Here is a 144,179-nt window from a genome sequence, read left to right on the forward strand (position 1 = left end):
TTTTTACACCTGCTAAAAGCAGGTGTAAAAACCGCCATGGCGGAAAGGGAACTCGTAATTGGCGGAAAGGGGTTGGCGCAGCTAACGCTGCCGCAAACCCCTTTCCGCCAGGGTCGTAATGAGGCCCTTTCAGTCTGTTGCTTTCCTGCACGCGCTGCCTGGGTAGATAAACTACATATCCCAGCAGTCTTGTAGTTTGCTGCTGCCTCATTTGTTTAAACCCTGCGCGAACGCGCCGGCGCGAAGGGGGCAAGTCGGTCTGTGCCGGTCCGTGGCCGGACGTGTCGGCGTTTCGGGTAAGTCCTACTTCCCAACCATGGAAACACCTTCCATACCCCCCAACACTACTGCCCTTTACCCATTATGTATGCGCAACTCTTCTCAGCCCAACATTGCCCCTTGCACAACCCCATCTAACTCACTAGGCACACCTTCAGAATACCAACAGTCAGATCCTGCCATTCTTAAGTTTCTGCCAGATACATCGTCTGACTGCAACAAAGGAGGGGTTCACACCATTTCCCATCCTATTGGCTCCCTGAATTGTATGCTGCTTAATACCAAATCCTTGATCAAGCATGCCCATGAAGTCTCCACTTGCATAGATGGCTACAATCTCAATATTTGTGCCATCATGGAAACTTGGGGCACTGCGGCATCAGGACCGTCATTTCAACTTGCCATCCCAGAAGGGTATTGTATGATTAGGCAGGATAGAGAATCGGGAAGGGGAGGTGGGGTGGCCTATATTTTAAGGGAATCATTATCTGCTTGGAAAATTAATGGTCACTTAATGGAAGGAATAGATTTTCTCCATATAAAAATTGGGATGAACGCAAAAACCACAGTGAATATGGTCCTTATTTATCGGCCTCCCTCATGTCAAGGCAACTTCTGTACAGAACTTGCTAGCTACCTCCTCCCATTATTAAAACCTAACTCACGCTTCATTGTGCTAGGAGATTTCAACCACTGGCTGGGTCACCCTGATGACCAGATGGCATCTGAACTCGCGCAATCCTTCTCTGATTTGGGTTTCTCCCAAATAGTGCAGGTCCCTACCCACAACCTAGGACATACCCTTGATTGGGTATCAGTTATTAATAGCCCTTACCATGATGTCTTTGTATCACCCTGCCCATGGTCGGACCATGATGTGCTTCACTTTTCTATTACCATACCATTCGTCACCAAAGTTCAAACAGCTTGCTCTGTGACTGCTACATATCGTAACACTAAGCCCTTAACCTTGGATAAAATTGAAGCACTCTCCTCTCATACCCTACATATCCAGGAGACAGACAATCTTGACATTCTTACTAAGAAAAAGTGCTCTAATCTTAAACTAGTGGCGGACTCTCTCGCTCCTATAAAAGACAAAAAGAAACCTTCAGAAAGGAAACTCACCAATCCTTGGTTCTCGCTCGAACTTCAATCTCTTAAAGCCCTTTCTCTCAAACTATTCTATATAAGGAAAGCCAATCAATCACCTACAGCACTTTCCAACTACAAGGAAGCTGCTAATAACTACAAAAGAGCTATCACGGATGCCAAGAAATCCTATCTGGACTCTAGAATTCCTCAGGCTATATCGAACTCTAAGGAATTATTCAAAATATTGAAAGAACAAGAGGCTGTCCCAGAACCGGCACTATCCGCTATCATCAAAAATGATGAGTGGTGTCTGGATATCCACAATGCTATGGCAAATAAACTGGATGGTATCCGGGAATCTATAGCAACCAAAAAAGTTGCTTCTGACATACTGGGTATCCATCCAGTTAGTAACACATTCATTAGGGATCCCAATATCCCGATCTTTGATTTTACACCTATATCAGAGGAGGAGTTGGCATCCATCATTAATAAACTTAAGGCAACTAATTGTACAGGTGATCCTTGTGCCTCGACAATTATCAAAACTTGTCCCCTTCTCTTGTTCAAGCCATATGTAAATTTTTTAAATGCCTCGTTGCAGAATTGTACGGTCCCAGACGATTTGAAACAAGTGTGGGTTACCCCTTTATTGAAAAAACCCAACTTGGATCAAAACGTCCCCACCAATTACAGGCCCATAACTAACACTCCTTTCTTACTTAAGATACTGGACCGAGTAGACTATATTCAAATAGTGCAACATCTCAACGCCCACCCTATTCTCAATCCTTTCCAGTCAGGGTTCAGACAAGGGTTTGGTACGGAGTCCTCGCTTCTTGATCTTAAGTCACAACTACACCAAAGAATGGATTCCCAAAAGATCTCCCTTCTGATCTCTCTAGATCAATCGGCAGCGTTCAACCTCGTCGATCATGCCATATTAGCAGATAAGCTCATGTCCGTAGCCAACTGCTCGCAGGCCGCTACCAACTGGCTACTTTCATTCTTATCCAACAGATCTAGCAGGGTATGTGCCAACAATGCCAAAGCATCAGCAATCCAGACACTGTTTGGAGTGCCACAAGGCGCCAGTCTGTCGCCGTGCATTTATAACATCTTCATGTCTCCATTTTTTGCCCATCTTGCCCATGAGGGCATCCTCTTTTCCAACTATGCTGATGACACTCATTGTGTCATCCCTCTTACAGGTCAGCATGTTGAGGACGAAAAAGAACTCAATCGCATCTTTGCCATGATAGAACAATGGACGATGTTGAATAATCTTGCACTTAATCGCAGCAAGACGGAACTCATGGTCATGGGATCTGACAGCATTGTAGCCAAACTAGACCCAGCTTACAAACAATTCCAGCTGGGAGACGCTCTAATCCCCACTCTTCCTAAGGTTAAAATCCTGGGTGTGGTTTTGGATCAATCACTCAATATGAAATCCTATGTAGCCAGTACTCTATCATCCGCCACCTCTTATATTAAACTGCTGCCCCATCTGTGACCTTTCATCTCCCAATCCAACGCAGAGTCCATCGCCCGAGCCATTATTGGCTCCAAACTGGATTATTGTTGTAGCTTATTAGCAGGCACCATTAAAAAAAAAACATTAACCGCCTTCAGGTGGTCAAAAATGGAGCAGTTAGAGTGGTATCCGGTCTTGCATACAGGGCACATGTCTCTGAGGCACGGCAAGCGCTACACTGGCTGCCTGTGGACTCAAGAATCTCCTTTAAACTTATGGTCATCACATTCTAATGCCTTAAGGGCAAGATGCCCTCCTACCTTTAAAGGTATATTGGACTAAAATCTTCGGCTAGAAATCTTCGGTCCAACAACCAGAACCTGCTCCACCAGCCCAAGGTTAAAAGCAAAAAAGCACAGTGCAGTGCCTTTGCTGCTGTGGCACCGGCGCTTTGGAACAATCTGCCAGATCAACTGAGAATCTCAGCAGCCCTGAGTACCTTTAAGAAGGGCCTTAAAACCTTCTTCTTCAAATAGTCGTCCTTAGTCAGCAGTTCCATTTCCTATAGATCTATCGGCCTTTCTCTCTTTTATGTGTTTTGTCTGCGCCCTCACACCTATGGGTTTATGGTTGCGCGATACAAATGTAATAAAGTAAAGTAAAGTAAAAGGGAAACAGAAGCATGGACAGTGACGCCCAGTGTTGGAAATGGAAGTGATAACTTTGGGATCCCACCATTGACAGGAATGGAGGGTGGGGGGATGCAGGAGATTGTTGTCAACCCTCCCATGAATAAATATTTCCATTTCATGATATTAATTATTAACACCTGGAAAATAACCCAAGCGAGGAGGGGCATTACTTATAATGTTGCAGGCAATGTATGTCAGGGGAGTGCATTTTAAGGCTGCAAGCCTGTAGCTATGTTCTGCACAGCGCAATCCTAGCAAGCACATTCATAAGGAGTCTGACCAGATGCTCAAGCGGTAGAGTGGGAAACCCTCTCCTCGTCCCTGATGGAGTTCGAATTCTGGCTTCTGCAAAAGAGTCAGATCAAAAACACTTGAAGGGTGTTGTGACTAACGCCCCTCCTGGGCTCGTGCAGAAGTCACGTGTTATGTGACGCGTGGGAGCGGTGTCCTCCTATCAATAAAGAGCCGAGCGGTTTCCCTCTCGGGGGTCTTATTCCACCATGACTCCTACCTCCAGCAACTATTTAGCGCGGCACCAGCGCTGCACGCCTGCCCAGCTAGGCCCCCGACCACTAGTGCGCAGCACCACAAAGCCCCTTAACAACTGGCAACGAGGATGGGATGTGGTGCCCCGCCGATCCCGAAGAAGAAGGGACACAGCCAGTGCCTGCCACCCGAGCAGCATTGGCAATGAGCACTCCCGGACTTGGTGTCACACCTGTAGTCTTCTGGTTTTCCCTCTGCCTTCTTAATGCTCCAGAATCCGGAAGCAAATGGAGATCTACTTTTGCTCTGTACACTATATGGTCTTCCCTATTTGGAACTTTGTGAGTTGTATTGGGCAATAGAATTTTAGTGTACAATGGTATTGCCGTTTCCGGCACTCTGTCCGGCTGCATTGCCACCGCATCACGAGTGCCGGAGTGATGGTGTAAATCCCCATTCATGGAGCCCCACAGGACTCCATATGGGGATTAGCCATCATTACCGGCACCGGCAATACCAGTGCCCGTATTGTTGGCTTTTTTTGCTGGAAGGGCACCTGCCTTACCTCCAGCTTTTAGCTATGGGTAACTCAGGTGCCCCACCAGCCAACCCGTAGTTGGCTGGTCCGGTAAAGTGCCGGTATCCATGAATACCAGCACTTTTTTACTGCACCGAATAAATTAGAATGAGTCCCCATATTCCTCCTTGCATTGCACCATTACTCTAAAGTGTCCTTGGTCTTTGAAATGCAGTTATGGGAAGTAATAAGAGTCTTACTTCCATTCTGACTCTCTTAATGTCCCTTGGGTGTATATCCCTGGCAACGCCCCAGGTAAGGGATCTCGCCCAATCATGCGCAGCGATTCCCTGCATGTCCCTAATTTAGAGGTCGTAGGAATGAGATGAAAGCCATTTCATCCTATGGATATTGATGAAGAAGAAATGCATTAAAATCTGCAGTACTTCCTTCACGATGCATTCTTAAATGCATTGCATCCTCCTGTAATTGAAGCGCTTTGTACTGTTGCCTTCATTGAATTACACCTCACTAGCTAAACGCATCCTTCATTGCCTGTTGTCTGGCCCACCTAAAGTTCTGCATGTCTCCGGCTTCATGACTTGCTGGATGGATTAGTTGGAGATTCCTCGAAGATTCTTAGGATCCTTGGAGATCCTTAGGAAGCCCGACACAGTCCATGAAGGTAGTATAGATTTCTTGGACATCCTGGGGGTTCCGCTACAGCCCATGCAGGCGGGTGGCATTAAGGGAACTGCTCACTGGTTGAATGTCTTTTAGGCTTGATATGGAATCCAGAAGTGGAAGAAGCAGATGTCACCCTCATCGAAGACATTAGGAACCTCTACCAGACCATGTATAGTCACCATTCCAGTGCAAGTTTGAAGCCAGTGGCAGGAGTTGACTTGATTCTGTGATTGAATGGATGCCAACGATTACCCTGGAGGGCAATTTTCTGGCTGGTCTTGATGTGGAAAGGTCAGCTGGGGATCGATGAGAACTTTGAGTGCTGGAGAAACAGAATGGAACAATTCCTTGCTCAAGCGATGATTTGTGGTGCCTTGGGTTTGTGATGTGCTTAAGGCGTGTGCTCCTTGAAGGGTTTTGAAGGAACATCATCAGTTGTGAATATCAACGGTTTCTGATTGTCGGACAGTTCTGACAAGCTTATGGATGAGAAGGTGGCCCATGTGGCTATCACTTGGGTTGCAAATACTAGGGCATGAGGACAATTACTGGAAGTCATAATATGAACAGACCAAGAGTTTAAGGCAGCCGAAGAATATTCTAGAATAGTATGGACATGTCGTTTGCATCGAGAGGTGGGAACAGGCCTCCTTCACCGCGACTGTTGGCCCTATCACCGGCTTCTAAAGGTGGAATGATGCCATTTTGACCATCTAAGTTTGCACCCATGCGGTCAGTGATTTTAACCCTACTGCCGATCATAAAGTGGCCTTCTACCTTGGAGTCAGAAGATAGTCTGAGTTGATCTGATGCTCCCTTGTATTTGGTTCAGTGTTTTCTATTGGTATCTTTTGTAGCAACACCCTTGCTTCTTCCATCGACAGGAGCAAATAGTTTCTCTTCAGAAGGCCTCATCACAAGTTTGGCTGTGCAGTAAAAGAGTGTCAAAGATGCTATTACCACCACTTTTTTTGGCCATAACAGAATGAATGTTACTTTTGCCGCACCACTGAATTTAAGCTTGTCCTTGTGTACCGCTAGCTGGTCCTGCAGGTAACTCATCTTCAAGGCCAGAATTCAGCAGATTCATCTTCAAGACCACTCGTGGTAAATCTTCCGCCACTCTCCCAATGTAGTCCTCTGAATGCTGAAAATGGCGGCTAGCACCAGGTGACCACCGCTGGTAATCCTGTAGCAAATCCACATGAATGAGTAGCAGCAGAGCTGGACTAGTTTGTGGTGATTCTGCTCGTAATGAGGCCCTCTGTTATTTGGTGGATTGTTAATGAGGCCCTCTATGATTTGGTGGATTGTTAATTAGGCCCTCTGTGATTTGGTGGATTGTTAATGAGGCCCTCTGTGATTTAGTGGATTGTTAATGAGGCCCTCTGTGATTTGGTGGATTGTTAATGAGGCCCTCTGTGATTTGGTGGATTGTTAATGAGGCCCTCTGTTATGTGGTGGATTGTTAATGAGGCCCTCTGTGATTTGGTGGATTGTTAATTAGGCCCTCTGTGATTTGGTGGATTGTTAATGAAGCCCTCTGTTATTTGGTGGATTGTTAATTAGGCCCTCTGTGATTTGGTGGATTGTTATTTTAACTCTTTGCGCCTCTGAATGCAGTATCCTCGATCTGGTGTAATTGTCTCGGGTTACGATTTGGGAGAACCTCATTTTTCAGCAGCCATTTTGCTGTAATTGAGGAGATTCTGGTTGCCGTCGTTCTTTGATTGGATAGTGTCAATTGTTGCTCCACCCCACCTACGCCTCCCATTATTGTTCTCTACACTCTTGCCTACAGCCCTGAAAGAACTGACTCAGTTCTGTGGGCGTTCTTACAAATGAGGTGCCCTATAAGAGGTGCCTTCACCTACAAATGTCACCCTTCCTTTGCTGTGTCTGTTTCTTTACTAATCATCTCCAGAGAACAGCTTAATCAACACATTTCCAGAATAATTCCTATCCATAAAGAGTGTGAACTGTTTCTAAAATGGCGATTTGAAACCAGGTGCATTTAACCAGACACATCTTCCTACACATAAACCTCTTGTACACAGCCTCCTAGGTATGTCTCTTATCTCCAAGGAGGCTTTGATAGAGGTGCTAGGCACAATGTCTTCTACTTGTAGCCTTCATTGTCCCCTGTATCCAAGGATGCTTTGATTTTGATGTTAGACACAGGGCCTCATTACAACTCAGGCGTTAAGGGTTAACGCCACCGTTAACCCTTAACGCCTGAATCTGATTTTAACGCCTGCTTTTAGCGGGCGTTAAAATCCATGGCGCTAACCTGCCATGGTGCTAATTACGCCGCCGTAATTTACGGCGCCGTAATTAGCGCCTTCCCCACTCCCATTATGCCCTACGGGGCAAAAATGGGAATGGGGAAGGGAAAATGGGAAATGGGGATTTACCGCCCCACTCACCTTGGAATGGGGCGGTAAATCCGCCATCCACCATGGTGTAAACGGAGTTTACACCATGGTGGTAAAGTTGGTGCACTTAGCACCAAGGTTGTAATGAGGCCCACAATGTCTTCGATTTGTAGACTTCATTGTCCCCTGTATCCAAGGAGGCTTTGATGGAGGTGTTAGACACTATTTCTTCTACTTGTAGGCTTCATTGTCCCCTGTATCCAAGGAGGCTCTAATAGAGGTGTTAGGCGCTATTTCTTCTACTTGTAGGCTTCATTGTCCCCTGTATCCAAGGAGGCTTTGATAGAGGTGTTAGGCGCTATTTCATCTACTTGTAAGCTTCATTGTCCCCTGTATCCAAGGAGGCTTTGATGGAGGTGTTAGGCACTATTTCTTCTACTTTTAGGCTTCATTGTTCCGTGTATCCAAGGAGGCTTTGATGGAGGTGTTAGGCGCTATTTCTTCTACTTGTAGGCTTCATTGTCCCCTGTATCCAAGGAGGCTTTGATAGAGGTGTTAGGCACTATTTCTTCTACTTGTAGGCTTCATTGTCCCCTGTATCCAAGGAGGATTTGATAGAGGTGTTAGGCACTATTTCTCTACTTATAGGCTTCATTGTCCTGGCAAGAATATTGGTGCATTGTATATTGCCTCTCACTGTTCATTGCAATAGTGTTAAGCCATCAACTGGTTGAACAGCCAGAGTAGTGCATGTCGCATGACTAATAGCTTCGAACCACTTGCCTCACTTGATCACCTTACCAGGAGGCGGGCCCTTGCTGCCCTAAGATTGAAGATCTCTTCAGTCCACCAAAACACAGCTGCACCTGACAGCAGTAACATTATGACGTGCCAGCGAGGGGTCCTTTGCTGTTTTGTGAGCCACTGCTAGAGTAGAAGCATTGGTTTGAAGGTTTGGCTGCAGCCAAGACTCAATAAAAGCCATTTCAGAGAAATCCATCTCACAGAAATCTTAACTCACTACAAGACCAACTCAAATTATCTGAAATTTGGAAAGAAGCCAGAAAAGATGCATCACAGAGGTGTTGAAAAACATTTTCAAAAGTAAATAATAAGTAGTAAGAGGAGCATAAAATGAGGGAAAGATGTAATAAAAAATGACCAAAATAGCAACAAGAGTTGAAGAACAAGATGAGGCCAGCAGTGGTTAAAGGGCACATAATTGTGGGGTCACACCCATTTTGCAATGTAGAAGGGTGGAAAATAACGTATAAAACAGAAACATTTAATAGAAAGCAATGAGATGAAAAGTAAAAAAAAAAAGCCATATCGATGTGTTGGCATGCAATGAGTTGTCATGCAATGAGTTGGCTTGCAATGAGTTGGTTTGCAATGAGTTGGCTTGCAATGACTTGGCTTGCAATGAGTTGTCATGCAATGAGTTGGCTTGCAATGAGTTGGCTTGCAATGACTTGGCTTGCAATGAGTTGGCTTGCAATGAGTTGGCTTGCAATGAGTTGGCCTGCAATGAGTTGGCTTGCAATGAGTTGGCTTGCAATGAGTTGGCCTGCAATGAGTTGGCTTGCAATGAGTTGGCCTGCAATGAGTTGGCCTGCAATGAGTTGGCCTGCAATGTGTTGGCATGCAATGAGTTGGCTTGCAATGAGTTGGCTTGCAATGTGTTGGCTTGCAATGGGTTGGCATGCAATGAGTTGGCTTGCAATGTGTTGGTTTGCAATGGCTTGGCAAGCAATGAGTTGGCTTGCAATGGGTTGGCTTGCAATGAGTTGGCTTGCAATGTGTTGGCTTGCAATATGTTGGCTTGCAATGAGTTGGCATGCAATGAGTTGGCCTGCAATGAGTTGGCTTACAATGGGTTGGCATGCAATGAGTTGGCTTGCAATGAGTTGGCTTGCAATGAGTTGGCATGCAATGAGTTGGCTTGCAATGAGTTGGCTTGCAATGAGTTGGCTTGCAATGAGTTGGCCTGCAATGAGTTGGCTTGCAATGTGTTGGCTTGCAATGAGTTGGCTTGCAATGGGTTGGCTTGCAATGAGTTGGCCTGCAATGAGTTGGCTTGCAATGTGTTGGCTTGCAATATGTTGGCTTGCAATGAGTTGGCATGCAATGAGTTGGCTTGCAATGGGTTGGCTTGCAATGAGTTGGCCTGCAATGTGTTGGCTTGCAATGTGTTGGCTTGCAATGAGTTGGCATGCAATGAGTTGGCTTGCAATGGGTTGGCATGCAATGGGTTGGCATGCAATGAGTTGGCTTACAATGGGTTGGCATGCAATGAGTTGGCTTGCAATGAGTTGGCTTGCAATGAGTTGGCTTGCAATGTGTTGGCTTACAATATGTTGGCTTGCAATGGGTTGGCTTGCAATGAGTTGGCATGCAATGTGTTGGCTTGCAATGTGTTGGCTTGCAATGAGTTGGCCTGCAATGGGTTGGCTTGCAATGAGTTGGCCTGCAATATGTTGGCTTGCAATGAGTTGGCATGCAATGAGTTGGCTTGCAATGAGTTGGCATGCAATGAGTTGGCATGCAATGAGTTGGGAGTTAGATGGGATGTCTTTCACAAAGATGGGAGTATGTTCGTAGCTTCATATTTCATTTGTATTTGTAAAGCGTTGTACGTCAAAGTGCTGTACAAACATGGCATCACAGGACAATAAAGCAGATATACTTCCTGAAGTCAAATTAAAGAAGATGCTCCGTGAGAGCGGATTAAAAAATGAATAAGAGGTCATAAAGCATAAAGAAAGAGGAAGAGCGTTCCAATGCAACGGACCCAATAGAGAGAAAGAACGGAATCGATGCTGAGCACAAGGGGGGCATGGAACGGTTAAGAATAAATAGACTGAAAACAAAGTGATTGTGAAGGAAATAAAAAGAGACCAGCGATGAGAGATAAGGAGGAGCCAGATGACAAGGAGATTTAAAAACCATACAGAGAAAATGAAATTTCAGAAGAGAATGGAAAGACAACCATCCAAGAGACAATGGTGATGAAGAAATAGAGTCAGGAGATGAAAGGGACCATACAAGACGAATAGCGGAATTAAAAATCGACTCAAGAGGAGCCAGGCAAAAAGTTGGAAGAGCACAAACAATAGCGGAGCAGTAAAATAAGCGAGAAAAGACTAGAGGTGAAGAGGTTTAGCAGCATAAAAGGTAGAAACGGCCGGCCTAGCCGTACGAATATTGAAAAGACGAAACTGACCTGTGCCTAAAAGTAGAGAAATATGGTAAGTAAATGGAAACTCTGAATCAAGATAAGGTCCCGGATTATGGGCAGAAAAGGAAATAGGAAGCAAAGAAGAGGGTTAAGGAAATAAAATCAAGAGGAGGAGGAGGAGGAGGAGGAATAGTGCTGCAGGAAAGAAGATTATGTTGGTTTGAGCAGAATTTAAAACAAGATAGTGATCAGCTGTCCAGGATTTAATGGTCAAAAGGTAGAATGACAAAGTGTGATGGATTGCAGGAGTAAAAGAAGACAAAGAACACAAAAGCTGAGTGTCATCAGCATAACAATGGTGAGACCTCCCAAATGAAGAAATAATAGTGGCCAGAGGAAGTATAAAGAGTAAAAAGAAAGGGCACTAGGACCGAGCCATAGGAAACCACATGAAGAAGAGAAATAGAAACTGAAGACTTATCAGCCCAAGACACGGAGTAAGTGCGATTAGATGAGTAGGAACGGTACCAAAAAAGGACAGAGCCAGAGAACCAGAAAGATAGGAGAGACGCAAGAAGCAATGTGTGGCTAACGGTATCGAAGGCAGAAGATGTATCAGGTCACATTGAAAGAGATGAATGCTTTGAATACTGCTCTGAAAAAAAAGAGTCACAGACAGAAAGGAGAGCCATCTCAGCAAAATGTAATGAGCGGAAGCCAGAATGAAAACGAGGAAGAATGGAGATTCAGAGACAAAAGAAGAAACCAGAGAATAGATCAGTCAGTCAAGAAGCTTAGACAGATACAGAAGAAGAAGGGATATAGGTACACAATTAGAAGGAAGAGAAGGTTCGAGAGAAGGCTTTTAGGAAGAACAGTTGCTTGCTTAAAGGAGGAAGGAAAGGTGAACGTAAGAAGAGAAATACGGAAATGTTAAATAAGAAACCAGAGAAGGGTAGACCTTAGGAATAAGGGAAGAGAGAATCAGATCAGGAGGAGCAGCTGTGGGGTGAGCTCGAGCTGTCAATCACATAACATCAGAGGTAGTAGTTTGGTTGAAGGTAGACAGAGTAGGAGAGTTATCAAGAACAGGAAGGACAAAGGCAGAAGAAGAATTAATAACGGCAGCACGGAGGGCATTAACCTTCATAGAAAAGTAAGAGCCCAGATGAGATGCTGAGTGAGAAGAATTATGGAGAAATCATTAGAAGGAGGTGATAGTAAGCGAGATAAAGTCTGAAACAAACGTCGGGATGAGAGGACTGAGAGTGAAGAAGATCAGAATAGAAAGATGGCTTAGCAGCAAGAAGAGCTTCATCATAGAGAGAATGAAAAGAAAACAATGAAAATGAATCAGTATCAGGACGGGGTTTACTCCATCGATGATCCAGACAGCAGAGAATTTGTTGCATAGATGTCGCTGTGGGGTAATTCAAGGTTGCGATGATTTCCATGTAGGTACAAAAGGGGCAACAGGTCCCAAAGAATCAAGCGAAGACATAAGAAAAGAGGAAAGTAAGGAGGCTGCATCGTCAGCAGAAAGAGCTGCAAATGAAGGAGGTGAAGGAAGACCAGAAATACAAGAGGAATCAAACAAAGGAGTGTTAAAGTCACAAAGATCCCAATGAAAATAAGTAGGATAGAAGGAAGATGCTGCACGAACAGAAAAGATAGGAAAAGTAGGAAGAATAGAAACATGTAAAAGAAAATGGTCAGAAGAATAGATCGGAACAGCAGGCGCAGAAGAAGTAGTCCATGAGGAAGAAGGCATAAGATCAAGGAAGTGAGGAGAAATGGTTGCAATGAGATAGGAGGGACGTGACTTTGCAATGAGATGGGAGTGAGGAGAGTTGGCTACAATGAGATGGGAGTGAGGTGAGTTTGCTGCTGCAGTGAGATGGGAGTGAGGTGACTTTGCAATGAGATGGGAGTGAGGAGAGTTGGCTACAATGAGATGGGAGTGAGGTGAGTTTGCTGCAGTGAGATGGGAGTGAGGTGACTTTGCAATGAGATGGGAGTGAGGAGAGTTGGCTACAATGAGATGGGAGTGAGGTGAGTTTGCTGCAGTGAGATGGGAGTGAGGTGACTTTGCAATGAGATGGGAGTAAGGAGAGTTGGCTACAATGAGATGGGAGTGAGGTGAGTCTGCTGCAGTGAGATGGGAGTGAGGTGACTTTGCAATGAGATGGGAGTGAGGAGAGTTGGCTACAATGAGATGGGAGTGAGGTGAGTTTGCTGCAGTGAGATGGGAGTGAGGTGACTTTGCAATGAGATGGGAGTGAGGAGAGTTGGCTACAATGAGATGGGAGTGAGGTGAGTTTGCTGCAGTGAGATGGGAGTGAGGTGACTTTGCAATGAGATGGGAGTGAGGAGAGTTGGCTACAATGAGATGGGAGTGAAGTGAGTTTGCTGCAGTGAGATGGGAGTGAGGTGACTTTGCAATGAGATGGGAGTAAGGAGAGTTGGCTACAATGAGATGGGAGTGAGGTGAGTCTGCTGCAGTGAGATGGGAGTGAGGTGACTTTGCAATGAGATGGGAGTGAGGAGAGTTGGCTACAATGAGATGGGAGTGAGGTGAGTTGGCTACAATGAGATGGGAGTAAGGTGAGTTTGCTGAAAGAGATGGGAGTGAGGACAGTTGGCAGCAATGAGATAGGAGAGAGGTAAATCGGCTTGCAATGAGATGGGAGTGAGGTGAGATGGCTGCAGTGAGATGGGAGTGAGGTGTGTTGGCTTGCAATGAGATGGGAGTGAGGTGAGATGGCTGCAGTGAGATGGGAGTGAGGTGAATTGGCTTGCAATGCGATGGGAGTGATGTGGGATGGTTGCAATGTGATGGGGTGAGGTGGGTTGGTTTGGATAGAAATGGGAGTAAAATGAGCTTGCTGCAGTCAGATGGGAGTGAACTGAATTGGATTGCAATGTGTTGGGAGTGAGGTGAGTTTTTTGAAATGAGATGAGAGTGGGGTGAGTTGGCTGCAGTGAGATGGGAGTGAGGTGCGTTGGTTTACAATGAGATGGGAGTGATGTGGAATGGCTCCAATGTGATGAGGTGAGGGGAGTTGGCTTGCAAGGAGATGGGAGTGGGGTGAGTTGACTGCAGTGAGATGGGAGCGAGGTGAGGTGGTTTGCAATGAGATGGGAGTCAGGTGAGTTGGCTTGTAATGAGATGGGAGTGAGGTGAGTTGGCTGCAGTGAGATGGTAGTGAGGCGAGTCGACTTTCAATGAGATGGGAGTGAGCTGAGTTGGGTGCATTTATTTGGGAGTAAGGCGTGTTGGCTTGCAATGAGATGGGAGTTAGGTGAGTTGGCTGCAGTGAGATGGGAGTCAGGTGAGTTGGCTGCAATTAGATGGGTGTGAGGTGAGGTGGCTTACAGTGAGATGGGAGTCAGGTGAGTTGGCTGCAGTGAGGTGGGAGTGAGGTGAGTTGCATTGCAATGAGATGGGAGTGATGTGGGATGGCTGCAAAGTGATGGGATGAGGTGAATTGGCTTGCAATGAGATGGGAGTGAGGTGAGATGGCTTCAGTGAGATAGGAGTGAGGTGAGTTGGCTTGCAATGAGATGGGAGTGAGGTGAGATGGCTGCAGTGAGATGGGAGTGAGGTGAAATGGCTGCAATGAGATAGGAGGGAGGTAAATCGGCTTGCAATGAGATGGGAGTGATGTGGGATGGCTGCAAAGTGATGGGATGAGGTGAATTGGCTTGCAATGAGATGGGAGTGAGGTGAGATGGCTGCAGTGAGATAGGAGTGAGGTGAGTTGGCTTGCAATGAGATGGGAGTGAGGTGAGATGGCTGCAGTGAGATGGGAGTGAGGTGAAATGGCTGCAATGAGATAGGAGGGAGGTAAATCGGCTTGCAATGAGATGGGAGTGAGGTGACTTTGCAATGAGATGGGAGTGAGGAGAGTTGGCTACAATGAGATGGGAGTGAGGTGAGTTGGCTACAATGAGATGGGAGTAAGGTGAGTTGGCTGAAAGAGATGGGAGTGAGGAGAGTTGGCAGCAATGAGATAGGAGAGAGGTAAATCGGCTTGCAATGAGATGGGAGTGAGGTAAGATGGCTGCAGTGAGATGGGAGTGAGGTGTGTTGGCTTGCAATGAGATGGGAGTGAGGTGAGATGGCTGCAGTGAGATGGGAGTGAGGTGAATTGGCTTGCAATGAGATGGGAGTGATGTGGGATGGTTGCAATGTGATGGGGTGAGGTGGGTTGGTTTGGATAGAAATGGGAGTAAAATGAGCTTGCTGCAGTCAGATGGGAGTGAACTGAATTGGATTGCAATGTGCTGGGAGTGAGGTGAGTTGTTTTGAAATGAGATGAGAGTGGGGTGAGTTGGCTGCAGTGGGATGGGAGTGAGGTGCATTGGATTACAATGAGATGGGAGTGATGTGGAATGGCTCCAATGTGATGAGGTGAGGGGAGTTGGCTTGCAAGGAGATGGGAGTGGGGTGAGTTGACTGCAGTGTGATGGGAGCGAGGTGAGGTGGTTTGCAATGAGATGGGAGTCAGGTGAGTTGGCTTGTAATGAGATGGGAGTGAGGTGAGTTGGCTGCAGTGAGATGGTAGTGAGGCGAGTCGACTTTCAATGAGATGGGAGTGAGCTGAGTTGGGTGCATTTATTTGGGAGTAAGGCGTGTTGGCTTGCAATGAGATGGGAGTTAGGTGAGTTGGCTGCAGTGAGATGGGAGTCAGGTGAGTTGGCTGCAATTAGATGGGTGTGAGGTGAGGTGGCTTACAGTGAGATGGGAGTGAGGTGAGTTGGCTGCAGTGAGGTGGGAGTGAGGTGAGTTGGATTGCAATGAGATGGGAGTGATGTGGGATGGCTGCAAAGTGATGGGATGAGGTGAATTGGCTTGCAATGAGATGGGAGTGAGGTGAGATGGCTGCAGTGAGATAGGAGTGAAGTGAGTTGGCTTGCAATGAGATGGGAGTGAGGTGAGATGGCTGCAGTGAGATGGGAGTGAGGTGAAATGGCTGCAATGAGATAGGAGGGAGGTAAATCGGCTTGCAATGAGATGGGAGTGAGGTGAGATGGCTGCAGTGAGATGGGAGTGAGGTGAATTGTCTTGCAATGAGATGGGAGTAATGTGGGATGGTTGCAATGAGATGGGGTGAGGTGGGTTGGTTTGGATTGAAATGGAAGTAAGGTGAGCTTGCTGCAGTCAGATGGGAGTGAATTGAATTGGATTGCAATGTGATGGAAGTGAGGTGAGTTGTTTTGAAATGAGATGAGAGTGGGGTGAGTTTCTTGCAGTGAGATGGGAGTGAGGTAAGTTGGTTTACAATGAGATGGGAGTGATGTGGAATGGCTCCAATGTGATAGGGTGAGGGGAGTTGGCTTGCAATTAGATGGGAGTGGGGTGAGTTGACTGCAGTGAGATGGGAGCGAGGTGAGGTGGGTTCCAATGAGATGGGAGTGAGTTGAGTTGGCTGCTGTGAGATGGGAGTGAAGTGAGTTGGCTGCAATGAGTTGGGAGTGAGATAGGTTGGCTTTCAATGAGATGGGAATGAGGTGAGTTGGGTGCATTTATTTGGGAGTAGGGTGCGTTGGCCTGCAATGGGATGGGAGTGAGGTGGCTTGCAATGAGATGGGAGTGAGATGAGTTTATGCAGTTTGATGGGAGTCAGGTGAGTTGGCTGCAATGAGATGGGTGTGAGGTGAGGTGGATTACAGTGAGATGGGAGTGAGGTGAGCTGGCTGCAGTGAGGTGGGAGTGATGTGAGTTGGATTGCAATGAGATGTGAGAGATGTGGGACGGCTGCAAAGTGATGGGATGAGGTGAATTGGCTTGCAATGAGATGGGAGTGAGGTGAGATGGGAGTGGCGTGGGTTGGCTGCAGTGAGGTGTGTCGGATTGCAATGAGATGGGAGTGAGGTGAGCTGGCTGCAGTGAGATGGGAGTGAGCTGAGTTGGACTGCAATGAGATGGGGTGAGCTGAGTTGGCTTGAAATGAGATGGGAGTGAGGTGAGTTGCATTACAATGAGATGGGAGTCATATGGGATGGATGTAATGTGATTGGGTGAGGAGAGTTGTCCTGCAACGAGATGGGAGTGAGGTAAGTTGGCTTGCAATGAGATGGAAGTGAGTTGAGCAGGCTACAATGTGATGGGAGTGAGGTGAGTTGGCTCGAAGGGAGATGGGAGTGAGGTGAGTTGGCTTGCAAAGAGATGGGAGCAAAGTTAGTTGGCTTGCAATGAGATGGGAGCGAGGTGAGTTGGCTTGCAAAGAGATGGGAGCGAAGTGAGTTGGCTTGCAACGAGATGGAAGTGAGGTAAGTTCGTTTACAATGAGATGGGGGTGAGGTGAGCTGACCTGCAATGAGATGGGAGTGAGGTGAGTTGGCTGCAATGAGATGGGAGTGAGGTGAGTTGGCTGCAATGAGATGGGAGTGAGGTGAGTTAGCTGCAATGAGATGGGAATGAGGTGAGCTGGCTTGCAATGAGATGGGAGTGAGGTGAGTCTGCTGCAGTGAGATGGGAGTGAGGTGACTTTGCAATGAGATGGGAGTGAGGAGAGTTGGCTACAATGAGATGGGAGTGAGGTGAGTTGGCTACAATGAGATGGGAGTAAGGTGAGTTGGCTGAAAGAGATGGGAGTGAGGTGAGTTGGCTCGAAGGGAGATGGGAGTGAGGTGAGTTGGCTTGCAAAGAGATGGGAGCAAAGTTAGTTGGCTTGCAATGAGATGGGAGCGAGGTGAGTTGGCTTGCAAAGAGATGGGAGCGAAGTGAGTTGGCTTGCAACGAGATGGAAGTGAGGTAAGTTGGTTTACAATGAGATGGGGGTGAGGTGAGCTGACTTGCAATGAGATGGGAGTGAGGAGAGTTGGCTACAATGAGATGGGAGTGAGGTGAGTTTGCTGCAGTGAGATGGGAGTGAGGTGACTTTGCAATGAGATGGGAGTAAGGAGAGTTGGCTACAATGAGATGGGAGTGAGGTGAGTCTGCTGCAGTGAGATGGGAGTGAGGTGACTTTGCAATGAGATGGGAGTGAGGAGAGTTGGCTACAATGAGATGGGAGTGAGGTGAGTTGGCTACAATGAGATGGGAGTAAGGTGAGTCGGCTGAAATAGATGCGAGTGAGGAGAGTTGGCAGCAATGAGATAGGAGAGAGGTAAATCGGCTTGCAATGAGATGGGAGTGAGGTGAGATGGCTGCAGTGAGATGGGAGTGAGGTGTGTTGGCTTGCAATGAGATGGGAGTGAGGTGAGATGGCTGCAGTGAGATGGGAGTGAGGTGAATTGGCTTGCAATGAGATGGGAGTGATGTGGGATGGTTGCAATGTGATGGGGTGAGGTGGGTTGGTTTGGATAGAAATGGGAGTAAAATGAGCTTGCTGCAGTCAGATGGGAGTGAACTGAATTGGATTGCAATGTGCTGGGAGTGAGGTGAGTTGTTTTGAAATGAGATGAGAGTGGTGTGAGTTGGCTGCAGTGAGATGGGAGTGAGGTGCATTGGATTACAATGAGATGGGAGTGATGTGGAATGGCTCCAATGTGATGAGGTGAGGGGAGTTGGCTTGCAAGGAGATGGGAGTGGGGTGAGTTGACTGCAGTGAGATGGGAGCGAGGTGAGGTGGTTTGCAATGAGATGGGAGTCAGGTGAGTTGGCTTGTAATGAGATGGGAGTGAGGTGAGTTGGCTGCAGTGAGATGGTAGTGAGGCGAGTCGACTTTCAATGAGATGGGAGTGAGCTGAGTTGGGTGCATTTATTTGGGAGTAAGGCGTGTTGGCTTGCAATGAGATGGGAGTTAGGTGAGTTGGCTGCAGTGAGATGGGAGTCAGGTGAGTTGGCTGCAATTAGATGGGTGTGAGGTGAGGTGGCTTACAGTGAGATGGGAGTGAGGTGAGTTGGCTGCAGTGAGGTGGGAGTGAGGTGAGTTGGATTGCAATGAGATGGGAGTGATGTGGGATGGCTGCAAAGTGATGGGATGAGGTGAATTGGCTTGCAATGAGATGGGAGTGAGGTGAGATGGCTGCAGTGAGATAGGAGTGAGGTGAGTTGGCTTGCAATGAGATGGGAGTGAGGTGAGATGGCTGCAGTGAGATGGGAGTGAGGTGAAATGGCTGCAATGAGATAGGAGGGAGGTAAATCGGCTTGCAATGAGATGGGAGTGAGGTGAGATGGCTGCAGTGAGATGGGAGTGAGGTGAATTGTCTTGCAATGAGATGGGAGTAATGTGGGATGGTTGCAATGTGATGGGGTGAGGTGGGTTGGTTTGGATTGAAATGGAAGTAAGGTGAGCTTGCTGCAGTCAGATGGGAGTGAATTGAATTGGATTGCAATGTGATGGAAGTGAGGTGAGTTGTTTTGAAATGAGATGAGAGTGGGGTGAGTTGCTTGCAGTGAGATGGGAGTGAGGTAAGTTGGTTTACAATGAGATGGGAGTGATGTGGAATGGCTCCAATGTGATAGGGTGAGGGGAGTTGGCTTGCAATTAGATGGGAGTGGGGTGAGTTGACTGCAGTGAGATGGGAGCGAGGTGAGGTGGGTTCCAATGAGATGGGAGTGAGTTGAGTTGGCTGCTGTGAGATGGGAGTGAAGTGAGTTGGCTGCAATGAGTTGGGAGTGAGATAGGTTGGCTTTCAATGAGATGGGAATGAGGTGAGTTGGGTGCATTTATTTGGGAGTAGGGTGCGTTGGCCTGCAATGGGATGGGAGTGAGGTGGCTTGCAATGAGATGGGAGTGAGATGAGTTTATGCAGTTTGATGGGAGTCAGGTGAGTTGGCTGCAATGAGATGGGTGTGAGGTGAGGTGGATTACAGTGAGATGGGAGTGAGGTGAGCTGGCTGCAGTGAGGTGGGAGTGATGTGAGTTGGATTGCAATGAGATGTGAGAGATGTGGGACGGCTGCAAAGTGATGGGATGAGGTGAATTGGCTTGCAATGAAATGGGAGTGAGGTGAGATGGAAGTGGCGTGGGTTGGCTGCAGTGAGGTGTGTCGGATTGCAATGAGATGGGAGTGAGGTGAGCTGGCTGCAGTGAGATGGGAGTGAGCTGAGTTGGACTGCAATGAGATGGGGTGAGCTGAGTTGGCTTGAAATGAGATGGGAGTGAGGTGAGTTGCATTACAATGAAATGGGAGTCATATGGGATGGATGTAATGTGATTGGGTGAGGAGAGTTGTCCTGCAACTAGATGGGAGTGAGGTAAGTTGGCTTGCAATGAGATGGAAGTGAGTTGAGCAGGCTACAATGTGATGGGAGTGAGGTGAGCTGACTTGCAATGAGATGGGAGTGAGGCGAGTTGGCTGCAATGAGATGGGAGTGAGGTGAGTTGGCTGCAATGAGATGGGAGTGAGGTGAGTTAGCTGCAATGAGATAGGAATGAGGTGAGCTGGCTTGCAATGAGATGGGAGTGAGTTGAGTTGGCTGCAGTGAGATGGGAGTGAGCTGAGTTGGACTGCAATGAGATGGGGTGAGCTGAGTTGGCTTGAAATGAGATGGGAGTGAGGTGAGTTGCATTACAATGAGATGGGAGTCATATGGGATGGATGTAATGTGATTGGGTGAGGAGAGTTGTCCTGCAACTAGATGGGAGCAAAGTGAGTTGGCTTGCAACGAGATGGAAGTGAGGTAAGTTGGTTTACAATGAGATGGGGGTGAGGTGAGCTGACTTGCAATGAGATGGGAGTGAGGTGAGTTGGCTGCAATGAGATGGGAGTGAGGTGAGTTGGCTGCAATGAGATGGGAATGAGGTGAGCTGGCTTGCAATGAGATGGGAGTGAGTTGAGTTGGCTGCAATGTGATGGGAGTGAGGTGAGTTGGCTTGCATGGAGATGGGCGTGAGGTGAGTTGGCTTGCAATGAGATGGGAGTGAGGTGGGTTGGCTTGCAATGAGATCGGAGTGAGGTGGGTTGGCTTGCAATGAGATGGGAGTGAGGTGAGGTGGCTGCAATGAGATGGGAGTGAGGTGAGCTGGCTTGCAATGAGATGGGAGTGAGTTGAGTTGGCTGCAATGTGATGGAGTGAGGTGAGTTGGCTTGCAATGAGATGGGACTGAGGTGAGTTGGCTGCAATGAGATGGGAGTGAGGTGAGCTGGCTTGCAATTAGATGGGAGTGAGGTGAGTTAGCTGCAATGTGATGGGTGAGGTGAGTTGGCTTGCAATGAGATGGGAGTGAGGTGAGTTGGCTGCAATGAGATTGGAGTGAGGTGAGTTGGCTGCAATGAGATGGGAGAGAGGTGCGCTGGCTTGCAATGATATGGGAGTGAGTTGAGTTGGCTGCAATGTGATTGAGTGAGGTGAGTTGGCTTGCAATGGGATGGGAGTGAGGTGAGTTGGCTGCAATGAGATGGGAGTGAGGTGAGCTGGCTTGCAATGAGATGGGAGTGAGGTGAGTTAGCTGCAATGTGATGGAGTGAGGTGAGTTGGCTTGCAATGAGTTGGGAGTGAGGTGAGTTGGCTGCAATGAGAGTGGAGTGAGGTGAGTTGGCTGCAATGAGATGGGAGTGAGTTGAATTGGCTTGCAATGAGATGGGAGTGATATGGGATGGTTGCAATGAGATGGGAGGGAGGTGAGTTGGCTGTAATGAGATGGGAGTGAGGTGAGATGGCTGCAATGAGATGGTAGTGATGTGAGTTGGCTTGCAATGAGATGGGAGTGATTTGGGACGGTTGCAATGTGATGGGGCGAGGTGGGTTGGTTTGGATTGAAATGGAAGTAAGGTGAGCTTGCTGCAATCAGATGGGAGTGAACTGAATTGGATTGCAACGAGATGGAAGTGAGGTAAGCTGGCTTGCAATGAGATGGGGGTGAGGTGAGCTGACTTGCAATGAGATGGGAGTGAGGTGAGTTGGCTGCAATGAGATGGGAGTGAGGCGAGTTGGCTGCAATGAGATGGGAGTGAGGTGAGTTAGCTGCAATGAGATGGGAGTGAGGTGAGCTGGCTTGCAATGAGATGGAAGTGAGTTGAGCAGGCTACAATGTGATGGGAGTGAGGTGAGTTGGCTCGAAGGAAGATGGGAGTGAGGTGAGTTGGCTTGCAAAGAGATGGGAGCAAAGTGAGTTGGCTTGCAACGAGATGGGAGTGAGGTAAGTTGGCTTGCAATGAGATGGAAGTGAGTTGAGCAGGCTACAATGTGATGGGAGTGAGGTGAGTTGGCTCTAAGGAAGATGGGCGTGAGGTGAGTTGGCTTGCAAAGAGATGGGAGCGAGGTGAGTTGGCTTGCAAAGAGATGGGAGCGAAGTGAGTTGGCTTGCAACGAGATGGAAGTGAGGTAAGTAGGCTTGCAATGAGATGGGGGTGAGGTGAGCTGACTTGCAATGAGATGGGAGTGAGGTGAGTTGGCTGCAATGAGATGGGAGTGAGGTGAGTTGGCTGCAATGCGATGGAAGTGAGGTGAGTTGGCTGCAATGAGATGGGAGTGAGGTGAGTTAGCTGCAATGAGATGGGAGTGAGGTGAGCTGGCTTGCAATGAGATGGGAGTGATTTGAGTTGGCTGCAATGCGATGGGAGTGAGGTGAGTTGGCTTGCATGGAGATGGGCGTGAGGTGAGTTGGCTTGCAATGAGATGGGAGTGAGGTGGGTTGGCTTGCAATGAGATCGGAGTGAGGTGGGTTGGCTTGCAATGAGATGGGAGTGAGGTGAGTTGGCTTGCAATGAGATGGGAGCGAAGTGAGTTGGCTTGCAATGAGATGGGACTGAGGTAAGTTGGCTTGCAATGAGATGGGAGTGTGGTGATTTGGCTTGCAATGAGATGGGAGTGAGGTGAGTTGGCTGCAATGAGATGGGAGTGAGGTGAGTTGGTTTGCAATGAGATGGGAGTGAGGTGAGTTAGCTGCAATGTGATGGAGTGAGGTGAGTTGGTTGCAATGAGATGGGAGTGAGGTGAGCTTGCTTGCAATGAGATGGGAGTGAGTTGAGTTGGCTGCAATGTGATGGAGTGAGGTGAGTTGGCTTGCATGGAGATGGGCGTGAGGTGAGTTGGCTTGCAATGAGATGGGAGTGAGGTGGGTTGGCTTGCAATGAGATCGGAGTGAGGTGGGTTGGCTTGCAATGAGATGGGAGTGAGGTGAGGTGGCTGCAATGAGATGGGAGTGAGGTGAGCTGGCTTGCAATGAGATGGGAGTGAGTTGAGTTGGCTGCAATGTGATGGAGTGAGGTGAGTTGGCTTGCAATGAGATGGGACTGAGGTGAGTTGGCTGCAATGAGATGGGAGTGAGGTGAGCTGGCTTGCAATTAGATGGGAGTGAGGTGAGTTAGCTGCAATGTGATGGGTGAGGTGAGTTGGCTTGCAATGAGATGGGAGTGAGGTGAGTTGGCTGCAATGAGATTGGAGTGAGGTGAGTTGGCTGCAATGAGATGGGAGAGAGGTGCGCTGGCTTGCAATGATATGGGAGTGAGTTGAGTTGGCTGCAATGTGATTGAGTGAGGTGAGTTGGCTTGCAATGGGATGGGAGTGAGGTGAGTTGGCTGCAATGAGATGGGAGTGAGGTGATCTGGCTTGCAATGAGATGGGAGTGAGGTGAGTTAGCTGCAATGTGATGGAGTGAGGTGAGTTGGCTTGCAATGAGTTGGGAGTGAGGTGAGTTGGCTGCAATGAGAGTGGAGTGAGGTGAGTTGGCTGCAATGAGATGGGAGTGAGTTGAATTGGCTTGCAATGAGATGGGAGTGATATGGGATGGTTGCAATGAGATGGGAGGGAGGTGAGTTGGCTGTAATGAGATGGGAGTGAGGTGAGATGGCTGCAATGAGATGGTAGTGATGTGAGTTGGCTTGCAATGAGATGGGAGTGATTTGGGACGGTTGCAATGTGATGGGGCGAGGTGGGTTGGTTTGGATTGAAATGGAAGTAAGGTGAGCTTGCTGCAATCAGATGGGAGTGAACTGAATTGGATTGCAACGAGATGGAAGTGAGGTAAGCTGGCTTGCAATGAGATGGGGGTGAGGTGAGCTGACTTGCAATGAGATGGGAGTGAGGTGAGGTGGCTGCAATGAGATGGGAGTGAGGCGAGTTGGCTGCAATGAGATGGGAGTGAGGTGAGTTAGCTGCAATGAGATGGGAGTGAGGTGAGCTGGCTTGCAATGAGATGGAAGTGAGTTGAGCAGGCTACAATGTGATGGGAGTGAGGTGAGTTGGCTCGAAGGAAGATGGGAGTGAGGTGAGTTGGCTTGCAAAGAGATGGGAGCAAAGTGAGTTGGCTTGCAACGAGATGGGAGTGAGGTAAGTTGGCTTGCAATGAGATGGAAGTGAGTTGAGCAGGCTACAATGTGATGGGAGTGAGGTGAGTTGGCTCTAAGGAAGATGGGCGTGAGGTGAGTTGGCTTGCAAAGAGATGGGAGCGAGGTGAGTTGGCTTGCAAAGAGATGGGAGCGAAGTGAGTTGGCTTGCAACGAGATGGAAGTGAGGTAAGTAGGCTTGCAATGAGATGGGGGTGAGGTGAGCTGACTTGCAATGAGATGGGGGTGAGGTGAGTTGGCTGCAATGAGATGGGAGTGAGGTGAGTTGGCTGCAATGCGATGGAAGTGAGGTGAGTTGGCTGCAATGAGATGGGAGTGAGGTGAGTTAGCTGCAATGAGATGGGAGTGAGGTGAGCTGGCTTGCAATGAGATGGGAGTGATTTGAGTTGGCTGCAATGCGATGGGAGTGAGGTGAGTTGGCTTGCATGGAGATGGGTGTGAGGTGAGTTGGCTTGCAATGAGATGGGAGTGAGGTGGGTTGGCTTGCAATGAGATCGGAGTGAGGTGGGTTGGCTTGCAATGAGATGGGAGTGAGGTGAGTTGGCTTGCAATGAGATGGGAGCGAAGTGAGTTGGCTTGCAATGAGATGGGACTGAGGTAAGTTGGCTTGCAATGAGATGGGAGTGTGGTGATTTGGCTTGCAATGAGATGGGAGTGAGGTGAGTTGGCTGCAATGAGATGGGAGTGAGGTGAGTTGGTTTGCAATGAGATGGGAGTGAGGTGAGTTAGCTGCAATGTGATGGAGTGAGGTGAGTTGGTTGCAATGAGATGGGAGTGAGGTGAGCTTGCTTGCAATGAGATGGGAGTGAGTTGAGTTGGCTGCAATGTGATGGAGTGAGGTGAGTTGGCTTGCATGGAGATGGGCGTGAGGTGAGTTGGCTTGCAATGAGATGGGAGTGAGGTGGGTTGGCTTGCAATGAGATCGGAGTGAGGTGGGTTGGCTTGCAATGAGATGGGAGTGAGGTGAGGTGGCTGCAATGAGATGGGAGTGAGGTGAGCTGGCTTGCAATGAGATGGGAGTGAGTTGAGTTGGCTGCAATGTGATGGAGTGAGGTGAGTTGGCTTGCAATGAGATGGGACTGAGGTGAGTTGGCTGCAATGAGATGGGAGTGAGGTGAGCTGGCTTGCAATTAGATGGGAGTGAGGTGAGTTAGCTGCAATGTGATGGGTGAGGTGAGTTGGCTTGCAATGAGATGGGAGTGAGGTGAGTTGGCTGCAATGAGATTGGAGTGAGGTGAGTTGGCTGCAATGAGATGGGAGAGAGGTGCGCTGGCTTGCAATGATATGGGAGTGAGTTGAGTTGGCTGCAATGTGATTGAGTGAGGTGAGTTGGCTTGCAATGGGATGGGAGTGAGGTGAGTTGGCTGCAATGAGATGGGAGTGAGGTGAGCTGGCTTGCAATGAGATGGGAGTGAGGTGAGTTAGCTGCAATGTGATGGAGTGAGGTGAGTTGGCTTGCAATGAGTTGGGAGTGAGGTGAGTTGGCTGCAATGAGAGTGGAGTGAGGTGAGTTGGCTGCAATGAGATGGGAGTGAGTTGAATTGGCTTGCAATGAGATGGGAGTGATATGGGATGGTTGCAATGAGATGGGAGGGAGGTGAGTTGGCTGTAATGAGATGGGAGTGAGGTGAGATGGCTGCAATGAGATGGTAGTGATGTGAGTTGGCTTGCAATGAGATGGGAGTGATTTGGGACGGTTGCAATGTGATGGGGCGAGGTGGGTTGGTTTGGATTGAAATGGAAGTAAGGTGAGCTTGCTGCAATCAGATGGGAGTGAACTGAATTGGATTGCAACGAGATGGAAGTGAGGTAAGCTGGCTTGCAATGAGATGGGGGTGAGGTGAGCTGACTTGCAATGAGATGGGAGTGAGGTGAGTTGGCTGCAATGAGATGGGAGTGAGGCGAGTTGGCTGCAATGAGATGGGAGTGAGGTGAGTTAGCTGCAATGAGATGGGAGTGAGGTGAGCTGGCTTGCAATGAGATGGAAGTGAGTTGAGCAGGCTACAATGTGATGGGAGTGAGGTGAGTTGGCTCGAAGGAAGATGGGAGTGAGGTGAGTTGGCTTGCAAAGAGATGGGAGCAAAGTGAGTTGGCTTGCAACGAGATGGGAGTGAGGTAAGTTGGCTTGCAATGAGATGGAAGTGAGTTGAGCAGGCTACAATGTGATGGGAGTGAGGTGAGTTGGCTCTAAGGAAGATGGGCGTGAGGTGAGTTGGCTTGCAAAGAGATGGGAGCGAGGTGAGTTGGCTTGCAAAGAGATGGGAGCAAAGTGAGTTGGCTTGCAACGAGATGGAAGTGAGGTAAGTAGGCTTGCAATGAGATGGGGGTGAGTTGAGCTGACTTGCAATGAGATGGGAGTGAGGTGAGTTGGCTGCAATGAGATGGGAGTGAGGTGAGTTGGCTGCAATGCGATGGAAGTGAGGTGAGTTGGCTGCAATGAGATGGGAGTGAGGTGAGTTAGCTGCAATGAGATGGGAGTGAGGTGAGCTGGCTTGCAATGAGATGGGAGTGATTTGAGTTGGCTGCAATGCGATGGGAGTGAGGTGAGTTGGCTTGCATGGAGATGGGCGTGAGGTGAGTTGGCTTGCAATGAGATGGGAGTGAGGTGGGTTGGCTTGCAATGAGATCGGAGTGAGGTGGGTTGGCTTGCAATGAGATGGGAGTGAGGTGAGTTGGCTTGCAATGAGATGGGAGCGAAGTGAGTTGGCTTGCAATGAGATGGGACTGAGGTAAGTTGGCTTGCAATGAGATGGGAGTGTGGTGATTTGGCTTGCAATGAGATGGGAGTGAGGTGAGTTGGCTGCAATGAGATGGGAGTGAGGTGAGTTGGTTTGCAATGAGATGGGAGTGAGGTGAGTTAGCTGCAATGTGATGGAGTGAGGTGAGTTGGTTGCAATGAGATGGGAGTGAGGTGAGCTTGCTTGCAATGAGATGGGAGTGAGTTGAGTTGGCTGCAATGTGATGGAGTGAGGTGAGTTGGCTTGCAATGAGATGGGACTGAGGTGAGTTGGCTGCAATGAGATGGGAGTGAGGTGAGTTGGCTGCAATAAGATGGGAGTGAGGTGAGCTGGCTTGCAATGAGATGGGAGTGAGGTGAGTTAGCTGCAATGTGATGGAGTGAGGTGAGTTGGCTTGCAATGAGATGGGAGTGAGGTGTGTTGGCTGCAATGAGAGTGGAGTGAGGTGAGTTGGCTGCAATGAGATGGGAGTGAGGTGAGCTGGCTTGCAATGAGATGGGAGTGAGGTGAGTTAGCTGCAATGTGATGGAGTGAGGTGAGTTGGCTTGCAATGAGATGGGAGTCAGGTGAGTTGGCTGCAATGAGATGGGAGTCAGGTGATTTGGCTGCAATGAGATGGGAGTGAGGTGAGCTGGCTTGCAATGAGATGGGACTGAGGTGGGTTAGCTGCAATGTGATGGAGTGAGGTGAGTTGGCTTGCAATGAGATGGGAGTGAGGTGAGTTGGCTGCAATGAGAGGGGAGTGAGGTGAGTTGGCTTGCATGAAATGGGCGTGAGGTGAGTTGGCTTGCAATGAGATTGGAGTAAGGTGGGTTGGCTTGCAATGAGATGGGAGCGAGGTGAGTTGGCTTGCAATGAGATGGGAGCAAAGTGAGTTGGCTGCAATGAGATGGGCGTTAGTTGAGTTGGCTGCAATGAGATGGGACTGAGGTAAGTTGGCTTGCAATGAGATGGGAGCGAGGTTAGTTGGCTTGCAATGAGATGGGAGTGAGGTGAGTTGGTTGCAATGAGATGGGCGTGAGGTGAGTTGGCTGCAATGAGATGGGACTGAGGTAAATTGGCTTGCAATGAGATGGGAGCGAGGTGAGTTGGCTACAATGAGATGGGAGTGAGGCGAGTTAGCTGCAGTGAGATGACATAGGTAAGTTTGCTTAGACCTTGTGCTCATTTTAGCATGTATCCCTGCCTCGCTAGGACATGACTTGTTGATTGTGCGGATGTCAGGCTTTCTACCGTGAAACAGGCACCAAAGAATACCACCCACATTCGAATATTTTATTGATATTATATTATATTGTATTGAGCTTCTTTAAATATGAATTCTTCATCTGTTTCATGATCCGAATCATTGACTGGAATGACCTCTACATCCATAAGTGAATCTTGCACCTTGTCTTTTATTAAATTGAACAATATTCTGTCCCTGTGTCCTGTACTCCTACATCCAGTAACAAAGTCGACTTTGAAGCACTTTACATCTCTTAAATTATACGACCCAGGCGGTAAGTTACCGCCTGGGTCGTACCCTTACCACCATGGTGTAAACTATGTTTACACCATGGTGGATGGCGTATTTACCGCCCCATTCCAAGGTGAGTGGGGCGGTAAATCCCCATTTCCCATTTTACGCTTCCCCATTCCCATTTTTGCCCCATAGGGCATAATGGGAGTGGGGAAGGCGCTAATTACGCCACCGTAAATTACGGTGGCGTAATTAGCACCATGGTCCCTTAGCGCCATGTATTTTAACGCCTGCAAAAAGCAGGCGTTAAACTCACCATGGCGCAAAGGGACCTCGGAATCAGGCGTTAAGGGCCGGCGCCGTTTACGGCGCCGTTAACCCCTTAATGCCTGATTCGTAATGAAGCCCATAGTGTCAATATTGGACAAAGTCAAGGTAATTGCATCTGTGAAAGGCAATTTCAGATTATTCCTGTATTTTATTTAATTTTCTAAAGCGTGGACTAGCTCGAGAGCAGAGGAGTGCTGTATGGGGTATTGGTAGCCCACTTTTGGGATAACGTAGTACTGTGAGTTGTGGTCTGTGTGACCATTCGGATTAGTCCATGGTCAAGGGGTTTGGAAAAGACATGTTTTGAGAGATTTGTGAAATTGGAGAATTGTGGAGGAATTCCGAGCCAACATTGGGATCAAGTTCCAGAGGGTTGGTGCCTGACAAGAGAAGAATTGTTTGCAGGACCTCTCTTTGTGGACCTGTTGTGAATCAAGGCAGTTGATTAATTTGCTCTGTGAGGAGCGTTTGCCACCGGATATGTGGAGATTAGCCGCTAGGTACGTTGGTGTGCTACTGGAGACTGCTTTGTAGATGATATAAGCTGTCTCGAACAGTATCCTGGCCTGGAGAGGGAGCCAATTTAGTTTGCAAAGGACAGGGGTGATTTGGTCATATTTCTGTGCACCCATATTAATACCTGCTGCAGCGTGAGGACTGATTTTAGGGGAATCAAGTGAGTGGCTTGGTGCCCTATCAGGAAAGCCGTTCCCCCATCGGTGAGCCGGACCACAAGAGCCTGCACTACGGTTTGGAAGTCCTGCAGTAGGATGACAGGTTTGATTTTGCAAAGAGTGGTGGATATTTGGAGCCAGGGCAATTGGGTCTTCTTTGCTATGAGTTTCTGAAAGGGCAGGGTGCTGTCAATGGCGGAGCCTAAGGATTCTGTTGAATTTAAGAGTGGCAAATTAAATCCTTCAAGGTGCATATCATTGAACCATTGTTGGACAAGTTGTTGTAAAAGGACAAGCATACTCATCCTTGGCACTTAAGGAGTGAACGGGGTACAGATGAGGATTCATTTGGTCTTGGATGGGTTAAATAGAAATAGGCAGTCAACATCGATAACTGGATGATGGCTAGGTAATTGCAAAGATGACTGATGTCCTGTGGGATTTTACTCTCATTTACAACTGAGTATTGTCTGCGTATGTGTGGATGGCTATATTGTGGGATCTTTCAGGAGTGTGCCCAGAGGATGCATGTAAAGGTTAAGGTGAGATGACTGAGCCTTGGGGGACTCCACAGTGGACTGGGAGTCAGTTAGAACACTTCAAACTCCTTCTGAAGTCCAGTTAAGTCATTACATTTTCAGCCATTCTTGAGGTCAAAGGTGCTGAAGTGTCAAGATGCTTAAAGGCCAACAGCACTGAATGTGCCTCGTTCCCTCTTAACTCCAATGCCCCTGAGGGCTTTTCTTGTGTGTGCGAGTGTAGTACAACCAAACAATGTCAATCCTTTTAGGCACTCGGCTGTCTTCATAGTCTTAGCAATTGTAACCTTTACTTGCGTAGCCACCTTAATGGTCCTTCATCTCGTTCCTGCAAGGGTTTCAATGCGCTTTTATTGCAATTTGGATTTGTAACTGCAATTGTTTTCACCAATATTTGCCTCAAAATGCAGAAAATGGGAGGGAGAAGCCCCCTGCACGTCGACCCATGCCCTACCCACTCCGAAACCATGTTACCTCACTCAAACCAACCCCCTGCAAACATTTGACGAAGCCTTGAGGTAAAAAGAATCAACAGTGAGTTTTGTGTGGTAAGAAGACGAGATATCCTCAAAGCCTTCACTCCCTGCAAGGATTCTGTTTCTCTTACATCAAACTGCTGGTTGTGTTCATATACTGCCAATGTTGGAAAATTCTCCTTCCAGCTGCAATCCCCCCCTATTCCAATCCTAGACTCTCTTAAAACTCCTCTAACACTCATGCCCCCATCTATTCCAGAATCCGGATCATCAAAGGGGAAGAACGCTACCCCGTTCAGCGAGCCCGCTGCCTTGACTGTCCTCTGCTTGGTCTGCTGAGCTTCTGTGTCCGGCTCATTGGCAGCCCATTGGTTGTGCCTTTGTGATGCTAGAGTCTTGAGTGTAGCTTTTGCACATGCTCCAGAGGAGGTGATCCAGTAGGTTAAGCCGAAGCTGCAACATTTTGCTTGATAATCCGCCGGAGCGTGGGAAGGTGTGTTCCCTGATGAGATAAAATGGTCCAGTATAATATTATTTGAGAGGGAGGTAGCATGACCTGGCAGTTGGCATTGGTTTCCCCTACATAGCAGCCAAACTTTGGAATGACCTACCTAACTTACTCAGAGCAGAAACCTCCTTCTCAGCCGTCCGGAAAGTGTTAAAAACCACTCTATTCAAATAGCTCCCCTTACCCATTCCCTCCCACCATCCCTTCTCAGCCCGTCCTCCATATTGTTACTATCCTTGCTTCTTCCTCTCTCTATTCTAGCATGTTTTGTTTCTTCGTCTTCTGCATTGTTGTAACTTAGCACGTTTTCTCTTCTGTAACAAGCGACACGATGCCTGAGGGCTGATGCACCCTCTACAAATGCTAACAAATAAATGAATAAATAAATAAATAAGTAATCAAACCTAGATTTGAAAGCTCTTGTAATCTCTAACAGTGGCCGTCTCTTTGGCCAGTTATTTATTCTCGGGGCCTTTCACCGGAGCCCAATCTGAAGATGGTGCTGGTTTATTGTGCATTGTGGACATTGGGGTCGACACTGAAATACCTGCGGTCACTGCCCATTGTGAATCTATAGGAATGTCACACTCTGCATCAGGCAATCCATCCGTGGAGAGGAGTTCCTGTTCGTATTAAGAAGCACACTTTATAGGATCAATCCTTTTTTTAGTGGGAACTGAGATCTCCTACAGAAGAGGTCAGGAAGGTCAGTCAGAGTCCATCAGCATTAAGAGAACTGTTCTGAAAGGGCTCTGATGGTCGGATTTGGGGGACGTTGGTGGCCTTCGGTCAGGAACAGGTCATAGTTTGAAGATGATAGAGGGTGGTGTTCCAGGTCGCAAGTGATTGGTGAAGAAGACTTCAGGGAAACAAGTGAGGTGAAATGAACCTTTCTCTGCATGCACCCCTAAGGTCATTTGTGGTTTGCTGCATGTCAAGGTGAAGGAATGTGTGGGAGGCATGTAACAGCTAGTGTTGGCCAATGGGGACACTGTAGTGATAGGTTCTAACACGATTTGGGAAAGGAGGTCTTCTAAACAGATACCACATTGATCTAGAAGGATGCACTTTGAAAGTCTGTAGAAATAACAATATTTATATTTAATCAAATGTATGGGCATTATGGTGTACCAGTCCACAACAATGAGTGGATATGCCCTATACATTTGCACCAATCCTATTTCTAAACTAAGTCAGTCCCTCAGGAAGAACTCTACTGCGCCTGTGTCCAGCTGTCCCAAGGTCACACTGATGTTCCGCCTGTCTAACAGGGATAGATGGAGAGGAATGTCCCAATAACAAGCTGAACTAAAAAATCATGCAATGCAAAGGGCTTGTTGCCATCCGACAATAGCGTAATAGAACTGCAACTGTTAAAAAGATAGATTCAGGAAAAGGTACCTATTAAACATTTATTCTGCCTCTTTCTTGAGTGTGTGTCACAGAAAACCACTTGGATGTGCCACCTTAATCGTATACACCCTTATTTTTGGTCAGTTCTTAACAAAGTGTCCCAATTATTTCAAAAGGATATCTGTGGTGTGGTCAGCGGACTGGTTTCGGCGATCAAACTGGAGTTACTTTCTTCAGGACCTAAAACGGGATCGACTCCACGCCATCTCTACATTGTCTTGAGGTTCCGCAAGAATGTATAAGATGCCACCACTGCTGCCACTGGACCTGCTTTTAGGTCAGATGGGATGGCTTCTATTATTCAGAATGATTTGCAGGTCCTGGGGCAATTCACTGCCCTGTGTCTAATCAGCGGCGACGCCGGACAGAGCGAGGAGGACAGTGTTTTTGTCAATCCTTTTGAAAAAATTGGGATACTTTGTTAAGAACTAACAAACCATAAAGGCGCCTGCGATTGAGGTGGCACAGCCAACGTGATATTCTTTTAAATTATACCGCGGAGCGCACTCACGAAAGAGGGGACTAAAAGTTGAATAGGTACCTTTTCCTGACTCTATCCTTTAACAGTTGCAGTTCTATTACACTATTGTCGGAGGAGAACAAGCCCTTTGCATTACATGCTTTTTCTGTTCAGTTTATTAGTAGGGACATTGCTCTCAGTGTATCCCTGTTAGACAGGAGGAACATCAGGGTGACCTTGGGACAGCTGGACACAGGGGCAGTAGAGTTCTTCCTGAGGGTCTGGCTTAGTGTGGAAGTAGGATTGGTGCTAATTTATAGGGCATAGCCACCCATTGTTTTGATACTGTACTACCCCACGAGTGGAGTCGCGCCACGGTTTGAGGGGCCTTGCATTTTACTTAGTGACCTGTTGTGTGTTAGCGCACCAGTCCACACCTTTCTCAGACACAGTGCTTCCTCGTGAAGAAGTGCACCCCTAGATTACCAGCCCCGTACAGTGTTAAAGCATGTGTAAGGTCATGGGCATTTTGGCCATTTCTGCTCTAGAAATAGCATTCCTGTAGGGCACGTCATGATATCACTTATGCTAGACGTTGGGGGTTGTTGAGTGATAAACACTGTTCATGGGCCGGTTAGTAAAAAAAAGAAAAAAATTTGCATAACAAATAACGAAGACAATTCAGAACATGGCAGGCAACACTTAAAAGGGTACTGCAACAAATTAAATAGAGTGTATACGCCATAGTGCACCATAAGAATGCACAAACATTTGGCCAGATACAACAAGATTGGCTGAACCCCGTGTAAGGTACAGTGAGCCAAAGGAGACCTATGGAACCTTCGGACAGTAGATCATCATGAAAACCAGCAACCATTAGAGATTGGATGGATCTCTAGTTTAAAAATCAGCTGTCCAATCAACACCAATTGACAGAAAAGAAAGACTTTAAAATAGAAAACACTCTCCAAAGGAGATAAAAATGTGGGATAAAACCCACATGCCTGCTTGTTGTTGCAGATCTCTCAAAGATGTGTGTACTGGTAAACATTTAACTTGCATGGCCTTCTGGTGTAATAGTCAGCTGTCCATTCAACACCAAGTGAGAGAAAACATACTTTAAAAAGAGCAAAGATTCTCAGAAGCAGATGCTTGTGTGGGTGAAAACCAACACACTTTCTTGTTAATGCAGAGCCCTCAAACATATATATACCAGTAAATGTTAAGCTTGGATGGAACACTGGTCTAATAATCAGCTGCCTATTCAACACCTAGTGACAGAAAAAAAATACTTTAAAAAGAGGAAAGACCACCAAAGGAGATGATAGTGTGGGAGAAAACCTCCACACCTCTGTGCTATGGCAGAGCCATCAAAGATCTATACACCAGTAAACATTAAGCTTGAATGGACTTCTGATGTAATGTTCAGCTGTCTATTCAACTCGAAGTGACAGAAAAAAATACTTCAAAAAGAGGAAAGACTCGCCAAAGGAAATGAATGTATGGGCGAAACCCAGACACTTGCGCATTATGGCAGCCCTAAGAGACCGATGCAACATTAAGGGCCGTATGTGGTGGAGTGTTAGGTGATGTGATTGGAACCATCAATGCGTGAAACCTTTAAGTGTACAATTCTTTAAAACATTCAGAAAGGAGTGACAATGCAGGAGTTGTTTTCGCTTTCTTGACATCAAGTCTCCGGGCAGTAAACCCCTCACCTCTGACGATGCAGCACCAGACCCTCCCATGGATATATATTAGACACACTGATTGACGCATGGGTAGGGCCACCTTGATGCCCATAGGAACAATGGCATGCCAACGTTGGTGGGTCCGGTGGCATTGATCTTCTAGTTCCGCCTCTTTCATGCCAAAGCGTTGGCGGCCCTCAGAGCCCAGCGGTGAGTGCGGTCCTGCACGCTCACCTCCCAAAATGAAGGTTCCCTCAGCGAGCACAGGAACAACTAGCCCAACAAAGAGGCCAGGGGGTGGGGGCGAGGGTGGCCATTGTCCATGGGGGCCTGCAAAGCACTGTATAGGCAAAGGGGCGGTCATACAGACAGAGCTCGAGGTTTCCGGAAGTAGGGTGGAGGATTGGAGGCAGCCCCCTGGTGGACAACCCCCTGTCTGAGTGAAAAGCCTTGGGAGCACATGAGATGTACCTGGCTGGGAGGCCTGTGTGCCATGGTGAGCAGGTCCCTCTGGCCATGGGCATTCATTTAGGGCGGGGCAGGGTTGTTTGTCCCCCCCCCAACTTTCATGGCACACCATTTTGTCCCCCTTCATTTGGCTAGGACACCTTTTCTTCAGATGTCATGCCCCCTCTCCCACCAACATTTTTAGCAAAGTTACTCCACTGCCTCTGGCCCCTTCGTCATCTCGCTAGGCCTAAGGAGTTGAAGCGGAATTCCCCTTCCCAACCCCCTTCAGGCCCCTTTTCCCCTCACCCTCACCCAAATAACAACACGTTCAACATGAATATATCTCTGTTTATTGAGTAGCTGATCCCAGAGGCCTGTGCTGCCTCCTGCACAATCACTTCCGGTCACCTCCTCGGCGATTCTTCTCAGCTTTACAGGAGGAGGACGAGAAGGCAGGGCATGTCTTAAATAAATATTTTTTTTTCTTTAAAATAAACCTCTAAAATAAATACTTCTTTTCTTTTAAAGATACAGCATGTGTAATTGGCAAAGAACAGCGATGGATACTGACCACAGACTGTGTGATACATAAAAAAATAAAAGCCGATGTGTTTGTTACATATACAGCAGCGAGACGAGCAGGAGATGTGCCAAAGCAGCTGGGTACCAGCCTCCCCCTCTCTTAGAATCCAGGGACCTAAGCTGCCTTCTCTAGTGTCTTCAAGGACCCTCACCCCCACCGACACGAGCGCCCCCCAACGTGACAAGCTAGACTTCCCAGGTCAAAGAGGGCCATCGCATATGGGCGTGTAATGTGACTTCAGCCTTAGGTTCTGAGAGCAGAAGGACCTGGGGGCCTGCGCTTCCCTGGCAGGGCACAGAGGTGTGTGTTTAGTTAGTAGCTGGGTGCTGGCCTGTGTGCTTAATAGCTGGGCATAGGGTTCTCGGGTGAGTAGCTGGGCATACGGCTCTGTGTTTATTAGCTGGACACAAGACTTTCAGTTGGGCACTGAGCTCTGTGTTAGCTAGGCTAGGCACAGGGCTCTGTGTTCAGTATCTGGGCGCAGGAGGTTCTCTCTCTGAGCTGGGCACTCAGCTCTGTGTTAGCTAGGCACAAGGCTCTGTGTTTATTAGCTGGACCCCGGACTTTCTCTTAGCTGAGCACTGAGATCTGTATTAGCTAGGCACGAGGCTCTGTGTTCAGTATATGGGGCCAAGGCTCTGTGTTTATTAGCTGGAACCCGGCCTTTCTCTCAGCTGGGCGCTGAGCTATGTTTTAGCTAGGCACAGGGCTCTGTGTTTATTAGCTGGAACCCAGACTTTCTCTCAGCTGGTCACTGAGCTCTGTGTTAGCTAGGCACAGGGCTCTGTGTTCAGTATCTGGGTACAAGGATCTGCGTTTTTGTTAGTTGGACACTGGACTTTCTCTCTCCTAGCTGGTCACTGAGCTCTGTGTTAGCTAGGCACAAGACTCTGTGTTTATTAGCTGGGCACAGGACTTTCTCTCAGCTGGGCCCTGAGCTCTGTGTTAGCTAGGCACAGGGCTCCATGTTTAGTAGCTGGGCAAAGACCTCTGTGTTTCGCCGCTGGGCCCATGACCTTGGCTTAGTAGCTACACACAGGGCTATTTGCTCAGTAACTAGCCACGACGGTGGTCTCAGGGTTCCGTGTTTAGTAGGTGGGCACCCGGCATTTCGTGTAGTATCGAGATACTGTGTTTACAGACGGGCCTTCAGTAGTGTGACACAGGCCTCTGTGGTTACTAGTAGGAATGAAGACTGTGTTTACTAGCTCGGGGAAAGATCTGTACTGTAATATATAGTCTCAGGACTCTGCGTTTAGTAACTCGGCATATGGCTTTGAATTTAGTAGACAGCCTAACCCTGGGGTTCTTGGCGTGAAAGAAGACTCCCACCCCCTCCCATACCTGTCCATGTCCTGGGTGCAGGCTATGTGATCAGCCCTGGGAGTTAAGCTTCTATGTATGTTGTCTTAGTCAATCACCTGTGAAGTGCTTGCTGGGAGGTGCACCAAGACCGACGGCACTGATTTGAAGCCTCGATGGCATCTTCAAGAAATCCCATGGCCAGTGGCTCACTGGGCACTGATTGCATGAGCGTGTGGTTTTTGGAATCAGTTACCAACAGTGCTCCCAAAGTCCATTCTAATGGCGCTGATGTGCCCAATGGCCAGACAGGCTCCTGTGTAGCCAATAGAATAATGGACACCCTCAGTCACTCAGCAAGCAAAGGTGAACATTGGCTCTGAACTTGAGAGCTGTAACGACCATGGGCCTCATTCCGAGTTTGGAGGTAGCCATGGCGCTATTTGCACCATGGCTGCCTCCAAACCCGGGTCCGTGTCCGGTCTGGGTGAATGGGGACTTACCCGGATTCAACCAACCATTCCCCATTCCCATTTGAGCCCCTATAGTGCTCAACGGGAATGGGGAAGGTGCTAATTATGGGCCCGTAAATTACGGGCCTGTTATCAGCGCCCTGGTCCCTTAGCGGGACCCGCAAAGGACGTGTGGTCAGACCTCGGAATTGGGTGGTAAGGGTTTAACGGCACCGGTCTCCTTACCAGTGACCGTTAACCCTTACCACCCAACTTGGAATGAAGCCCCATGTGTCTTGAGCACCGTGACTGTGGGGTCGCCGGAAGGGCTAGCAGTGTTTTTGAAGTTTGCCTTGATGCCTCAGCTGCAGTGCCGGGTTCTGGACGGTACCACCTGAGGTTAACTGTGTTGATTGATCTAGGTCTGTCATCTCCCAGCGTTGGTGGGGGGGGAGTTCCAGGTAGATGTAGCTAGCGTTCTTAGCAGTAAAGCGACAGCTTAAGCCGGGGGGCTCCAGGTAGATGTAGCTAGCCTTCTTAGTGGTGAAGCAACAGCTAAAGCCAGGGGGCTCCAGGTAGATGTAGCTAGCGTTCTTAGTGGTGATGCAACAGCTTAAGTCGGGGGGCTTCATGTAGATGTAGGTAGCGTTGTTAGTGGTGAAGCAACAGCTTAAGCGTGGGGGCTTGGGTTGATGTAGCTAGCGTTCTTAGTGGTGAAGCGACAGCTTAAGACGAGGGGGCTCCAGGTAGATATAGCTAGCGTTCTTAGTGGTGAAGCGACAGCTTAAATTGGGGGCTTCAGGTAGATGTAGGTAGCGTTCTTAGTGGTGAAGCGACAGCTTAAGCCGGGGGGGCTCCAGGTAGATGTGGCTAGCGTTCTTAGTGGTGAAGCAACAGCTTAAGCCGGGGGGCTTGGGTAGATGTAGCTAGCATTCTTAGTGGTGAAGCAACAGTTTAAGCCGGGGGGAGGGGGCTTCAGGTAGATGTAGCTAGCATTCTTAATGGTGAAGCGATAGCTTAAGCCTCCGTCTATGTCTGATGGTCCAGACTGGAGGAAAGACTAATAAGCCCACGCTAGACTGGAAAACATTCTTACTGTGAGTGTGAAGGTCTGTCTTCTTCTCAGGTGCCACTTTCTGTTACGCGGAGGTGGTAAGGTACGCCCTAGAACCGCATTGGCTATCTCTCAGTAGACTTCCAATTACAGCACTGGTTAAGGATATATAGGGGCATAGCCTTCAAATGCCAACTTGGGTTAAGGCACAAGCCCCCGACAAGGTCACTGATCTACCTCTCTAATGCCAATACCGGTCACAACATGGGCCTTCTGAGTAGTTTTACAATCTACCCATTCAATGCCAAGGGGGTCCCAGTACTTATCTGCAAACTGCATCACACCATCCCAACCATAGAATGAAATAGTGAACTGGTCTAGGCCTCTAATGTCAAAGAGGGTCCCTGCACTTATCGCTGGGGGGCTTACCAGCCTGTCTCGCCAATGCTACTCTCGTCCATAACCCATATCCCAGTGTAATTTGCCAGCCCGTTTCTCTAATGTTACACCAGTCCACAACACAGATCTGAGTGTAGTATGCCCGTCTGTTCCGCACTGGTCCTGCAGGGGCATGCATGTGCATGAGGATACTGCAGACCTCTACCCTGGAGTACAGTGCATGGGGTACCATGAAGAGCTACACAGCAGACAGGGTACCGGGGGTGAGTCTGCAGTGCTCAGAGAACCTCATACATTGCATGTGGTTGTGGAGCAGGCTGCACAGCGCTTGGGGCATTAGAGGCCTTCCGTGGCATGGGAGGGGGTACATAGTAACTAGGCCGCCGCAAGGCGCGACACGGATACATGCCACGGGGCCTTGCTCTGGGGATCCACCCTAGCAGCGCCCTAGCACTGAAAGCATGGTGCTAGGGTGCTGCTCAGGGTACTGCAGGGAGGACACATTGCATAGGGTCCTGGAATGCACAGCACATAGGGTACTGGACCAGGAAACACAGTGCATACAGTGAGGTGTTAGTCTGGGCTTAGAGTGGTGTTGGGCTAAATCTATGTGATAGTGATACATGTCGCATAAGTAATCAGAGCCATGCATAGTGCATAGTGTTCTGGACATTGGGTCTCAGGGATACAAGCTTCACAGTGTCCTGGAGAGCAACATTGTTGCAGATGATAACAGTGGTGGATACATGGTGCATAGGGCACATAAAGCACGCCTTGGTGTTTCCCGGTGTATTCGCTGGCGGAGACGGACGCATAGTGCATAGTGTTCTGGACACCGGTCCCAGGGAGAGAAGCTTCACAGTGTCTCGGAGAGAAGCAATGCTGCAGATGATAACAGTGGTGGATACATGGTGCATAGGGCACATGAAGCAGCCTTGGTGTTTCCCGGTGTATTCACTGGTAGAGACGGATGCATAGTGCATAGTGTTCTGGACATCGGTCTCAGGGATACAAGCTTCCCAGTGTCCTGGAGAGAAGCAATGCTGCAGATGATAACAGTGGTGGATACATGGTGCATAGGGCACATGAAGCACGCCTTGGTGTTTCCCTGTGTATTCACTGGTAGAGACGGACGCATAGTGCATAGTGTTCTGGACATCGGTCTCAGGGATACAAGCTTCACAGTGTCCCGGAGAGAAGCAATGCTGCAGATGATAACAGTGGTGGATACATGGTGCATAGGGCAGATGAAGCACGCCTTGGTGTTTCCCTGTGTATTCACTGGTAGAGACGGATGCATAGTGCATAGTGTTCTGGACACCGGTCCCAGGGAGAGAAGCTTCACAGTGTCCTGGAGAGAAGCAATGCTGCAGATGATAACAGTGGTGGATACATGGTGCATAGGGCACATGAAGCACGCCTTGGTGTTTCCCGGTGTATTCGCTGGCGGAGACGGACGCATATTGCATAAAGTACTGAACGCGTGGAAGCATGTTTAGGGGACACACATTACATGGGATACCGGGGTCCTGGCCGGGGAATATGTAGGTATAGGGCAAGAGAGGACGGCCTTTGAGTTTTGGGGGCATGTCCTGGTGATAACTAGGCATAGAGCAATAGAGGAGAGAGGATGGTATAAAGAGTCCTAGTTGTTGTGTCCTAGTATAGACTCCATACGTACAGTGCTGAAGTCATGGGCCTTGGTATGTTCAGAGTATAGGACATTCTTGATCATAGTTAAGGTATAAGTGCACAGGCATATCCTGAGAGATGGAGATTGGGTATAGGGGTGGCACATCCAGAAGAAGGCATTTGCATAGGATTTTGGAGTCATGTTGTGATGGATGGGTAGTGTTTAGGGTACAGTGGTATTTCCCGATGGTGCTCATTTGAGGGTGTACTATCATGCCCTTGGGTACACACAATGCATAGTGTATTGTTAGATATGTGGTGGCATGTCCTGCGGGCATGAGGGCAGTATAGTCAGTGCATAGGGTGCCCAGTTGTGATTGGTTGGCAATGGGCTGAGGGGACGAACAAGAGAACTAACAGCAAGCCAGAATAGTCCCTCTGCTACCATAGACCCCCTAAGGGGGGTTGTCTGTGGAGATGGTCTGCCTGCGACCATAGACCCCCCAAGGGGGGGTGTCAGTGGAGACGGTCTGCCTGCTACCACAGACCCTTTAAGTGGGCGTCTGTGGAGACGGTCCGCCTGCTACCACTGACCCCATAAGGGGGAGGGATCTTTGGAGACGATCTGCCTGCTACCACAGACCTCCCAAGGGGTGTCTGTGGAGACGTTCCACCTGCTACCATAGACCCCATAAGGGGGTGGGGGGGTCTTTGGAGATGGTCTGCCTGCTACCACAGAACTCCTAAAGGGGGGCTGTGGAGATGGTCCGCCTGCTACCACAGACCCCCTAAAGGGAGGGTCTTTGGAGATGGTCTGCCTGCTACCACAGAGCTCCCAAGGGGGGGTCTGTGGAGACGGTGGTCTTTTAAGCATTCTTGCGATTTTACTCCTGAATATGACCGTAGAGAAAAAAAGAGCATTATTAATGCTGCATAGGCGTTTACTAATTATTATTAGTTATTATTTGTATTATTGGGGTATTTATTGATCGTGGACCTGGCTTCAGGAAGCAACGGAGCGCTTTACAATCATAGGGGGAAGAACACAGTGAGGAAAGCACGAAATAAGACCTGCCCCTTGCTGATGTGGTCACCTTTTGGGCTTCCACTGGAGTAGGGTGGCACCGCATCAATGGGGCCCCTGCTGCCAGTGGCACAGCATGCGCAGGTACGCTGCCGAGTGGGGGCACCACAAAAGCCAGAGTGTGGTGTGCAACGGTGCGCAGGGAGAGATGAGGCGCCCATCTGGGCGAGGACAGCATTAGATGGTGAGATGTTGATGGGACTGATGTAGGATGAATGCGGTGACTTGTTACTGCACTGCACTGCACCATAAGGTGGAGGTGGTTTCTTAAGGTAGAGGCAGAGCACGTGCACAGAGGTTGGGAGCATAGGCAAAGTGTTATGTGCATGCTTCCAGCACGAACACAGAATCAGGACATATACATGTGTTTAAATCCTGAGTTTATAGTCCATTTAACTTGTAATGTGGAAACAACACTGATGAGCTCTCCCTGCCAGAGTACCCTTCAACACAACTCACTTAGGAATTACGATGCTCATGTCCTGAACTCTCTCGGAGGCACCAGGGTGAACTCAGTGGTTCACTGCCCGCTGCCAGCCAACTGAACCTTGACTCATTGAGGCGTTATTAGGGTCAAGGCATCCTACTGTGGGAATGGAGGTACCGTTGTCTCCTCAATGACTTTGGCTTTTATATAATGAGTAGAATAGTATGATGAGAAATGTTTGCTGTAGGTTGTATTTGAAGAGGGTCCTTTTAATGCAGATCTGGGCAGATACTCCAGTAGCAGTGATCCCCAGCTGGACGGACTCCGCTTGGCTTGTAGAGTTGACCATCATCCCCCCTCTTTGTGTGTCTCAGAACAGCAGTAGGATTGTCTGGAGCGCGGTCTCGTGGCATAGGTAGTGTAGGGAATGGGTGGTGTGACCGTGCATAGATGGAGCCGTAGCGGGATCCATACTCATTGCGCGGGGTATCAGAGCGGCGCCTGGATTATGCCAGCAGAATCCTGTAGGGAATGGAGTGGCGTGATAATGCATAGAGTATCAAGCTTCCGTGTCCAGGGTATCAGAGCGGCGTCTGGAGTATCCCAGCAGAATCCTGCAGGGAATTGAGTGGCGTGATAATGCATAGAGTATCAAGCTTCCGTGTCCAGGGTATCAGAGCGGCGTCTGGAGTATCCCAGCAAAATCCTGCAGGGAATTGAGTGGCGTGATAACGCATAGAGTATCAAGCTTCTGTGTCCAGGGTATCAGAGCATGGCGATAGGATCATTAGTGCAGCGGGCATAAGGCATTGAGTGGTAGGGCGGTTAGTTCACAAGGTACCAGATAAGTGCTTGGTAGGATAGTAATTGATCCAAGTATTGAGCAGTGAGTGCTGATATAATGAGGGCATAGACTGCTGAGCAGAGAATGCCAGGAAAGCCGATGCGTAGGGCACTTATTGACGGATACACCGTGCACAGGACATTGATCAGAGTCCGTGCATCAGGTATCGGAGCAATGTCTTGGAGCGTAGTTAGTGCATAGGGCCATTAGCATTCAGTGGCCTGTAGTCAATTCTTAGGGAATGGATTGGCTTTGACTAGTGCATAGGTGATGTATCAATGCGTGATGGAATAGTCGGTGCATAGTATATCACACAGCGGGATAGTCGGTGCATCAGGTATCGGAGCAATGTCTTGGAGGGTAGTTAGTGCATAGGGCCATTAGCATTCAGTGGCCTGTAGTCAATTCTTAGGGAATCGATTGGCATTGACTAGTGCATAGGTGATGTATCAATACGTGATGGAATAGTCGGTGCATAGTATATCACATAGCGGGATAGTCGGTTCATTATGTACCGGAGCAGGGAGTGTAAAGACAGCATGTGGAACTCTGGGAAAATCAGTGCATAGTGTATTGGAGGACTCTCTGCATCGGGTACCGGTCATGGAGTGGCAGGATCTTGGGTGCATAAAGGAGAAGTGCACAGCAGGATGCGGGGAGGGGTGGGTCCAGCTGGGAGTAGTGAATTGTGATCACCCTGTTGCACTAGGTATGCACCCACAACACAGTAAGTACACTTTTGAGGTGGTGAAAGGCACTTGGTGTGCACTGTGGGCCATGCACAGATATGAGAGGTGTGGAATTAGTCTGTGGACTCCTGCACGTGTGCATGGGATGTTCCTGCCCCTTGCCCTGACTAGCAACAGCTCAGCCTCACCAATGAAATCACGTGACAAGGTGGTGAGATAAGTGTGAGCCTCGGGTGGCATTTTAGAGTTACCCCAAAAGCAATATAAGCACCAGGGGCCTGTTGCTGTGCCATGATTGCCAGAACTGGATCATAGGATCTGGGCTCACAGAGATCAAATCTATGCTGCCATGCGCCTGAGTGCCTCCTCGCCCTCATGCTGGGGAGCAATGAGGGACGCGTGTGCAATACGGTACTGTGTAAATAGCTTATACGACTTAAGTAAGGTAAGGCAAAGGTGGTGCATTCTAAAGTCACTGACTACAGGTACTGGTGTGTGTGTGTGTGCGTGTGCGTGTGTGTGTGTGCACTCACAATGGTAGAGTGATGACTGCGAGCGCGAGACCCATGATGAGTAACACAAGCATAGCCATTCTGTGACATCTCTGTTGCGTGTGATTCTCTTAGGTTACATCCTAGGCCTATACAGAAATAGCTAAACGCATGCATCCTTGGCGTGCTGCCTCTCGAAGGCACATCGTCCACCTGTGAGTACACATGGGAAGTCCTGCAGCCCTTGGATGTTTCTCTCTAGAGCCATGCCTCCCCTGTATGTGGAATCCCAGACTCCCTTGTATTTAGCTCAATGAAGCCTGCCTCTCCTGCACTAGCGCCTCGTGAAGCCCTGTTGCCCTTGCACATAGCGCCACGAAGCCCTTGCTCTCTGCATGCATCTCACGCCAGCACTATCTTTGCAGTGTGGGGGTCCATGAAGCCCCACCTGACGACTTTCTCACGGCGTTATCATTACATGGAACCCATCTCCTTTGCATTTAGCTCCATCAGCCGCATTCTACCCTGCACAGAAGCCCTGTCTCTGCTGCGTGTAGCTCCCCGAATCCCTGTCTTCCACTGGTTGGAGCAGAGAGGTGCAGAAAGGCTCGGTCTCTTTTTGCCTCCATTCTCTGCGCTGATAAGTGCATTGCACCTTGGATAGGATAGCCCAGCAGTGTGTGTGTCAGCTGGAGGTATAGGGGGCGCTGTTGAGTGAGTATATAGACACAGCTGAGGCCACCTAAGCGAGAGGTGCAGGGGATAGAGGTGCCCCTTCCTGGGGGAAGGTCTACGAACGCTGTGATTGCATTTTCCAGAGCACTCCTAAGTGTGGGGACAAGTTACTGTTACTGTGCCAACAGGTAGCCCTTTGCATGGAGCGATATGCCAAGGTGAGGATCGACATTCCATCTCTCAGCATGGCAACCAGTGGTGGACCCACTGGTAGGCAAGCTGGTCTCTGCCCCAAATGGACAAACAGGGCCAAACCCGATCTAGTTACGTGTCAGACCCATGCTTGGCATATGACTACCCGTGCCCTGGTCTTTCTGAAGCACCAGCCCATTCGGCAACATCTCGACTTCTTCCTAGGCCATATAATTTCTCAAAGATTCTCGATTTCTCCTGGTGGTGCGCATGCGGTGGGCCAAAAAGTGAAATCCCCCTCTAGGAGCCCGGAAGACCCCTTCTGACATCTCTGTGATGTTATAGCAGGTTGTGGTCCTCCTTCTTCACCAGGGTTCTCACTGAGTGCCCTGCTAAGCCCTTTGGAACTGGCCAGGGACCCATTGCACCCGCTCTGGCATGGGCGCTATTCAACCAGATCTGACGCCTTGCTTTGCTAGCCTGTGGATGGCCCATCAACCAGGGAGCACGCGTGTGTGAGTGAGTGTCGGTGTGTGCATGCGTGTGCTTGCTTTCTCATTCTGATTCCTGATACACTGGTGGCATCACATTGTGGGCCAAGAATGGGCTTGCGCACTCCGCTCAGCCTTTCGGTTGACCAGTAGCATAGTACCAAAGGCAATGGAGCCACTCCAAGACGCTCTCCAGTGCTGCCCTCATGGATGATGCACAAGAGATTGTAGGAAGTAGAGCGCGCCCGGTTCCTTGTAGATCACGGTGCCCGTGCACAGCAATAAAATCCAATCCTGCGGCATTGGGAGGACATTCAAGGCCGCAAGTTCTCCAGCCTTTTCCCAAGGACCCAGAGTGATCAAGTGCCAGTTAGTTCCTTATCCTTTGCCAACATGTGCAAATCCATCTCTCCTACATGAGCCAGGTGCGGTGTCTCGTTGGGTGTTTCGCCGTCCCCCGGAGGCGTGGCAACTCTATTTTTCTCATATGTTGCACTGTAGGAAGAGGTGAAGAAGAAGTAGAAGAAGCGTGGTCCTCCATGCTTGGAGGTCATACGGGTTTGTCCATGGGCCTGGGGAACGAGGTGCCGCTCGACGCCGAGATCTTCCTGCAGACCGTGTTGGTGTGGTTCGTACAGCGGCAGCCAGGTCTTTTCACGCGGTCGTAGCTCATCTGGCAGATCTTGAGGCAACCCACCATAGGTAGGTAGCAGCATAGGCAGGGCATCACCAGCGAAAGGAAGCTCATCGCCAGCCAACGGGCACAGCAGGAGCCCTGACTGCAGGAGCAAGGGTCATCGGCGCAGTTGTCCTCATCATCTGCAGAGCAATGGTAGAAGAGACCCTTGACGCAGCACAGGCAAGTCCCATAGTTGATGACGGTCTCCGCGGAACAGAGACAGCGCTGGTTACAGACCAGGCAGGAGGGCAGGCTACGTGGGTGGATGCACTCATCACACTTGCACCGCCCGCACACCTCACAGATGAAGAGGTGGTCCGCCTGTCGGTTGGGTTTTTCTAAGATCCCTGGAAGCCGCATGTCAGACTTGAGGTCGCCGGCCTTGGGCTGGGTCCTGATGAAAGAGTGACCAGAATGTGAAGGCGTGATCCCAGTGATGAGTCTCTGGTCCGATGCCGTGGTGCTGCGGGAAACAGAGCTGATTGTGCTGGAATGGCTCAGGTTGTGTTGCACGTGTTGCGGTTGGTGAGGGTGGCTTTGGCTTCGGTGAAGTTCGTGATGGGTGGAAGACACCAGAAAGTCTTGTGACCAGTCCGGCTTTGCTGCCAGTTCCGACAGCATGGGGTTAGAGCGGGCGGCTTTGAAGGACACAAAAGGTCTCTCCACATAGTCATTGTTGGCTCGGATGGAGCGGATTTGGTCAATGGTGAGAACATGTTGCAGGTCAGTGGTAGAAGAATCCATGCTGGCTCCGCTCCAAAGCTTGAGAAGAACCTTGGTGGAGGTTGCAGTGGAGCTCTGTGGAAGACTCGCATTCAGGGAACATCTGAAAATCCTACAAGAGAAAAGAAAGAGGAGATCCACATTAAAACCCTTTAACAAAATACCTCATCTGACGATAATCTAGGTACAGGCAAATGTGACAGAGTGCTAGCATTCAACCCAGCCCACCTGCTGAGGATTCTCAGGCAGTGTCTGGACGGCATCACCTACACATCCAGGTACAGGCAAAGGCGAGAAAGTTCTGGCATTCACCCCAGCCCACCTGCTGAGGATTCTCAGGCAAGGTCTGGACGGCATCACCTACACATCCAGGTACAGGCAAAGGCCAGAAAGTTCTGGCATTCACCCCAGCCCACCTGCTGCGGATTCTCAGGCAATGTCTGGACGGCAGCACCTACACAACCAGGTACAGGCAAAGGCCAGAAAGTTCTGGCATTCACCCCAGCCCACCTGCTGAGGATTCCCAGCCAATGTCTGGTCCGCATCAATGTACACATCCTGAAATATGGAAGATGTGTATACAATCGATCTTATGCAGCCTTCATTTACTGTTTCCATGCCACCAGGTGGCGTAATGTACAATTATTGAGCACCGGAGCAAGCACAGTGTTCCTTTCACAAGTGCAATTAGCACTAGTGCAACATTTACCTAAGTCTAAAAAAACATACTCTTTTAATGCATTTAGTGCAATGGATTAGAACTGGGCACACATTGCATTAACACCGAGCAATGCATTATGGGTATGCAAATTAGTTTGAATGCATGTTTTTGCTGCAGAAAATGATGTGTCTTTTAGATCAGCCCTATTGTATTCATAGCTTTATCAACTCAAGTCAGGCAGCCAGCCAGTATGCAGACACTGCGTGCATGGTTCAATTTAATGTGGCATCGTCAGTGCAGTATAGGCGCATTGGGGCATGCATTGTTCAGCAAACATCCGTGATGTCATGGTGAATTTAAAAAGCATGAACAACCCTTCTACCAAAAATATGAGACTAGCCAGAGGTTTCAGATATTTAAAACTAATTTGCATACCCACAATGCATTGCTAACGTGGCTCTCAACTTGAGGTGAACTTCCAGGGATGGCTACTGGGTGGAGCTGTGGCTTGTGTGCTTGTTAGCTGAAATGGCTCGGTCTACATTCACTTATCCGGTAGAAGAGTTTGTTTATTATTATTTTTTTTTAAAGCACTATAATATTGATGGTGTTTGCTTATGCTCGGGCATTACTCACTGACATAGCCGCGTTTTGAAAGGTGTGAGGGTGAAGAGCGTTGAGGAGGTTCGGTACTTGGGGGTGATTTTGGATAGGAAGTTGAACTGGAATTTGCAGGTGGATGGTGTGGTGGATAAGTGTAAACGTAGGTTGAATTTGCTGCGGGCGGTGACTGGGAAAGAGTGGGGTGCGCAGCAGAAGTGTTTACAAATGTTGTATAAGGGGTTGATTTTGAGTGTGATGGATTTTGGATGTCAGGTGGCAGTGGGTTTCACAGCGAGTCAGAAGCTGCGGTTGGATAGGGTACATGCGAGGGCATTGAGGGTGTGTTCAGGTGTGATGAGGTTCTCTCCAGTGAATGCGGTGCAGGTGCTTGTGGGGGAGATGCCGTTGGGGTTGAGGAGGGATGCGTTGAATATGAGGTGGTGGGTGAAGGGCAGTGCGAAGAGTGTGGCTCATCCGGTGCGTGAATGTTTGAAGTATAATTGGAGGTTTGACTACTATGGGGACCGGTGGAGGAGGAAGGGGGGCACTTTGGGGTTTCACATGTGGGAGAAGGGGGTGCAGTGGGGTGTGGGCGAGTTGTTGGCTGTGACGGGTACGGATTTGGTGAGATGGCCGATGTGGATGATGGGGTCTCCAAAGGTGTGTTTAGAGTTAGCAAGTGTGGTGTCGAAGAAGCGGGGTTTGCGGGGTGAGATCAAGACTTTGGGTCAGGCGTATGTGGCAGGGAAGGAAGGATGTAAGGTGTTCACGGATGGTTCCAAAGATCCTATGTCTGGGAGAGTGGGTATGGCGTATTATCTAGAAAGCACTGGGGAGTATAAAGTGGGGCGACTGACGAATGATGTTTCTATTTGTACGGCTGAGTTGGTGGCGATTGCAGTGGCGATTGATAGGGTGTGCGAGTTGGGGTATGAGAAGGTGGTGGTGTTCTCGGATTCATTGAGTGGGTTGCAGGCTATTGTAGCAGGGGATGCTGATAGGAAGGATGTGATTTTGGACATCAGGAGGAAGATTGATCGGTGTGTGCGGGGGGAATGGATCTGGAGTTGGCGTGGGTCCCCAGTCACAGTGGCATTTTGGGTAATGAGTTGGTGGATCTGGCGGCGGGTGAGGGTATGAGAAGGGGAGTGGTTGATGTGAGGTTGCCTTTGAGAGTGGATGAGGTGAAGGCTGTGGTGGTGAGACGGGTCATGGATGAGTGGCAGGAGAGGTGGGTGAGTGGGGTGAAGGGCAGGTGGATGTTTGGTGTTCGTGGGAAAGTGTCGGTGAAGGTGGATGCGGGGAGTCTGGAATGGAGGAGGGGGAGGAGGTGATGCTGAATCGGTTGAGGATAGGGCATGTGGGGCTGAATGACAGTCTGTTTCGAGTGGAGAAGCGTGAGTCGAGGGACTGTGCGGTGTGTGGGGTTCCTGAGACTGTGGGACATTTTCTGCTTAGGTGTGAGAGACATGTTGAGGAGAGAGAATTGATGAGGGTTCGGTTGTCTGCGCTGGGTGTGGCTGAGCTGAGTGGGAAGGCTTTGCTGGGAGGTGATGGGGTGAGAGGCAGGAGGAGGAATAGTGTGATGTTGGATTTTGTGAGGCAGACGGGGTGGTGGGAGGAGTTGTGAGTTTATGTGAGCTAAGTACTGATTGGTGGGTCTGGTGCACATCATCCTTTAGGATGGGGAAGCGCCTGCGTGGGTCCGCCCACGCCACCGGTAATTAAGAGGAAGAAGTAGCCGCGTTTTGTCAGAAACTGAACAACCTTTGTGCGTATTCTTTCGTCGAACACTTATGCTAAAATACACATTACCATGAATATATAATGGTACATTTAATGAATTGAATGAGTGTTTGATCTATTATGTATATTTACTGAATGTATTTATTTCAAACACTTTGTGTGAATGGAATCGTGGATATATGTAAAGAGCTGATAATATGTATTATTTTTATATTTAAAATGTTCATCACAGGTCTTAATTGTATGTTTCTATTTTGTCATGTGTCTTTCATATTGTAAAAAGGTTTAAATATGTCAAACCAATTCACTAATAAAAAAACAGTTATCCAATGTTGCACGTAGATGTCATATCGCTTGCTCCTCCCACCCCCATCCATCACCTTACATGGAACAAACTGATTATAAAACCGATTAGAGTAAAGGGCGCGACCTCTTTTCAAGATTACGGAGAGTCACAGATTTTGTTTACGTTTCATAAACTTACTGTTCCCCAAAAAGTATTGTTCTTAATGTTAAAACATATTTTGGCCAACACTAACATGTCTATTGCTATAATGCACCCCCATATTGGTGGTGGAAGGACAGGTCAGGGGCAACGCACTTCTCTTGGAAATAAAACAACACAGAGCAACACAGGTTTGATTGCTAGTTCCTGCCTTAGATGCCTGATCCGGAATGAAGCACTATATACATTTTTTTTTAGAAAAAAAACACACAATATACTTAAAAATGTGCAGCTATTGTCACGGTAGGCTTAGATACTTGCATTCTCTGTTAGCTATTGACATCATATACCAGGTATCGCCACCATATACACAGGCAGTGACATGATTGTCTGGCATTGCCATCAAGTTTCCCATCCGTACCAACACTAAAACGAGCTCTCGTCTCTAGTGCTCTACGGGAGGGCCTGGGCTTCACCCCACAGTGCAGGAACATTCAAAATCACAACAGGTGCGTTGCCCAACACTGCACCCCGCTTCCCTCTCATTCTCCAAAATCATCAGTGGTGGATCCTGCCAGGGGGCGGAGCCAAAACTAAAACTGACAGCCAAGATGATCCCAGGTCCTTTGGGTTCAAGTCTATACTTGATGCAGCAAGAAACACAATCTAGGATAGTCGTGGAGTATATCACGGAACGGGTGCAGCGCGACATAATAATGTGCACGTGCACCCAGAGGACTCGTGATGCTGAAAACCGGGTGTTTATTGTTACGAAACTCAATGGTACTCATTTTATCAACCTCAGAAAGATGAAAGGCTGAGTGGGCCTGCCAGGGTTCACACCTGTAACCATATCGTCAAACACAGATGCCCGCAGCTGGGGCATTAGTCCATTGGCTCAGAGATGCAACTAGCTTCTACATAGCAGGCTAGTTTAGCTGTGGCAGGTGCCCAGCAGACCGGGGCTTGGCATTAACCTATCTTGCACTGCTGTTCACCAGCTGGCACATACTGTGGCACTTCTATTGCGTGGATATCACTGCAGCCTTCACTTACTGTCCACCAGTGGTGTTAGGTACTCATGGGAGTCTCCAATTGGCAATGCATGGCCATCATTGATGGGCATTACAGAATGCGTGGTAGTAGCAGCATGTACCACCCCCAGGCGCCCATTTCATACCCATTTCTGTTAAAGGTGCCAAGAGTTATATTAAAAAAAAATATCCTATATAATAAAAGGCCAGATGTATGTTTGTCCAATGCAGTTATGTGCAGTAGCGGCTGCCCACCTCGCCTGTTGTGAACGCTACAGGGAGCAGTTGCCTTAGGGGTCCTAATATGTTAATGAAAACCTAAAAAAATCATGCAGTACACATGCACATGGACAGCACTCATGTTCATGCATGTATATGTTGCACTGCATTGCACACTACAAGGTACTGATCATTCCCATGCATTCTCTCCTCTTCAGGGGAACACAAGTGACACCGAACTATGAAGTATAAAGATAAAAAGGAATGGGTGGGAAGCTTCAAATGAATCCTAACCCCTGGGAATTCCTCTTGCCAGATTGTATGAGGCAGAGTAAACTCATGGAAATATCTCATGGTCCTGCCCCCAATGGGAGCAGTTCACCCTGCACTGCTGGGTCATGTCCTCTCTGCACAGGGTCACAAGCAACTCCCAGCATATTGGGGTCTTGCTGAGCCTAAACAGGGAAGCAGAGCCTGATTGCCTAGGCAGGGCAAGCTGGGCAAAGGACTGAGCACACAACACACATGCTGAAGAACTGAAATCATGTTACTTAACTCCCAGTGGAACACGCCTCCTTCCCCCAAATTCCCAGAAAGTGCATTGAAATCAGCTCTTTCTGGGTGCTGGGAGACCTCGCGAATCATAGAGCCTTTGAACATCCTTTCAAATCCATTCTTGCCAGGATATAAGTGTGATTCAGAACCTGCTAGGGTGGGATGTGAATGGCACCCACCCACACCCCCACACCAAAGCTGTCCTGTCTGATCAAAGCTTGCCCAAACATCCTTCAAAAGCAATGCCTGCTGGCACACCACTGGAATGTGTCCCTCGGAGAGGTTGCTCACAGGCGCACTCATGAAAACCAATGTCCACAAACGATCCGTCTTGCCCCACACCTGGCAGAACAACATCCCATCAGAATGCATGTGTGCGGCAGCATTCATTCACCTCACTGCCTCCTGGCACAGCCATGCACATCCAAGCTGGCTCGAGAACCTATCTGCCTCCAGGCACTAGCGAAAGTCCAGTTGGATCAATGTCCACCGGAGTCATCACTCTCCAGATCAGTCGCCTGGATCAATGTCTTCTTTGACTTTCATCACATTAAACATCCACCCAAACATTCCCCTTCATGAGCTCCTTCCAGAGATTCCATCTGAATCAATATCCACACAGTTACTCATCGGAAGGAGACCTGGCCGGAACAACCTTTGCCGCTAACCGAATCAGGACCACCCAGGACAGCGTGCAAACTGCCAGAGTGCACACCTCGATCGACAGATGCCAGGCCACTCAGCCATAATGGAAAATTCATTTCAAACATAGGTCATCAGAAGAGCTGCCCCAGTGAATGCTTTCTGGAACACCAATACCAGTGCATGCTTTTGAAAACCTCTATCTGATGACTGATAGAATGTCCATCAGGACCAATAGCGTGCGGGATACCTATCGAAATCCATGGCTTGAAAAATATCTATCCAATAGAATATTCATCCAAATAAATGCACCTTGTGGCAATCACATGAATGATTACATATCACAATATCCATCGGAATCCATGATTGTCTAAACAACTGCATGAACCAACACACAGCATAACATGTCTAGCCGCGAATGCCAGCTGAAAAGTCGACTTGAGTCAATGCCTCTGTGATCCTCCATCAACAGTAGCACATGCCCTATCCTCTTCCAAATGCACACAATCCGAAACATCCACCTAAATCCCCTGCCACAGCATTAATTCTAGTCAATGTCCCCCACCAGAACATCAGCACTCCTGAGAACTGGAAAGTCCATCCCTACTCGTCGCCACTAGGAAATCCAACACACCCAACGCCCACCAGCACATCAGTTCCATTGACCACTCCTGGGAACGGAAAAGTCCATCCCTACTAGTCGCCACAAGGAAATCTAACACACCCAACGCCCACCAGCACATCAGTTCCACTGACCACTCCTGGGAACTGAAAAGTCCATCCCTACTAGTCGCCACTAGGAAATCCAACAGGACCAACACCCATCAGAACGTAAGTTCCACTGAGGAACGGAAAAGTCCATCCCTACTAGTCGCCACGAGGAAATCCAACACACCCAACACCCACCAGCACATCAGTTCCATTGACCACTCCTGGGAATGGAAAAGTCCATCCCTACTAGTCGCCACTAGGAAATCCAACATGACCAGCACCCATCAGAACGTAAGTTCCACTGAGGAATGGAAAAGTCCATCCCTACTAGTCACCACTAGGAAATCCAACAGGAACAACAACCATCAGAACGTAAGTTCCACTGAGGAATGGAAAAGTCCACCCCTACTAGGTGCTACGAGAAATTCCAACACACCCAACGCCCACCAGCACATCAGTTCCACTGACCACTTCTGGGAATGGGAAGGTCCATCCTTACTAGTCGCCACTAGGAAATCCAACACACCCAACGCCCACCAGAACATCAGTTCCACTGAGCACTCCTGGGAACTAGAAGGTCCATCACTATTAGTCACCACGAGGAAATCCAACACACCCAACGCCCACCAGCACATCAGTTCCACTGACCACTGCTGGGAATGGGAAGGTCCATCACTACTAGTCACCACGAGGAAATCCAACACACCCAACGCCCACCAGCACATCAGTTCCATCAGCAGTTAGACTTATAGCCCACTTAAAGAAAAGAGACCATGTTTCAACATCCCGGAGAGCATTCCACTGGCTTATGGTGGAGGATCGAGTAAAATTTAAAGTGGCATGCCTCATGTATAAGTGCTACTATAAAACTGCACCAAGATACCTGATCACAAGATTCACCATCATCAACCAACAGACCAAATGAACCTCGAAAGGCGATAGGAGGTTTTCTGTATCTGGCCCAAAAGTATGGAACGAGCTACCCGTCGCCATACGATCATGCAAGTCTCTAGAGGGTTTCAGGAAAGAATTGAAAACCTACCTATTCAAGTGAACCTAACTATAGGGCAAGAACAGCCTCCCACAGCTAAATGTCAATTCTTAGTTCACAACTGCGTCCGAATGCAGTTTGTCTGCCGGGTGCGCAATTAGAAATAACCAAAATCAAAATCAAAATCAAACACCCAATGCCCACCAGCACATCAGTTCCACTGACCACTCCTGGGAACGGAAAAGTCCATCCCTACTAGTCACCACTAGGAAATCCAAGAGGAACAACACCCACCAGAATGTAAGTTCCACTGAGGAACGGAAAAGTCCACCCCTACTATTCGCCACGAGGAAATCCAACACGCCCAATGCCCACCAGCACATCAGTTCCACTGACCACTCCTGGGAACTGGAAGGTCCATCCCTACTACTCGCCACTAGGAAATCCAACACACCCAACACCCACCAGAACATCAGTTCCAATGAGCACTCCTGGGAACGGAAAAGTCCATCCCTACTAGTCACCACGAGGAAATCCAACAGGACCAACATCCACAAAAACATCTTTCAAAATCATTGCCCAAAGCAACTTAGAAGAGAAACAAAGCCAAAAGCCACATGCGTGCAGGTAAACAGCAGTCAGAAACTTCCTCTAGTTCACCACCGCCAGTGGGCCCTCCCTTTAAATCACTGCCCAATAACCTCCATCCATACGATTGAGTGAAAACCGCAGCCAATCATTTCTCTGGTGAATACTAATCTTAACTAATGCCTAGAGACACATCAATCCAATCAATAAACTACAGAGATTCAATTTCATGAACATCCCCTCACCCCTCAAATCTGATGCTAGTCAATGAACTCCAGAATATCATTGGGGCCAAGAGTAACCATCAGAATCTACATCAGCAGAGATATCCTACCAAAATAGCACAAACCAAAACTGCTATACAAATAAACTCCCAGCAAAATATCTATATGAAAACAAAATTAGGAAGTTATATTTCAATCAAATCTTGATGAATTGCTGGCGTGATGAGTATCGATGTAAAGCCCTGTCGGAGAATCTAGTAGAATAACTCTCCCCAAGAATGCCCCTGGGATTCAATGTCTGCTCATACATTCATTTCTCAACTATCTGGGTTAATCAATTTCCACGATAGCATGGACCTGAATACTTGGGAATCAACAACGATTGGGTTATCAATAGTAAGGAGCATAAGCTGGATCAATAATTGTGAATTAAAGCCTTCTAGAAGATTGTACTGCAGAAATGTCCTCCAGTAGGCCATCCACCTGCATCAACACCACCAACCAGACCATCTTTCTAATTAATGCCCTTCAGCTCATGACTAATGATCACCAGAGCATCCGAAAACATCCTGTGACGTGGGAGCATCTTCTAAGTCCTCACCCACACCTTTGAGTGTATATTTTCAGACCATACGCCTGAGTCGGATCCCATCCATTCATATCAATGGTTTCCTTAACATTCACCTAATCAATAATGCCAACACAGCCAATGTTATCAATACACCCTGGACCATCCATACAATACAACAGGATGGAAAGATTCCATCGCTGGATTGTCCATCGTGGGAGGATTCATCGAATTTCTTTGATAGCATTTTACAGCAAATGTAGGTAGGTGGGACTTGGGTGTGTGGGAGCGGGAGCTCTGGGGGTCTCTCCTGCAAACAATTGCAGTAAAATTATCTATAAAAAAAATCGATGAATTGTCCCACGATGACGAATTCTGGATGAAATAACATAGAAGCCAAAACAACGTCTGCTAGAAAACATCTCTGCCATTACATCATTGGCTATCAGAATTACCTCCTAAATGAGTGTGTGCCTGAACAAGTGCAAGTCACATTGCCCTACTACCCCCTTCTCACAACACTACAAGGACCAGCAATCCAGGTGTGCCTCCTGCGCCTAGCTATGTGTGGGAGGGGGAGAGGGGCACTATCGCATCCTGCCTGTCCCGCCTCCTTTGTGAATAACGGGGCCTGCATGTGGTTCCTGGTGCTCACTGCAACATGTTGCTCCTCGCATCCTGTGAATGCCAGTTCCTGCGGATTACCACCCACATTAATAAATAAATAAATAAATAAACCCTGTCACATCCATCAACATGATCGCCCTTCAAAACATGTATCCATATCACCACCTAGCAAAATGTCTGCTGACATTCCAGCCCACCATATATCCAAACTAATGGTCGCCAGAACATCGAATCTAGTCAGCACCCACCAGAAGGTCCATCTGAACCAAGCCAGCTAGGCCATTCAGCGGAATCTGTGCACGCGTGTATATGCCTACCCTATGATGCACATATCACACTCATCCTCCATAGGAACACCCGTCGCAGTAGACACCATCTCCAGAATCCATCTGAATTGATGACCACCTTTGCATCGAATGGGATGAGAACCCATCACACTCATCCTCCATTGGAACACGCATTTTTCGAGCAGTAACATCAAACTTTGTGTTGTGAGTAATTGACAATGGTTTTTTCAGTCTTCTGAGAGTTATTAAATTAATTGTAGATATAAATGTGATACTGGGTAATACACATTTTTCAACCAAGTGTGCCATCAGTCACTTGATTTCTATGCAGTATGTGGGTACTTGCACTGAATTTCTGTTTTAAAACCAGCAGTGGCAAAGCCAACAGTTTTGGTTGTTGTATAAGTATTAAATAGGCTATCATATGCCCAGTTACTCACACTATTTTGCAAAGATTCATATTTCTGGCCAGGTAGTACCTTTATGGGAGTGCCTGGTAAATGCATATTGCCAAGACCACATAAAAGCTCAAACTGTTGGCTTGGCATATGCTTGCTTAAATGTTATATTTCACTGGCCTTTCTCAGGGGAAGTCTCTGCTAGCCACCTGTGCAAGCAACGTGTGTGCTCCCTTGCGTCTACACCCTGCTACTCGGCTACATGTAATAACTAGCACCCTAGATGCCCACGTGCCTATGTGCACGGGGTCCCTGTAACATACCGTAAGTCATGCCCTGGTCAGTGTCGCACTAGAGGTCCCCCACCCCCAATGCCACAGCCCTGCGCCGCACACTGCCCCATTATTCGACCACTCGCGAACTCTCCCTGCTCACACGCCTCCAACTCTACTGATAAAAGTGCTATAACACCTTACTTCAAGGAGCAACCACAATCTGCAGAAAATCGAGGCCACGTAAAAACAGGTGATTAAAAATTACTTCTAGAGCAGTGGTATTCAAACGTTTTCATATGGAGCCCACCCTGCCCCTATCTTAAGTAGAAATATTGTTTTGGTGCCCCCCACATAGGGGTTAGCCCAACCAGGGGGCCAAAAGGAAGTCCAAGGGGGCCCGGGCTCTTTAGTAGAAAATCAGCTTATATTTAATCCCATTTAAAGAGTCTTCCCTTCCCACGCCCACCCCCTTCCTGCCCCTGCCCCCCACATCCTTTGGGCCCCAGTTTGAAGACCACTGTTCTATAGGGTGTGCATCTCAGCACAGGCAGCACAGGCTTCCAGCGCCCTGGAGCCGCTATCCAGAAGGCCCAGCCTCCCCAGCGTTAGGTAAAACACCCTGCAAGTGTGGAGCCTCCACCCCATGCCCCAGCTCCACCCTGCTCAGGCCATCCGAGAGATATGAGCGCTGGGAGCTAGAGTCATCCGGCCCAGGTGATCAAACATGTGCGCCAGTTTCCCCCGGAGGATAGCTCAGGGGCAACGCGTTCTGAGCAACACAGGTTCGATCCCCGGGTCTGCCCTTAGAAAACGCTGGGTATTAAGCGCGTTATCAATAACCAATTATAATTGCCTTATAATTATAATTGCTAAACGGTGAGCAAGTGATTTCATAATATGAAATGTAGCAGACCGTTTAGTCGCAGGCTGCATTATATAAAGAATACGCAGCAAACATAGTAAAACAAAACAGGCTGCTTTATGTTTGCCCATGAGAAATGTTTTCGTTAATAAGGCTTGGCCTAAAGCTGCTTGCACCATTCCGCATACCCAAGCAGCCAAACTGGTGCTGGGTTCACTTGCTTCATTTTCAGCACCAGGTCAAAGCTGTGACGCCCCAGGTGTGCTCAGTGTGCTCAGTGTGGAGTTGCTATGCAAGTAGCGGTGATAGGCCGCGGTGTTTAGGATCTATGCGGCCTACAGACCAGCAGTGCACAGTCCGCCCTCCCCCCCCCATCCCGCCACCGTGCAGTGCTGCTGGCAGGGAATAAGAAACAGCCCCCTTGCATTGTTGTGATGGCTGTAAGTGAGTGTTTTAGCAACCTGTGCTCTCCAGTAGTGAGGTTCAGCAGCGCCGTAGTCAGCACCCCTCTCAGTATTCGTGTTGTCTAGTAGCGTGCTCTTTCGCACCCTGTGCAGCATTGCTGCTGTCCATCTGTCTGTAGCTTGGCACCTTGTGCTGTACTGGTGCTGTCCAGCTGTGTGCTGCTTGGCACCTTGTGCTGTACTGGTGCTGGCCAGCTGTGTGCTACTTGGCACCTTGTGCTGTACTGGTGCTGTCCAGCTGTGGGCTGATTGGCACCTTGTGCTGTACTGGTGCTGTCCAGCTATGTGCTAAATGGCACCTTGTGCTGTGCTTTACTGGTGCTGTCCAGCTGTGTGCTACTTTACACCGTGTGCTGTACTGGTGCTGTCCAGCTGTATGCTACTGGGCGCCTTGTGCATTATTAGTGCAGTCCAGCTGTCTGCTACTTGGCACCTTGTGCATTTTGTGTGCAGTGCAGCTGTGTGCTACTTGGCACCTTGTGCTGTATTGGTGCTGTCCAGCTGTGTGCTACTTGGCACCTTGTACTGTATTGGTGCTGTCCAGCTGTGTGCAACTTGGCACCCTGTGCTATATTGCTGCTGTCCATCTGTCTGCTACTGGCACCTTGTGCTGTCTAAGTGCTGTCCGGCTGTGTGCTACTTGGCACCTTGTGCTATATTGCTGCAGTCCAACGGTGTAACACTTGGCACCTTGTGTATTATTGGTGCAGTCCAGCTGTAAGTTAGTTGGCATCCTGCGCACTGTTGTTGTTAGCCCCTGGCTGTGTAAGTGGTCACTGTTGTTGCTGTCCAGCAGTGAGCTATCTGACACCCCGTGACGTACTATTGATGTCCAGCAATGAGCTATTTGGTGCCTTGTCGAGTATTCTTGCTTTTCAGCACTGAACTGGGTGGCACACCTGTGAAGTATTGCTGCTATTCAACCACCAGCTATTTAGCAAACCTTCGAATATTGTTGTTGTGCAACAGTGGATTATTTGACATCCTGTGCAGTATTGTTGCTGTCCAGCAGTGAGGTGTGAGACACATTGTGAGATAACGTTTCTTTCCAGCACTGAGCTGTAGGACACAACAGTGCAGTAGTTCTGCTGTGCAGCAGTGTGCTGTTTGGCATCTTGTACAGTACTGCTCATGTCCTGCAGTGCGCTGTTCGACACCCCTGTGCAGTATTGTTGCTGTCCAGCAGTGAGCTATTTGGAACGGTGTGCAAAAAGCTTGTTGTCTAGCGGGCACTTTGCACTCGGTGCAGTAATGTTCCTATCCAGTAGTGAGCTGTTTGGCAATCCTGTGCAGTATTGATGCTTTGCAGCAGTGTGCTGTTTGGCACCTTGTGGAGTAATGTTCCTGTCCAGCAGTGTGCTTTTTGATACCCCTGTGCAGTATTGTTGCTGTCCAGCAGTGAGCTATTTGGAACAGTGTGCAAAAAGGTTGCTGTCGAATATCAGTGTACTTGCCACCCGCTGCAGTAATGTTCCTGGCCATGCTGTTAGACTCCACTGTGTAGTATTGTTGCTGTGCAGCAGTGTGCTGTTTGGCACCTTGTGCAGTAATGTTCCTGTGCAGAAGCTGTTTGGCACCCCTGCGCAGTATTATTGCTGAGTAGCAGTGAGTAGCAGTGAGCTGTATGCACCTTGTGCAGTACTTTTCCTGTCCAGTAGTGAACTATATGTCCAGCAAGAATCTACTGAGTGCCCTGTCAATTAATGTTTCTGTAGTGAGCTGTAGGAAACAAATGAGCAGTGTTGTTGCTGTGCAACGGTGAGCTGTTTGGCACACAGTGGAGTAATGTTGTTGTCCAGTAATAAGCTGTCAAGCACAATAGTGCAGTATTGTTGCTCTCCAGCAGGGATCCATTTGGCACCCTGTGGAGTATTGTTGCTGTCCAGTAGCAAATTATAGGACACAACTGTGCAGTATTGTGCTGGCCAGCAGTGAGCTGCTTGGTGTCTTGTGCAGTAATATTGCTGGCCAGAAATGAGCTGTTTGGTGCCTTGCACAGTAATGTTGCTGGCCAGCCTGAGTTGTTTGGTTCCTTGTGCAGTAATGTTGCTGGCCACCAGTGAGCTTTTTGGTGCCTTGCAGCAGTAAATGTGCTTTGTGCAGTAATGTTGCTATCCAGCAATGAGGTTTTTGGCGCATTGTGCAGTAATATTGCTGTCCAGAAATGAGGTGTCTGGCGCCCTGTGCAGTAATGTTGCTGTCCAGCAATGAGAGATTGGTGCCTTGTATAGTAATGTTCTGGCCAGCAATATGTAGTTCTTGTGCAGTAATGCTGCTGTCCGGCAAAGAGGTGTTTGGCGCCTTGCGCAGTAATGTTTTTGGCCAGCAGTGCCCTCTTTGGTGCCTTGTGCAGTAATGTTGCTGTCCAGCAATGAGAGATTGGTGCAGAGCATTGAGCAATATCATGAATTCACATGATCTGCACTGTATCCTAGGCAGGGATGGGAATAACTCAAGGATGCAGCCACAGTAGTTAAGACCTCAGCTCACCCCGTATTGTCTGCTTAAAAGCCTCGGAGACTGTCGGCCCAATCACCCAAGGACATTTGCCAAGACTGGAGGCTCATGTTATAAGCATTTTTCTTATGTAATAGCCTCCTCATCAGCAAAGAAAAAAACAACATATAGGGGGTCATTCTGAGTTGGCCGGTAAGGGATACCGGGCACCGGTAAGGAGACCGGTGCCGGTAATCCCTTACCGCCCAATTCCGAGGTCCCTTAGTGGGAACCGTAAAGGACGTGTGGTCTGACCACACGTCCTTTACGGGTCCCGCTAAGAGACCAAGGCGCTAATAACGGGCCTGCTATACGCGGGTCCGTTATTAGCGCCTTCCCCATTCCCATTGAGCCCTATGGGGGCTCAAATGGGAATGGGAATGGTTGGTTGAATGGGGCCTTACCGGGTCCTCCAGGGTCAGAATGACCCGGTAAATCCCCATTCAACCAGACTGGACCTGGTATGGGAGCTAATGGCACCATGGCTACCACCCAACTCGGAATGACCCCCACAATCTCGACAATCAGAGTTCCGAACATGTGGCCCTCATTACACGTTTGGAGGTAATTGAAAAAAAAGTGGTAATGGTGTTACCACCCTTTTCTCACAGTGCCTTATTAGAGGTTAGTAAACCTTTAAGCTAGTAAAGCACATGCATAGCAGTATTACCACCAAGAGGATTGTGGTATTTCCATCAGCAGTCATACCTCCATTTCCATTCCCCCTAGCTTGTCAAAATATGGACAAGCAGAAGTTAATAATTACAAGTGGTGGTAGCAGTCATTCAGTATGAGGAGGTATTAGCACCACTAACAGCCCTTTCAGTATCCACTGCCGTGCATTAACACCAGAACACCCACCATGCAGGTGAGCTCCCTACGACCCCAGGAGCTGCATCAGGGTTTTATTTGATTAATTTAGCACTGTGTGCTGTTTTCCTTCAGCCCTCTCTCCTCCGCTTCTTGCTACGTTTTTCCCGCCCCTCTCTGCCCTGCTCCTGCCCACCTCCCACCTTGATTGACTACAGGGGTTTGGAGGCAACCCTTTAGCTTGGAGGTCCAGGGCAGCCTTGCCTGGGTAGCCAGCTAAGAGCCAAAAGGCAAAGGGAAGTTCAAATTGCTTGGTTGTACCTGGTCGCCATAGGCGCCCCAGCCAATCCCAAAATTGTCTGCAGCAACCATTAGGTAAGAGACGATGACATATATATATCTTTAGTTAATGTTATTTACGTAGTTGAGGTTAGGTTTTTAAAGTTTGGTGCATGTTAAAGTATACCCACTATATTGAAGTTAGGTGCATTTCTTCAGGATAGACCCTATTCTGAACTTAGGCACACATCTAGTCCATAGCCACTGACCGAACCCAGTGCATATTTACACTATAGCCGCTATTCTTGCCATGCTGGAAGCAAGCCTATGTATTGCACGCAGAAGAATTTGTGAGGGTAGCCAATGTACTCCACATAGAAGAATTATGAGGGTAGCAAATGTGTTGCAATTAGAAGAATTAATGAGAGTAGTCCATGTATTACACTTAGAAGAATGTATGAGCATAGTCAATGTATTGTATCTAGATGGATTTATAAGGGCAGCCAATGTGTTTCATTTAGAATAATTTTTTAGGGTAGCCAACGTATTCCACTTAGAAGAATCTATGAGGGTAGACAATGTGTAGCCCTTAGTAAACTTCATGAGGGTAGACAATGTATTGCACTTAGTAAACTTCATGAGGGTAGCCAATGTATTACACTTAGAAGAATGTATGAGTCTAGCCAATGTGTTGCATCTAGATGGATTTATAAGGGCAGCCAATGTGTTTAATCTAGAAGAATGTATGAGGGTAGCCAATGTATTCCATTTAGAAGAATGTATGAGGGTTGCAAATGTATTGCATCTAGATGAATTTATGAGGGGAGCCAATGTGTTGCATTTAGCTGAATTTATGAGGGTAGCCAATGTATTCCACTTAGAAGAATTATGAGGGTAGACAATGTGTTGCACTTGGATGAATTGTGAAGATAGCCAATGTATTGCAACTAGAAGAGCTTTGAGGGTAACCACGGCATTGAACTTAAGAATGTTGAGGGTAGACAACGTATTACAGCTAGATGAAATTTGAAGGTAACACATGTAATGCACTCAGAATAACTGAGTAGCCAATGTACTGCCCTTAGAAGAATTTTGAGGATAGCCAATGAAATAGCCACCCACGCTCCTGCTCCCCTCCCGCATAATTCCCAAGTACCGCACACTCCCTGTGGGCCAGCCTAACTACACACAAAACGCCCAAAACACACATCAAACATAACAAACATCGGCATATAACAAACAAACCCAGACACAAGGCCTTATCCCTCAGGATACAACAAGCTAGTGCACACAATTAAATCCCACATACAAAACAGACACACACAGACTCAGTTTCTCCTGGTTCTGCAAGCATCAACAAAAGAGCACAACCTCTATCCATTACCTCTTCCCTCACTAACCCACCCGCCTTCTTTCTTACAGAGCACCGTGAGCGCCTGGAGTCCATGCCAACGGTAAGAGTGTTTGGCATAAGTCAACTTAACATAACAAACTTCCATTGTCTCAGCTCATCCTCTTTCCTGTACCATCTCCCAGCAGGTAAGCACCCTCACCCTCTTTCTCTTGCTTTTTTGGGGTGGTAAGTGGGGAAGTGAAGAAGAGAAGGGTGTTTTTGTTGACCTGGTGATGTGGGGCGCATCAGATGCTCTGCTGTGGGTACGTACCGACAAGTTACCAAGGACAGTGTGTGTGCTGCAAGGTGACGTCCACGGGAGATCGGATCGCGTGACACTGCGTGGCGTCAGTAGGCAGTTCCAGCTTGCATTAGCCGTAATTTAGGCAAACTCTGTCTGTCGGTTCATGGGTAGCATGAGGTCAGGGAGTAGATGGCATAGTATGAAGACCAGCTCTGTTGGTGACGCTGTGCTATATAAATACCTTTAACATTAACATACATGACAACATTGTGCAGCACCTGGGAGGGAGATTTTCTATGAAAAGCAGGATAATAAAATGTCCCCATTCAAGGGCATTGGGTTTGGGATTATTGTAGGAGGGAGAAAGGGAAAATTGGCAATGGGAGTCTCCTGCCTACTTCGGGTTGTGTTGGCATGTAGGGTGTGAAGGAGCACGTCTTTTTTTAGGTTCAGTAGCGTGAAGCTTCTAATGCATGCCAGGGCAAAGGCACATGAGTGCTGAGAACTACCTAACACCTGTAAACAGGGCACACATGGCGAACATAGGATGAGGCCCCAGGCAGTGCCTAATGTCACAGAGGTTATATAAAGCTGCAAACAATGCTTGCAATAACAGGGGAACACGACATGACCCTTTGGGGGTGTGACTACCCATGTGTTGTCCTGTTCAGTTCTGCCCTGCTATTGGGTCTTGCATAGAATGGTTCCGGCCATTAGCGTGGTCCCACGGTGCCAGGGGGTGGGATGGGTCAGGGACGAGCAGGGGGCGTGCGCGCCCTGCTGCAGGCACAAGTCGGTTCCAAGTGATCATAACGAATCAAATAATAAACAAAACGTGCTTAATGAATTATAAACAACGAAACAATATAGATTTTTTGTTTTTTTTGTTTTTTTGTTTGTTTTTTATTTTGGGGGTGCCCCACCCCAGCCGCTTGTTTCCCTATTTTTATTAGCCCAACCCCCTTGCCACCCGTTTCATTCCCTTACCTCAGACCCCATATATACTTTAAACAGAACATTCAGTGTTTTTTGTTTCATATAAAAGTCATTCGTTAACATCACTGTATACAGTAAAAGTCTCCTTGTTAAGGACATCTCTTGGTGTGGTGTGTGTTGCTCTGTGTGAACGGGTGACTGAGGGGGTCAGGAGTGGGAGGCTCTTGCCAAAATGTTCGTGCGAGACCGATGGGTGTCCACTGTCTGCTGCAGGGAAGCATCTAAACCGGGGGTGCGGTGTGTGTTGCAGGATGTTGTCCATTGTGACAATTTTAACCCTTCCTTTAGAAATCTGTCTCCTAGCGGTCTCCCCACATCCTATATGTGTGACTAATGATTTGGAAAGCTCCTTGGTCTGGGTGCTCGACTGATGGAGCAAATCGGTCTTAAGATCGATAGCCCAATCGACTGGCCTTGAGGTCAGTCAATGGTTTATGCTGAAAAGGATGTATCGTAGAATCTAAAAGAGGCCTCTTGGTACGTGGTGAGGACAAGTATGCTCGCCCTATTTGCGTAGACATGCCTAATAGCCAAGTAGTTAAGGGTCTAAGTAGATTGGCCCTCATTCTGACTCAGGCGTTCAGGGGTTTACGGCGCCGTTTCCTTAACGCCTGATTACAAGGTTCCCTTTGTGGGATGGCTTTTAACGGCTGCTTTTTTGCAGCCGTTAAAATCCATGCCGCAAAGGGACCTTGGCGATAATTACGGCACCGTAATTTACGGTGCCGTAATTAGCGCGTTCCCCCATTCCCATTATGCCCTATGGGGCGAAAATGGGAATGGGGAAGGGGCCATTGGTGAATGGGGAATTACCGCCCCACTCACCTTGGAATGGGCGGTAAATCCGCCAACCACCATGGCGTAAACGTAGTTTACGCCATGGTGGTAAGGGTACGACCCAGGCGGTAACTTACCGCCTGGGTCGTAATGAGGGCCATTGTCTGGAAAAAAGAACAATCATCCTTACTCTTCTCTACAAAGGGTTAAAAGCTGCCTCTGTTCTCTATAACCACAGTCATTGCTAATGAGGAACAATTCTGGTCTTCCCCGGGCATGGACTCAGCAAGAATGCGGTTGGTGGGCACCAAAGAGGGACTGGATCATGAGACTTACGGCACGACCCTCTTACAAGTGATATTTTACCAGAAGACACGACTCTTGAAGGAAGCACTTCAGAGGTCAAGAGTCGAAGGGTTGAGAAGAAGCGACTTGGAGGAACTGGGTGAGTTTGATCTCAAGAGTGAGCATGGGCCTCATTACGACCCAGGCGGTAAGTTACCGCCTGGGCCGTGACTTTACCACCATGGCGTAAACTACGTTTACGCCATGGTGGTTGGCGGACTTACCGCCCCATTCCGACCTTGGCGGGGCGGTAAGTCCCCAATCCCCATTTACCCTTCCCCATTCCCATTTTTGCCCCATAGGGCATAATGGGAGTGGGGAAGGCGTTAATTACGCCACCGTAAATTACGGTGGCGTAATTAACTCCATGGTCCCTTAGCGCCATGGATTTTAACACCTGCTAAAAGCAGGTGTTAAGTCCGCCATGGCGCTAAGGGACCTCGTACTCAGGCGGTAAGGGTCGGCGCTGTTTACGCCGCCGTAAAACCCTTACCGCCTGGGTCGTAATGAGGCCCCATGTTCTTTGCTGCCCAAAAGAGTACTCTTGAGGAAGGTCAAAGGGTGAAGATGATGACGATGATGATAATATGGCAATGGCTTAGAAGTATAGGGTGACATCTTCCCAATGTAGAGGGAGACAGGGGATGTGGAGGAACAGGTGGAGCAGTTACGCTTTCTGGAGGGAACACAGTTAAACCGTCTCTGACGGTTCACCGTGGAGTGCTATCAATGCTTGGCCTACACAAGTCAATAGAGGGATATTCATCTCATATGAACGAATAGTTCAAGTGCAATAGGAACCCATGTGATCGAACAGGATGCACAGTGCGGTGGGTGGAGTGTTTCCAGACTGTGGGCTTCATTACGACCCAGGCGGAAGACCATGGTGCTATTAGCACCATGGTCCATGCCGGTAAGTTACCGACTCCGCCATGGAGAAAGGGGGAATTACCACCCCATTACAAGGTTGGCGAGGCGGTAATTCCCCCTTGCTCCATGGCCCTTCACCATTCCCATTTTTGCCCCATAGGGCATAATGGGAATGGGCAAGGCGCTAAGTAAGGTGCCGCAAATTGCGGCACCGTAATTAGCACCAAGGTCCCTTTGCGGGTCCCTACTTTAACGGCTGGTCTACACCAGCCGTTAAGGTCGGGACCCGCAAAGGGACCTCGTAATTAGGCGCTAATAGGTTAACGGCGCTGCAGCATTTTACAACGCCGTTAACCCATTAGCGCCTGGGTCGTAATGAGGCCCTGTGCATGAAAGAACATATGTAAGGTAATGTTTAGTGGGATTAAATAGTGCAATTTCTACAAGGGTCTGGGAGCCCCTCTAATGAGAACGAATATGGGTCAAATACCCTGTTATATGGGTTTTTTCCCCGCTTAGGAGGGTGTACAGCCAAGTTTTAGCTCACTGCAACCTTCACAGAGGAAAGATATCCATTTGCATACCAGTCTTTGTCCCACCCACAAGGGCAGGCCAGCACCAAATTGCTCGGCAATTCTCCTCTGAACAAGAGTACCATCAGCAACCCCAGACCCGTGTTTCGGCCTTGTTGGGCCTCCTCAGTGGCACAGTGAGCAGGGGGTCCACATCTGGATACCCATGTTAATTTAGGGTGAAACCCCATGTTTTACAAAGTTACAAAGGAGAGTGGGAGCCTCTCTACTGAGACCGAACATGGGTCAAATGCCCTGTGCTATGGGATTTCTCCCACTCAGGAGGGTCTACAAACAAGTTTTAGCTCACTGCACCCATCGCAGAGGAGAAATATCCATTTGCATACCAGTCCGGTGCCACCCAAGCAGCCTCTTGGTGTATGTAGACTCCGGAAATAGATGGAGCCATGGATAGCTTAATGTCCAGATTGGGTAGGAGTGGGAGAATGTTTGGAGACACCTCTTAGAGCACCCTAAAAGCTGCAAGATCAAAAAATTGGACTTGGCCAGTCCTTAGCCAGAAACACTGCACTTGGCCGGCAGGCAGCTACTGCCTCTGATTCATTCCAAACGGGTTTAATCTCTTAAAAGCATTGCTTATTGTTTGCTATAAGGTTGAATCCAGAACAACTTTCAGGGATGGGAGACAGTAGGGAAAGAGCACCCTGTCATTGGTGGGAAGTTGTCATTGGCTGCCATGACCTTTGTGTAAAGGAACCTCTGAATCTGAAAGAATGTGTAGGAACTTCGTGGTAGGGGTTGCGAGTGATGGTGTAAGGGGTTATGGGTTATGGGTCATGGTGTTAGGGAAAACAAATCATAGGTCCTAGCACAAGGCATATTAAGTTATGGGTTCTTTTGTAAGGGATCATGAGTTGTAGGTTCTGGTGTAAGGCATTACGATATACTCACTAGATGCTGCCCGCACCTCTATGCCCCGCACCCGTACAGCTGTACCCCTCCTCTGTGGCCCTCGGTATCCTACCCCTTGCTGTATATCTGTTCTCTCGTTACATCGAAAAATCACTCCGGCATGTGTCTCTTCTGTTCTGTACCTGTGTAAAGACGGTCCATTGCTGCTTCTCGAAGCTAGGTCAGCGCTCAATAAATATAATAATAATAATAAAAATAATAATAATAATAATAATAATAATAATGAGTGGCAGTATATACTGTTAGGGAATACTGCACAGGATCAGAGAGCTGCAGGGGTCAGTGAGGGGAAGTGCTACATTTCACCCATGAGTTTGAGTTGTACTGCCATTATGCAGGGGTTTTTAGCATTCATTTTAAGAGCTCAGGGCCCTTTGTTAGTCAATGCCAGGCGTTGTGCTGTTCGTGTGGTTATGGAAAGGTCCACAGTAAAATGGCGGCCTAGAAGTTGGTGGACTTTAGGACCCAGCATACTGAGTCCCTCTGTTGAACACTGCAGGAAAAAGGATTGAATGACAGTAATTGTTTGGTTTTCCGGATGCGCTGAATCTGATCCAGCAAAATGGACTGAAATAGATATTGTGAGCCAAGAGAAGGGGAAATGAAGGGCCAGAGAAGACCGGACAGACATGCTGCAAGGGCGGCAACATGTACGCGCAGCCTGGAAGGAAGGGAGGGCCGGTGCTGACTGCAAGGGGAGTAACATGCACGCACAGCCTGGAAGGAAGAGAGGGAAGGCCCTGACTGCAAGAGCAGTAGCATGCACGCAGAGCCTGGAAGGAAGGGAGGGCAGGCATGCTGCAAGGGCGGCGCATGTACGCGCCGCCTGTAAGGAACGGAGGGCAGGCGCTGACCTCAAGGGCGGCAGCATGCATGCACAGCCTGTAAGAAAGGGAGGGCAGGCGCTGACTGCAAGGGCGGTAGCATGCACGCACAGCCTGTAAGGAAGGGAGGGCAGGCGCTGACTGCAAGGGCAGTAGCATGCACGCACAGGCTGTAAGGAAGGGAGGTCAGGGGCTGACTGCAAGGGAAAAGCAACAACTGACTGCAAGGGCGGCCGCATGCATGCTCAGCTTGTAAGGAAGGGAGGGCAGGCATGCTGCAAGGGTGGTAGCAGGCACGCACAGCCTGTAAGGAAGGGAGGACAGGCGCTGACTGCAGAGGCTGCATTTTGCAAGCAATGACTGCAAGGGAAGGAGAGCAATCGCTGACTAAGAGGGAACAGAAACACTTGACTGCAAGAGAGGGAGAGTAGGCGCTGACTGCAAAGGTTGCAGCATGCACACACAGCCTGTAAGGAAGGGAGGGCAGGCGCTGGCTACACGGACAGCACCATGCAACCAATGAATGCAAATGAAGGAGTGCAAGTGCTGACTGCGAAAGAGAGAGCAAGCACAGAGTTTGCAAGGGAGGGATAGCAGGTGCTGACTGCAAGAGCACAAACAGGCAAACAAAGACAGCAGGGAGGATCAAATGCTGACTGCAAGAGAGAGAGCAAGCACAGATTGCAAAGGAGGGGGGGCATGCGCTAACTTCTAGGTAACAGCAACAACTGATAGCAAGAGAGGGAGAGCAGTCGCGGACTGCGGGGGTAGCATCGTTTAAGAACTCGCTCTTAGGGAGGGTTCAGCAGTTGAGCATTTCAAGCGAAGAAGAGCAAGCACTGCCTCCAAAAGAGGAGCAGTAAATATTTACTTCAACAGAGAGAGAGTAAACACTGGCTTCAAGTGTGGCACCAAGCAAGCAAAAAAGGAAGAGAGAGCAAACATAGAGTGAAAAGAAGGTGGAGGACAGGCGCTGACTGCAAGCGCAGCACCATGCACGTAATTAACATAAGGGAGGGAGAGCAGGTGCTAACTGCAATGACAGCATCAAGAAAGCAGTCATTGTAAGAGACAGAGAGAGCAGGTGTAGAACACTACGCAAGCACAGACTGTAACAGAGTGAGAGTAAACAGAGTTCAAGAGAAGGGCAGACTCTGACTGCAAGGAAAGAGCAACACCCACAACCTGCAACCCGCTAGCCACCGCCCCTTCCATTTCCAACCTGTCAGCACCACCAACCTCGCCAACATCATCAAAGGCCTCAAGCCTTCCTTCAGCAAAGGAGATGCCTGCCCAGCTTCACTGGTTAAGGAATGCGTAGAACCACTCCTCCCAATCATTGCCACTATCATCAACACCTCATTTGCCTCCTTCGCAGTCCCCGTCTCACTCAAATAACCTTGGATTTCCCTGTTATCCAAAAAACCTACTCTCGACCCGGCAATCCTCACCAATTATCTCCTACTCACAATGGTCCCCTTCCTCCTAAAAATCATGGACAGAATCGCATATCTGCAGATCCAAGCATTCCTAGAACTCCAGCACGTCCTGGGGACCATACGGTCTGGCTTCGCCCTAAACATGGTACGGAAACCGCCCTCCTATACCTCAAGAACCAGCTTGATTCCTTGAATGACCAGGGCTCCCTCTCACTCCTTTTACTGCTCGATCTCTCAGCTGCATTCGACCTCATGAGATCCTATGCCAAGCACTGTCCACCTCATCCCACTTCTCTCTGGATGCGACTAAATGGATCTCTCCCTTTCAGGCTGACAGATCTTCCAGAGTCTTCGCTGGGGAGGCCACCGCCACCCTAACAACTACCTCCTGCGGTGTACCTCAAGGATCATGCGTACCACCCACACTTTACAATGTGTATACCAAATCCATATTCGACCACATGGATGCCCTCGGCATCTCATATACCAACTACGCCGATGAGACGCAGATCCTCATCCCTCTTAATAGTGATCATCCCACTGACTTCATGAGGCATATAAAACATTCACCATGGACGGCCACAAATTACCGGTAGCATCCTCTGTCAAAACCTTAGGCGTATACCTGGACTCTTCACTCTCTATGACCCGCCAGATCAACCACATCCCCTCCTCTCAGGGTAAGCCACTAAACTGATTAACGCTACCAAACCTTTCCTCTCTACCCAGTACCGCCTTGAAATTGCCCGTGCCCTAATAGGATCCAAATTGGACAATTGCAACTCATTACTCTGTGGCACACCGGAAAAGAACTTGCACAAACCCCAGACAATGCCAGAAAATGCCCTCTGGTCTGCACTGGACATTGGCAGGCATGCCCACATCTCGGAAGCTAGAAGGTCTGCCGACTGGCTTCTGGTTAAGGACAGAATCAAGTTCAAGACACTTTCAGTCACCCATCGATGCATTGCCAATGATGCCCACCTCTACCTGACTAAAACAATCAAAAATATTCTTCTACTAGACCGGAAAGATCATCCTACAAACACTGTCTTCTCACACCTAGATACAACAGGCTACTAGACCGGACAGCGGCTCTCGGGAACGAGCCCTCCCCCCCATCTGCATGACAAACCTTCCTACTACGCCTTCAAGAAACATCTTAAAACCTATCGCTTCAACTGACATTGCCTCTTTCTTCCAACACCCCTCCTCTTTTCCTTTCCTTTTTCTGTAACCAGTGCCTAGATGGCCTTGGGCTATGTGAGCTTCTTATAAATGTACAAAATAAATAAACTGATAATAAGAGAGGGTTGGGCGGTGACTGCAGGAGGGAGAGCAGGTGATAATTGCCAGACAGGAAGAGCTGGCTCTGCCTGCAAAAGAGCGAGAGCGAGCATAGAATACAAGGGATAGAGGGCAGGCGTGGACTGTAAGAGAGGGGAAGAAACACTGAATGTAAGCGAGCTAGAGCAAGCAGTGACTGCTGGGCAAGGATACCCATGACTCCAAGAGAAGGGAACAGGTGTTAAATGCAAGAGAGGAGCCAGCAAAGAGTGCAGGAAAGAGAGAATAGGCGTGGAGTGCAATATAGAAGGAGTGGGTGCTGTCAGAGAGAGAGTGCAGGTATTGTCAGTGAGAGCGAGAGCATGTGCTGGCAGCAAGAAGTAGAACAAGCACTAACTACAAGAAAGGGAGTGTAAGCACGCAGTACAGGAGCTGGAGGGCCATGGCAGAGTGCAAGACAGGGATAGCAGACGTTGTCTGCAGAGGGTGGAGGAGGAACAAGCATTGTGTGCAAAAAGGGGGAAGACACTAACTGCCAGTGAGGGAGCGTAAGCACTGACTATAGTAGGAATGGGAGAGCAGGCATTGGCTGCAAGAGTGGATGTGTAATGGCTACGTGGGATGCAGATGGGGATCAGGCACTCACTGCAATTGAGGGAGAGCAGGTGCGGAATAGACGAGAGAGAGGGCAAGCACAGAACTGGGGAGCGGGTATTAAGTGCACGAGAGTGCGAGCTGAAGCTGACAGTAGGAGAACAGGCACTAAATTCAAGAGCTGGAAAGCAGGAGTTGCCTGAAGCAGAGGGAGAGCAGGCAGAGACTTCAAGTGAGAGCAGGCAGTGACTGCAAAAGTGGGTGAGCAAGTACTGCATAGGGAGAGGCGGGGCAATATCAGCAGGAGAGCAGGAGAGCAGGAGAGCAGGAGAGGAAACACTGGCGAATGGTCACTGACTTCAAGACAGGTGTGAACGCATTTATTTTATATATCTGTTTATTAAGTTTAGTACAACGATCATGTCATCATCAAATCGATACATCTTGTGGTTATCCCACCCTCTGCGAAGTACAACACCAACAAACAGCTTAACAAACAACTGCCCACTACTCTAACCACATTTTAACTAACAGCCTTCGCAGCATGCAACCAGAATGGTCGACTTTCGGGGTCCACTTACAGTAAATGTTAAGTAGCTTCCCCCAGAATCCCTTCCTACTAATCTCCCCTTCTGCCATCCAGACATTCATCTCACAATACCTGATAACATACCCACCCCTCGAAGTGGCACCAGATCTCAGGGAGGTTTGTCATGGGGTGAGCAGAACAACCTCTGCACCAATGCATTCCAGGCTAACACATTGTCACACCCTTCTGTCAATCCCTTTGTAGTGCCTTTTCCACACCGCCGACTCTGCCGTGGCCCAGCGCCTCAAGTAATTCCACCAACAATCTATCTAAGGGCCCTGAAGATGTCGATGTGCCTTTATCTGCATCTTCTTCATCCCAGTACCATAGTGGTGTTTCTCATAGGAAATCTGTACTCCTGTTGATTTCCTCTTCTTCGTCACAGTACTTCAGTGATAATTGGAGAAAAGAAGATTGTGTGTCTTATGATAAGAAGGTGGTTCTATTTCGTTTACTCTGGTACCCTCAGTAAATGAGGTTAACAGGGAAGGAAAAGATTGGGTCTTACAGTAGTTTATGTTTTACGAGGGATGGGAGGATAAGTCTGGGTTATAGATAGAAAAAGGGGTTTTACATTCTCTTGCTTTCCTGCAAGTGTGAGTGTTCGACGGAAGATCTTGAGGTAGGACAAGCGTGATGATATCTTATGACAGTAGAGGGGAGGTAGGATAGATCAAGATTAGGAAACGAGCGATGCCAGATCTCATCTTCAGGCATCTCACTTTCGTTCTTCAAAGACCCTCCACCCAGCAGTACCCCTTTTCAGCCTCCCTCCCGGGGTCAGAATCTGACAGTCTAACCCTCCTCTTGGTTACCTGAGTGGGGGACGTAAGCGGGTTAAATGTGAGAATACCCTCAGACTTATCACAACCTCATAACATGTGTAGCATGCCCGTCCACTCTACCCGCCTCCTCTACTTCACATCTTGGGCACCCCCATCCATTGCACCCGGAAACAGCGCATTCTGATGCGGTGTCAGATGCGCCCTGTGCAGAACATTTAACTGTGTTAGCTTAAATCTGGGATTGATGGACACCTTCGTAGGGTATAGTAATATGCGCGCCCATTCCTGTTTATCAAAGCTTATAGCCAAATCCACTTCCCATGCCACTTGGTGCCCCCCTGATAATAATCTTTCATATATCCTAGAGTTCTGTGCGACCTCATACAGTAACCCAAGCGTGGAACCTATTTGATTGCTTCGGGAAACCCCCGCCACCTAATCCTGGCTGCGCAAGCACAAACTTCAAGAGACCGAGAACAGGCACTAACTACAAGAAAGAGAGGGCATGCAATGAGTGAAAAAGAGATAGATCAGGTAGAGACAGCAAGAGAAGGTGTGATCACACTTATAATAGTGGTAGATCAGGCACTCAATGCACGATATATACTTCAATTAACTGAGGAAGTGGTCAGAGCCTACAATGATTTCCTATGGGAATTCAGGAAGAACATATCCGTCCTTAGCACTTAAGGGGTTAAACCCTAGATGTAAGAGAAGGAGGCCAAGCAGTGAGTGTTGAAGAGAGAACAGGTGCTAAATCCAAGAGTGGTGGAGCAGCCACTAACTCCAAGACATAGAGGGAAGGCACTGCTATTTATGTGCAGTAAGGAGTGGTATGCCAGAGGTTCGAAAGACGCACCCTCAGTCCCTCAGAGGGTCTGAAATTATCCTGAGCCAGGGCCTCACTGGACGCTGGGTATTCTCAAGGACAGCTCTAGGCATGTGGAACTCGTTCTTTTCAGGCTTGAGATATGATATGATATGGTATTTATAACACACCTATACGCAAGTGTTTCAAGGTGCGACGAGGCAAGGGAGGGGAAACAGAGTGAAGACAGAGACAGCGATCCTACTAGGCCAGGTGGCATTGAGATTGCGCAAGTGCAGGGGAGGGTGAAAGGGGAAAGGTGCGGGGTGGAGTGGAGGGGACACTGCAGTACATATGTTAACAGTAAGATAAATAAGGACAATAAATTAAAGTGCGGCCAGCTGGTGGCCAAGTGCGGGGTAAGTGCAGACATCGGGTGATAAGTGCTTGTAGGGGCTGTAGGGAAACAGAACAATCCCTGAGTGCAAGGGTTTGCGAGTGGGGCAGTGCAGGTGTACAACTGACGGGGAGGGGACCTGGGCCTGAGATCAGAGGGTAGTCAGGTAACCAGTGCAGTTTCAGATTCAGCCAGGAGATCAGCAGGGGAGAGGAGGAGAGAAAGCAGAAAAAAAGAGGAAGGTCTTGAGGTGCTTCTGGAACGGAGATGGTTCTCCTCAAGTTTCAGAGAGACAGGGATACTGTTCCAGAAGGAGGCCCCAGCAGAAGAAAGAGATCTACCACCAACTCGCTATTTGGAGAAGCGACTAACCTGAGGGCGTTGGAGGTGGATGAGTGACGATATCGAGGGGGAAGATATTTAGGAAGAGAGAGTTGAAGGTATTGAGGTCCCATGCCCCAGAAGGCCTTGTGAACAATGTAGAGGGTTTTGAACTTAATCCCTGCAGTGCATAGATTCCAGTCCTGGAGAGATACGATCCCTGGGCTTGAGTCCAAGGACAAGTCTTAAGTCTTATAGTCCTGTTTTGGATGAGTTGCAGAGGATCCGGAGATGCACACTGAGTCTTACAATGTTCTCATCCAGCAGGCCGTCTATGCATATATATATGCACAGATAGCACCAGCGAGAGCTCAACCTGCTGAGCTCTCTTAATGGCTATATCCAATTGTTGGACAGTGCTCCGGGCCTTCCCATGTAATACGCATATACATATATATATATATATATATATATATATATATATATATATATATATATATATATATATATATATATATATATATATATTTGCTGTAGGCCGCAGGTTTGAATACCAGCAAGGCCAACTCAGCCTTTTATCCTTCTGAGGTCAATACATGAGTACCAACTTGGGTTGGTTGATAATTGTATGTAAATGTTCCAAAGCATGTTGGCGAAAGAGCTATATAAATAACACATCATTAATAGTCATTATCATTAATTGGGCACAGAAGCATGGATACAATTGGACAGATCGCTAGAGTGAGGGGATATAGGAAATGGAGAGAAAGGCAAAAACCCAGACAGGCTCTTGTGCTTCCTCTTGCCCTTCAATTCTTGTACGGGTATTATTCCTTGAGACTTTTTAGAGTGTGCTGAAGTTTTAGTCAGAGATTTATTTTACTGTAAAATAAGTTCGATGTATGTAATTAATGGCTGTGTATCCTATCTGATGCTACCTTCAAGCCTGCCTGCAGTGCTTGCTGATCTGAGATGAGTCCATGATCCCTGCCTTTGGAAGGGGTGACTTTGGAAGGGGTGGGTGATCGCCTTGGAGGCGAGTTGCATGTGGACCTGTCCCATACTCAGTCAATGATCATCAAAGTCCCCCTTGGAGAGTTCTGGCATCAGTGATCTCTCGAGGGCCAACAGGTGATGTCCGTTCCCAGTGTCAAGGCCCCAGCACGTTTGTGTTTTGTTCACCATGCTTCTTACACTTCTGTTTCCACTGGACACTGCCTAAACTCAAGCTAGAGCCGGTGACTTAAGTGGTGAATGCCTTCCCTTCTCTGCCATAGCCTCGGTGGGCTATACACAGAATCTTCTGCGCTTGTTCCACTGGGGAGGCAGTGTGATGGAGTGCCACTCCCTTGCAATCTTGATTCCTCTAGAACATTGGGATCCATAACATCTTGAATCCTCTAGAAGATTGAGATCCGTAACATCTTGAATCCTCTAGAACATTGAGATCCGTAACATCTTGATTCCTCTAGAACATTGAGATCCGTAACATCTTGAATCCTCTAGAACATTGGGATCCATACAATGTTGAATCCTCTAGAACATTGGGATCCGTAACATCTTGAATATTCTAGAGCATTGCCATCCATTCCATCGAAACCCCTGACCAAGCCTGGATCGTGCCAAAGCCCTGGTGAGATTGTTCTGGCGCTTCACCAGCAGTAGAAGGAAGCTGCTTGGCATTCATGGATACGGGTTCCGCCTCTGTCTCATTGTCCTTTGTTTCCAACCGCAAAGATGTCAGGACCCCAAGGATAAGCAGGGACATGTGGAGGCCTCATGGTCTACTCGACAAATAAAGAGTGGAGACAATGCACTCATTTACCCTCGGTTCGGTGCATTTACAACAACTGCCTGAAGTGACCCTGGGATGCTGGTGTTGCACCCTTGTGAAGACCATCACAGAAGGATGTTAAGACAGAGCAGCATGTAAAGGATATGTGTGTTTTATGTGTAGGCAGCCTTTAATGTGTGGCATAGACACACCAAGAGCAAAATAAATCACTTTCAGGGGGAACTGATCTTCTCTTTCAGAGTCCAAGGGCAATCACTATTGCCGGTGCTTGACTGCAAGAGGGTTTTGCTGGTTTCCTATTGGTGCATGCCAAAGGACTCTAGATAGTTTGGACTCCAACTCCTATCAGCCCTAGCCAGCATACTCAATGGAGAGGCATCCTGCTCCAAAGATGCTGCAGGGTTGCCAGGCTTATTCTATCATCTCTGCGAGGAGGCGTGTTCAGCAGAAGGAAGGTCCATGCACCCACCAACCGGCTGCTCGTGCCAGGGAGCAGAACTGATCAGTGCTGAATGGGCTTCGGGCACACGGCCAGACTCTGTGGCTGCTCTCAGTGGGACTCTCAAGGGTCCTTGATATGTCGAGCGCAAGTGTCTGCCTAAGGATCGATGCCCAGTGTACCACCAGGCATGTGTAGGCACTTTCAATAAACAGTGCATGAGTTATGCTGATGTGTTAGATGTATGTACTGTGTACTCTTACTGAGTGAAGTGTGTCCTGTCCAGAAATGTTGCTAGGGGGGGGTTGTGGGGGCTATAGCCCCAGGTCTTTTGATAGTAGCCCCACATAGAACCTCAGAAGCTACAACCAAAAGGCTAGCTTGCCCCGAGTCCCAACAGTCCCGGCATTAGCATAGCCCCAGATCTTTTCCAGACCTAGCAACATCCCTGACCATGTCTGCAGTGTAATGGGGCACACGTGCCTACACTGCCAGCTGCTGTTTGCTAATGACCATGCTTGGTGGGACATAATATGAGTTGGTGGGAGAGTCAGTGTTGGTGTGTTGGAGTTCTGCGGATATCGATACACGTGTACAGATTGATCACCACGTCGAGGAATGGGATCGCCTGCACCAGAAGGTCAGTAGGAAGGAAGGCCCGGTACCACCTTCTAGTGCTGGCACCATGTCAGGAAGGAGCAGATGCAGCTGCCAATTAACACACAACCTGATGACTTGTCCAACCCCGACTCTTACACACCACACAATCACAGACCATAACTGATGCTGATCCCACGTCCCCTCCAACATAAGGCAAAGAAGCACTCTGGTCCATCTAAACACAACATGGAGAAAGGTCACCACTGTTTCCCCCACACAGGAAACAACACCAGGGTAGCAGCAGGAACTGCTTCTCCACAAAAACAAAGGGTGGAGCAGAGGTGAAAAGGGAACCACTGTCTGGCAGAACCACAGCAAGAGAACTGACGAGGAGTCGCCTTCTAGATTCAAAACTAAAGTAATGCACAGACAACACACCCGCAGGACAAACAGCACATACTGATGTACAAACTACAACCTGAATAGTGACAGAGAGACCTCAACGAAACAAAACATGGACCAACATAAACTCCTGTTCAGAAACCTATAGGCAACCCAACCACGTGAGAAAATGCAAGTACTTCTCGGCAAAACTCCAACATGAACAGCTCCACGAGTCCGCGTCTACAATGAAAACCACCACACACCTCAGGGGACACAATCCGAAGGAGAAGCTGCAAATACCTAATGACAGAACCAGAACATGAGAAGGCACCCCAAGGCCCCTTCTGCAATAAACACCAAGGCATGGATCACCATAAACCCCGATCCACGAAACCACAAACAGCACAACCACAACAGCAACTGGAAGAACGTGTTGACAAAAGCACAGCACGAGATGTTCCACAAGTTCTTTCCCACAATGAAAACCAGAACAAAACACAGGCAACATAACTAACTAAAACACGGGTACCACAACTAACTAAAAATCAGGCAACACAACTAACTAAACTACATGGAGGCTTCGAAGTACTATTTGGCAATGAATAGTGCTCTCTGTGCCCCCCTCATGAACACTGGAAACAGGGGCCTTCAATCTGTGGCCTTCCAGATGCCTTCGACTACGACTCCCATGACCCCTCACCTTTGAATAACCCAATGAACTCGCCTGCACAGTAAAAGAGCACAGGGGGGCATGGACTCCTGCCCACCAAACCAGGGACAGGAACTCCTTGACACTATACCACAACTTGAATGATCCTGTGTAGCACCTACATGGGAAAAGCAAACAGGACTGCATGCACTCCTCTCCACCAAGCCACACAACATGTATGACGCTATCCCCTCTGCCCCGAAAAAAAAGGAAAAGGTGACAGGGGGAGGCCATGAACTCAAGTGCAACAAACAACGCTGTGAATGACCCTATACCCCCCCCCATATATAGGAAACTACCACTGGGGGAAGAACTCCTGCCCACCAAACCACACCACGAAGGTGCCTGTGCCTTCCGCCCCCATATAAGGAAAGAGCACAGAGGCAGGAAAATAATAGAGGGGGCTGGAGGTATGTACAGCTATCTACAAAACTACACCATGAAGGATCCTGTGCCCCTCCTCCCACACATAGGAAACGAACATGGGGGACATGGAGTGTTGTCCACCAAATCACAACAGGAATGACCAGAAGATGGAGAGGGGAATTAACCCCTGTTCCAAACAAATATCGGACTTACACTGTGCCCCCCCGCTGTAAATAGGAAATGGACATCAGGAGGGTGATTTCCTGTCCACAGACCCACAAGACGAAGGGCCCTGTGCACCCCCTATACAGGAAACATACACTGGGGTATACACGTATGTTCATCAAACCAAACCATGAATGATTCTGTGCAACCACTAAATAACAAAAGAAGACATGGGGACATGACACCCGGTCCACCAGACCACAACATTAATGACCATGTATCCCTCCCCAAAAATTAATATAAGATGTGGAGGGGCGTGAAGTCCTGTAACGACACCACACCATGAATGACCCTGTACCCACTACATGGGAAGATAATGCAGGGCGAGGGCTGAACTCCTGTCCACCAAGCCACACCATGAATGGCCCTGTACCCTCTACATGGGAAAATAATGCAGGGCGAGGGGACTGAACTCCTGTCCACCATGCCACAACATGAATGACCCTGTGTCCCCTCTACATGGGATAAACATGTACGGGGTATGGACTCCTGTCCACCAAGCCACAGCATGAATGACCCTGTGTCCCCTCTACATGGGATAAACATGTACGGGGTATGGACTCCTGTCCACCATGCCACAGCATGAATGACCCTGTGTCCCCTCTACATGGGATAAACATGTACGGGGTATGGACTCCTGTCCACCAAGCCACAACATGAATGACCTTGTGTCCCCTCTACATGGGAAGATAATGCAGAGCGAGAGGACTGAACTCCTGTCCACCAAGCCACAACATGAATGACCCTGTGTCCCGTCCCCTCTACATGCGATAAACATGTATGGGGTATGGACTCCGGTCCACCAAGCCTCAACATGAATGACCCTGTGTCCCCTCTACATGCGATAGAGTCCACTAAGCCTCAACATGAATGACCCTGTGTCCCCTCTACATGGGATAAACATGTACGGGGTATGGACTCCTGTCCACCAAGCCACAACATGAATGACCCTGTGTCCCCTCTACATGGGATAAACATGTACGGGGTATGGACTCCTGTCCACCATGCCACAACATGAATGACCCTGTGTCCCCTCTACATGCGATAAACATGTACGGGGTATGGACTCCTGTCCACCAAGCCACAACATGAATGACCCTGTGTCCCCTCTACATGGGATAAACATGTACGGGGTATGGACTCCTGTCCACCAAGCCACAACATGAATGACCCTGTGTCCCCTCTACATGGGATAAACATGTACGGGGTATGGACTCCTGTCCACCAAGCCACAGCATGAATGACCCTGTGTCCCCTCTACATGGGATAAACATGTACGGGGTATGGACTCCTGTCCACCAAGCCACAGCATGAATGACCCTGTGTCCCCTCTACATGCGATAAACATGTACGGGGTATGGACTCCTGTCCACCAAGCCTCAACATGAATGACCCTGTGTCCCCTCTACATGGGATAAACATGTACGGGGTATGGACTCCTGTCCACCAAGCCTCAACATGAATGCCCCCTTGTGTCCCCTAAATGGGAAAAGCACTTTGGGGGCAGGAGGGAGAGGGTGGACTCTTGTCTTAAGCTGGGCACTGAAATTCGGCAGAGCCCTGAATCACTCGGATTGTCCCTATATGTGGGTGTTTGGGTTCCGGGGTTCGGACCCTCGTTTGAGAGATGTTTAACCTTATGAGAATGCCGGCTGATGAAATATTACTGCAAACATTGTGTTGAAGGGGATGTCATTTTTGTGACAGCCCAGGTTCAAAGCAAACCAAATTATACATTAAATGGAATAGGTCAGAATAGCAGCACCTTTCCACTCATGGATGTTCAAAGAAAACAAAAGTGTCTAAATGTCTAATGGATTGCACCTGGAAGCTTCTTCAATATGGAAACCGACACCGAGATTAACTCTTTGTTAGCAGCTAGCAAACATTGCAAAAATACCAAATTCACAAAAAGCAATGCAAATAAAAAATGGGCAGGTCGCCCTATTCAGAAATGTGGCCTGCGCAGTCTCCTTGCATATGTCACTGTTGGGAGAAGGCACAGTGCTCCCTACACCCACAGGCTTCTTGCTGAAGATACATGTTACGTGTATTTCCCCATGTACAGAACTCATAACATGGCCACTCTACCTGACTACACGGCCTTCCTTCCAGGAACGTCAGTCTATGTTATTAATGACATATGACAGGCCCTGCCTTTTTGAAGCTATTGACTTGCCATGGACTCTCCCTAATATTAAACTAATAACCTCAGTGGTGCATGGAAGAAACTCAGCAGTATGGAGCACCATGCACCACTAATGCACGGCCGACTCTTCCCCGGCCCTACTAGCTCTACAGAGGTCAATGTCTGTTATCAGTTCCCTATCTTGTCATATTATGAACCTACATAATACACAAGGTGTCAACCTCTGAATGATGAAAAGCAGACTCTGGCATCCCTGACACGTGATCCTAAACTTCACTACTTCAAGTTTACTCATTTGTTTAACTAAGGAAGGATGAAAGGTTCAGTTGTTCTTAGCCAACAAGATTTCTTCCCGCAGAGTTGAGTGTGCTGTCCTACTTGGATGGCATTCACACGTGCACAGGCCTCCCTATCCTCTTGCTAACCGTCTCACACAGCCTCAGCCGCCCCCTTTACTCCAACCCTTCTCTCCCTTCCTGAAGCCTTTAAAGTTATTTTGTGTATGTTTTTCCCCCCACAAATGAGCCCGAACCGCTGAAGATGTCTGACTCTCGAAGGTGATTCTGGCAGATTCAGCCGCCAAGAAAAAGCCCACGGGAACCCGTGAAGCCACCCGAATCACAGCAAGAAAGTCATGGGAGCCCACGGATCACTTTTGACAAAGTTTGCTAAAGCTTGCTCTTGTCCACCAAACCATACCATGAACAACACTTTGCCCCTCCCCCCAGGATCCTCCTTGTAAAAGGAGAAGAACACTGGGGCATAAACACTTGTTCATGAAACCACAACATAAATGAGCCTGTAACCCTCCTAAATAGAATAATAACTGGGGGGCGGGGGGGTGTACTGAGGGGGGTAAGAAACCTCAGTCCACCAGACCTCACAATGAATTACCTTGTGCCCCTCCCCTCCTACATAGGAAAATAACACGGGTGGCATGAACTTCTGTCCATCAACCCACACCCTCAATGATCTGGTGCCCACCTACATAGGAAAACACAGAGGCCATGTACTCCTTTCCACCAAACGTCACCATGAATAACCCTGTGTCCGCGCCTAAAAGGTGAAAGAACACAGAGGGGCATGAATTCTTCTCCAACAAAGCACAACACGAGGAGTGGACCCTGTTCTCCCTCCTTCAAGCCAGGAAAACCCACCTAAGCACCCCCAGTGAGCGGAACATTCATAAGCACATGCGCTGGGGTTGTGTAATGATTTTTCTAAGTCAAAGGGAATTTCTGAAGTCCACAAAATGACGAAAATCCAGCAAGCTCTCAGCCAAGGGTTGTGTGCTGATGGCCATTGGACGGGGGAATTCTGGAAGCCCTGGGCGAGTGGAGCCTCCTGAAGGTACTGCACACGTGAGCATCATGACGGCGCGCAGACAGGGGATGCTTTCTAGAGGCTGTTAGCTGGGCGTGTATCCTAAAGCCAATGGGGTAAAGGAGCCGCCCATAAACTATTGACTGGATGGGGGGGTGCTAAGAAGACCATCTGCTAGGGGAAGTGCTGCAAGCCCACCCACCCTAGGAACAACCCTGAACATCCCTGAATCCTAAATTGGGAATCGTGAAGGCTCAGGGGAAGAAGAAGACAAGCTGAAGAGAGGATGGGATAGAGGGATTTCTTTAAAGTCAATGGTCATGGGAGCATTCAGTAGGTCGGCATCCTGAAAGGCATCCGCCAATGAGAACATACAAAAGGCTTGTGACTAGAAGAATAACCTGACGACCCGCTGACCAGTATCCAAGGCCACTGGTAAATGCAAGCTCCTCAATCCAATTGGTCGGTGGGACTTTGTTCAAGGCCATCAGCTGTAGACATGTTCCTTGTCTTGAAGAGTGTTATGATCATCTGAAGTGGGTGTAGGAAGAGACTCCTGAAGGTCGTCAGCGGGGGAATGATCTCCCTGGTGGACAGTGGGTGGTTAGAGGAGAATTCTGACGGGCACCAGCCATAAATACCACTTTGAAGGACGTTTTCCAGGACACAGTGATTGAAAGTCAGAAGCAAGGACACGTATTCTGAAGGCCATCGGGTAAAGGGTAAGAAGCAGTAGCAGCCATCTTGGGTGGGTGTTCTGAATGCATTCTATAGTGAGGAGTATCCTGGTGGCATTCTGTAATGCAAGGGGGGATGTCAGCAGATGGAGTGGTATGCGGGAGGTCACTATTCGGCAGCCTCTCCAGCGTCAGCAGCTAATGATGGCATTCTGAAGATGATTAGCCTAAGGAGTTATTCTGGTGGTCAGTATTTGTTTCAGGTGTGCAGGCAGTCATCAGCTGCCAAGTAATAATGAAGACCAATTTCTGGGGGGGTACTCCATTTGTCAGCAGCTAATGGGGGGATCCTAAAAGTCATGCATCCAGGTCGATACTCTGGATGCCATTAGTTGATGCATGTATGGTGACGGTCATCAACCATAATAGGTTTACTGGAGCTCATCAACTACGGAGTTGTGTTTGAGGTCACCATCTGGGGGGCCTTTCAGTGTTCAGGAGTTCATTGGGGAATTCTGAAAACCATGAGCCCAGGGTGTTACCCTGGATGTAATTGGCTGATGCAGCTGTGCTGTTGGACATCCGCTATAAGGGGTGTACTAGTGGTTCCCAGTTGGAGAGGTATACCGGATGTCAGTGTCTGTGTGATATTCCACTGCTGGCCTTCTGAAGCCCAGGGAGTTACTCTGGAGGTCATGCTTTGTGGCAGCTATGGTTATTAGCCACATATGGTATTCTGGAGGTCATCGCCTGGAGATGTTTACTGGGGGTACTTGACCAGGAGGTCTTCCAGTGGACAGCAGCTAATGGGGCATTCCGAAGGTCATGAGCCAATTGAGTAACTCTGCAAGTTATTGGTTGATGCATATCCTCTGGAGCTCATGCACCAGAGATGTCCCAGTGATCACCAGCTATGTGAAATATTCCAGTTTCATTGGCTGAGAATGTATTCTGTAATTCATCAACTGTGGAGTATTCTGGGGGTGATCAGTTATATGCTGATAGTCATTGGCTGGGGACTTATTCAGATGCTTTGTCACTATTAAGTCTACAGATATTTTCAATTGATCTCCGCTCCTCATTGATCACCCGAGATACTGGATTTTTTCACTCGCCATTGACCAGCTGAAATGCGGTTGCGTCTTCTCACCCCATTCATCACTTGAAATTCTGCTATGTCTTCTCTTGCCATTGATCACATTGATCACGTGAGATGCCATTTTACCTTCTCTTCACATTGGTCAGCTGAGATGCTACTCTGTCATCTCATCATGTTGATGGCGTGAGGTAAAACTTTGTCTTCTCTCCCCATTGATCACCTTAGATGCTTCTTTGTCTTCTGTCAACATTGATTGACTGAGATTCTACTTTGCTGTCTACCCATTGATCGTCTGAGTTCTCCTCTGTCTTCTCTCACCAATGAGCAGTGGAGATGCTGCTTTGTCTTCTCACGACATTGATCACCGGAGATACTACTTTGTCTTGTCTAACCATTTCTCCCTGAAATGCTGCTTTCTCTTCTATCCCCATTGATCCTCTGACATCCTGCTTTCTCTTCTATCCGCATTGATCCTCTGACATGCTGCTTTCTCTTCTATCCCCAATGATCCTCTGACATGCTGCTTTCTCTTCTATCCCCAATGATCCTCTGACATGCTGCTTTCTCTTCTATCCCCATTGATACTCTAACATGCTGCTTTCTTTTCTATCCCCATTGATCCTCTGACATGCTGCTTTCTCTTCTATCCCCATTGATCCTCTGACATGCTGCTTTCTCTTCTATCCCCATTGATCCTCTGACATGCTGCTTTCTCTTCTATCCCCATTGATCCTCTGACATGCTGCTTTCTCTTCTATCCCCATTGATCCTCTGACATGCTGCTTTCTCTTCTATCCCCATTGATCCTCTGACATGCTGCTTTGTCTTGACTCTACATTGATCATCTGAGACTCTGCCTTCTCTTCTCTCCCCTGTGATCACCTGAGATGTTGACTCGTCATCTCTCCCCATTGATCACCTGAGATACTGCTTTGTCTTCACTCTCCATTGATCATCTGAGATGTTGTTTTGTTTTCTCTCTCCATTGATCACCTTATTTGATGCATTGTCTTTTCCCCCTGCTAATCAGCCAAGATTGTGATCTATCTTCTTCTCCACTGATCACCTGAGAGATGGTTTGGTATGCTGCTTTGTCTTCTCCCCTTAGTGATCACTTATAATTCTGTGTTGTCTTTGGTCCCATACATCACCCCAGATTCAGATTTATCTTCTCCTCGACTGATCACCTGATATGCGGCTCTGCCTTCCCTTCCCATTGATCACCTGAGATGTTGGTTTGTCTTCTCTCTCCATTGGTTCCCTGTGATACTACTTTGTCTTCTCTCCCCATTGGTCACCTGTGATCCTACTTTGTCTTCTCTTCCCAGTGATCATCTGAGATGCTGCTTTGTCTTCTGTCGCCAGGAATCATCTGAGATGCTGCTTTGTCTTCTCTTGCCAGTGATCATCTGAGATACTGTGTTGTCTTCTCTCCCCAGTGATCATCTGAGATTCTGCTATGTCTTCTCTCCCGAGTGATCATCTGAGATGTGCTTTGTCTTCTCTCCCCAGTGATCATCTGAGATGCTGCTTTGTCTTCTCTCGTGTTTGATAACCTGAGATGCTGCTTTGTCTTCTCTCCCCAGTGGTCATCTAAGATGCTGCTTTGTTCACTGTTACCTATTTCAACAGTTTTTATTATCGACCTCAGAAGGATAAAGGGCTGGGGGGACCTGCTGGTTTCCAGAGATCCCTCTTATTAATGCATAAGTCCAGTAAACCACAGACCCTGCTTAGACACATGATTGCCAGCTGCAGCTGATAAATGTCATATGACTGAGATTAGTACTAGATCTATCAGCCCTGTGTCTCCACTTTTCAAAACGTGAAGTACCTCAGTACAACACACCTATGCAGAGACCACTTTGCCCCACAAATCCATGAGCCTTTTGATAGGAGAGGTGTTAAAGAAGAGCAGAAGTAAAGATGAGGTGGGCGGAGCACACAGGGATACGTGGAAGTAAAGATGGGGAGGGCGGGGCACAGGCTGAAGTGGAGGTAAAGATGTGGAGGGCGGAGCACAGGCATAAGTGGGAGTAAAGTTGAGGAGGGGGCACAGGTGGAAGTAAAGATGGGGAGGGCAGAGCACAGGCATAAGCGGGAGTAAAGATGGGGAGGGTGGAGCATGGTGATAAGTGGAAGTAAGTAAGATAGGGAGGGTGGAGCACTGGGATAAGTGGAAGCAAGGATGGGGAGGGCGGGGCACAGGCATAAGCGGGAGTAAAGATGGGGAGGGCGGGGCACAGGCTGAAGTGGAGGTAAAGATGGGGAGGGCGGAGCACAGGCATAAGTGGGAGTAAAGTTGAGGAGGGGGCACAGGCAGAAGTGAAAGTAAAGATGGGGAGGGTGGAGCACTGAGATAAGTGGAAGTAAAATGGGGGAGGGTGGGGCACAGGCTGAAGCAGAGGTAAAGATGGGGAGGGTGAGGCATTGGCATAAGTGGTAGTAAAGATGGGGAGGGCAGGGCACAGGCTGAAGCGGGAGTAAAGATGGGGAGGGCAGGGCACAGGCATAAGTGGGAGTAAAGATAGTGAGGGTGGGGCAAAGGCCTAAGTGGGAGTAAAGATGGGGAGGGAGGGGCATAGGCATAAGTGGAAAATAAGTGGGATTAAAGATGGGGACGGTGGGGAACAGGGATAAACCGAAGTAAAGATGAGAAAAGCCGAGCACAGGGATAGGTGGGAGTAAAGATGGGGGAGGGCTGGGCACAGGGATAAGTGGAAGTAAAGATGAGGAGGGTGGAGCACAGGGATAAGTGGGAGTAAAGATGAGGAGGGTGGAGCACATGGATAAGTGGAAGTAAGATGGGGAGGGTGGGGCACAGGGATAGGTGGGAGTAAGATGGGGAGGGTGGGGCACAGGGATAGGAGGGAGTAAAGATGGGGAGGGTGGAGCATGGTGATAAGTGGAAGTAAGTAAGATAGGGAGGGTGGAGCACTGGGATAAGTGGAAGCAAGGATGGGGAGGGCGGGGCACAGGCATAAGCGGGAGTAAAGATGGGGAGGGCGGGGCACAGGCTGAAGTGGAGGTAAAGATGGGGAGGGCGGAGCACAGGCATAAGTGGGAGTAAAGTTGAGGAGGGGGCACAGGCAGAAGTGAAAGTAAAGATGGGGAGGGTGGAGCACTGAGATAAGTGGAAGTAAAATGGGGGAGGGTGGGGCACAGGCTGAAGCAGAGGTAAAGATGGGGAGGGTGAGGCATTGGCATAAGTGGTAGTAAAGATGGGGAGGGCAGGGCACAGGCTGAAGCGGGAGTAAAGATGGGGAGGGCAGGGCACAGGCATAAGTGGGAGTAAAGATAGTGAGGGTGGGGCAAAGGCCTAAGTGGGAGTAAAGATGGGGAGGGAGGGGCATAGGCATAAGTGGAAAATAAGTGGGATTAAAGATGGGGACGGTGGGGAACAGGGATAAACCGAAGTAAAGATGAGAAAAGCCGAGCACAGGGATAGGTGGGAGTAAAGATGGGGGAGGGCTGGGCACAGGGATAAGTGGAAGTAAAGATGAGGAGGGTGGAGCACAGGGATAAGTGGGAGTAAAGATGAGGAGGGTGGAGCACATGGATAAGTGGAAGTAAGATGGGGAGGGTGGGGCACAGGGATAGGTGGGAGTAAGATGGGGAGGGTGGGGCACAGGGATAGGAGGGAGTAAGATGGGGAGGGCGGGGCACAGGGATAAGTGGAAGTAAAGATGGGGAGGGCGGGGCATAGGTATAAGTGGAAGTAAGATGGGGAGGGTGGGGCACAGGGATAAGTGGAAGTAAGATGAGGAGGGTGGAGCACAGGGATAGGAGGGAGTAAGATGGGGAGGGCGGGGCACAGGGATAAGTGGAAGTAAAGATGGGGAGGGCGGGGCATAGGTATAAGTGGAAGTAAGATGGGGAGGGTGGGGCACAGGGATAAGTGGAAGTAAGATGAGGAGGGTGGAGCACAGGGATAGGAGGGAGTAAAGAAGGGGAGGGTGGGGCACAGTGATAAGTGGAAGTAAGATGGGGAGGGTGGGACACAGGGATAGGTGGGAGTAAAGAAGGGGAGGGTGGGGCACAGTGATAAGTGGAAGTAAGATGGGGAGGGTGGGACACAGGGATAGGTGGGAGTAAGATGGGGAGGGTGGGGCACAGGGATAAGTGGAAGTAAGATGGGGAGGGTGGGGCACAGGGATAAGTGGAAGTAAGATGAGGAGGGTGGAGCACAGGGATAGGAGGGAGTAACGGATGGAGGATGGGTTACAGGAATTAGTGTAAGGGCAGACAGATCGGTGCAGGAGCCAAAGGAAAGAGTGTAAACAAGGATGCATGTTTTATTTAAGCAATAGCCCATACGAGGGGGTCTTTACTTGTCAGTAACAGCCGTGGAGCCACGGCAAAAGCCAAGCAAAGCAAGAGCATTTAACGCAGACACCCGTGCCATTAAGAGTAGTTAAAGCCCCCCTCCCACACCCACAGTTGTGCTGTGTTCCTGACATGTGTTCCACAGCCGCAGAACACTGACCAGGAATGCAGCACAACGGATGATGCCAACAGGAAGAAAGGACCATTAGACCATTGACTTTCCAGGAAGGCGTCGGGCATCTGAGGTGAGAGGGGCCACACTCGGAGTGGACATGCCTGGCCACAGAAGAAAGGCGGCAACAGTGAGGTGGTGCAGGAGGGCAGAGAAGTGCTGGGAGCTCAGGGGGAACTGGAGGATCTGGCGGGCGAGAGGAGGTGTGGGGGTGTTGCTTCTGAAGGAATGGCGAGCGAGAGCCCATGGCACTGGTGGCATCATCAGCAGTGCTATGAGGTAAGGTCTGGGAAGTAGCAACAGGGGGTGCTTCCTCACACCTGTCCAGATGCTAATCACCTATTCTGCACCGTCCAATAGCTTCAAGAGGCCGAAATGAAGAAAGGAATATGGACAGCAGTTCAGCAAATTCCGCCAGCACCAGGGCTTTATGGGGATAGCGGAGGGTAGTGCAGGTTGTGCTAGTTGCTGCACTTCACTTATGCACCAGTGTGTGCCTTGCTGCATCCCCAGTGGGCAAACATGAGGAGGACACAGAGAGTGACCAGTGGATGTCCTTAGGAGCTGGCCTTCATCAAGTTACAATGGTTCCTTAGAGTCTTGCCTTCATCAAGCCTAGAGCTGCAATGATTCCTTAGTGCCTGCCCTTCATCAAGCCTAGAGTTACAATGGTTATATAGTCTCTTGCATTCATCAAGCCTAGAGCTACAATGATCCATTAGTTCCTGTCTACATCAAGCCTAGAGCTACAATGATTCCTTAGTGCCTGTCTACATCAAGCCTAGAGCTACAATGATTCCTTAGTGCCTGTCTACATCAAGCCTAGAGTTACAATGGTTCCATAGTGCCTGCCCTTCATCAAGCCTAGAGTTACAATGGTTATATAGTCTCTTGCGTTCATCAAGCCTAGAGCTACAATGATCCATTAGTTCCTGTCTACATCAAGCCTAGAGCTACAATGGTTACTTAGTGCCTGTCTACATCAAGCCTAGAGTTACAATGGTTCCATAGTGCCTGCCCTTCATCAAGCCTAGAGCTACAATGATTCCTTAGTGCCTGTCTACATCAAGCCTAGAGTTACAATGGTTCCATAGTGCCTGCCCTTCATCAAGCCTAGAGCTACAATGATTCCTTAGTACCTAGCCTTCATTGAGCATAGCGATACAATGGTTCCTTAGTGCCTTGCATTCGTCAAGCAGAGTGTTACAAGGGTTCCTTAGTACCTGGCTTTCATCGACCCTAGAGTTACAATGGTTGCTAAGTACTTGGCTTGCATCAAGCATAGCGTTACACTGGTTCCTTAGTTGCAAGCCTTCGTCAAGTAACGTTTACAATGGGATATCAGAGAGCGTACTCAGGAAGAAGGTCAGAGTATGTGGGCGCACGCATGTAAGTGTCCTTTATTGGGTAAGTATTATGTAGCAAAGGTAAGAGGAGGCCCACAGGTGACCCCCACTCAGGCAACACACACCTATCACTGTAGGAAGAGAGGCAACCATTCCCATAGAACAATTGGGGGAACAGTCCATATATGACATTGCACACACTTAGGACACCACAGCCCTACTGTGCACTACCTGCACACTACCACAACCACCTTTCATACAGGCACACTGGGGTCTACACTGCATATGGTCGGTCCCCTCGGGTTGGGGTCAACACTGCATATGATTTGTATACTTGGGCCGGGGTCAACTCTGCATATGGCTGGTACATGCTTATGGTTGGTGCACTCATACTGGGGTCAGCACTGCATCTGGTTGGCAAACTGGTGTTGGGGTCAACACTGCATATGTTTTGTCCCCTCAGGCTGGGGTCAACACTGCATATGGTTGGTCTTCTCGGCTGGGTCAACATTGTATGTGGTCGGTCCCTTTGTGCTGGGGTCAGCACTGCATATGGTTGGTCCTCTGGTGATGGGTCAACACTGCATATGGTTGGTCCTCTCGGCTGGGTCAACATTGTATGTGGTTGGTCCCTTTTTGCTGGGGTCAACAGTGCATATGGTTGGTCCTCTAGGGCTGGTTCAACACCGCATATGGTTGGTCGTCTGGGGCTGGGTCAACACTGCATATGGTTGGTCCCCTCTGTCTAGGTCAACACTGCATGATGTTGGTCCTCTCAGGCTGGGTCAACACTGCATATGGTTGGTCCCCTCTGGCTAGGTCAACACGGCATGATGTTGGTCATCTCGGGCTGGGTAAACACTGCATATGGTTGGTCCTCTCAGGCTGGTTTCACAATGCATGTGGTTGGTCCTCTGGGGCGGGGTCCACACTGCATGTGGTTGGTCCTCTGGGGCTGGGTCCACACTGCATATGGATGGTCCGCTCTGGCTGGGTCAACACTGCATATGGTTGGTCCTCTCGGGCTGGGTAAACACTATATGAGATTGGTCCCCTCAGGCTGGGTCAACACTACATATGGTTGGTCCTCTCAGGCTAGGTCAACTTCATATGGTTTGCGTCTCAGGCTGGGTCAACACTACATGTGATTGGTCCCCTCTGGCAGCGGTCAACACTGCATATGGTTGGTCCTCTGGGGTTGGGTCAACACTGCATATGGTTGGGCCTCTCCGCTGGGTCAACACTGCATGATGTTGGTCCTCTGGGGTTGGGTCCACACTGCATGTGGTTGGTCCTCTGGGGCTGGGTCCACATGGCATGTGGTTGGTCCTCTGGGGCTGGGTCAACACTGCATGATGTTGGTCCTCTGGGGCTGGGTCCACACTGCATGTGGTTGGTCCTCTGGGGCTGGGTCCACACGGCATGTGGTTGGTCCTCTTTTACAATGACACAGACTAGTACGAAAGATGCAACAGCATCATCCTGGATGGATTCTCCAAGGTCAGAATCATAACTCAACCATTCGTAACCATTACTTTTGTTTTTTCTCCCAAAGTGGATAGCGCTATTCACTAATGTGGCCCAACAACACGGAAACATGTTTGGGGTCACATTTGTTGGCTTTCAGAAGGAACACGGCCTAACAGTTGGAATTGAATTGCTCCCACGGGTAGCAGTGCCGAAACAGATTGGCTTCTGGTTGGTTCCCTTATGTAATGGGGCAGTCGACCAGATGATGAAATGGGAGCTGTACAGACCAGTGTCAGTGGTTATAATAAATTAAATGTGTTCCATGCATCCCTTTTTGGTGTGTAAGGGACTTTCCCTGAGTGGGACGAGTTGTGCACAGACAGGGGTCCCTATTCTTGCTGTGCATAGGGACTTCACCTGAAATTCACTGATGCGGCCTGGTGAGGGAGTGCCGTGTCTAGGGATGCTGCTTCTCCTGTGCAGAGAGGTTGTGGCACTTCATGTGAGGGAGAGCCGGGTCTAGGGATGCTGCTTCTCCTGTGCAGAGAGGTTGTGGCACTTCATGTGAGGGAGAGCCGGGTCTAGGGATGCTGCTTCTCCTGTGCAGAGAGGTTGTGGCACTTCATGTGAGGGAGTGCCGGGTCTAGGGATGCTGCTTCTCCTGTGCAGAGAGGTTGTGGCACTTCACGTGAGGGAGTGCCGTGTCTAGGGATGCTGCTTCTCCTGTGCAGAGAGGTTGTGGCACTTCACGTGAGGGAGTGCCGTGTCTAGGGATGCTGCTTCTCCTGTGCAGAGAGGTTGTGGCACTTCACGTGAGGGAGTGCCGTGTCTAGGGATGCTGCTTCTCCTGTGCAGAGAGGTTGTGGCACTTCACGTGAGGGAGTGCCGTGTCTAGGGATGCTGCTTCTCCTGTGCAGAGAGGTTGTGGCACTTCATGTGAGGGAGAGCCGGGTTTGCGGGTTCTCCTGTGCAGATGGGCTGTGGCACTTCATGTCAGAAAAAAAGACCGTCTGGAGATGATCCTTCTCCTGTGCAGAGAGCAGTGGCACTTAATGTGTATGAACGCCCTCTCTCGGGATGCTGGTCCTCTCCCTCTACTTTTTCTTTCTTTCTTTCTTTCTTTCTTTCTTTCTTTCTTTCTTTCTTTCTTTCTTTCTTTCTTTCTTTCTTTCTTTCTCCCTTTCTCTCGTCCCTCTCTCTTTCTTTCTCTTCCTCTGCCTCTCTCACTCTCCCTCTCTCTCCACCTTGCGTTCTCTCTCTCTCCCTCCCCGTCTCTCTTACTACCCCTCTCCCCTTTCTCTCTTCTCTTTGTTCACTCTCCCGCCCTCTCCCTCACTCCCTTTCTCTCACTCTGACTCACTCGGCCTCCCCTCTTTCTCTCTACTTTTCTCGCGTTCACTCTCTCGCCTCCCTCTCTCTCCCTCTACTCTTTCTTTCCATTTATCGCCCATTCTCTCGCCCCTCTCTCTTTCTTTCTCTTCCTCTGCCTCTCGTTCTCTCTCTCTCTGTCTCTCTCTCTCTTTATCTCACTTTCTCTCCCTCTTTTCCCCTTCTCTCTTTCCCTCTCTCTTTCTCTCGCTCTCTCTCGTTCTCTCTCTCTCTTTCTCTCTCGCTCTCTCAATTGCTCTTTCCTCCTCTCTCTCTTTTTTTCTCTCTTGCTCTCTCGCGATCTCTTTCTCTCTCCTTTCCCCCTCACTCTCCCTCTGCCTCTCTCTCCACCTTGCTTTCTCTCTCTCCCTTCCCGTCTCTCTTACTACCCCTCTCTCCTCTCTCACTCTCACTCTGACTCACTCTCCCTCTCCTCTTTCTCTCTACCTTTCTCTCTTCCACTCTCTCGCCTTCCCTCCCTCTCTCTCTCTTTCTCTCTCGCTCTCTCAATTGCTCTTTCCTCCTCTCTCTCTTGTTTTCTCAATTGCTCTCTCTCGCGATCTCTTTCTCTCTCCTTTCACCCCTCACTCTCCCTCTGCCTCGTTCTCCACCTTGCTTTCTCTCTCTCCCTTCCCGTCTCTCTTACTACCCCTCTCTCCTCTCTCACTCACTCTCCCTCTCTTCCTTCTCTCTACCTTTCTCTCTTCCACTCTCTCGCCTTCCCTCCCTCTCTCTCTCTTTCACCATATCTTTCTCTCCTCTCTCTCTTTTTCTCACTCTCTGCCTGCTAGGTTCTGGTCCTTCCCTCCCCACGCCCTTGGCGGACGGTACCCTCTGCTCTCTGCACGTCGTGTAAGGCCCTGGCGCTGGAAGTGAGTGGACCCTGTCCATGAAATGGGGCCTGGGCGCCATGCCAGCCCCTCGTCCATCCATACATGGCGGTGCAGAGGGAGGCGGCGGTGGCCTCGGGTGAGGGCGGGGAGAGGAAACGCAAGGGGTGCATCCGGGGTGGGACGGATCAATAGCACTCTCCGTCTCGGTATCAATCGATCTCTCTACGCCTCCCTGCCTGCCCCCTGCAGTCTCGTTATCTCTGCGGCTGTCTCCCTTGTCACGATTCCTCTCACTCTATTCTGCATCTCCCCCTGGTTATGTCCCTCCCTCTGGCTGACAGCCCCTCTCCTCTCTGCCTCCACCATTGTGCAGTCTGTCTCTCTACACACATGCTCCTTTCCCAGGCCTGTCACTGTGTGAGTGACATCCTTCATCACCCATGCATCTCCCTCTGCCCGGATCTTCCCCCTTCATGATGGTGTAGGATGGGGAATACACTTTAATGTGCTCTGCCCAGCCTCACCCCCTCCCACTGCAGGGTACACTTTCGTGCTCTCTGCCCACCAGCACCCCTTGTCTCTCCATGCACGCTGCACTGTGAGGTGAGTGGCATGCCTCCTTGCTCTCCCCCCACCAGCACCCCTTATCTCTCCGTGCACGCTGCACTGTGAGGTGAGTGGCATGCCTCCGTGCTCTCCCCTCACCAGTACCCCTTGTCTCTCCGTGCACGCTGCACTGTGAGGTGAGTGGCATGCCACCGTGCTCTCTGCCCCAGCAGCACCCCTTGCCTCCCCGTGCACACTGCACTGTGAGGTGAGTGGCATGCCTCCGTGCTCTCTGCCCCAGCATCACCCCTTGCCTCCCCGTGCACGCTGCACTGTGAGGTGAGTGGCATGCCTCCGTGCTCTCCGCCCCAGCATCACCGCTTGCCTCCCCGTGCACGCTGCACTGTGAGGTGAGTGGCATGCCTCTGTGCTCTCCGTCCCAGCATCACCCCTTGCCTCCCCGTGCACGCTGCACTGTGAGGTGAGTGGCATGCCTCAGTGCTCTCTGCCCAAGCATCACCCCTTGCCTCCCCGTGCACACTGCACTGTGAGGTGAGTGGCATGCCTCAGTGCTCTCTGCCCCAGCATCACCCCTTGCCTCCCCGTGCACACTGCACTGTGAGGTGAGTGGCATGCCTCCGTGCTCTCTGCCCCAGCATCACCCCTTGCCTCCCCGTGCACACTGCACTGTGAGGTGAGTGGCATGCCTCCGTGCTCTCCGCCCCAGCATCACCCCTTACCTCCCCGTGCACACTGCACTGTGAGGTGATTGGCATGCCTCCGTGCTCTCCCCTCACCAGCACCCCTTGTCTCTCTGTGCACTGTGAGGTGAGTGGCATGCCTCTGTGCTCTCCGCCCCAGCATCACCCCTTGTCTCTCCATGCACACTGCACTGTGAGGTGAGTGGCATGCCTCCGTGCTCTCCGCCCCAGCATCACCCCTTGTCTCCCTGTGCACACTGCACTGTGGGGTGAGTGGCATGCCTCTGTGCTTTCTGCCCCAGCATCACCCCTTGCCTCCCCGTGCACACTGCACTGTGAGGTGATTGGCATGCCTCCGTGCTCTCTGCCCACAATCACCCCTTGTCTCTCTGTGCACACTGCACTGTGAGGTGAGTGGCATGCCTCCGTGCTCTCCGCCCCAGCATCACCCCTTGCCTCCCCATGCACACTGCACTGTAAGGTGAGTGGCATGCCTCCGTGCTCTCTGCCCAGCATCACCACGTGTCTCTCCGTGCACACTGCACTGTGAGGTAAGTGGCATGCCTCCGTGCTCTCCGCCCCAGCATCACCCCTTGCCTCGCCGTGCACACTGCACTGTGAGGTGAGTGGCATGCCTCCGTGCTCTCTGCCCACCATCACCCCATGTCTCTCCGTGCACACTGCACTGTGAGGTGAGTGGCATGCCTCCGTGCTCTCTGCCCCAGCATCACCCCGTGTCTCTCTGTGCACACTGCACTGTGAGGTGAGTGGCATGCCTCTGTGCTCTCTGCCCCAGCATCACCCCTTGCCTCCCCGTGCACACTGCACTGTGAGGTGAGTGGCATGCCTCCGTGCTCTCCGCCAAAGCATCACCCCTTGCCTCCCCATGCACACTGCACTGTGAGGTGAGTGGCATGCCTCCGTGCTCTCCCCCCACCAGCACCCCTTGTCTCTCTGTGCACTGTGAGGTGAGTGGCATGCCTCCGTGCTCTCCGCCCCAGCATCACCCCTTGTCTCTCTGTGCACACTGCACTGTGAGGTGAGTGGCATGCCTCCATGCTTTCCGCCCCAGCATCACCCCTTGCCTCCCCGTGCACACTGCACTGTGAGGTGATTGGCATGCCTCCGTGCTCTCCACCCAGCATCACCCCTTGTCTCTCCGTGCACACTGCACTGTGAGGTGAATGGCATGCCTCCGTGCTCTCTGCCCCAGCATCACCCCTTGCCTCCCTGTGCACACTGCACTGTGAGGTGAGTGGCATGCCTCTGTGCTCTCCGCCCCAGCATCACCCCTTGTCTCCCCGTGCACACTGCACTGTGAGGTGAGTGGCATGCCTCCGTGCTCTCTGCCCACCATCACCCTGTGTCTCTCCGTGCACACTGCACTGTGAGGTGAGTGGCATGCCCCTGTGCTCTCCGCCTCAGCATCACCCCTTGCCTCCCGTGCACACTGCACTGTGAGGTGAGTGGCATGCCTCCATGCTCTCCCCCCACCAGCACCCCTTGTCTCTCCGTGCACTGTGAGGTGAGTGGCATGCCTCCGTGCTCGCCGCACCAGCATCACCCCTTGTCTCTCCGTGCACACTGCACTGTGAGGTGAGTGGCATGCCTCCGTGCTTTCCTCCCCAGCATCCCCCCTTGCCTCCCTGTGCACACTGCACTGTGAGGTGAGTGGCATGCCTCTGTGCTCTCTGCCCCAGCATCACCCCTTGCCTCCCCGTGCACACTGCACTGTGAGGTGAGTGGCATGCCTCCGTACTCGAGGCCCCAGCATCACCCCTTGCCTCCCCATGCACACTGCACTGTGAGGTGAGTGGCATGCCTCCTTGCTCTCTGCCCAGCATCACCACGTGTCTCTCCGTGCACACTGCACTGTGAGGTGAGTGGAATGCCTCCGTGCTCTCCACCCAGCATCACCCCTTGTCTCTCCGTGCACACTGCACTGTGAGGTGAATGGCATGCCTCCGTGCTCTCTGCCCCAGCATCACCCCTTGCCTCCCTGTGCACACTGCACTGTGAGGTGAGTGGCATGCCTCTGTGCTCTCCGCCCCAGCATCACCCCTTGCCTCCCCGTGCACACTGCACTGTGAGGTGAGTGGCATGCCTCCGTGCTCTCTGCCCACCATCACCCTGTGTCTCTCCGTGCACACTGCACTGTGAGGTGAGTGGCATGCCCCTGTGCTCTCCGCCTCAGCATCACCCCTTGCCTCCCGTGCACACTGCACTGTGAGGTGAGTGGCATGCCTCCATGCTCTCCCCCCACCAGCACCCCTTGTCTCTCCGTGCACTGTGAGGTGAGTGGCATGCCTCCGTGCTCGCCGCCCCAGCATCACCCCTTGTCTCTCCGTGCACACTGCACTGTGAGGTGAGTGGCATGCCTCCGTGCTTTCCGCCCCAGCATCACCCCTTGCCTCCCTGTGCACACTGCACTGTGAGGTGAGTGGCATGCCTCTGTGCTCTCTGCCCCAGCATCACCCCTTGCCTCCCCGTGCACACTGCACTGTGAGGTGAGTGGCATGCTTCCGTACTCGAGGCCCCAGCATCACCCCTTGCCTCCCCATGCACACTGCACTGTGAGGTGAGTGGCATGCCTCCTTGCTCTCTGCCCAGCATCACCACGTGTCTCTCCGTGCACACTGCACTGTGAGGTGAGTGGAATGCCTCCGTGCTCTCCGCCCCAGCATCACCCCTTGCCTCCCCGTGCACACTGCACTGTGAGGTGATTGGCATGCCTCCGTGCTCTCTGCCCACCATCACCCCTTGTCTCTCTGTGCACACTGCACTGTGAGGTGAGTGGCATGCCTCCGTGCTCTCCGCCCCAGCATCACCCCTTGCCTCCCCATGCACACTGCACTGTGAGGTGAGTGGCATGCCTCCGTGCTCTCTGCCCAGCATCACCACGTGTCACTCCGTGCACACTGCACTGTGAGGTGAGTGGCATGCCTCCGTGCTCTCCACCCCAGCATCACCCCTTGCCTCGCCATGCACATTGCACTGTGAGTTGCGTGGCATGCCTCCGTGCTCTCTGCCCACCATCAACCCGTATCTCTCCGTGCACACTGCACTGTGAAGTGAGTGGCATGCCTCCGTGCTCTCTGCCCCAGCATCACCCCGTGTCTCTCTGTGCACACTGCACTGTGAGGTGAGTGGCATGCCTCTGTGCTCTCTGCCCCAGCATCACCCCTTGCCTCCCCGTGCACACTGCACTGTGAGGTGAGTGGCATGCCTCTTTGCTCTCCGCCTCAGCATCACCCCTTGCCTCCCCGTGCACACTGCACTGTGAGGTGAGTGGCATGCCTCGGTGCTCTCCCCCCACCAGCACCCCTTCTCTCCGTGCACTGTGAGGTGAGTGGCATGCCTCCGTGCTCTCCGCCCCAGCATCACCCCTTGTCTCTCCATGCACACTGCACTGTGAGGTGAGTGGCATGCCTCCATGCTTTCTGCCCCAGCATCACCCCTTGCCTCCCCGTGCACACTGCACTGTGAGGTGAGTGGCATGTCTCCGTGCTGTCTGCCCAGCATCACCCCTTGTCTCTCCGTGCACACTGCACTGTGAGGTGAGTGGCATGCCTCCGTGCTCTCTGCCCAGCATCACCCCTTGCCTCCCTGTGCACACTGCACTGTGAGGTGAGTGGCATGCCTCTGTGCTCTCCGCCCCAGCATCACCCCTTGCCTCCCGTGCACACTGCACTGTGAGGTGAGTGGCATTCCTCCGTGCTCTCTGCCCACCATCACCCCGTGTCTCTCCGTGCACACTGCACTGTGAGGTGAGTGGCATGCCTCCGTGCTCTCCGCCTCAGCATCACCCCTTGCCTCCCGTGCACACTGCACTGTGAGGTGAGTGGCATGCCTCCGTGCTCTCCCCCCACCAGCACCCCTTGTCTCTCCGTGCACTGTGAGGTGAGTGGCATGCCTCCGTGCTCTCCGCCCCAGCATCACCCCTTGTCTCTCCATGCACACTGCACTGTGAGGTGAGTGGCATGCCTCCGTGCTCTCTGCCCCAGCATCACCCCTTGCCTCCCTGTGCACACTGCACTGTGAGGTGAGTGGCATGCATCCGTGCTCTCTGCCCCAGCATCACCCCTTGCCTCCCCATGCACATTGCACTGTGAGTTGAGTGGCATGCCTCTGTGCTCTCTACCCACCATCACCCCTTGTCTCTCCGTGCACACTGCACTGTGAGGTGAGTGGCATGCCTCCATACTCGAGGCCCCAGCATCACCCCTTGCTTCCCCATGCACACTGCACTGTGAGGTGAGTGGCATGCCTCCTTGCTCTCTGCCCAGCATCACCACGTGTCTCTCCGTGCACACTGCACTGTGAGGTGAGTGGAATGCCTCCGTGCTCTCCGCCCCAGCATCACCCCTTGCCTCCCCGTGCACACTGCACTGTGAGGTGAGTGGCATGCCTCTGTGCTCTCTGCCCACCATCACCCCGTCTCTCCATGTACACTGCACTGTGAGGTGAGTGGCATGCCTCCGTGCTCTCCGCTGCAGCATCACCTCTTGCCTCCCCATGCACACTGCACTGTGAGGTGAGTGGCATGCCTCTGTGCTCTCTGCCCACCATCACCCCGTGTCTCTCCGTGCACACTGCACTGTGAGGTGAGTGGCATGCCTCCGTGCTCTCTGCCCCAGCAGCACCCGGTGTCTCTCCATGCACACTGCACTGTGAGGTGAGTGGCATGCCTCCGTGCTCTCCGTCCCTGCATCACCTCTTGCCTCCCAGTGCACACTGCACTGTGTGGTGAGTGGCATGCCTCCGTGCTCTCTGCCCCAGCATCACCCCTTGACTCTCAGTGCACGCTGCACTGTGAGGTGAGTGGCATGCCTCCGTGCTCTCTGCCCCAGCATCACCGCGTGTCTCTCCGTGCACACTGCACTGTGAGGTGAGTGGCATGCCTCTGTGCTCTCTGCCCACCATCACCCCTTATCTCTCCCTGCACACTGCACTGTGAGGTGAGTGGCATGCCTCAGTGCTCTCTGCCCACCATCACCCCTTGTCTCTCCTTCCACACTGCACTGTGAGGTGAGTGGCATGCCTCCGTGCTCTCTGCCCCAGCATCACACCTTGTCTCTCCGTGCACACTGAACTGTGAGGTGAGTGGCATGCCTCCGTGCTCTCTGCCCCAGCATCAACCCTTGCCTCCCCGTGCACACTGCACTGTGAGGTGAGTGGCATGCCTCTGTGCTCTCCACCCCAGCATCACCCCTTGCCTCCCCGTGCACACTGCACTGTGAGGTGAGTGGCATGCCTCCGTGCTCTCCCCCCACCAGCACCCCTTGTCTCTCCATGCACTGTAAGGTGAGTGGCATGCCTCCGTGCTCTCCGCCCCAGCATCACCCCTTGTCTCTCCATGCACACTGCACTGTGAGGTGAGTGGCATGCCTCCGTGCTCTCCGCCCCAGCATCACCCCTTGCCTCCCCGTGCACATTGCACTGTGAGGTGAGTGGCATGCCTCCGTGCTCTCCGCCCCAGCATCACCCCTTGCCTCCCCGTGCACACTGCACTGTGAGGTGAGTGGCATGCCTCCGTGCCCTCTGCCCCAGCATCACCCCTTGCCTCCCCGTGCACACTGCACTGTGAGTGGCATGCCTCCGTGCTCTCTGCCCACCATCACCCCTTGTCTCTCCGTGCACACTGCACTGTGAGGTGAGTGGCATGCCTCCGTGCTCGCCGCCCCAGCATCACCCCTTGCCTCCCCATGCACACTGCACTGTGAGGTGAATGGCATGCCTCCGTGCTCTCTGCCCAGCCTCACCACCTGTCTCTCCGTGCACACTGCACTGTGAGGTGAGTGGCATGCCTCCGTGCTCTCTCCCCACCAGCACCCCTTGTCTCTCCGTGCACACTGCACACTGAGGTGAGTGGCATGCCTCCGTGCTCTCTGCCCACCATCACCCCGTGTCTCTCCGTGCACACTGCACTGTGAGGTGAGTGGCATGCCTCCGTGCTCTCTGCCGTAGCATCACCTCTTGCCTCCCCGTGCACACTGCACTGTGAGGTGAGTGGCATGCCTCCGTGCTCTCTGCCCACCATCACCCTGTGTCTCTCCGTGCACACTGCACTGTGAGGTGAGTGGCATGCCTGCGTTCTCTCTGCCCCAGCATCACCCCATGTCTCTCTGTGCACGCTGCACTGTGAGGTGAGAGGCATGCCTCCGTGCTCTCCGCCCCAGCATCACCTCTTGCCTCCCCGTGCACGCTGCACTGTGAGGTGAGTGGCATGCCTCCGTGCTCTCTGCCCCAGCATCACCCCTTGTCTCTCCGTGCACGCTGCACTGTGAGGTGAGTGGCATGCCTCCGTGCTCTCCGCCCAAGCATCACCCCGTGTCCCTCCGTGCACACTGCACTGTGAGGTGAGTGGCATGCCTCCGTGCTCTCTGCCCACCATCACCCCGTGTCTCTCCTTGCACACTGCACTGTGAGGTGAGTGGCATGCCTCAGTGCTCTCTGCCCACCATCACCCCGTGCCTCTCCATGCACACTGCACTGTGAGGTGAGTGGCATGCCTCTGTGCTCTCCCCCCACCATCACCCCTTGTCTCTCCGTGCACACTGCACTGTGAGGTGAGTGGCATGCCTCTGTGCTCTCTGCCCAACATCACCCCTTGTCTCTCCGTGCACACTGCACTGTGAGGTGAGTGGCATCTCTGCCCCAGCATCACCCCTTGTCTCTCCGTGCACACTGAACTGTGAGGTGAGTGGCATGCCTCCGTGCTCTCCCCCCACCATCACCCCTTGTCTCTCCGTGCACACTGCACTGCGAGGTGAGTGGCATGCCTCTGTGCTCTCTGCCCCAGCATCACCCCTTGTCTCTCCGTGCACACTGCACTTTGAGGTGAGTGACATGCCGCCGTGCTCTCTGCCCAGCATCACCACGTGTCTCTCCGTGCACACTGCACTGTGAGGTGAGTGGCATGCCTCTGCGCTCTCTGCCCCAGCATCACCCTGTGTCTCTCCATGCACACTGCACTGTGAGGTGAGTGGCATGCCTCCGTGCTCTCTGCTCCAGCATCACGCCTTGTCTCTCTGTGCACACTGCACTGTGAGGTGAGTGGCATGCCTCCGTGCTCTCTGCCCCAGCATCACCCCTTGTCTCTCCGTGCACACTGCACTGTGAGGTGAGTGGCATGCCTCCGGGCTCTCTGCCCCAGCATCACCCCATGAGGTGAGTGGCATGCCTCCGTGCTCTCCACCCCAGCATCACCCCTTGCCTCCCCGTGTACACTGCACTGTGAGGTGAGTGGCATGCCTCTGTGCTCTCTGCCCACCATCACCCCTTGCCTCTCCATGCACACTGCACTGTGAGGTGAGTGGCATGCCTCAGTGCTCTCTGCCCACCATCACCCCTTGTCTCTCCGTGCACACTGCACTGTGAGGTGAGTGGCATGCCTCCGTGCTCTCTGCCCCAGCATCACACCTTGTCTCTCCGTGCACACTGAACTGTGAGGTGAGTGGCATGCCTCCGTGCTCTCTGCCCCAGCATCAACCCTTGCCTCCCCGTGCACACTGCACTGTGAGGTGAGTGGCATGCCTCTGTGCTCTCCACCCCAGCATCACCCCTTGCCTCCCCGTGCACACTGCACTGTGAGGTGAGTGGCATGCCTCCGTGCTCTCCCCCCACCAGCACCCCTTGTCTCTCCATGCACTGTAAGGTGAGTGGCATGCCTCCGTGCTCTCCGCCCCAGCATCACCCCTTGTCTCTCCATGCACACTGCACTGTGAGGTGAGTGGCATGCCTCCGTGCTCTCCGCCCCAGCATCACCCCTTGCCTCCCCGTGCACACTGCACTGTGAGGTGAGTGGCATGCCTCCGTGCTCTCCGCCCCAGCATCACCCCTTGCCTCCCCGTGCACACTGCACTGTGAGGTGAGTGGCATGCCTCCGTGCCCTCTGCCCCAGCATCACCCCTTGCCTCCCCGTGCACACTGCACTGTGAGTGGCATGCCTCCGTGCTCTCTGCCCACCATCACCCCTTGTCTCTCCGTGCACACTGCACTGTGAGGTGAGTGGCATGCCTCCGTGCTCGCCGCCCCAGCATCACCCCTTGCCTCCCCATGCACACTGCACTGTGAGGTGAATGGCATGCCTCCGTGCTCTCTGCCCAGCCTCACCACCTGTCTCTCCGTGCACACTGCACTGTGAGGTGAGTGGCATGCCTCCGTGCTCTCTCCCCACCAGCACCCCTTGTCTCTCCGTGCACACTGCACACTGAGGTGAGTGGCATGCCTCCGTGCTCTCTGCCCACCATCACCCCGTGTCTCTCCGTGCACACTGCACTGTGAGGTGAGTGGCATGCCTCCGTGCTCTCTGCCGTAGCATCACCTCTTGCCTCCCCGTGCACACTGCACTGTGAGGTGAGTGGCATGCCTCCGTGCTCTCTGCCCACCATCACCCTGTGTCTCTCCGTGCACACTGCACTGTGAGGTGAGTGGCATGCCTGCGTTCTCTCTGCCCCAGCATCACCCCATGTCTCTCTGTGCACGCTGCACTGTGAGGTGAGAGGCATGCCTCCGTGCTCTCCGCCCCAGCATCACCTCTTGCCTCCCCGTGCACGCTGCACTGTGAGGTGAGTGGCATGCCTCCGTGCTCTCTGCCCCAGCATCACCCCTTGTCTCTCCGTGCACGCTGCACTGTGAGGTGAGTGGCATGCCTCCGTGCTCTCCGCCCAAGCATCACCCCGTGTCCCTCCGTGCACACTGCACTGTGAGGTGAGTGGCATGCCTCCGTGCTCTCTGCCCACCATCACCCCGTGTCTCTCCTTGCACACTGCACTGTGAGGTGAGTGGCATGCCTCAGTGCTCTCTGCCCACCATCACCCCGTGCCTCTCCATGCACACTGCACTGTGAGGTGAGTGGCATGCCTCTGTGCTCTCCCCCTACCATCACCCCTTGTCTCTCCGTGCACACTGCACTGTGAGGTGAGTGGCATGCCTCTGTGCTCTCTGCCCAACATCACCCCTTGTCTCTCCGTGCACACTGCACTGTGAGGTGAGTGGCATCTCTGCCCCAGCATCACCCCTTGTCTCTCCGTGCACACTGAACTGTGAGGTGAGTGGCATGCCTCCGTGCTCTCCCCCCACCATCACCCCTTGTCTCTCCGTGCACACTGCACTGCGAGGTGAGTGGCATGCCTCTGTGCTCTCTGCCCCAGCATCACCCCTTGTCTCTCCGTGCACACTGCACTTTGAGGTGAGTGACATGCCTCCGTGCTCTCTGCCCAGCATCACCACGTGTCTCTCCGTGCACACTGCACTGTGAGGTGAGTGGCATGCCTCTGCGCTCTCTGCCCCAGCATCACCCTGTGTCTCTCCGTGCACACTGCACTGTGAGGTGAGTGGCATGCCTCCGTGCTCTCTGCTCCAGCATCACGCCTTGTCTCTCTGTGCACACTGCACTGTGAGGTGAGTGGCATGCCTCCGTGCTCTCTGCCCCAGCATCACCCCTTGTCTCTCCGTGCACACTGCACTGTGAGGTGAGTGGCATGCCTCCGGGCTCTCTGCCCCAGCATCACCCCATGAGGTGAGTGGCATGCCTCCGTGCTCTCCACCCCAGCATCACCCCTTGCCTCCCCGTGTACACTGCACTGTGAGGTGAGTGGCATGCCTCTGTGCTCTCTGCCCACCATCACCCCTTGCCTCTCCATGCACACTGCACTGTGAGGTGAGTGGCATGCCTCCGTGCTCTCTGCCCACCAGCACCCCTTGTCTCTCCGTGCACACTGCACTGTGAGGTGAGTGGCATGCCTCCGTGCCCTCCGCCCCAGCATCACCCCTTGTCTCTCCGTGCACGCTGCACTGTGAGGTGAGTGGCATGCCTCCGTGCTCTCCGCCCCAGCATCACCCCGTGTCTCTCTGTGCACACTGCACTGTGAGGTGAGTGGCATGCCTCCGTGCTCTCTGCCCACCATCACCCCTTGTCTCTCCGTACACAGTGCACTGTGAGGTGAGTGGCATGCCTCCGTGCTCTCCGCCCCAGCATCACCCTGTGTCTCTCCGTGCACACTGCACTGTGAGGTGAGTGGCATGCCTCCGTGCTCTTTGCCCACCATCACCCCTTGTCTCTCCGTACACAGTGCACTGTGAGGTGAGTGGCATGCCTCCGTGCTCTCCGCCCCAGCATCACCCCGTGTCTCTCCGTGCACACTGCACTGTGAGGTGAGTGGCATGCCTCCGTGCTCTCTGCCCACCATCACCCTGTGTCTCTCCGTGCACACTGCACTGTGAGGTGAGTGGCATGCCTGCGTTCTCTCTGCCCCAGAATCACCCCATGTCTCTCTGTGCACGCTGCACTGTGAGGTGAGTGGCATGCCTCCGTGCTCTCCGCCCCAGCATCACCTCTTGCCTCCCCGTGCACGCTGCACTGTGAGGTGAGTGGCATGCCTCCGTGCTCTCTGCCCCAGCATCACCCCTTGTCTCTCCGTGCACGCTGCACTGTGAGGTGAGTGGCATGCCTCCGTGCTCTCCGCCCAAGCATCACCCCGTGTCCCTCCGTGCACACTGCACTGTGAGGTGAGTGGCATGCCTCCGTGCTCTCTGCCCACCATCACCCCGTGTCTCTCCTTGCACACTGCACTGTGAGGTGAGTGGCATGCCTCAGTGCTCTCTGCCCACCATCACCCCGTGCCTCTCCATGCACACTGCACTGTGAGGTGAGTGGCATGCCTCTGTGCTCTCCCCCCACCATCACCCCTTGTCTCTCCGTGCACACTGCACTGTGAGGTGAGTGGAATGCCTCTGTGCTCTCTGCCCAACATCACCCCTTGTCTCTCCGTGCACACTGCACTGTGAGGTGAGTGGCATCTCTGCCCCAGCATCACCCCTTGTCTCTCCGTGCACACTGAACTGTGAGGTGAGTGGCATGCCTCCGTGCTCTCCCCCCACCATCACCCCTTGTCTCTCCGTGCACACTGCACTGCGAGGTGAGTGGCATGCCTCTGTGCTCTCTGCCCCAGCATCACCCCTTGTCTCTCCGTGCACACTGCACTTTGAGGTGAGTGACATGCCTCCGTGCTCTCTGCCCAGCATCACCACGTGTCTCTCCGTGCACACTGCACTGTGAGGTGAGTGGCATGCCTCTGCGCTCTCTGCCCCAGCATCACCCTGTGTCTCTCCGTGCACACTGCACTGTGAGGTGAGTGGCATGCCTCCGTGCTCTCTGCCCCAGCATCACGCCTTGTCTCTCTGTGCACACTGCACTGTGAGGTGAGTGGCATGCCTCCGTGCTCTCTGCCCCAGCATCACCCCTTGTCTCTCCGTGCACACTGCACTGTGAGGTGAGTGGCATGCCTCCGGGCTCTCTCCCCCAGCATCACCCCATGAGGTGAGTGGCATGCCTCCGTGCTCTCCACCCCAGCATCACCCCTTGCCTCCCCGTGTACACTGCACTGTGAGGTGAGTGGCATGCCTCTGTGCTCTCTGCCCACCATCACCCCTTGCCTCTCCATGCACACTGCACTGTGAGGTGAGTGGCATGCCTCCGTGCTCTCTGCCCACCAGCACCCCTTGTCTCTCCGTGCACACTGCACTGTGAGGTGAGTGGCATGCCTCCGTGCCCTCCGCCCCAGCATCACCCCTTGTCTCTCCGTGCACGCTGCACTGTGAGGTGAGTGGCATGCCTCCGTGCTCTCCGCCCCAGCATCACCCCGTGTCTCTCTGTGCACACTGCACTGTGAGGTGAGTGGCATGCCTCCGTGCTCTCTGCCCACCATCACCCCTTGTCTCTCCGTACACAGTGCACTGTGAGGTGAGTGGCATGCCTCCGTGCTCTCCGCCCCAGCATCACCCTGTGTCTCTCCGTGCACACTGCACTGTGAGGTGAGTGGCATGCCTCCGTGCTCTTTGCCCACCATCACCCCTTGTCTCTCCGTACACAGTGCACTGTGAGGTGAGTGGCATGCCTCCGTGCTCTCCGCCCCAGCATCACCCCGTGTCTCTCCGTGCACACTGCACTGTGAGGTGAGTGGCATGCCTCCGTGCTCTCTGCCCACCATCACCCCTTGTCTCTCCGTGCACACTGCACTGTGAGGTGAGTGACATGCCTCCGTGCTCTCTGCCTAGCATCACCACGTGTCTCTCCGTGCACACTGCACTGTGAGGTGAGTGGCATGCCTCCGTGCCCTCCGCCCCAGCATCACCCCTTTTCTCTCTGTGCACGCTGCACTGTGAGGTGAGTGGAATGCCTCCGTGCTCTCCGCCCCAGCATCACCCCGTGTCTCTCCGTGCACACTGCACTGTGAGGTGAGTGGCATGCCTCCGTGCTCTCTGCCCACCATCACCCCTTGTCTCTCCGTACACAGTGCACTGTGAGGTGAGTGGCATGCCTCCGTGCTCTCCGCCCCAGCATCACCCCGTGTCTCTCCGTGCACACTGCACTGTGAGGTGAGTGGCATGCCTCCGTGCTCTCTGCCCACCATCACCCCTTGTCTCTCCGTACACAGTGCACTGTGAGGTGAGTGGCATGCCTCCGTGCCCTCCGCCCCAGCATCACCCCTTGTCTCTCCGTGCACGCTGCACTGTGAGGTGAGTGGCATGCCTCCGTGCTCTCTGCCCACCATCACCCCTTGTCTCTCCGTACACAGTGCACTGTGAGGTGAGTGGCATGCCTCCGTGCCCTCCGCCCCAGCATCACCCCTTGTCTCTCCGTGCACGCTGCACTGTGAGGTGAGTGGCATGCCTCCGTGCTCTCTGCCCCAGCATCAACCCTTGTCTCTCCGTGCACAGTGCACTGTGAGGTGAGTGGTATGCCTCCGTGCCCTCCGCCCCAGCATCACCCCTTGTCTATCTGTGCACGCTGCACTGTGAGGTGAGTGGCATGCCTCCGTGCTCTCCGCCCCACCATCACCCCTTGTCTCTCCGTGCACACTGCACTGTGAGGTGAGTGGCATGCCTCCGTGCTCTCCGCCCCAGCATCACCCCTTGTCTTTCCGTACACAGTGCACTGTGAGGTGAGTGGCATGCCTCCGTGCCCTCCGCCCAGCATCACCCCTTGTCTATCCGTGCACGCTGCACTGTGAGGTGAGTGGCATGCCTGCGTGCTCTCCGCCCCAGCATCACCCCTTCCTTCTCTGTGTGCACGCTGCAGTGTACGCTGCGTGGAATACTTTCATGTGCTTTGCTCCAGACTCGCCTCCTCTCCATCTGCAGTGTAAAGTGGGTGACCTGCCTTCATGTTCTCTCACTGAGGTCAGCCCATCTCTCGGTGCATGCACTGCATGTTATGGTGGGTGACATACTTTCATGTTCCCCGCCCACCAGCACCATGTTCACTCTGAGCGCACTGTGTTGTATGGTGAGTGACATACCTCCATCCTCTATGTCCCAGCACAGCGCAACCCTCCCCTCTGTGTTCACACTGTAGTGCATGGCGGGTGACATACCATCATGTACTCTACCCTACCAACAACCCGATTTTCTTTATGCAAAATGCGGTTTATAGTGGGTGACATACCCAGGTGGCATACCTACATGGTCTTTGCCCCGGCCTCAGCCCCCTCTACAGGGTAAGGTGGGTAACACATCCTTATGTTCTCTGTCCCAGCTCATCCCTACTTTCTCTATGCACACTTCAGTGTAGGTTGGGTGACATACGTCACACTCTCAGCAGTGTGTGTTGGTTAATATAGACGGGTGAGTTGCTTTCATGTTCCCTGCCCTCCCTCTCTCTCTACAGACTAAGTTGAGTGACATACCTCCGTGTTACCTGCCCCCTCTACCCCTGCACCAGCACCCCTTGTCTCTCTGTCTAACTTGAGTGACATACTTGAGTGACATACCTCCGTGTTCCCAGCCCACTCTCTCTATGATGTCTAAGTTGAGTGACTACCTCCATGTTTCCTGACCCCTCTCTCCCTGCAGTCTAAATTGAGTGACTACCTCCATGTTCCCTACCCCTCTCTCCCTGCAGTCTAAGTTGAGTGACTATCTCCATCTTCCCTGCCCCCTCGCTCCCTGCAGTCTAAGTTGAGTGACATACCTCCATGTTCCTGCCCCGTCTCTCCCTGCAGTCTAAATTGAGTGCCATACCCCCATGTTCTCGGCCCTCTCTCTCTCTCTCTCTCTCTCTCTCTCTCTCTCTCTCACTCTGCAGTCGAAGTTGAGTGACATACCCCCATGTTCCCTGCCCCCTCTCTCTTTGCAATCTAAGTTGATTGACATTCCTCTGTGGTCCCTGCTCCTCTGTCCCTGCAGTCTAAATTGAGTGACATACCCCCATGTCCCCCCCTCTCTCCCTGTAGTCTAAATTGATTGACATGCCTCCATGTTCCCTTCTCTCTCTCCCTCTGCAGTCTAAGTTGAGTGACATACCTCCATGTTCTATGTCTCTCTCTCTTTCTCTCTCTCTCTCTCTCTCTCTCTCTCTCTCTCTGCAGTCTAAGTTAAGTGACATACCTCCATGCTCCCTGCTCTCTCTCTGAAGTCTAAGTTAAGTGACATACCTCCATGTTCCATGCCCCCCTCCCTCTGCAGTCTAGGTTGAGTGACATACCTCCATGTTCCCTGCCCTCTCTCTATCTGCAGTCTAATTTGAGTGACACTCTCCATGTTCCCCGCCCTCTCTCTATCCGCAGTCTAAGTTGAGTGACATACCTCCATGTTCTCTGCCCACTCTCTCTCTGCATTCTAAGTTGAGTGACATACCTCCATGTTCTCTGCCCCCTCTCTCTCTCTCTGAAGTCTAAGTTGAGTGACATACTCCCATGATCCCTGTTCTCTCTCTCCCTGCAGTCTAAGCTGAGTGACATACCTCCATGTTCTCTGCCCCCTCTCTCACTGCAATCTTAACTGAGTGACATACCTCCATGTTCCCTACCCCTCTCTCCCTGCAGTCTAAGCTGAGTGACTACCTCCATGTTCCATGCCCCCCTCTCCCTGCAGTCTAAGCTGAGTGACATACCTCCATGTTCCCTGCCCTCTCTCCCTGCAGTCTAAGCTGAGTGACATACCTCCATGTTCCCTGCCCCTCTCTCCCTGCATTCTAACCTGAGTCACATACCTCGATGTTCCCTGCCCCTCTCTCCCTGCAGTCTAAGCTGAGTGACATACCTCCATGTTCCCTGCCCCTCTCTCCCTGCATTCTAACCTGAGTCACATACCTCCATGTTCCCTGCTCTATCCCTGCAGTCTAAGTTGAGTGGCATAACTCCATGTTCCCTGCCCCCTCTCTCCCTGCAGTCTAAGTTGAGTGGTATTACTCCATGTTCCCTGCCCCCTCTCTACCTGCAGTCTACGTTGAGTGGCATACCTCAATGTTCCATGCCCCCTCTCCCCCTGCAGTATAAGCTGAGTGACATGCCAAGGTTCCATGCCCCCTCTCTCCCTGCAGTCTAAATTGAGTGGCATACCTCCATGTTCCATTCCCCTCCTCTCCCTGCAGTCTAAGCTGAGTGACATACCTCCAAGTTTCATGCCCCCTCTCTCCCGGCAGTCTAAACTGAGTGACATACCTCCTTGTTCCCTGCCCCCTCTCTCCCTGCAGTCTAAGCTGAGTGACTACCTCCATGTTCAATGCCCCCCTCTCCCTGCAGTTTAAGCTGAGAGACATACCTCCATGTTCCCTGCCCCCTCTCTCCCTGCAGTCTAAACTGAGTAGCATACCTCCATGTTCCCTGACCCTCTCTCCCTGCAGTCTAAACTGAGTGGCATACCTCCATGTTCCCAACCCCCTCTCTCCCTGCAGTCTAAGCTGAGTGACATACCTCCATGTTCCCTGCCCCCTCTCTCCCTGCAGTCTAAGCTGAGTGACATACCTCCATGTCCCCTGCCCTCTCTCCCTCTGCAGTCTAAGCTGAGTGACATACCTCCATGTCCCCTGCCCTCTCTCCCCCTGCAGTCTAAGCTGAGTGACATACCTCCATGTCCCCTGCCCCCTCTCTCCCTCTGCAGTCTAAGCTGAGTGACATACCTCCATGTCCCCTGCCCTCTCTCCCTCTGAGGTCTAAGCTGAGTGACATACCTCCAGTTCCCTGCCCCCTCTCTCCCTGCAGTCTAAGCTGAGTGACATACCTCCATGTTCCCTGCCCCCTCTCTCCCTCTGTAGTCTAAACTGAGTGACATACCTCCATGTCCCCTGCCCTCTCTCCCTCTGCAGTCTAAGCTGAGTGACATACCTCCATGTTCCCTGCCCTCTCTCTCCCTGCAGTCTAAGCTGAGTGACATACCTCCATGTTCCCTGCCCCCTCTCTCCCTCTGCAGTCTAAACTGAGTGACATACCTCCATTTCCCCTGCCCTCTCTCCCTCTGCAGTCTAAGCTGAGTGACATACCTCCATGTCCCCTGCCCTCTCTCCCTCTGCAGTCTAAGCTGAGTGACATACCTCCATGTCCCCTGCCCCCTCTCTCCCTCTGCAGTCTAAGCTGAGTGACATACCTCCATGTCCCCTGCCCTCTCTCCCTCTGAGGTCTAAGCTGAGTGACATACCTCCATGTTCCCTGCCCCCTCTCTCCCTGCAGTCTAAGCTGAGTGACATACCTCCATGTTCCCTGCCCCCTCTCTCCCTCTGCAGTCTAAGCTGAGTGACATACCTCCATGTCCCCTGCCCTCTCTCCCTCTGAGGTCTAATCTGAGTGACATACCTCCAGTTCCCTGCCCCCTCTCTCCCTGCCGTCTAAGCTGAGTGACATACCTCCATGTCCCCTGCCCTCTCTCCCTCTGCAGTCTAAGCTGAGTGACATACCTCCATGTTCCCTGCCCCTTCTCTCCCTGCAGTCTAAGCTGAGTGACATACCTCCATGTTCCTTGCCCCCTCTCTCCCTCTGCAGTCTAAGCTGAGTGACATACCTCCATGTTCCCTGCCCCCTCTCTCCCTGCAGTCTAAGCTGAAAGACATACCTCCATGTTCCCTGCCCCCTCTCTCCCTGCAGTCTAAGCTGAGTGACATACCTCCATGTCCCCTGCCCCCTCTCTCCCTCTGCAGTCTAAGCTGAGTGGCATACCTTCATGATCTCTGCCCAGCGCAGCCTCGCGCCCTCCTCTATGCACGCACGCTGCAGGGTATAGCGGGTGACATGCGCCCGTTGCGCAGAAACACCTGCCGCGCCTATGAAGCAGATCAGAGAGTGGAGCCCCCCCCCCCCCCCCCCCCGCTGCCCCCCGAGCGAGCGCGGACTTACCCCTGGGAGAGTGCAGCTCCATGCTGAGAGACCAGGGGCGTCTCCGCCGCTCGCCTGGGTGCCCTTTCCTCTCCCTCTCCGGGGTTCGGTGTCCGTGCCAGTCCCTCCTCCTTGGCGCAGTGAAGAAATGCAATCCCGAGGCCCTGCCGCGTGCCGTCAGGTGGGCCCCCTATAGTCCGACCGAGAATGGGGGTCTATGGGCGCCCAGAACGGCGTGCGCATCTCTGGGCGCCGCCATGGAAGCCTGTGCCCCGTCCAGAGCCGGGTGGCGTGGAGGGAAGTGAAAGACCCTCTAGGCACATACGCGCAGGCAGGCCTCCGAAGGTGCGCTCCCCCTAGCTACAGCTGCACGCACACGGCTCTGGATGGAATGCTGCGTCCTCCCCATGTGCACTGCAAGGTGTGCAGCGTGTGTGCGCAGTGCTGGGCGCGCGGGCTGCGCGGTCCCCGCAGGGCAGGGCAGGCCGGGCGCATAGGGGGTCGCGGGCCCCGGTGTGCAGGCACGCGCCGTGCTCGCTGCTGCCAGGCTGCGGGCGCTTTTGTGAATGCAGAGCATGTCCGGAACTCTTGTGAATGGGCAGGGGAGAGAGGAGGGCGCAGCAGGGAGGGGGCTCGGCTGCTCATCTCTCCCGCCGCCCCCTCCCTCCTGCTTTCCTGGCTTTTCTTCCCGGAGCTGCAGCTCTTAATGCGGCCTAAGTGGCATCAGCTCGCTGTAATTGAATCGGCCCATTAGCACGCCCCTTGGGGACCCCTGTATCCGCTCCCTGGGCTATGACTGCAGCAGAATCAGAACCGGCGAGGGGGGTGAGGGCGAGGGTTCGGGCGTGAAGGCTACTGCGCAGGGAACGAGGGGTGCTGTGCAGGAATGGGATATGTGCAGAAGAGCTGGGGAGGTGCTGCGCAGGAAAGGGTCTCTGCGGGACAACAGGTGGGGTACTGTGCAGGAAGGGGGGCTGTGCAGTAGAGTAGGAGGGGCACTATGCAGAAAGGGGACCTGTGCAGGAGAGCAGAGATACTGTGCACAAAGGTGAGCTGAGCAGGAGATGAAGCAGGATACTGTGCAGGAAGTAGAGCTGTGCAGGAGAGTAGGAGGGTTGCTGTGCATGAAGGGGAGCTGTGCAGGAGAGTAGGAGGGGTACTGTGCAAGAAGGGGATCTGTGCAGGAGATTAAGAGGGGTAATGTGTAGGAAGGGGTCTCTGCAGGACAGTAGGAGGGGTACTGTACAGGAAGGGGATCTGTGCAGGAGAGTAGGAGGGGTACTGTGTATGAAGGGGAGCTGTGCAGGACAGTAGGAGGGGTACTATGTATGAAGGGGAGCTGTGTAGGTGAGTATGAGGGGTACTGTGCAGGAAGGGGAGCTGTGCAGGATAGTAGGAGAGGTACTGTGCAGGAAGGGGAGCTGTGCAGGAGATAAGGAGAGATACTATGTACGAAGGTGAGCTGTACAGGCGATTAAGCAGGGCACTGTGCAGGAAGGAGAGCTATGCAGGAGAGTAGGAGGGGCACTGTACATGAAGGGGGGCTGTACAGGAGAGTAGGAGGGGTACTGTGCAGGAAGGGGAGATGTGCAGGAGAATAGGAGAGATACTGTGTACAAAGGTGAGCTGTACAGGAGCTGTGGCAGGGCACTGTGCAGGAAGGAGATCTGTGTAGGTGAGTAGGAGGGGTACTATAGATGAAGGGGAGCCGTGCAGGAGAGTAGTAGGGGTACAGTGCAGGAAGGGGAGCTGTGCAGCGAATGGGAGAGATACTGTGCACAAAGGTCAGGCGGCAGGAGATGAAGTAGGGTACTGTGTAGGAAGGGGAGCTGTGCAGTACAGTATGTGCGAAACTGTGAAGGGAACAGTGGCGCTGTACAGGAAGGAGCGCCGTCCAGGAGGGTAGGAGGGGTACTGTTCAGGAAGGGGATCTGTGCAGGAGAGTAGGAGGGGTACTGTGTATGAAGGGGAGCTGTGCAGGAGAGTAGGAGGGGTACTGTGCAGGGGAATGGGGGAGATACTGTGTACAAAGGTGAGCTGTAGAGGCGATTAAGCAGGGCACTGTGCAGGAAGGAGAGCTATGCAGGAGAGTAGGAGGGGCACTGTACATGAAGGGGAGCTGTACAGGAGAATAGGAGAGATTCTGTGTACGAAGGTGATCTATACAGGAGATAAAGCAGGGCAATGTGCAGGAAGGAAAGCTGTGCAGGTGAGTAGGAGGTTCCATCTCTTAAAATAACCGCAAAAATGGCCACGAATACAAAATATCGTGGCTAAAATGCCTTGATTTTGCTGCCACAATCATGTAAAGGATGCAGTGGACACCCCCGCAACTCCCAGAGCCATTATACCATTCAAGGGGAGCCGGGGACAAACCCGCAACCCCTGCTCCCCTTAAAGGGTATAATGGGGTACACCTTTACCGGGTGAAACCACGGCATTTTTGGCGTGATTGTTTTTTACCGCAACATTTTTGCCGCGATTTTATTACCTGATACCGAGTAGGAGGGGTACTGTACATGAAGGGGAGCTGTGCAGGCAAATGGGAGCGATACTGTGCACAAAGGTGAGGTGGCAGGAGGTTAAGTAGGGTACTGTGCAGAAAGGAGAGCTATTCAGGAGAGTAGGAGGGGCACTGTACATGAAGGGGGCGCTGTGCAGGAGAGTAGGAGGGGTGTGTGCAGGAAGGGGAGCTGTGCAGGAGAATAGAAGAGATACTGTTTACAAAGGTGAGCTATAGAGGAGATGAAGCAGGGCACTGTGCAGGAAGGAGAGCTGTGCAGGTTAGTCGGAAGGATACTATACATGAAGGGGAGCTGTGCAGGAGAGTAGTAGGGGTACAGTGCAGGAAGTAGAGCTGTGCAGGTGAATGGGAGAGATACCATGCACAAAGGTGAGGTGGCAGGAGATTAAGTAGGGTACTGTGCAGGACAGTAAGTGGTATACTGTGTAGGGAACAGTGGCGCTGTACAGGAAGGAGCGCTGTGCAGGAGAGTAGGAGGGGTACTGTGCAGGAAGGGGATCTGTGCAGGAGAGTAAGAGATGAAATGTGGAGGAAGGGGTCTCTGCAGGACAGTAGGAGTGGCACTGTACAGGAATGGGAGCTGTGCAAGAGAGTAGTAGGGGTACTGTGCAGGAAGGGGAGCTGTGCAGGAGAGTGGGAGAGATACTGTGCAGGAAGGTGAGCTGCACAGGGGATTGAGGGTAGGGAAACTGTCCAAGAGAGTAAACAGGCCACTGTGCAGGAAGGGAAGCTGTGCAGAAGATTGAGTAGATTGACCAGTTTGGGAGATTGGAGAGGGGTACCTTGTGTTTGATACCAGGAGGGAGAACCGCAGAGTAGGGGAGCTCTACGGGCGAGAACAAGGCATTGTGCAGGAAGGGGGTCTGTGCAGTAGATCAGGAGGGGCACTGCACAGGAGAGAAGACAGGGTTCTGTAAATGGAGCTTGTGAGGGGATTTAAGAAGGGCTCTGTGTGGGAGTACTGTGCAGGAAAGGGAATCTGTGTAGTTGAGTAGGAAGGGTACTGTGCAGGAAAGTGAAGCAGTGTAGTAGAGTAGGAGGGTTACTGTGTATGCAGGAGAGCTGTGCAGGAGAGTAGGATGGGTACTGTGCAGTAAAGGGAAGCTGTGTAGTAGAGTAGGAGGGGTACTGTGCAGGAAGGGAAGCTGTGCAGGAGATTGAGTAGATTGACCAGTTTGGGAGATTGGAGAGGGGTACCTTGTGTTTGATACCAGGAGGGAGCATCGCACAGTAGGGGGCTCTACAGGGGAGAACAGGGCATTGTGCAGGAAGGGGAGCTGTGCAGTAGAAAAGGAGGAGCACTGCACAGGAGAGTGGACAGGGTGTTGTAAAAGGAGCTTATGCAGGGGATTTAAGAAGGGTACTGTGTGGGAGTACTGTGCAGGAAAAGGAAGCAGTGTAGGAGGGGTACTGACTGTGTATGAAAGGGAGCTGTGCAGGAGAGTAGGAGGGGTACTGTGCAGGAAAGGGAAGCTGTGTAGTAGAGTAGGTAGGGTACTGTGCAGGAAGGGGTGCTGTGTAGTAGAGTAGGAGGGGCACTGTGCAGGAAGGGGGCTGTTCAGGAGAGTAGGAGGGATACTGTGCAGGACGGTGGCTGTGCAGTAGAGTGGGAGAGATACTGTGCAAGAAGGTGAGCTGTGTAGTAGAGTAGTAGGGTTTCTGTGCTGGAGGGGCGGCATTTCAGAAGGCGAAGCTCTGCAAGCGATTTGAGAGCAATTTTGTGTAGAAGAGCAGTGGGTCTGTGCAGAACACTAAAGGGGTGCTGCTCAGTAGCGGGGCTGTGAAGAAGATGGGGGTAAAAGGATCCGTGCCGGAGATCTGATAGGGTTACTCTGTAGAAGTGCAGGAGAGAGGAGGGATATGCAGCGGGCGCGAGGGTAATGTCTGTGCAGGAAGATGAGCAGTGAACGAGGCTCAGAGAAGCACCACACTGTACTGACAGCAACCTCTGAGAGAACCATTGAAATAAAGACGTAATAGACTACTCCAAGGGGCGTTCAGTCACCTAAGATTCAGAACTATAGGGGGGCCCAGAGGAGTGCTTACCCGCAACCACTGAGCCTTTCCCTAAGAAAACACAGGACGTAACCAGAATCCCAACCCACACAGGCCTTGAGCAGGCAGTCCCAACTTTAGTATCAGCACAGAAAGTCGACATGATGAAATATACTCCTGTCACAGGAGGATAGCTCAGGGGCAACGTGTTCGCTTTGGAAGCAAGACCACACAGAGCAACGCAAGTTCGATCCTCGGGTGTTCGCTTACGCTTAGAAACCTCTGGGTATTAAGCGCATTATAAATAAACAATAATTATCGTAATCCAAAGGATAAAACGTACAGAATGCGCTGTATTCGAATCATCAAACAATTAATGTAAAGATTGACTGTATCTAATAGCAAAACTGTCACTAAACAAAAGGGTGCGAAGCATTTGGGTAATAACCAGGCTTTGTGTAAGTGCCTAGAGGAAGCCATAGTGGGCGAAACAGGCTGTTAATGATTGCACTTGGATGCAGATTGTGAATAGGATGTAATATTCACAAGGTAAGTTAAACAAATAAAAGCACCCATAGTGAAACTAAAAAAGAATTGTACTTACTTATTGAATGACGAATTACAGGAATTTGAGCCCATTTGGAAAATGTAGTGCTTTTCAAAATCCCTAACACAGCTTAGCGCAGTGGGGGAACTGTATGTAGACATACACATATGCATTACATGAAGTGTGTACATTGTGGGTTTGGATACATATTTTGTACCATTGCAAAACGAATTGAGTGTTTCCACTGAAATAGTGAGAGGGGTTACTTTTTAAAAGGGTGGAGAGACTTTAAAGTTTTCTCAATGTTGCCATTTTTCTTTAGAAAAGTAATGTATTGAAAAAGGGCACAGTAAACATTGTTTGTTTTAACCAGATGTACTTTTCATTTTTTATGTAAAATCAAATTTTTGTTTTTTTATTTTTTAAGTTCCCATTTGAATTGGCATCGCCGTATTCGTTTTTACTTTTCTCAACAGCAACAATGCTAGCCAGGCACCTTAGACTATAAATGTACACCTCTCCACATGCTTGTTCAACTTGACTGCAACTTGAATGCATTTGCATGGCACTGTGGATGGCAGGACAGTGCCCTGCCAGTGTGTTTTTGTTTGCTTGTTCTACTGTGGCAGTAGGACGTGTCTAGGTGTCTCTGGTGAGGCTGTTAGTGGGTGTTGAGTCTTTTTCTTCTTTAAGGGTGGGTGTGTGTTTGGGGCAAATCTACAATATCCCACAAACCAGCTTCCTTTTCCTTCTGCTAAGGGTGAGTGTTTAGATGCATATGAACCTAATCAAAATCATCCCTTAACCAAAAAAAGGGCGAATAAGCATGTATTAACCAAAAATATACATATTTTAATATTTATCAAAAGCATCACAATTTACAATACATTTCTATAAAATCAACATCATGATCAAAAATCATTCTAAAAATCACATCTCCACATATACATTTAACACATATGGCAGAGAAGCTGACACTTCAAACCCTTCTGTGCCTAAATGGGGAGCTCATCAATATCTCTACCACCACTGTTGCTGATACTCCCCTGCTTAATTCATATGGGCAAAAGACTGTGCCAACACTTACAGAATGTGTTTCTAGGACCAACATGAATGAACATCTAAGAGATAAGCACAGAGGTGAATCCACATTGCATATCCTGTTGGTTCTGTCTTCAAGGCACTTAAGCTTTGTCATATATTCTCATTTTCACGTATGTCATCACACGTTTGTAGCCATATTCTCAATATTCTACAAATAACAAACAAAACAATATTTGATCTTAAAAACATGGTACCTTCAATTTCTGGCATGACAAGTGTATCATGGCATCTTTTTCAACTTCACCTCTATCCGAAATTTAAACAGAAGGATCTACTAATTTATGGTATCATCATTACCCACAATCAAATATTTTCCCAACATTTTTCGTGTTCAAACACTTAAACACTAAAAGTTTTAAACTGTGCAGATTATGCTATCAGTGTGTATTTCCTCATTAATATTTGTCACTCTATTAGCGTGAAATACCTCTGTCATCGCTCACGACCCTATCCGGTACCACAAGTGTCCCGTTATTCCCTTCTGGTTGTATTGCCTTCACTATTGTCAAAAACGGCTCTACAAACAAGAAGCATGTCCATATAATTCATTTAGGACCACACTGTCAATGATTAAACAACACAGTGCACAAGGTCAGTGCTTACCGACTCTGAACTTCTGTGATGGAGTTCTTCCAGTATTATGATTACTCTTGAAACGTGTAGGCGATTTCACCCCCTTTGGCGATCCTACTTATGGCAGCCGCGTCTCACTCCTTCCCGGTCTCCGAATTCCGAGACCATATATTCCACCTCTGCCCGGTCGGCTCTAGGGAAAAGGAAAGGCCTGTACGTTTATTTTCGAAATGCATTCAAAAGTGACTGCAGAACAACATACTACCCCGGGTAAGGGTTTACCGGCTGAGATCTTTCAAAATGTAGACCTTTTGAAGGTTAAGCACGTGAAATGTTTCACCCTTTATAATCAATTTGGCTACTTTCGATTTCGTCTCGGAACTAGTAAGATGACACAAAATGTGTTGTCAGCTATAAAAGACCATGGAAAGATACCTTTATATGCTGCTCTCGCACTCCCAGTCTATTCATCTTACCTAGCGAGTGCTGGTTGTTCCTGCATTCTCTCACTTCTTCGGCTAGTCGTCACCTGATCCACGGAACGGCAGAGCAATCGTAGCTCATACTGAGACGCTTTAAATCACGTCAAACCTCGTGTCACGTGATCGACAGCCATGGATGTTATAAGGGCATCTAAACAGATGCCTCTTAATGTCCGCCATATTGGAACAGAGAATATTCCATATATAACACTCCGATTGCAGTATTGTTTGGCTAAATGGGTTTGGATTATGAACCAATCATCAAGATATCTTTATATATAGGTCTGTACGATATTTATAAGCCTAATGAGGCTTATGTCGCATGAACTCATACTGCGTTTTAACTCCCAATATGACGAGTGTTAATACCTAGGATGCTATAGATAACGCAAGTCATTCCTTGGTTATGCCTCAGACATGTACCTTGTCAGACAATGAGACATATACTTCGGAAAATGCAGTTGTTCTTTATTTTTTGTGATGGATGAACAAGGACCATTCAATGGAAATGTTTATACCGTTTCTAACGGTATCCAGTGAATAAATCCATTTTTGTTCTGCCTGTCTTAACTTTAGATCTCTGTTACCACCCATAGGTTGGGGAAGTATCATCTCGATAATAAACCAATGGACATCGTCTGCACTGTGTTGAGCAGCCTTAAAGTGTGCCACCAATGGTTTTTCTGGTACCCGATTCTTTACACAGGATCTGTGTTCACAGATCCTCTGCCTAATGGGTCTCTTAGTCTTACTGATGTACAGCAGTCCACATGGACATCTTATGGCATACACCACTCATTTGGAGTTGCAGTTGATGAAATTGTTCAACTCCCATTTTCTGACTTTCAAATCAACACTCTTCATATTGGACGTTAATTTACACACAGAGCACAGGATCGCGAATACGGCCGCCGTTTTTTGATTGGTCACGTTGCTGCTTTCGCGATCCTGTTCTGTTTTAACAACACAAGCTGCATCTTGCACGCATTCTCCCTTGGATACAGTTTGTTGCCGAAAGGCTGGTAAGCGGGACGCATGCTCCTTTGACACGGTCCCTGGTTCCTAATTATGCCCGATCTCCATTAACTTTGCCTAACTCTGGGTTTTGTTTCTTTTCCTTTTTTACTAATGGCTCGACTTAAAATGAAATTGGGATTACCTGCGCTCCATTGATGTGGTTGATTAATTGCATCTTCATTGACGACATCCCCCCCCCTCCGTGGATCTATGCAGTCTGCCATAATTAGTCAATTGCAATTGCAATTAATATTAAGGTAATTTCTTTCAATTCAATTATATAATGTGTCTCCTTTCATTGACAGGTGTTTTCGGCCGGGTTATGTGTATCAACACTTAAGTCATATTCAATTTATTTCTGATTTAGTTCTGGAATTGTTCCCTAGAATTATTCGCACTATTGGTAAGCGCAGTACATTGGTACTTTTGTTTTTTGTGACATTTATTGTGTGACATGATTATTGATTTCTGCAACAATTTGTGATTTTGGGCATTAATTCTTGTTGTATAGATTACTCACCTTGGACGAGGTTTTTGGGTGAATATATCCTTCGATATTCTACATTCTAATATTGGCGAATCAGTTAATGAATTTACCCATGGTTGCCTAGTCACAGCACCACACTTACTTTCTTTTCTTGGTTTCGGAATCGAATGGATGTCTTTCTGAAACGGTAACTGACCTATCCAACTTTCAATTACATTTTTCTCTATCTTTCATGGTTACCCGATCATAATGCTATTCAAACAATGGTGTCATGCATTACACATTTATGATTCTGGTTACCATCCCATTTTAACCCCTACGTTTTTGTCCAATTGTTATGCTATGTATGTAATGTTGAACATGCAAATGTTTTCTAATTGTAAATTGATGTGCAGCCTCAGAGGAAGAGCTTTGCTCGAAACACGTGTCTGGCTGTGGAATGGAATTAAAAATATAATTCAATTGTTTGATGTATTATTTGTCAAATTGGCGCAGTTCACTGATCATACTTACCTTATTTCTGCCCTCACCCTCGTAACATCATAGCAAATAAACCTGGTCCTACACTATTTCTGCCCTTACCCTCGTAACGTCATAACAAATAAACCTTGTCCTACACTATATCAGTCATCTGTGAGACAGGCATGGTATCAAGAAAGATGACAGAGACGACAGAACTGTGATTCTAAACAAAACTTTATTAATGATCAGTATGGTGTAATGCCTAACTTGTCCTATACTGTATTGGGATTTTCCCTGTCTAAAGAAACTTAAGGGAAGTCTTTGTCTGTAAGTCCAAAATGAAAGTCCATCTGTGTCAAAACGTATGCTTGTCCTCACAACTATAACAAGACATGCTGTGTGAATCTTCTCAACAAAATAAAAGTGCTCAAAACTAAAGACTGAGCTACTTTCAGCTTGAGTTCTTCATGGCTTCTCTGTTTCGAGTTCAACACAGTTCCCATAAAAGCTCAGTTCAATAGTGTTTGCAAAGTTCAGAAATTACCTTCTCCAAGTTAAAATGTAACACCACTTACACAAAACGACGGTCGGGGACTTCTCCTTCACAAAGCTCAATCGTAGTACAGTTCACACTAAACAAAGGTCCTGGGACTCCCTTCCCCAAGACTGCCTCTGAGCCACTCGCATCGCATCTGCCTCGCCGACCTAATCAAGGCATTTTGTAGTGCACTTGCCACTCAACGGCTCCTAAACCACTTGTATGCATTCCACTCCTGTGCCACTTATTTTATTCAAACATAGTCACTACTGCTGCCTTACGTCTCCACCGGCCTATGTGCCCCACCTTAACTTTGGCGCTACCTAATGCAGACTATTGTCTTACTCTAGACCCAAACACTGCCACATTTACTATGTACTGTACCAGGATCGCCATGAGACCTAGGCCTTGCTTGATCTGTGCCTAATCTGTGTTGTGCCCTATGGTCGCCATTAGACCTTGCCTGATCTGTGCCTTAATCTGTGTTGTGCCCTATGGTTGCCATTAGACCTTGCCTGATCTGTGCCTTAATCTGTGTTGTGCCCTATGGTCGCCATTAGACCTTGCCTGATCTGTGCCTTAATCTGTGTTGTGCCCTATGGTTGCCATTAGACCTTGCCTGATCTGTGCCTTAATCTGTGTTGTGCCCTATGGTCGCCATTAGACCTTGCCTGATCTGTGCCTTATTCTGTGCTGTGCCCTATGGTTGCCATTAGACCTTGCCTGATCTGTGCCTTAATCTGTGTTGTGCCCTATGGTTGCCATTAGACCTTGCCTGATCTGTGCCTTATTCTGTGCTGTGCCCTATGGTTGCCATTAGACCATGCCTGATCTGTGCCTTAATCTGTGTTGTGCCCTATGGTTGCCATTAGACCTTGCCTGATCTGTGCCTTAATCTGTGTTGTGCCCTATGGTTGCCAATAGACCACAATTGACTTATGCCTGATTTTTGCTGTGCCTCATGGTCGACAATAGACCACTTCCTAACCTGTGGTATGCCCCTGACCTGTGCCCCTGCCAAATGGTTGTCAATAAGCATATCACTGCCCTAGCCACTCTATATATCTCAATGTGCTTCTAGTTGCACTGCGACGCACTCAGGCGACACACTACCTAGTTAGCCTTTTTACACCCGCCTAGTTTGCCACCGCCTTGCCCACCCAGAACCTAGCCTATTGGTACTCGCCTAGTTTACCTAACTGCCAATATACAGGTCTCTTTATAGACTACTCAGACCTGTGAACTGAACCATTTAGCTACGCGCCATGCACGCAACCTAGTCTATGCCTATAGCTTGAACTTGGACCGGCCCACCCCAATCCTCCCCGCCCGCAACCAGAATGAAAATCACCCATTACCAATCCCTACACTTTGCTCTGAGCCTTCATACCACCATGGCACTTGCATCCACAAACACATACCGTGCTAAGGACAGAAACATGAGACTGAGGGCAAGACTGTCCTGTCTTCATGAACCATCTTCTTACCACAATTATAGAGGCTATATCGATCTAGCAAACAAACGCTCGCAATACCCCAAATCCACCACTCCCCACCCTGCTCCTATAACTACTAACCAGCCACCGTCACAAAGAGATGCCCCCACCAACAACAAACAACCACCCTCGACTCAACTAACCAGTACCCTATCAATAATTGGATCTCTCATTAATGCAAGATCCATGGTCGCCCATGCTACTGAGATCTCGGACACCCTAACTAATGAAAACTTAGACTTACTAGTCATAACCGAAACATGGCTCCATGATGCGGGTGGGCCTGCCATCATGCTAGCTATACCTGACGGCTACCAACTACTAAGAGTCGATAGACCCAACACTAAAGGTGGCGGCCTAGCTATCATTCATGAATCTACCTTACCTATTAAATTAGCCACTACCCTAATATTCCCGTCTTGTGAACTCCTTACTGCCAAATTACATCTCTCTTGTAACCGGACTCTCACCATGCATGTCATCTACAGACCACCTGGACCATTAGGAACCTTCGAAGACGACCTAACTAGTATCATAACTAACAATACTAAAGACCACGCTCAACTACTATTACTGGGAGACCTTAACCTGGGCTTTAATGGCAACAACGACAAACATGCCCTATCTGTTGCCTCACTACTGAATGACTACGCCCTAACCCAAAAAGTCTCCTCTCCCACTCATGCCAAAGGTAGAACCTTAGATTGGGTTGCTGATCGGAACTGTAACATCAACATTACCAACATAATACCGCAATCCTGGACCGACCACCACTTAATTGTATTCAATGCCTCACTAGACCTTATCCGACCTAAACCTATACTCATGGCCCCGCCACTTCCCACCAGAAGTAAAAAAGACATCACATCAGAACAACTCCTACCCCACCTTCTCCCCACTCTTAATAATTTAGACAATATTACAGACCCCACGTCGCTAGTAGAAGCCTACAACATCACTATGATCAAGGCACTTGACTTGGTTGCCTCTACCAAGCTGCGTAAAAGCAAACAACTCTGCCACCTGAACAACTGGTTCACGCCACACTTAAAAGACCTTAGAATCCAAAAGAGAAAGCTGCAGTCAATCTGGCAACACTCACCCACTGATGAGAACAAAACTAAATTAGCCACTCTCGCCAAACAGTATAAAAAGGAAATCATAAGCACTAAAAGAAACACCTTCAATGATAGAATCTCTAAAGCCAAATCTGACACTAAGGAATTATTTTCCATCCTCCGTGAAATGGAAACACCCATAACCCCACCTGACAACATTCCTAAAAATAAACCCTGGTGCACTAATATACAAAATGCCCTGGTGGGCAAAATTAGCTTGCTCCAATCCAAAATTGCGAACAAAAAAGCCTCCTTGCTCCTGCCAACAGAACCCACACTGCAACCACAGCTCCTCCCAAACCAATCTAACACCCCTCAGCTATTTAGTTTCAGAAAAAGTTCCATACTGGAGACAGAAAAAATCATACTATCTCTAAAGCCGTCCAATTGTAAAGGAGACAACTGTCCTGCCCAAATTATAAAAGAGGCAGCTCGAGACCTAGCACCTTTCATTTCAAAACTCATCAATGCATCCTTTAAGTCTAATCTAGTACCTAACAACCTCAAACAATCCTGGGTGCTTCCCTTGCTAAAAAAACAAACACTTGACCCTGCAATACCAACTAACTACAGACCTATCACTACCGTCCCATTCCTACTTAAAATCATTGACAGAGCAGCATACCTGCAAATCCAGGACTACTTAGAAACTAACAATTTACTAGGATCACGGCAATCTGGCTTCCGTCCCCTTCATGGTACTGAAACAGCCTTGATTGACCTCAAGACCCAAATTGACGAGTTGAAGGACAATGGTAAATCAGCTATGCTACTCCTCCTTGACCTATCTGCGGCATTCGACTTGGTAGATCATGCAGTCTTATGCAATCACCTAAGCTCGGCCGCTCATTTCTCAAGTGATGACATAACCTGGGTACAATCCTTCCTTGCAAACCGGACAATGAGAGTCTTCTCCCCCCTAGCAGCCGCTGATCCCATACAAGCTTCATGCGGTGTTCCCCAAGGATCATGTATTTCTCTAACGATGTATAACATCTTTACTAAGCCCTTGTTTGATAAGTTGGACAGACTGGGTGTTGTCTACACTAACTATGCAGATGACACTCAGATTCTAATCCCCCTTTCGGGTAACTTCTTGGAAGACACGGCCTTAGTAAATAAGATATATCTCCTCATTCAGGCCTGGATGGCATCCCATGGCCTCTGCTTGAACGACGACAAGACGGAGCTATTGATCCTTGGCTCAGCGCTGGCCATCAAAAAACTTGACCCTATCTATGCTGCATTTAACATCGACAATAACGTCATCAAAGTGATGCCTGCAATCAAAACCCTCGGGGTCTATCTCGACTCAGCGCTCACCTTCAAAAAACAAACGAACTCTCTAGCATCCTCCACTGCATATACTTGCAAATTGATCCGAGCATGCAGACCATTTCTAACAGAGACTAGCTGCATCACATTAGCTAATGCCCTCATCATATCCAAGCTGGATTATAGCAATGCCCTCTATGCAGGATCTAACAAGTATATTCTTGACAAATTACAAACTCTCCAAAACAACACTATCAGAGTAGCTTTAAATATTCCTAATAGAGCTCGCATCTCCACCTCTAGGAAAAAAATCCACTGGCTAAAAATGAAAGACAGGATCACCCTCAAAATACTCTCCCTCACATCCAAATGTCTTAAAAACATAGCCCCCCCTACCTGGCTAACAGAATCCACAAGAGAACTTCAAACCGCCCCACTAGATTGACCAATGCCTTTACCTTAGTGATGCCTAGATACAAAAAGAGTACAGCTGGCGGCTCTAGTTTCCCAGTCATAGCTGCGCAAACTTGGAACAAACTCCCTTTGGATCTCAGAAAGGACCAATCCTACTCTAGCTTCAGGCGTAAAGTCCTTACTTGGATTCGTGCCAATGACTTTTAGCTCGACTTCCCCCTCCTACATAGACACTAGACGTCTGTAACTAGGTGAACGACATTCGATCAACTAGACTGAACTATAGCTCTGCACTTTTCCTTTCTTTTCTTACTTTCCCTGTACACTTACCTCTGACCTAGGTGAACTGTATAAACTGTATCCAATGTGAACTGTATAAACTGTATGTCTTCTGTAACTAAGTTCTCAAGTAATCTTGTACTACTTGCGCCCAGCTACCCCTTCGGGTTTGGTTCTGCGCTATACCAAATAAACAAACAAACAAACAAACAAACAGCATTCTCTGGTCATTTGACTCTCAGAGGCTGTTCCCCAAGACTTTAACATAACATTCATGTTGGTTTCATTTACTCAAAGTTCAAAAAGAAAACACTAGTGTGTTTGACTCTCTTTCAGGTTTGCTTCACCACAGATTCACCATTAAGGGTTTGCTGGTCTAAGCGCAGTTGTCAAACCGCACGGTCCACCAATCACAGGTTGAGCAACCATAAGTCTCCCTAAAGCTGTGGGCCCCATTGTAGACTCTGCTGCCTTTGGATTGTTGGGTGTTCTGACCCACGTTTGAGCTATTATGCTACAACATTTGGTGCTGTGGGCTTAGGAAATCCAAGATGGCCGAAAAAGCCCACATGTGCGCCAGAATCTATGAAAACCGCGCAGTTGTGCACACTAAAATGGTTGCCTAACTTGCCACCCACCAGTGCGAGCAGGATGGGCCGGGGTGCCATGAGTGAAATGTGTGCCAAAGGAAAAACCACACTTCAAAATCACCTTTTGTTTCTCTGAATGCCAGCTCAAAATGCCTATTTGCAACACATCCAAAAATCTCACTGAGCACCAGCGGACATCTGGCAGAATAAAGTCTTGTGGGCATACAAAATCTGGAAAGAGGATGAGCCTAAAACACTGTTCATCACAAGACTTGCTGAGCTGTGGATTTCAGCAGTTTAAGTAAATTTGGACTGAAAGACACTAAAAATCTAAATGTTTAAAAGAAATGAGTGACCTACTTTTGAGTGTCACATAGGCTGCAATTGTTTAAATGTCATAGTTTTAAACTTAGAATCAGCATTCTAGCTGCATATGTAAAAAATTGTTAGTTATTTGAATGCAGAAAACTGGGGAACAGAAATGACATGTGGCTAAAAACTGGCTTAAAGAGATTCCAATTTTGCCTGGCAACTACCCCCATCAGGAGTGAAACTTGATTCACAAGTAACTTCCCAGGCCTGGCTGTTTCCTGCTGGCCACACTAAGGATATGCCATCTCTCTGATAATTGAATTAAGGGGAGCCCCCACAGAATACAGGAGCTCTGAACAATGCAACCCCCTTCACCCAGGCAGATGGTTTATTGCAGATATCGTAAAACAGCTTCCTCTTGGCAGAAGCTGGGAGGGGCAGGGTCTCTGAGCTTGGCAGAAACTGGAAAGACTGGTTTCTGTACCATGTGACCTGAAAAGACACACCCCGTAGCCAGAATATGGTTTTAGAAAAAGATGAATAACTCATAGTACGGACTTGTGAAAATTATTTAAATGATACCATAATTCTTGTGATTTTTCTGCCCACATTTTAAGACGTGTTAGGACCCGGTGGTATGTTCAGGGGGGTTTTAGCGGAAAAGAGGATATTACTCAAAATGTGTGCATGTGAAAAATCTGACACTTCATCAACTAATGTCCATACTCCTTGCGCACATGTGTGTAAATTTGGGTTAATGTCCGATATTGCGAAACCAGTTAAAAAGTGCAAATGTCGCCATTTCTGAATGCAAGCTCCCAGGAAGAGCAGAGTTTGAACAGGGGCTACCATCAGTAAATGCATGATGGGTGCATGTAATTTCAAACCACTGTGTATCTAGGAAATATGTCTTTTTGAGCAAATATAGATTGTGTGTAATTTGACAGGGGTGGGTTCTCTGTACCATAAACAGACCTCATCATGATGACACTTCATTTCATTCCCCCAATCAAGTGGAATAGGATGAAGTGGCCAATGACAAGTGGAGAGGGGTAGAGCCTAGTGATGCTGCACACACACCCATTTTCAAAACACATAAAAGCAGACAGACAGGACAGATAGGGACCTTCAAATCCATTTGCTGCGGGACGCTCTGCCGGGAAAATCCATACTTTACCTCCATCAATCTCTAGAGAAAGCTGTGCAGAGAGATCCAGACTTCAAATCCATCAATCTCCAGAATCCAGAGAGGCTAGAGAGAGAGCTGACCCAGATCACTGTGAAGTGCATAGACCAGACCAGAGTTCAGTCTAAAACCTGACCAGATCCGTGGCGAGGCCCATTCTAATTCAAGAATATAGTGTGAGTAACTAGTAGAACTGTGCAGAACCAATCTCTTAGTTAAAATAATATAACTCAATCCTATTTTAATCTAAGTAGAACTGTCTCCTAACTGTCACCTGTCATTTGTAAAGCTGTCACCTGTCATTTTCTAGTTGCAAGCTGCACTTGTCTTTTTGAACTTTAAAATTTCAAATCTGAAAAACGACTTTTATTTAATCGCTCATATCTCCGTGACCGTTTGTCCTAGAGACTTGCAGTAACTTTCATCTGGAAGCTGAGATCCTAGGCTGTCCTAGGACCCCAAAAAGATAGCAATCGCGAAAAACGTACTCGCGAATTTGCCGCAATTTGCAAATTTCTCAACGTGTGAAAACAGCAGTTTTCTTGCTTTCAGTTGCCAAAAATTCGTTTAACCTGCTAGTTACACCCTAGATCCTTGCTAAAGTGAGCCTGGACTAATATTAACTTGATACCACTCACCCTGAACCTCTAGAGGGAATTAAAAGCATTTTAGCATATTTTTCACTTCATTGCCAGCACATATAAAAGCATTTTGGGCCTGTGTTTCAAACTTCTGTAGTCTAAGCTTGCTGGGGTGAACTGAATCACATTTGATTGCATTTCTGAGAACTGTGTGCCTTCCTTCCATTTCCTTGCATTGCATAAAAGGGGGGGGGTGAATTGTCCAAGAAAGTGATTATATTGTCTTTTGCTGAAATCCTATCAAGTTATTTTCTGTACTGCATTTCATTCCACATTGCATCCATTTGAAACCATAAAAGTATTGTTGCTATCTTATCCATCCTATAACCACTCATCATTGATTATAAAGAAGTGTGCTAGTGCCAGACTATCCATTATTGATTACTGATCAGATAGAGTGTGATATTCAATTATTAATTTATTCTAAAGTGGATATATATATATCTATTGTTTAAATTATCAAATAAACCTTTTAACTTGCAAAACAGAACTACTTCTTGGCTCAGTGGGGACAGGAGGATTCCAAGAGAGGGGTGTTATATAGGGGTAGTCATCCAGAACGCATGAACTGGACATAAAGATATATCAATAAGGGTTTTCATTCAGTATTATAGACTAGGCGTTGACTTAGCTGTAGTGTTGAATTGAATCCTCTTACAGGATTTCACTTTCAACATTTGTATTCCTTGTAATAGCCTTTGATCTCAGTTTTTGGCTTGTAATATACTTGTGACTTTTTCTCACGCTAGCAGTTCTAATTGACAGCCTTTCTTGCCATTGCACATATAATGCTCACCCCAACTCTTCAATCCTTCGCATGCCTTTAATTCTGCCCATACTGCTATTTATTAGTAGTGCTGGTTGACATGTCTATTAGGCATGTGGGTGATTTGACCAAATCATGTTTTTGAAAGAGCAAAGTGACCAAATTATGTTTTTATTGTGAGGGGGACACACCGCAAAACCCCTCTCCTTACCCCTACCTTCATTAATATCCTTTGCCCCACCCTTTTAAAAGTTACTTTTTTGGAAAAAAAATAAAAAGAACAATTCGGTCACTTCTTTCTCAAAGACATTGGATTCGGTCATTTCTATGGTATCAGTCTATCAGAGTGTTCATTCACCATTCAGCACATCGTAGTTCACTCAATTTGTATCTTTATTTCAGTTCGGCATTCATTAAAGGTAGCATGTACTTGTATTGACTTAAATGGCAAGTTTCTTTCAGTTCAGTATTCAATATGGGAAGAATTTACTTGGGTTTGCTCAATTAGTGGCTTTCTTTCAGTTCGTTATTCAATATGGGTATCATTTGCTCAAATGCAGGGATCTTTATTGGTTTCAATGTTCCTTCAAGAGCGCTCCAATCTCTTTAGTGTCTTCTGATCCTTACTGGCTTTCGCGGCTCCTCTCAGTGGTTCTCCCCAAACGGGAAATCACCTGATAGTTCGATGGACACATCTCCAGATGTGCTTGGCAACTCTGCTCTCTCTCCACACGCGGTTGGGGTCCCTGTCATCTTCTGCAACTCCAGCTGCACTCAGGCTTGTGCGCGGACAGCTCTTCTCTCTCTCCTGCTACATGGCGGCACATGCTACCCACCTTACAATAAGAGGGTTCCAGGTCTTGCAAAGTCCCTCTTGCAGGTCTCCGGACTTCATTGCTGGCATCTCCAATCCTTGGCCTGGTCCCAACACAGCAGTCTCTCTCCCCTGTCTCACTGTCTGCTTTTTGGCTCCACCTTTTATACTCTTTAACATTATTAACAGACTGCAGGTGAAAAGGGTTAGTCTCAATTGCCTGACCTTTTATAAGCCTGTTAATGTGACATGCCTGATCTTCATTACTGGATGCCTCCAGCCCACTCTTCTTCATCCCAGTACTAGAGTGGTGTTTACCATAGGAAGTGTGCATTAATCTTAGTTGCCTCTTCATCTTCTCAGTACTTGGTGGGAGATTACAGGGAAAAATGGGAAAGAACTGACAATATCCCATGAAGACTGAGGGACGGGGGTCGGGTAGGTCAATGTTGCTGAAGGGCGATATAATTTCTCGCCTTCAGGTACCCTATCTCCATTCCCCACGAAACCCCCACTCAGGTGATCCTCCCTCACTTGTCCAACCCCAGGGTCGCGATCCACAATTGATGGCCTTCCCTGGCCACCTGTACAGAAGATCCCTGGGGAGTAGATATGAGATTACCTTCAGGTTTCTCACACCTCACCCTTGTAACATCATAGCAACTAAAACTGGTCCAACACTATTTCTGCCCTTAGCCTTGCACCAGCACAGCAAATAAACCTGCTCCTACACTATTTGTGGCCTTGACCTCTTAACATCATAGCCAATATACCTTGTCCTAAACTAGTTCTGTCCTCACCCTCATAACATCATAGCAAATATGCCTGCTCTTACACTATTTCTGACCTTACCCTTGTAACATCATAGGAAGTATATCTAGTACTACACTATAGCTGTCCTCACCTTCATAACATCATAGCAAATAAACCTGGCCCTGATCTATTGTTGCCCTTATCCTGTAGCATCTTAGTAAATATACCTGGCCCTACACTATTTCTTTCCTCACCCTTTTATCATCATAGCAAATATGCCTTGACCTACACTATTTCAGCCCCCACCCTCGTAACATCATAGTAAATATGCCTGGTCCTACACTATAATTCTGCACTCAATTTTGTAACATCATAACAAATATAGCGGGTTCTATGCTATTTCTGCCCTCACCCTCGTAACATCATAACAAATATATCTGGTCCTAGGCTATTTCTGCCCTCATCCTAAAAACATCATACAAAATGTACATGGCCCTACACTATTTCTGTCCTCACCCTCATAAGATCATAGCAAATATACCTTGTCCTACAATATTTCTGCCCTCACCCTCATAACGAATTAAACAAGAGATAGTTAGCTCCTATCAACAGTCACAAAAACATTAAACTAGCTCTGTTTCTCAATATACATATTAATTTGTATTCAATAAATTCATATGCAAAAATGCATAAATATTCAAAAGTACTCATTGTTAAAACACTATATAAAATACAATCTGTTATCTAAAACATATATTTCAACGGTGACAAAAAAGACCTACTCTAGTAGGTAATCATCTAAGTTCTTATAGCTTATAACTACTACTCAGATGTTATTAGCTGCCTTTAGTGTAGTTGTTTTTGTCCTAACATTTAGGATTTTAATCTTTTACTGGTTGTTCACTTCACCAGATACATGAACTTGACATGTTTCAGTTGTCATAAGATATTTTCAGAACTTTCTTCAGGAGTGTTTGTCACTTTACAATTATTACCGTAAAACAAATCAAAACATACAAAAACTTTGTTCAGGTGAGTATAATTCCCAATCTAATTGACAGTGCAAAAGCATCTGTCTTTCATTGTTGTGGCTGTTGATAGAAAGGAGAGGGAGAGAAAAAATAAGCTTATAATGCTCGGTTCTATAATCTATGAATATACGAGGATCATTATTTACCTGGTCTAGTCCGTGGAGTAAATTTAAAAATTATAGAGTCCTGATTCAAGCAGGGGTTCTCATTGTTAGTCTGAGATAGGTAGTATGCAGTCTATCTCATCCTTTAAAAAGAATGTACATCTGTTGTAAAACACCTGTCACTCTTGATTTAGAGTTCCCATTCCGGATTGCACTTTACAGTTTGGAAATCAGTATTACAATTAAAAATAAGTTAAAATGTACCTACTTCAGTAGGGTTGAATGCTCTTAGTCCCTTGAGATATAGTATTGGGTCTATTCTTGATGTCTGCAGATAGTAGGTATCACTGCTCTGAGTTGCTTTACACTAGGACCTGCCCTGGAATGAAAGGTGACAAAAAACGCAGAGGAGAAAGAGAAGAAAGGCATATAGTTTATGATGGACTCCATTTGGGGCGTAAACAAGAATGGAAAATTGGTTCACTATAGCGTAAATTCCTTTGAAAGCCTACCTTGGTATACCTATGTTGTTAGTAGCCTTGTGCTGTCAGAATTTTGGACGTCCTTTGCTTAAATTAAGGCCATTGCGTAGTAGACTTGATCCTCAGCGTCTCATCTACAAAGTCTGACTCCTGTGGAGTAGGGTATGGATTAAGAATTCATCAGTAAGCCACCCTATATAGGTCAGGGGCCTCTAGCAAGATAGAACTACTGTTAGTCCCTTAGTCCGCTTTGTTAATCGGTAGCACTTTTTGCCTTACTGTTTAATAGGGAATCTTCAGTTCATCAGCTCAGACTGTGACCAGACTGCTGATCCCCTGCTACTGCTACTGGTATATTAGTTAATCTATTCGGAACACCGTGTGTAATCCTTTCACGGTTAGTTGGGTGCCGTCTTGGGCGTCTACATATATACAAACGTAGTCCTCTCTTTATTGTTACTATTCCCTTCAGAAGTTGCCGGGCGCCCTCTTAGGTGTCCGGATCTACACAAACAAAAGTCCCTTCTTTATTTTTACTAGCCACGACACGGCGGTATAATGGACTAGCTCTAATCTGGGGAAGCAAATCCTCAGGTCTTGCATCTACGTGATTATTTCTATGCCTTAGTATAAAGCTCCTTCCTTTTGTTAATTAAAAACTCAAATGAATCTGTATTTCCAGTTGTTCTTCATTGTTGTTATTCATTCACAGTTTAGAATCTTAATAGTGAACCATCTACCCATTGGGGTTGTCCAGCGCAATCCTATTCTCTTTAACTGACGAAATTGACCATATGGTCAGTTATCTTTTAAATGTTTCACATGGTGGGTTTGATAGTGTAGGGAGGATTTTTTTCAGTCTTTTTATGGTAAGGCTTCACTAAAAGGAGTACTTCTTTGTGGAAAATCGTGAGATCCGAGAAGTTGATATTTTCCTTATTGATGGTCATCATGAACTGTAAATGTCGATTACTTTGGTTCAGCCACTGAAGGAATTCATCTGCTTCTATTTCTGTGCCATGCCGAATCACGATAATATCATCTATGCAGCGAGCCCACGAAATTAAATTCATTTAATAAGGGTGGGTTTTGTAGATGAATAATTTTTCAAAGTATTCTACATAGATACATAGAGGTTTGCCACGCTCAGAGCCATAGTTGCCCCCATCGCCGTTTCTTCGATTTGTTGATAAAAATTACCTTGGAATTCAAAGAAATTTTGAGTCAATGCCACTTCTAGGCACCATAGGATGAACGAGGTCGGCACCGGGTCAATATCTATGCGAGTAAGCAAGATTTCTTCAATGGTATCTAAGGTGGCTCTTTGCGGTATATTAGTATATAAAGAGACAATATTGAAAGTGATTAGGAATTGCGTAGAGGCATCGTAGGGTTTGTTTTCAAACTTTTTTATCACTTCTTTGGTGTCTTTAATATGCGATTTCATCTGTGATACATAGCTTTTCAGATAATGATCCACAAATTTAGACAGTGGTTCTAGGATAGGATTAAGAATAGGTCTACAACGGGGAATTTAGTAGTGTTTTATTAATTTTGGGGAGACAATAGAAGGTGGGAATAGTAGCTTCTCTGTTCACCAAGAATTCACTTTCTTGTTTACTTATCCAGCCACGTTCCTTTGCTTTTGTCACTTTAGATTCGATCATGGCTAGCAATTTGCTAGTCGGATTCTCTGCCAATTTCTTATAGTACTTTGTGTTATTAAGTTGGGCCAGGGATTCATTGTCATAGTTGTTCCTATCCTGTATTACTATGCCTCCTTCTTTATCTGCTCTTTTAACAATAATCTTCTCATTCTTAGACAGCAAAGTGAGTGCTTCCACCTCTTTGGGAGTCAAGTTATGGAAAAACTGAGTATTCTTCAGTTCAAATTTTTCAACTTCAGCCAATACTCGTTTATCAAAAATCACTGATTCAGGTGAAAAATTATAACTTGGTGGACAGAACTGGGAGGGATTTTTTAAACCGGAGTGGTTAATGGTTTGAGGTTTCTCTTTTTCGTTGGATTGATCGGCAAAGAATTCCTTCAAGTGTATCTTTCGCATGAGTTTATAAAAATGATTTCAAAATAGGAACGGATCATGTTTTTTCGAGATAACGTATCCCAAACCTTTATTTAACACTTGTTCTTCTTCACTTGTAGGTTTCTATTCTGATATATTCACTAGAAGCGATTCCCGCTCCTTAATTGGCGTTGATCGCTGTTCCATTGGCCCCGATTGGGGCCTTGGCGTAAAAAAATCCTCGACCTGTTCTCTTAGTTATGTTGTCCTTGTCTCATATTACCTCATCCTCTTACTGGCAGAGTACTCCCGGTGGCTGGATTATTTGGATCATTACTGCTACTGATAGAACTGAACGAGGTTGCCCGGAAGCTAACCCGTCGGTTTTGGTTCTGGGGACCATTTATTTGGTTACCTGTAGTTTTATATCCATCTTGGGTATATGGATATGCTTTTTCCTGGTTATATTTAGCAAGATCATTCTTCAGACGTTGAATTCATTCGGCTGTGTTATTTAATTGGAATTCTTTCATGTCTTTCTCTTTTTCCTCAAGTCTTTTTTTCATATTGTCCAGTGAAATCACTTCTTGATATCATCCTCCAATTTTTTTAGGTCCATTTCAATTTTTTGGCCCACTTCTTTCGCGGTGTTGATGATAAGGATCAGCCAGTCACGGCCGCACCGATTGGCTATATAGCTCACCCTCATAACATCATAGCAAATATACCCCAGTCCTACACTATTTCTGCCCTTATCCTTGTAACATCATAGCACATATATCTGGTCCTACACTATTCATGTCCTCATAGCAAATATGCCTTGTCCTACACTATTTCTGTCCCAACCCTCGTAACATCATAGCAAATTTGCCTGGTCCTACACTATTTCTGCACTCACACTCATAACATCATTACAAATATACTGGGTTTTATTCTATTTCTGCCCTAACCCTCGTGACATCAAAACAAATATACCAGCAAATGTACCTGGTCATATGCTATTGCTGCCCTCATCCTCAAAACTTCATAGCATATATACATGGCCCTACACTATTTCTGTCCTCACACTCATAGGATCATACCAAATCTACCTTGTCCTACACTAATTCTGCCCTCACCCTCATAACATCATAGCAAATATACCCCGTCCGTACACTATTTCTGCCCTTATCCTCGTAACATCATAGCAAATATATCTTGTCCTAGACTATTTGTGCCCTCACCCTCATGACATCATAGCAAATGTACCCCAGTCCTACACTAGTCTGTCCTTATCCTCATAACATCATAGCACATATACCTGGTCCTGCACTATTTCTGTCCTTTCCTGGCAAACCACTGATTAAATAGAAGGATTGGAAGGAGGCATTTTTGAAGTATGTACTTGCAGTGAATGGGCACAACTATTGTAATGATGGGAAGAATGCCCTTTTGTTCCACTGTCTGGGGCCTTCTGGCCACGAAATCTTTAAGGCTTTATGATATTATATGTCATTTTTAACATGCCTTTACACAAGTGTTTCTAGGCACGACAAGAGAAAGAGGGGAGACAGAGGGATGACAAGACAAACGATCTTACTAGGCCTTGTGACATTCAGATTGTGCAAGTGTAATGAGAAGTGCAGGGGAGAGGGTGATGGGAGAAGGGCAGGGAAGGGGTAAGGGGGAAGTACAGTCAGGGCAGCAGGGCTCGGAAGTAAGTTCAAGGATGGAAGAGGACTACACAGGTGCAGTCCCTGACAGGAGTGCTGGGTAGGCCAGAAGGCAGTACAGGGAGAATGGTCAGGGGGTGGGGGGGGAGTACCCTGTGTGACTCTGAGGGCAGCCACGCCACCTGTCAGGAAGAACAGACAGGCGGAATAGCAGGGGAGCGGTAGAGAGAAGGACGAAGAGAAAAGGAAGGCCTTGAACAGCATCTGGAAGCTCAGGTGAGCTTGCTCAGGTCTGATAGGGGCAGGGAGATCATTCCAGATGGAGGCACCTGCAGAGGAGAGAGCTACACCCTAACTCTCTCTTTGGAAAAGCAACTGACCAGCAGAGAGTTCGAGGTAGCTGAGGAGGACACTGTTCAGGCGATGCGCGCTGAAGAATCCGGACACGGAGCCCAAAGCCTATGTGGAATAACCCATGACTATAGTCAGGACATTATTCAGAGGATGGAGACTAAAGCCTCAGAGTTGCCAGAACCAAGCTTGCAAACATGTGAGCATCCTTTAAACCCCTTTGATATCGTCTTTGAATGTTAGACAAGCATTACGCCATCAAAAAAAACCGAAGACTCTCATTTCACCATGCAAGAACACAAATAAAGAGAGACCATAGAAGGAGTCATCACAACTCTGTTAAGTCTAGCAATAAAATGCAAAATGGACCTTTGTCAAGAGAAATACACCAGAGAACAGCAAATTATCAAATGTATTCATGATAATATGGGGGAGTGTGTGGGAAAAAGGGCCATTGTGTTAGATGCTGCAGGCTCAGAGGAGAAAATGTCAGAGTGGTGCAAGAAATATCTACCATCCACAAGCCACATGGTTCCTCAGACAGCAAGGTGGAGATATACGCCATCCGTGCAATCAAGGGCATTGCTAATCAGGGAAAACCTCAATCGGTTATCAGTATCAATCCGATTGCGATGGATGCACTGGCAGACAGCACTGGAGTCGATTATACGCCGACCAATTGCATGCATGGAGGATATCGTTCAGGCAATGCACGTTGAAGGGACTGGACATGGAGGCCAATGCCTGTGGAACAACACATGAGTATAGTCGAGATATTATTGCGAGGATGGAGACCAAAGTCACAGTCTAAGCTACAGAAAATGGGCGGATCCTACTGTCATGGCATGACCAAGCTGAACTGCACATTGAATTGAACTGCTGTTAAATCCCTTTGTCACAAATTTCAAAATTAATCATGGAACCCTCTGGTGCAATACTGTTTTCCCTGATAGACCACAGATCGACCTATGACCAAGTACACCTGTATCCACGATTGAAGCAGCTCACAACCTTCATCACACCGTTTATCCTTTTCCCATCCTCCGCAAGTGTTTTTCATAAGATTAAGCACAAACTGATAGGTCAAACGGGTCAAGGTATATCAAGATGATGTTTTGGTGTGGTGGGGGAGTGAAAATGACAATGACATGAGGCTGGTGCCAGTTCTGCAGATTCCAGGCAATGCAGGTCTCACCATTGTGCGAGAGTAGTGCAAATTTAGGCAAAAACAAAGCTTACTATTTGTAACGCAAAGGGGTTAGCCCAAAGTATGACATTATTGAAGCCATATTGTGCAATGCTGGTACCAATGAACAAGTCAGAACTGCAAGAATTTCTTGGGTTGATTGAATATGATGCCAAGGGCGGCCTTGCTAAGCGCTGATGGACATGGTCACCTAATCTGTTGCTCTCCCGCGCCGGTGGCCTATACCATCAATTATATACTTCTAAGGTAAAACATGCTGCCTTAATATACTGGCCAGTTACCTGCAATATCCCAGGTGGTCCGTGAAATGTTCTCATTGTGCTCGCCTTTGTGCTCGCTCGTTTCGGAAACTTCCGATGAGCAAGGCCAAAAGACTGTGTGCAAATGATCATTGCGCAAACGTCTCCTGTCAGCTGTTTGTTTCACAATACAGGGATATTTCATGAGCAAAGCCTGGTGAACATTCGTTCTTGATTAAAGGCACGCTTATAAGCTACATAAAAAGCTGCTGGAGAATATTTTAAATGGATTAAATGAAAGGAAACAGTTTTCCCTCGCTACTACTGACTGAAACCCTCTGAACTGCAATACTTTAAATATATTTACTAATATTTCATCATCTGCATAACATTACGCAGATACACACTTGCTTTACTGAACTATTTATTAAGTAATTGGTTGTAAAATTGGAAGCTTGTATGCTCAAGTCAACTTAAGTTCCTAGTATTTACAACTTACAATTTCTGTGTGCAGTTCCAATGGCACTGCTTCCTAAATAACGTATTGCTTTACGACTTGGAGCTTGGGAACATTGTTGGTTCAAAGAAGGAAATTATACTAAACAATTCTCCATTACCCTACAGCAGGTTAAACCACTACAATGCCAGAAAACTACATCTATAGCTCTCTGACGTTTATACTGTCACAACCCTTGTTCTGTTGTACCTTGGTTATAATGGCATCCAAAAAAGGACAAACCAAAAAGAACCGCCATCACTGTCTAATACCCTCAAAAGGCAGAAAAGTTAATCACCTACGCCGAAAGAGGACATTATAGATCTGGCCATGCAACCATTTGGATAGAAATGAGGGCTCTCAAACCATTTATGGAAGCCACATACGCTAATTTGCATATGCTTGATGATAAATGGTCTGCCTTTGAGTCGAGAATAACTGAACTAGAAAGATGAGTAAGCGAGGCCGAAAATGTCACCAATAGGGTACACATGCTAGAAACTGCTGTCAAATCTTTTCAGAAACATTCTGAAAACCTAGAAAACAAAAACAGGAGAAATAGCCTGCACATTTGAAGGCCTTCCAGATGTAATTGAGAAAGATAATCCTATTCTGTTTCTGAATACTTGGCTTCCCAAGCTCCTGGAATCACCAGTGCCAGCTCAACTGAATATCCAGAGGGCTAATCGGGTGGGTCCGATCAACAGGGTGCACAGCCCTCAGCATACCTCCAGATCTGTCATCTTTGCCCTGCTAGACTACACTCACGTCTTACTCATAATAAATAAAGTGGAACTGATAAATCAGCTTTTTTGGGAAGGCAAGAAGATCTTCATAACCCAAGATGCAGTGAATGTCACGGCTGCCAGGAGAAAGGAGCTACTCTCCTTTAGACCTGCCCTGAAGCAGCTAAATGTAAGATAAGGCATCATATATCATACATCCTGCTATTCTTAAAGTCACTCTCAATGGACACACCTCTATTTTTCACAACACTTGTGACCTGAGACATTTTATCCAATGCCATAAAAGAGAGGAAATGGATATGTCCAGACCAAACACTTGAATATGTATACCAGACTTTACTCATTGATACAGCAAAGTTTTCTCTAATATTTTCCACGGAGTGGGGGGCAAGGTGGGCATTCCCTTAAATGGCGCTCCACCACTGTTTTTTCCTGTTCAACATGGATAGTGGTGACTGTATCCCGTTAGTCATTATTCTATATAAAGTTATTTCTATAAGTTGGATGTTTCTAATGTCCATGTTGACTTTGTTTGTCTACCCAACTGCCTTAAGTGTCTATCATCTGAGTTTTACATCATGTATGATGATATTTCAATACTTGCTTTTGTTTCGCTACCTAACGTTGTCATTTCTGATATATTTATTTACCTTATTGTAAACCATGCCACTAAACATAACCTCTTGGAATGTTAAAGGATTACATAATCCCATTAAAAGACAAAAAGTATCCAAGAAACACATCTCTCACAAGCAGAAGCAGCTACACTCAAATGTCTATGGGCGGGTCAAGTATTTTCAAGTGCAGTAGATGGAAAAAAGAATTATGATGTTATCCTCATTAATAAAGCGTTCAATTATAAACTGATATCAACCGACTCTGATAACATAGGCAGGTGGGTACTGGTTAAGATGTAAGTGGAATCTACTCAATATGCCATCCTAAATATCTATGGTCCAACATCTCCTGACCCTTTCTTTCGCTTTCAGCTAAGAAACCACATTATTCAATCAAATCTTATTGCATGTGGGGACTGTAATGAGATTATTCATCCTTTTACTGATAGGAAATATAGTGAATAGTTCAGGAATATGAAATCCCACACACTATTTACAACTTTCGTATCTGAACTTGGACTGGTTGACGCATGGTGTATAACTCATCCCTCTGATTTTGAATACACTTTCTTTTCCTGTCCCAACAACTACTTCTCTAGATTGGATTATATATTCATTTCTAAATCTATGGTTCACCTTCTTTTAGATGCTAAAATTGAATGTATAACTCTTTCAGATCACACGCCAGTCCATAACCAACTCACAAAATCATCAAGACCTCACCATTCTAATAGGTGGAGATTTCATTCAGCCCTTTTGAAAGATGAGCATTTTACTCCCCTCATTACTCAGCAGCATAATAATTAATTCTCAGAAAATAAAAGTCAAGATACGCCCATTGCAAATAATTGGGATTGCTACAAGGCTATAATTCAAACAAGAATCAGAAAGTATCCTTACACAACTCAAATCCCTTGAATATCATTATTCACATACCAATTGTACGTCCATTCTCAATGACATTATTAATCTTAGATTGCAATATAACAAAAGTGTTACACAATACTTCTGTGCAAATATTTTAAAATATAAAGTGAAAACATATCACTTTCCTAACAAATCAAGTAAATGACTTGCCTCATACTTTAAAATCAAAACAGATAAAGCTAAGAATGTTGTCCCTAAAGACCAAAGAGGTAAAATTATATTTTCAAATAAAGAAATCATGAATGTTTTCTCTAAATGTTACTCAAAACTATATGCTTCTGATGCTCCTCCCAATATTACTCATGTTCAAGACTTTCTTAGACTAGTTTCCCATGATGCATATCCGATGGTCGATCTTCAATCTTTTAATGCTCCTATCTCTTCCAGTGAAATCTATAAGGCCATAAAAGACCTTAAAAAAGGTAAAGCTCCTGGTTCAGATGGCTTTCCCATTGATTCTATTGATCACTTTAAAAGCTTATTAGTACCCAAACTTAGCAAACTCTTTTCTCATTCCATTACAGCTAAAAAAGCACAAAGATTCTTTATCGACGACATGTTAATTGTTTTCCCTAAGCCCAATAAAGATCCTGCGCTTCCTCAGAACTTTAGAACAATTTCCCTTATTAATATGGATTGCAAACTATTTGCTAAGGTCCTAGCGAATAGACTTCTCCAATAGACCTAAATTGCTTAAAAGTGATCAAGTTAGATATGTTAAAGGTAGACTATCCTCATCTAATATAAGATTGTTTTTAGATGTTTCAGATACTATTCATAAATCCGAAGACCCCTGTGCGGTCGTAGCTTTAGATGCGGAAAAAGCATTTGATAGGGTGGAATGCCACTACATGCTTGAAGTCATAAAATGGCATGGTGTAGATGCTCCATTTCCATCCATGATCAAAGTTCTCTATTCTAATCCCAGAGCTGCTTTCTTTTTCAATGGGCAAATGTCACCATTCTTTTCACTATTTAGAGGTGCACATCAGGGCTGCCCTCTAAAACCTTTGGTTTTCATATTAGCTTTAGAACCATATCTTGAAGCAATCAGACAAGAAAGCCATATTCAAATTATTGAATGTGGGGGAATACAGGTAAGAATTGTGTCTTATGGAGATGATGTGTTACTACTTTTGAGGAATCCAGATATACCTTAGCATTGCCTCTTCAACACTATTTCCCAATTCGCATTAGCCTCAGGAGACAAGCTAAATACAGATAAATCAGAGATTTTGCCTCTCAATATTCATTGCATCAAACATCACATTCAAACCTTGGGTATGAGGTGGTGCCCTAAATTTGTATTTGTATTTGTATTGTGTTTGTATTCATTGAGTTTTATATAGCGCTTTTAACCAAGGCGCTTTACGGAGAACAATATGAAATACATGACATAAGCAATGTGAGTCCGTTTTTAGAATCATGTAGCAGAAAACAATATACAGAACAATTTACCATGAAACAGATAGTAATACAAACTTGCGCAGTGTGGGACAGTGATCGAGATCATCTGTTGATAGTCAGGCAGGTGCCTGGAGTAGGTGCGTTTTTAAAGAAGAGCGGAAGGAGGAGTAGGAAGTGATGGAGCGGAGAGAAAGAGGGAGAAGGTTCCAGTCAAGTGGAGCAAGAAGTTGGAAGGACCGGAAACGGGATTGTGCACAGGGGGCAGGCGGTAAAGCAAGTCGGAAATGATCAGTGGAGCGCACAGAACGAGAGGGAGAATAGAAGGAGAGGAGGGATGCGAGGTAGGGAGGGGCAAGTCCATACAGAGATTTGAAGACATGTCAGAAGAAGTTGTACTTGAGTTGAGAGTGAAAGGAGAGCCAACCCAGTGAGGTAAGTTATGAAGAGAGAGAGTCCTATAAGTCCATTCCATATCTTGGTTTCACATTTCTTAATCAATGACAGATATTATCAGACAAAATACTACAACCATCTATCTTGGTTTGGTCGTTTAGAAATTATTAAAATGATATTTTCCCCTATTATTTTACATTCTCTGTATATGCTACCAACTCCTTACCCCCATCCTTTTTCAAATCTATAGACTCCAATTTACTTAAATTCTTTTGGGGGAAGAAGAAGTGCAAAATGTGTGGGGGGCATTATTGTGCATGGCACGAGATGGCCACCTAACACAGAAGCTCTGCAGCCTGTGTGTTTTCATCGTACCGTAGCAACATCAGTAGGGGTGCCAAGTACTAGAAAAGGCTGTCATATG

The 144,179-nt window shown here is 49.0% G+C and overlaps 1 protein-coding gene across 1 annotated transcript; it reads right to left on the bottom strand.

The window, feature by feature from the left end:
* Window positions 1-35,045: 35,045 nt before the first annotated feature.
* Window positions 35,046-113,520, bottom strand: SPRY3 (sprouty RTK signaling antagonist 3). The gene is made up of 2 exons (XM_069648960.1): window positions 112,728-113,520; window positions 35,046-46,541 (listed from the first exon to the last, which is right to left on the bottom strand). The coding sequence occupies exon 2, from the start codon at window positions 46,448-46,450 to the stop codon at window positions 45,578-45,580; it is 873 nt and encodes a 290-aa protein (XP_069505061.1). The 5' UTR covers window positions 46,451-46,541; window positions 112,728-113,520; the 3' UTR covers window positions 35,046-45,577.
* Between the last annotated feature and the right edge of the window lie 30,659 nt (window positions 113,521-144,179).

This window comes from Ambystoma mexicanum, chromosome 2q, assembly GCF_040938575.1.
Source record: "Ambystoma mexicanum isolate Mex_15411 chromosome 2q, UKY_AmexF1_1, whole genome shotgun sequence".
Taxonomy (NCBI): Eukaryota; Metazoa; Chordata; class Amphibia; order Caudata; family Ambystomatidae; genus Ambystoma; species Ambystoma mexicanum.

Coding starts and splice junctions, on each gene's coding strand:
- SPRY3 (XM_069648960.1), bottom strand. CDS start 46,450: ATGGATTCTTCTACCACTGACCTGCAACATGTTCTCACCATTGACCAA.